Below are 144179 nucleotides of genomic sequence, written 5' to 3'. Positions count from 1 at the left end.
ACATGAATCCCAGGTCCCGGTTGAGGCCGCTCTCATGTGTGCGGAACTTGGCTATAAGCTTCTGCTCGGCGATTCTGCATTGTCGCGCGTCCTGAAGGCCTTGGAGAACGCTTACCCAGAGATCAGAGGCTGAATGCCCTTGACTGCTGAAGTATTCCCCGACTGGAAAGGAACATTCGTGCCTGGTGATTGTCGCGTGATGTCCGTTCATTCGTTGTCGCAGCGTCTGCATGGTCTCGCCAATGTACCACGCTTCGGGACATCCTTTCCTGCAGCGTATGAGGTAGACAACGTTGGCCGAGTCGCACGAGTATGTACCGCGTACCTGGTGGGTGGTGTTCTCACGTGTAATGGTGGTATCCATGTCGATGATCTGGCACATCTTTTGGAGATTGCCATGGCAGGGTTGTGTGGTGTCGTGGTCACTGTTCTGAAGGCTGAGTAGTTTGCTGCAAACAATGGTTTGTTTGAAGTTGTGCGGTTGTTTGAAGGCAAGTAGTGGGGGTGTGGGGATGACATTGGCAAGATGTTCATCTTCATCGATGACGTATTGAAGGCTGTGAAGGAGATGTCGTAGTTTCTCCGCTCCGGGAAAGTACTGGACGACGAAGGGTATTCTGTCGGTTGTGTCCCATGTTTGTCTTCTGAGGAGGTTGGTGCGGTTTTTTGCTGTGGCGCGTTGGAACTGTCGATCGATGAGTCGAGCGCCATATCCCATTCGTACGAGGGCATCTTTCAATGTCTGTAGATGTCTGTTACGCTCCTCCTCGTCTGAGCAGATCCTGTGTATACGGAGAGCTTGTCCATAGGGGATGGCTTCTTTAATGTGTTTAGGGTGGAAGCTGGAGAAGTGGAGCATCGTGAGGTTATCCGTGGGTTTGCGGTAAAGCGAAGTGCTGAGGTGACCGTCCTTGATGGAGACGAGTGTGTCCAAAAATGCAACTGATTTTGGAGAGTAGTCCATGGTGAGTCTGATGGTTGGATGGAACTTATTGATGTCATCGTGTAGTCGTTTCAGTGATTCTTCGCCGTGGGTCCAAAGGAAAAAAATGTTATCGATGTATCTGGTGTATAACGTCGGTTGAAGGTCCTGTGTGGTGAGTAGGTCTTCTTCAAAAAGTTGTTGGCGTATTGGGGTGCAAATCTGGTCCCCATGGCTGTTCCGTGCGCCTGGATGAAGAACTTGTTGTCGAAGGTGAAGACGTTGTGATCCAGAATGAAGCGGATGAGTTGCAGAATTGCGTCTGGAGATTGGCAATTGTCAGTGTTGAGTACTGAGGCTGTTGCAGCAATGCCGTCGTCATGGGGGATGCTGGTATAGAGTGCCGAGACGTCCATTGTGACGAGGAATGTTCCTAGTTCAACTGGTCCATGGGTGCTGAGTTTCTGTAGGAAGTCCGTCGTGTTGCGACAGAAGCTGGGCGTACCTTGTACGATGGGTTTCAAGATGCCCTCGATGTAGCCAGAGAGGTTCTCACACAGGGTCCCATTGCCTGAAACGATAGGACGGCCTGGTGTGTTGGCCTTGTGTATTTTCGGGAGGCAGTAGAGATCTCCAATGCGGGGAGTACGTGGGATGAGAGCACGTAGGGTGCTCTGAAGATCTGGATCCAAGGTCTTTATCAGTCTGTTAAGTTGGCGTATGTGTTCCTTGGTCGGATCTGCGGGTAACTGTCTGTAGTGTTCTTGGCTGTTCAGTTGTCGGTATACTTCTTTGCACTGATGGACACACAGTGGGACCAATCAACACACACAACACCGCAGCCAATCACCAGTTAGAGCACACACACTATAAAGACAGGGGGCATCAGAGTTCCCGCTCATTCGAGTTGCAGCTAGCTAGGAGGACAGAGCTCACAGCCTGTAACATAGACATTCACCATGTGCTGAGTGCATCGACTGGTTAGGACAAGGCAAAGGTCTTTAGTTAAAGCTAGTATCGTGTTAACCACAGTCTGAGTATGTTAAACAGTTAATGATTCAATAAAATAGTGTTGCACTATTTCAAGTGTTGGTGAACTGTATGTGTTCCACGGATCCAGAACACCCAACACATCAGTCAGGTCAGGTTTTTAGTAGTCAAGTCAGTTTGGGAGGTAGTCGGGGTCGTCTAAAGGATCAATGTGAATGATGGAGGGGGTCAATTGTTTAGTTATCCAGGAGTTAGACTTGGATTTTTTCCTCTTACATATCCTGAGTAACATATCCAGATAAGTACATCGGAACTGTCCAATGTCTCCAACTCGAAACTCCACAGGGTCCCAAAGCCTATTTTGGGTAGTACGTCCAGTCTTCGATGGTCCAGACACTGTAAGGTCTGGGCCACTGAGTGAATATTAATCTGGAAAGGTCCTTTTGTTCCCTCTTGAGACAGCGGACAGTTTCAATCCACAAGAGAAGTCAGGTGATTCTTGGGTAGCCATCTTTCTGTAGCTTATTGTGGTTTTAAAAGTGTAAAATATTGACTGAAATTTCATAATATATTGGAACTTAGTAATGCTGCTAGCCTCACGGACACACATCTCAGAGATTCCACATACTTCCAGCTATTCTTTCATGTTAGACAAATCACCTAAACAAGTTGCAACACAGCGATTGACAATCTTCCCTCTCATTTCCAGGACAATGTGGCAATATAATGGGTGGGAGCAGCAATGAACCAGTGGGAGACAGGTATGCCCACATCTCCTGCAATAGACTATGCTGCAAATTACTGAAATTCAGTAACTGAAACCATTGCAGCTGGCATGGCCGAGAATGGTCTGGATGACGTTACGTTTCTGCCTTATGAACCTTTCAAATTCCACATCACCCTCATCCTAGAATCTGACTTTTATGCTTTCAAATACCCAAAAGCTGCCCAGGAATTTAAAACAAATTATTCACTGTCTGTGAATTATGTACTCAGCCAGTTTTTCTACTCAGCTTTTACTAGGGTAATTGAAAATTCACCCCTTGCTGTATTTAAAGAAAGCCCTTCATGGTGTTCAATATTCCGAGTTGAGCAACAAGAAGCTTTTTCCTTTCATATATTCATGGTACCTAATGCCCACTGAGCTGGGACATGCGGGGAGAAAATTTAATTATAAAATAGCCACCAGTATATTTAAAATTGCAATATTAAACAATTCAGGATCTAATAAAAAGATAAGAATGTTATTATTATCCTATTTATAAGTTTATTTTTGTTTCTGGAAACAGTGACAGGCAGAAAAAATGGTGTTTCCAAAATTAACTGAACTGGGTGGACAAGTAAATCGGAGTATGACTCACTCTAACAGCTAGGTAACTTTGTTTTGTGGAGAAGTAGGGAAAATGGGAACTCCCCAGTAGTTTTTGAAAGTTTTTTCCAAATGCAAGTTCCCAACCACTCAAGTTACATAATGTGCCTCTAAAATACTGAGGTAAATTTACAGCCCCCGCACCGGCATAATAAAGTGAGTGGCCAGTCCACTGCCTTCCCACCTGAAGTGGATTTAAACTTGACCCTTTATTGGACTATTCCAGACAGGGAACACTTCCATGAAAATCACTCTCACCTGAGTTTAAAACAGTCAGCTCTCATAACCATTTGATTCGGACTGAAGAGATGACCTATTTATCCCTTAAGGCGAGCAAGATAGCAGAAAATGCCACTTTCTTCCAGATAGCGTTCTTTAATAAGCATCAGCTAGGTTATAATTACCTGGATATTATAAAGGTCTGGTGGTTTCTCTTCATTAATGTATCTCCCCATGTATAAGTATACAAAGAGAGGTTCTGTGGAGTTCTATAGAAAATACTGTGTGAGATGTTATATTATACTAACTTATTTAAACATTTGTCAAAGAATCAAACATGCAACACAATTTAAGTGGCTAAGTGGCCAGGGTGGCACAGTGGGACAGTGGTTAGTACTGCTGCTTCACAACACTAGGGACCCAGGTTCAATTCTGGCCTTGGGTGACTGTGTGGAGTTTGGCACATTCCGCGTGGGTTTCCTCTGGATGCTCCGGTTTTCTCCCACAGTCCAAAGCTGGGCAGGTTAGGTGGATTGGCCATGCTAAATTGCCCCTTAGTGTTCAGGGCTATGCAGGCTAGGTTACGGGGATAGGGCGCAGTAGACATAGGTAGGGTGCTCTTTTGGAAGCTACATACTCTATGGACTGAATGGCCTCCTTCTGAATTGTAGATTCTATGATTAAAGATTAAGGATTATAAAAAGATGGAAAATATAATCTTAGTTCTAATATAAAATCCAAAACTTAAACCTCTATAACACTAGTGTCAAAAATAACTTAGAATATCCATCAAAATCTAGAGTAAATTGTTACCTTACATTCTTCCGAGTAGCAAGAAGTCTGCTGAGAAGGATACCTCTCCACAGTTTAGACTAGAATTACCCAGACTCTCGTAAGATGCATTGATTGAGGATTTCAACACTTCTGAGTTTTCAATGGTGAGGTTCCCTATTTCTGAGGTGTTCCAAGTGTTTTGTCTTGGACTTTGACCTTATAAGATGCAGGCACCGTTTTCTTTTTTCCAAATATTTTTATTCAATTGTCAATTATAAATAGTATATTAACAAATAGACACTTAATTTATATTATATAAAAACAGAATCACGAATAAAAAAGTAATGAATACAATGGAACAAGAAACTCTGATATCTAAACTAACCTCCCCTGTAAAATTCATCCTATTGTGTTCATGGAGCTAACAGGAAGGAGATGATACTAAGGAAATATAGTCAGATCTTGTCCTCCTAATGTTGTAATTCTCCAAAGTGATTGAAATTACTTTTCTGTTTAAATCATCTTGCATATTATAATTTGCACACATCCAAACTAATAAATAGAAACAAAATAAAGTGAATGATCGAAATCGAAAATAAAAACGTAAGTGCTGGAAAAACTCAACAGGTCTAGCAGCATCGGTGGCAAGAGAAAGGAATGTTTCAGGTCAAATATGGCTCTTTGGAACTGAAGGGAGCTAGAAATGAAATAGGTTTTATATTGTGGAAAAAGGGAAAGCGGGGCTAGCATAAAAGAGAAGTTCTGTAATAGGTTAGAGGGCAGGAGAGATTAAATAACAGAACTGTTATGGACGAAAGGCAAAGGGATTGGTAATGATTCGAGTAAAGAAACAAAGCATAGGTCCATGGTCGGTGTGTATAACAGAATAATGAACAGCTCTGTCCGAAATCAAAAATAGACTGGGCCCTCAGCAAATCAAAATCTAAACGGAGGACAGAGTTCACAATCTGAATTTGTTGAACTTCTCTCTCCCTCTAAAACTGAGACATAGGGCGGGATTCTCCGCTTGCCGACGGTGAAATCGTATTCGTCGATCGGGCGGAGAATCCCTTTTGACGCCGAAATCGGGGGCGGCATCTGTTTTCGGATGCCTCTCCAAAACTGTGTCATCGGTGATTACGCCGCATTCCATTGGGACGGTCTCAGGACGCCACCTGAAGGCCCTCCACACGATGGGCCGACTTCTCGCCGGCATGGGACATGTTTTCGACAACCTCCCATGACGGCTGCAGACTGTGTCCAGCACTGCCACAATCGGGGTGGGGGGTGTGGTCATTCCGCTGGCTGGGGGACTTCAGCGGGGGCTGGGGGGCCTGGTGGGGGGTGGTCCGGGGGTGGCGAAAGGGGTTAGAGGGGGGCACTATCTGGCAGGTTGGATCTGCGCCCGGCTGACGCCATGTTGCACCGCGCGACCGCTGTAGGTCGTCGCTGTGTGCATGCGTGGTCACGGACACTTCAATTCTCTGGCCATTTCGGTTGGGAAATCAGGATTTTACATGGCATGGCTGCTAGCCTCCCACTGGGCAGAGCATCGGTGCGGGGGTGGCGTCGACTTTTTCATCATAAAACGATGTCCTCCGGACACAGTCTCAAAATCGGCGAATCGAGACCATAGTTCCCCTTGTCCTCACTGTCCACCTCACCAGCCTCCACATTCAAAGGATCATCCTTCTCCATTTCCGCTAACTCCAGCATGATGCCACTACCCAGCACATCTTTCCCTTCCCTTCCCTGTCAGCATTCAGAATGGACCATTCTGTTAATGACACCATGTTGCACCCCTCTATCATCTCGAAAACCTTGTCTCCTACTCATTGCACCTTCCCATGCAATCACAGACGGCATAACACCTACCCTTCTACCTCCTCTATCTTCACTGTTTAAGGCTCCAAATATTACTTCCAGGTGAAGCAGCAGTCTATATGTACTTCTTTCAATTGTCGTGTGAGAGTACCTTTAAGACATGGCTGTTTAAGCAATGTACCTTTAAGAAAACAGTGATGTCAGAGAGTGGGTGGAGCTGAGGTCAGGTCAGCCATTTTGCAGTTTAGTTTTGCAGGTTGAAAAAGAGCTTGGGGGTGTCTATGTTTGTAGTGAGCTGGATCTCTGCCATGAAAGACTATCTCTGGATCATTTGGGTGATGTAAACTCATAATAGTAAAGCCTTTAATCTGATGTGATTCTGTTTAAGGGTATTAAGTCTCTTGGACCTTTGAAGGAACATTTTGGGGAATGATTTACTGTTGCAATATTTTCTGAGTTATCTTTGAAGTAAGGGGTGTTAAGAGATCCAATGGGCAGTATTCTCCAACCCCCCCCGCCGGGTCGGAGAATCGGCGGGGGCTGGCGTGAATCCCGCCCCCGCCGGTTGCCGAATTCTCCGGCACCGGATATTTGGTGGGGGTGGGAATCGCGCCGCGCCGGTTGGCGGCCCCCTCCTGCGATTCTCCGGGACGCGATGGGCCGAAGTCCCGCTGCTGGAATGCCTGTCCCGCCGGCGAGAATCAAACCACCTCTCTTACCAGCGGGACAAGGTGGCGCGGGTGGGCTCCGGGGTCCTGGGGGAGGCGCGGGGCGATCTGGCCCCGGGGGGTGCCCCCACTGTGGCCTGGCCCGTGATCGGGGCCCACCGATCCGCGGGCGGGCCAATGCCGTGGGGGCACTCTTTTCCTTCCGCCTTCGCCATGGTCTCCACTATGCGCATGCGCATGGCAAAGTCATTTCCGCGCCAGCTGGCGGGGCACCAAAGGTCTTTCCCGCCAGCTGGCGGGGCGGAAATCAGTCTGGCGCGGGCCTAGCCCCTCAAGGTGAGGGCTCGGCCCCTCAAGGTGCGGAGGATTCCTCACCTTTGGGGCGGCGCGATGCCGGACTGATTCGCGCCGTTTTTGGCGCAGGTCGGCGGACATCGCGCCGATTGCGGAAAATCCCGCCCAATGTTTATTTAAGATGTTAAGTTGAGTTCATGGAATAAACATTGTTTTGTGTTTAAAAACCCACGTGTCCATAATTGTAATCCCACATCCTAGGGAACAAGCCGTGTGCTAGGAAATGCAACAAATACATTAAAGGGAGAGGTTGGTTGAACTCAATGATACATTTTGGGGTTCTGAAAATGCCTCGCCCATAACACAATATAGTATACAGTATTTGCTGCTCACAATGCAGTCTACTCTATTTTGGCGATACCAAATGCAGACTGGATGACTGCTTTGTGGAACAACTCCATTCAGACTGCAAACATGATTTTGACCTTCTGGTTGCTTGTCATTTTAATTCACCCATTTGCTCTCACACTCACATTTCTGCCCTTGGCCTGCTCTAATGTTTCAGTGAAGCTCAATGCATGCTTGATAAACATTCTTCCAATTAAAGACTTTGATAGCCTTCTGGACTCAACATTCAGTTAAATTGTTAATGGTTCTACTGTCTTTACCCCCGGCAAAGTAAATCTATTCCCTTAAAGTTATTGTTAACTTGGTACCTCAACTATCATAGATTATCATAGAATTTACAGTGCAGAAGGAGGCCACTCGGCCCATCGAGTCTGCACCGGCTCTTGGAACGAGCACCCTACCCACGGTCAACACCTCCACCCTATCCCCACCCAAAACTAAGGGCAATTTTGGACACTAAGGGCAATTTATCATGGCTAATCCACCTAACCTGCACATCTTTGGACTGTGGGAGGAAGCCGGAGCACCCGGAGGAAACCCACGCACACACGGGGAGGATGTGCAGACTCTGCACAGACAGTGACCCAAGCAGGAATCGAACCTGGGACCCTGGAGTTGTGAAGCAATTGTGCTATCCACAATGCTACCGTGCTGCCCCACGTCGAGTAGATTAGGATTATTTTCAAAGACGGAGGTTGAGGGGGTCCTCGTTGAGGTCTACAAAATCGTGAGAGGTATAGACAGGGTGGATAGCAAGAAGCTTTTTCCAAGAGTGGGGGACTCAATTACTAGGGTCACGAGTTCAAGGTGAGAGGGGAAATGTTTAAGGGAGATATGCGTGGAAAGTTCTTTATGCAGTGGGTGGTGGGTGCCTGGAACGCATTGCCGGCGGGGTGGTAGAGGCGGGTACGATAGCGTCATTTAAGATGTATCTAGATACATGAATGGGCAGGGAGCAGAGGGATACAGATCTTTAGGAAAAAAAGGCGACAGTTTTAGATAGAGGATCTGGATTGGCGCAGGCTTGGAGGGCCGAAGGGCCCGTTCCTGCGCTGTAATTTTGCTTTGTTCTTTGTTGGCCCTTATGTCTAAGATGGCTGAATATCTTATTTAGTTATGGTATACTTTCAAAACAAGTTCTAGCTGAAATCAAACAACCTTCTATTGTCTATTGCTTACTTACAAAAACAAGTAATTAATAAATCTTATCAAATTGACGAATCCTTGGGGAGCATGTTTACCATCTGAAAACACAGGTGTGTGGCTGTTTAGCTGCCTGCCAAAAGTAAAAGTGATCGAACAACTTCTTCTAATTTCCCATGCTAACTTCCGATGGTGGCATGTAGAGGGAGGTTGCACACAGGGTAGCTCCCACCAGAGTCCTAGTTTTTTGGCACTTTTCGCCCGGTTCCTGAGGGAGATTTGTGGACATGCCCAACCCATCTAATAGTTCTTTCTGAGAGGGTGTCAAAGGCCCCAAAAATGAATGTTGGAAACAAGGGTACAAGTGGTAGCCCTTCAGGAGAGACAGAGAAATTGTGAAGCCCATTTGGAGCTGATGGAGACCCTCAAGAAGTCGGTGAAAGATGCACTGGGCTTGATGAGGGTGGCATTGGGAAAGACCTCGGAGATGGTTGGAAGCATGGAGAAGTGCTGAAGGGTAGTGGGGGAGGCTTAGTTGCGACGCAGAAATCAGGTAGCCTTACTGGAAGCTGAGCTGCTAGTGGTGGAGGAAAGAAATATGGGCCAGAGGGCTAAGGTTGAGGATCTGGAGAATAGGTCGAGGAGGCAGAAACTCAGGATTACGGGGTTGCCAGTAGGGGTGGAGGGCCCGAGGCTGACCGAGTACTTTGCTGAGATGTTTGTAAAGTTGATGGGGTGGGGGGGAGAACAGATGTCTCCTCCTGAGCTGGACAGGGCCCACCAGTTGAGACCATGGGCAAATGAGTCCCCACAGGCGGTGATAGCATGCTTTCACAGCTACCAGACAAAGGGGAGGATCTTAAAATGGGTCTACGGAAATCTTGAGGTGTGGTGGGAAGCCAGCAGTATTTGGATCTACCAGGATGTCGGCGCTGTATAAGAGCGGTGTGCGTTTTGGTATGGTGTACCTGGTGAGGCTGAGGGCAATACACAACTCCAATGATCACTTTTTGAGATGGCGGAGGAAGCAAAGGCCTTCGTTAAAGCACAGGGACCTGGACAGAACTGAGCGGGTTGAAATGGAACACTTTTGGATGAAGATGGGGACATTGTAATGTTTTTGTATATATGCTTGGTTAACTGAGATTTTGATTCTTTATTGGAGGGTATATGTTGTTGGGAGTATTTTGGAGAGGGCTGAGGAAATTGGGGATAAAGATTATGACAATAATGTAGATAATGTATGGCCCTAAGTGGAGAGTAGTGAAGTTTAAAGGATTTGGTTTCGGTTATTTCTTTGCGTGGATGTTTTGGTGCTTTTCTTGTTCATTTGTTGTGCACCCTTGCCGGGAGGGCTACCTTACTAGCAGGCAGAGTTCAGTTAGTGGATGGAGGGGCCGTGGCCTGTTGGAGCTGGTCAGATAGGTTTTGATGAGTCTAGAAGGTGTGATTGTTGGGGCAAGGGGATGGTGAGGAAGGGAAGTAGCTGGAGGGGTTTTGGGATAGGGGAAGGGGGTGGAGGGTAGATTGTTGACAGTGCCCAAGGGTTTTTCTTTGTCTCATCTTGGGTGGGCCCTGGTATTAAGGATTTGGAAGATGGAGGGGCTAATTGCGAATGGTGGAAATGGCTGATCTTAGAGGGAGAAGGGGTGAGAGATCCTCGATCAGACTAGTCATGTGGAACGTTAAGGGATTGGGGGGCCCAATGAAACGAGCAAGAGTTTTCTCTCATTTGAAGAATTTAAAGGCCAATATGGTGCTTTTGCAGGAGACCCACATGCGGGTGAGGGATCGACTACACTTTGGAAGGGCTGGGTGAGCCCAGTGTTTCACTTGGGCTTTGATAGTAGTGTCCGGGGTCAGTGGCAATTTTAATTAATAAAAGGGTCTGGTTCCAGGCAGATAGGTTTGTGGCAGATCAGGGTGGTAGATTCGTAACAGGCTTTTAAAAAAAAAAAAATGATTGAAGGTTTCATATTTAACACGATTTAAACTACAACACAACTACAGAAATTGTTCAAACATGGTACAATTGTCGCATTAGCAACACTGTCAGAGATATAGAAAAATAGGCAGCAAAAGCTACAGTAACCCTCTCCCTGTAACCCCCCCCAACCCAACAATAAACCCTACCTACCCCCACCCTAGCAGCTGATGATAATTAACTCTTTAAAGTGAGAAAAAGATGGCTGCCACCTCAGGGCGAATCCCTCAACCGATCCCCCTTTTTAAAAAAATGTATTTTATTACAAACATGTACAGCGATGAGGACTGTCAGAGGATACAGCAGGATTTAGATCGTTTGGATACTTGGGCGGAGAGATGGCAGATGGAGTTTAATCCGGACAAATGTGAGGTAATGCATTTTGGAAGGTCTAATGCAGGTAGGGAATATACAGTGAATGGTGGAACCCTCAAGAGTACTGAAAGTCAGAGAGATACAGGTCCACAGGTCACTGAAAGGGGCAACACAGGTGGAGAAGGTAGTCAAGAAGGCATATGGGCATATTGCCTTCATTGGCCGGGGCATTGAGTATAAATATTGGCAAGTCATGTTGCCAAGTGTTCAATTCTGGTCACCACACTACCAGAAGGATGTGGAGGCTTTAGAGAGGGTGCAGAAGAGATTTACCAGGATGGTGCCTGGTATGGAGGGTATTAGCGATGATGAGAGGTTGAATAAATTTTGGTTTGTTCTCATTGGAACGACGGAGGTTGAGGGGCGACCAGATAGAGGTCTACATAATTATGAGGGGTATAGACAGAATGGATAGTCAGAGACTTTTCCCCAGGGTAGAAGAGTCAATTACTAGCGGGCATAGGTTTAAGGTGAGAGGCGCAAGGTTTAGAGGAGATGTACGAGGTATGTCTTTTACACAGAGGGTTGTGGGTGCCTGGAACTCGCTGCCGGAGGAGGTGCTGGACGCAGGGACGATAGTGACGTTTAAAGGGCATCTTGAGAAATACATGAATAGGATGGGAATAGAGGGTTATGGACCCCGTGATGCACTATCAATTACGACGAGACGAGAGTAGAATGTAATCGAGGCTTTATTACACAGAGATGTGTGGACTCTGACAGCAGCTTACGAAATGGCTGCTGTTCGGAGAGCACACACATTTATACTCTGCCTCCTGGGCGGAGCCAATAGGCAGGGTTCTACCCCCGCACCTGTAGTACAGGGACCTTACCGTAATATCCATATATACAATATAATACAACAGTGGTGACTACCACACCCTGGAAGTGTTGAACATTTTAGTTTAGACGGGCAGCATGGTCGGCGCAGGCTTGGAGGGCCGAAAGGCCTGTTCCTGTGCTGCACTTTTCTTTGTTCTTTGTTCTTTGCAAAACAGGTTACAGCAAGGAAACACCCCGGGAAACATACTTCCCAACAATCAACTATACAGTCTGTACAGATTTTTCCCCTTTTTCACCCCCCCCCCCCCTCCCCCACCACTACCAATCCCCTGACGGTGTAGATGATCTTTTCCAGGTGTAAAAAATCCATATGGCCACTCCACCTAAGGCACTAGGCGGAGCAGATGCCGTCCAACCCAGCAGAGCTTGCCTTCGGGCTATTAGTGAGACAAAGGCAAGAGCATCCGCCCTCATCCCGGTCCGCAGCCCTGGCGAGTCCGACACCCCGAAAATGGCCACCAATGGACAAGGCTCCAGATCAATGTGAAGAACTGCTGACATGGTGTTACAGAAAGAGACCCAAAAGCTCACCATCTTTGGTGAGATGTGTGTACACCAGAACATGTGTGTATGGCAATAGTCACCGGGGCGCTGGAAGGTAAGTCAGTGGTATTGGCGAATATGCACACTCCAAATTGGGACGATGTAGCATTTATGAAGAGGTTGTTGGTACAATACCAGATTTGGACACGCACCAGTTGATCTTGGGGTGGGGTGGGGGGGCAGGATTTGAACTATGTTGAATCCAAAATTAGATTGGTCTAAGCCAAAGTCATTGCTCCCCTTAGGTGTAGCATGCTGGCATTTATGAAGGAGATAGGAGGGGCAGATCAGTGGCGGTTTATGCATCCTGGGGGTAGGGAATTTTCATTTTTCTCCCCAGTATATGTTATATTCACGGATTTACTTTTTCATGATGAGAAGGTCTCTTTTGCCTGGCGTGAGGAAAGTGGAATCCTCCTCGGTAGTTACTTTGGACCACCCTTACTAACTTGATAGAGTTTTTCGAGGAGGTCACTAAGATGATTGATGCAGGCAGGGCAGTGGATGTTGTCTATATGGACTTCAGTAAGGCCTTTGACAAGGTCCCTCATGGTAGACTAGTACAAAAGGTGAAGTCACACGGGATCAGGGGTGAGCTGGCAAGGTGGATACAGAACTGGCTAAGCCATAGAAGGCAGAGAGTAGCAATGGAAGGATGCTTATCTCATTGGAGGGCTGTGACCAGTGGTGTTCCACAGGGATCAGTGCTGGGACCTTTGCTCTTTGTAGTATATATAAATGATTTGGAGGAAAATGTAACTGGTCTGATTAGTAAGTTTGCAGACGACACAAAGGTTGGTGGAATTGCGGATAGCGATGAGGACTGTCGGAGGATACAGCAGGATTTAGATTGTCTGGAGACTTGGGCGGAGAGATGGCAGATGGAGTTTAAACCGGACAAATGTGAGGTAATGCATTTTGGAAGGACTAATGCAGGTAGGGAATATACAGTGAATGGTAGAACCCTCAAGAGTATTGAAAGTCAAAGAGATCTAGGAGTACAGGTCCACAGGTCATTGAAAGGGGCAACACAGGTGGAGAAGGTAGTCAAGAAGGCATACGGCATGCTTGCCTTCATTGGCCGGGGCATTGAGTATAAGAATTGGCAAGTCATGTTGCAGCTGTATAGAACCTTAGTTAGGCCACACTTGGAGTATAGTGTTCAATTCTGGTCGCCACACTACCAGAAGGATGTGGAGGCTTTAGAGAGGGTGCAGAAGAGATTTACCAGAATGTTGCCTGGTATGGAGGGCATTAGCTGTGAGGAGCGGTTGAATAAACTCGGTTTGTTCTCACTGGAACGAAGGAGGTTGAGGGGAGACCTGATAGAGGTATACAAAATTATGAGGGGCATAGACAGAGTGGATAGTCAGAGGCTTTTCCCCAGGGTAGAGGGGTCAATTACTAGGGGGCATAGGTTTAAGGTGAGAGGGGCAAGGTTTAGAGTAGATGTACGAGGCAAGTTTTTTACGCAGAGGGTAGTGGGTGCCTGGAACTCGCTACCGGAGGAGGTGGTGGAAGCAGGGACGATAGTGACATTTAAGGGGCATCTTGACAAATATATGAATAGGATGGGAATAGAAGGATACGGACCCAGGAAGTGTAGAAGATTGTAGTTTAGTCGGGCAGCATGGTCGGCGCGGGCTTGGAGGGCCGAAGGGCCTGTTAATGTGCTGTACATTTCTTTGTTCTTTGTTCTTTGTTCACCCCCCGCATCTGGTAGATTTGGTATTAGAGATGAGTCTGGTTCAACATCTGGGGCGAAATTCTCCGGAAGCGGCGCGATGTCCGCCGACTGGCGCCCAAAACGGCGCAAATCAGACGGGCATCGCGCCGCCCCAAAGGTGCCGAATATCCGGTGGTGGAGACTTCGGCAACCGGCGGGGGCGGGATTCACGCCAGGCCCCGGCGATTCTCCGACCCGGCGGGGGGTCGGAGAATCTCGCCACTGGTGTGGAGGCTAGATGTGGGGTTGTTGACAGATTTGGGGTTCTATGCAAGGATATTAAGGGCGATAGATGAGTATGTGGGGTTTAATATGATTGGGGAGGTTTCACCCTCAGTTCTGTGAGAGGTCCTGGAAGCAGTGGTGAGAGGGGAGGTAATCCTGCAAAAAATACATTTAGATAGAGAGACAAGGGAGAAACCCCAAAGGTTGGTAGATGGAATCCTGGAGGTTGATAGTAGATACTCAAGCAATCCAACCCCAGAGCTCTTAGCTAGTAGGGAGAGGCTGAAGATGCAATTTGACCTATTATCCACATCTAAAACAGTGTGTCAGTTGGAACACTTGAGGGGGTTATGTACGAGTGTGAGGGGAAGGCCAGTCTTGGCTTGCCAGCTGAGGTGGCGGGTGGCATCCTGAGAGATTATTCCGGTTCGAAACTCAGGTGCCGGGCTGGTGTGCTGCCAGACCACACCAATCGGGTGTTTCAAGCGTTCTATGAGAACCTTTATAGGTCGAAGCCGCCTGGGGAGGGGTCAGATATGTTGGCGTTCCTAGAGGGCATGGAGTGTCCCAAGGTAGAGGAGGAAGAGCGGGAAGGGTTGGATGAGCCATTGGGGGCAGAGTAGGTCTTGACATCCAGGGTGAATGCAGACGGGCAAGGCCCCGGGGATGGACGGGTTCCTGGTGAAATTTTATAAGGCGTTTGCAGGACAGTTCATACCGTTATGTTCTTATGTTCTTATGTCATTAGTGGAAGTGTTTGAGGATTCGGTACAAGGGGCTCCCTACCTGAAACGCGCTGCAGGCATCCATTTCACTTCTGTTAAAGAAGGATCAGGACACGGTGGAATGGGGTTTGTTTCGCTCTATTTATTGATTGAACGTAGATACTAAGATATTGGCCAAGGGTTTGGCACTGAGGCTGGAGCAGTGTCTCCCTCAAGTTATTGGAGAGGTTCTGATGGGTTTTGTGAAAGGCTGGAAATTGCCGTCTAATGTGCGGTGGTTGTTAAATGTGGTACCATCCCCATCAGAGGGTCCAAAGCCAAAGGTAATAGTTGCATTGAATGCTGAGAAGGCCTTCGGTCGGGTGAAATGGAGGCATTTGTTTGCAGTATTGGAAACATTTGGATTAGGGTCCAAATTTGTGCCTTGGGTGCGATTGTTCTACAAAGCTCTGAAAAGCAGTGACTACACAAATGACATGAGCTTGGAGTATTTCCAATTAAACAGGGGAATGAGGCAGGGGTGCCCCATGTTCCCCCTCTTGTTTGCATTGGTGGCAGAGTGTTTGGCCATTCCTTTGAGGGTGTCAGGTAGGTGGAGGGGGAGATTGAGGGAAGAGGTGGAGCACAGGGTATCCCTGTACACCGATGATCTCTTCCTGTATGTAAAAGACCCGATTCCCACCATGGGCAACTTAATGGGGCTGCTGGATGTTTTGGTTCTTTTTCAGGGTACAGGTTAAACCTGGAAAAAAGTGAGTGCTTCCTGGTTGATCTCCTGGGGAGGGGAGTTAATCACTGCCATTCTGTTTGGCTGGTACCATATTTAGGTATCTGTAGGTTCAGGTGGCCCGGGGCAGGGCTCGGCTCCGTAGGCTGAACTCAATGAGCTTGGTGACTAGGGTCAGCACCGATTCGCAGAGGTGGAACAATCTATCCTTGGCCAGCAGGGTTCAATCAGTCAAAATGAACATTTTGATGAGTTCTGCCAGTTTTTCTTCCTAAATCCTTTCTTGAGGGAGTCAAAAAATTGATCATGTTCTTTATACGAACGGGCAGGACCATGAGGATTTGGAGGACAGTCCTTCGGAGGGACAGACTGTCAGGGGCCTTGGCGCTGCTGAGCCTGGCGTGCTATTATTGGGCGATGAACACGGAGAAGGTTTTGGGTTGGGGTAATGATGCGGGAACTATGTGGGTGCAGATAGAATTGAAGTCGGGTAGAGGGTCTGGGCTGAGGGAATTAGTGACAGTTTCCCTCCCATTCTCACCGGTGAAATATTCGGCAAATGCGATGGTTGTCTCCACATTGAAGATATGGAGACAGTTTTGGCAGCATTTTAAATTGGCGTCGGTACTGAAGTTGGCTCCGATTTGTGTGAACCATATGATTGAGCCTGCGAGGTTGGCTGCCTCATTCGGGTGGTAGGAGGGGAAGAGGTTGGAAAGAATGGAGGACCTGTTCCTGGAGGGGCAGTTTGCCAGTTTCGAGCAAATGTCGGGGAGGTTTTGCCTCTCGTGATCTGACTCGTTGAGATATTTGCAAGTTTGCAATTTTGCGGAACAAAATTCCCAATATTCCCTGCGGTGCCACCAGCCTCACTAAAGGAAAGGGTTCTCTCGCTTGCGGAGTCAGAGGAAGGGGATATTTCTGGTATCTATAGACAGATTTGTTGGAGGATTCAGTATCACTGGAGGAGGTTAGCCAGGTGGGGGGAGGAGTTGGGGCGGTGTTGGATGATGAGGTTTGGAGTGAGGCCCTGTGGAGGATGAACTCCATGTTATTGTCTGCAAAACGTGGCTTAATACAACTTAGAGTGGTGGAGAGGGCTCGTCTGACTAGGTCCAGGATGAGTCGGTTCTTTGCAGGGGTGGAGGATAAGTGCAAGCACAGTGCAGTGGGTCCGGTCAATCATGTGCACATGTTCTGGCCATGTCCCAAGTTTGTGCTTTCTGAGTCTCCTTATTACGTACCGCGTCGGCGATTCTGAAATTTGAGCTGGAGCCCTGTCCCTTAGCGGCTGGATTTGCAGAGTCAGACTTGCCGGGGCTGCAGAAGGGCCCAGAGGCTGATGTCCTGGCCTTTGCCTTGCCGATTGCCCAGAGGCGAATGCTCATGGGGTGGAGGTCAGCTTCTCCACCCTGTGCCTCAGTGTGGCTGTGGCATCTGATGGAGTTCCTGCACCTCGAGAAAGTTAAGCACACCGTGCTTAATTGAGGGGTTTTACCAATAATGGCAGCCGTTTATTTTGTATTTCAAAGAGCTGGTCACCGTCAGTTGCTGAAGGTGGGGGCGGGGTTGTTTGTGAAAGTGCGGGAGGGGTTAGATGTTTTTTGGAGGGATAGGGCTAGGGTTTGGAGTGACAGGTGTGATTGGGGAGGTGGTTATTCTGATTGGTTTTGTTGTTTTGTCTTCGCATTATGTATAATATGAAAAATGTTGAGTAAAAATGTTTTAAAAAAATAATTAATTTCCAATCTTTCTATGATGACTGATCTACTGGCAATAATTCAAATGCTGCAGCAGCTTTAAACAAAATGTTTGCTTATTAATACAATTAACACTTCAGTTATTAAATGTGTTATTTCCTCCGCACTACAATTTTAGACCATGAACTTGGTCCTCCATTTTTGATACTTTTTATTTTGCTAAGGGGAAGTCTGTAGCTCGTGTTCATGGGCGGGTTCCTACTCTGGCGTGATTCTCTGTTTTGCCGGCACCCGAGGGTTTCCCGATGGAGTGGGGCTGCCCCACACCCATTGACCGGCCGGTGTAGCGGAGAAACCCGCCGTCGGGTCGGGGCAGAAATGTGGCGCGGCGGGGTGGAGAATCCCACCCCATGTCTTTGCTTTCAGTCAATGCTGTTCATTATTATGCTATTTGCACATACTCTAGACCAATGTTTTGTTTCTTTACTGTAACCATTACCACTCCCTTTGTCTTTTATTCCAATACCATCACTGTTATTTAATTTCTCCAATTCTCTAGCCTATAAAAGACCTTGAGCGGGATTCTCCGACCCCCCCCCCTGCCGGGCCGGAGAATCGCCGGGGGGGGGCGCCGTGAATCCCGCCCCGCCGCCCCGACACCCCGACGCCGGCTGCCAGATTCTTGGCGGGGGCGGGAATCACGTTGCGCCGTTTGGGAGCCGTTGGCAGTGGCCGCCCCGGCAATTGACCACTCCGCGATGGGCCGAGTGGCCGCCCGTTTTCGTCCAGCCCCGCAGCCCCTTACGGAGCCCTCGGGGGGGCTCGGGGGGATCCAGCCCCGGGGGCGGGGGGTCATTGATCTGCAGGCGGGCCTGTGCCATGGCAGCACTCTTGCCCTCTGCGCCGGCCACTGTAATGGTCCGCCATGGCCGGCGTGGAGGAGAACCCCACTGCGCATGCGCTGGCATCATGCCAGAACACACTGGCGCTCCCGTGCATGCGGCAACTTGCGCCAGCTGGCGGAGGCCCTTCGGCACCGGTTGGCGCGGCGCTAACCCGCCGGCGCGGCCTTGCGTGGTGCCAACCCCACCTGCACCGGCCTAGCCCCTGAAGGTGCGGAGGATTCCGCACCTTCCGGGCGGCCGGACGCTGGAGTGGTTCATGTCACTCCTCGGCGCCGGTTCGGCCCGCCCCGCCGGGTAGCAGAGAATCCCGGCCCTTTGGCTTTTGTCTGACCTCACCCTCCCCACTTCCAACAGTTTATAATCTATTACATTTCCAGCTCCCTTCAGTTCTGAAGAAGTCATATTTGACCTGAAACCGTGGGCGGGATTCTCCGACCCTCCGCGCCGGTATCGCGCCCGGAGCGGGGGCAGAGAATAGCCGTTCACGCTGGACATCCGGCGCAACAGTGCCTCAGCAATTCTCCGCGGACCCGCAAGTCCTGCCTGTGCGGTTGACGCGGCGCCAGTCGGAGGCCATTGGAACAGGCCCCCGCGGCGATTCTCCGCTGCGAACACCCGCCGGCGTAGTTCACATGTGGTACCACCCGGCGGGAGCTGGGACCCACGGCCGCGGTGGTGGTCCTGTTGGGGAGGTATCTGACTCCGGGGAGAGGGCCTCAGCGGTGGCCAGATCCACGATCGGGGTCCACCCATTGGCGGGCCATCGCAATCTGGGAGGGGCCTACCTTCCTCCGCGTGGACCCGCTGTGTGGCTCCGCCATGTTGGCGGTGCCCGCGCTGAGGTGGGCCGCCACACGCATGCATGGACACATTTGAGGCCACCGTGCACATGCGCGGACCCGCTTGTGGCCGGCGTGTGCATGCGCGGCCGGGCTAGCAGGGCACCGCCGGCAGCTGGAGCTGCGGGACGCACGCTGGGCTCTGCTAGCCCTCTGGAAAACGGAGAATCACCACGGACCTTCGATGAAAAAGTCCGGAATGATTCTCGCCCGTTTTCCGGCGAGCGTGGGGACTTAGTCCCCAGAAGGGAGAATCCCGCCCATTAACTCTGTTTCTCTCTTCTCAGATGCTGCCAAACCTGTTGAGCTTTTTCAGCCTTTCTGTTTTTATTTCAAATAACGTACAACTTGGGCTGTAACAAGACAGCAAGAATAAAATGAAAGCGATACCTTGAAAATACCCTCCCATCAATATTTTCACAGTTCTTAACTTGGTTCTTAACTGTTCCTGAAAAGTCTAAACTTGTTTTTTTGTTCCGAAATCTAACTGTACTTGTTGCGTCAAATATTGTTGGCTGTTCATTATGCAGAAAAATGGCAACATTCCTAGCACATGTATAATGTTATGAAGAAAGATGTATGCCCAAGAAGACAGTTAACAGCAATGAAGGACATTCCGAGCACTCACACTGCGATGCTGATAGTCAACAAATTGGAGAGGGAGCCATGACTGTCTGCAAAATGTATCAGGATTGAAGCTGGAATAGGAAACTCATATATTTGCAATCATTAAATCACATTTGGGTAATTTTAGAATTGCACTCACCAGCCTGTACATAATATTGATATCTTCATTTCAGATTCAGCTCAGCACACATTAGAGGATGTGAATTTTAATATGACTTGGCACCAAGCTAAATAATGGATTTGATGGGTTACTTTTCAAAGCCACTATTATGTTGCATTGGATTATGTACAGAAATGTGTAATAGCACTAGATCCATCTAATCTTTTATGCAAGTCTGAAGTCCTGAAATTCCATAGGGATTTGCCCATACAACCCTGATATTCCACAGCAGTATCAGTGAGAGAAAAGGGCAGAATTTCAGGTCATAAATGGTTTGTTAATGGATTTTCATTTCTGTAAGTGGAAGTGATAAAATGTTGTCGAAAAACAAAACAAAATTGGCAACCCCATGTCCCTATTAAAAAATGATGGTAGATCAATGTATTTTCCTGTGCCAGTCACAGCTCCTTTTGAAGCATTCTCGGTGGTCTAGTAGAAAAGTACACTGTAGGTTTTGGCTTCACCACCTGGGTATTAGCTGAACAGATTTCTTGTGCGGGATTCTCCGCGAACCGGCGGGGCGGGCCACTCCGGCGCCGAGGAGTGGCGTGAACCACTCCGGTGTCGGGCCGCCCAGAAGGTGTGCAATCCTCCGCACCTTCAGGGGCTAGGCCGGCGCCGGAGGTGTTTGGCGCCACACCAGCCGGCGCGGAAGGGCTTGGCGCCACGCCAACCGGCGCCGGAGGGCCTCCGCTGGCCGGCACGAGTTGGCGCATGCGCGGGAGCGCCAGTGTGTGCTAGCGTCCCCACCGGCCATGGCGGAGGTTGACAGCGGTCGGTACGGAGGGAAAGAGTGCCCTCACAGCAAAGGCCCACCCACGGATCGATGGGACCCGATTGAGAGCCTGGCCACGGTGGGGGTTTCCCCTGGGGCCAGATCCCCCCAACCCCCCGAGGACTCTGCAGGCCGCCCGTGGAGCCAGGTCCCGCCGGTAAGGACCTGTTGTGAGTTACGCCGGCGAGACCCGCCAAAGACGGGCGGCCACTCGGCCCATCGCGGGCCGGAGAATCGCTGGGGGCTGCTGCCGCCGACCGGCGCGCCACGATTCACACCCTTGCCAAAACCCCGGCGCCGGAGAATTCGGCAGCCGGCGGGAGCGGGATTCACGCCGCCCCCCCGGTGATTCTCCAACCCAGCAGGGAGTCGGAGAATCCCGCCCCTCAGCTTTTGTCCGATTGATTTTAACCCTTGACTTACAGGGTATCTGCAAATAATGTTGGCACTTAAACTGGCAGAAAATAAATGCACCATGTTAGGAAAACAAAGGTAGTTTTAAGGAATTTATATTTATATTGGTAAACGTTATGTTGAATCCGCGGTAAGCAGAACGCATAAATGATAGTAGAAATTAATGAACAAGGTTTATTACAATACAATTCCAGAACTCTTCCACTCCTCTAAGGGTCTCCTCCCCTGACCTGCACCCAGGTTGGGCTTTTATGCAGCTGGGGCTCGCATGTCCCGCCCCCTCAAAGGGGAAGTTTATATCAGGGGAGATCATGGGAAATCGTATGGTCCTGATCCCGGGACCTCCATTGGGACTATGACACATTAGAAATAAGGTGTAGTTTTAAGTGTGTTTAATTTAATGTTTCTGTGCTTGGAAGGGTAAAGCCTATAGTTACATTCATGCTGGGCAAAGGTGTTTGTCTGTGTACGATTGATTAAACTCCAAATGTGTTGCTATTGTGCTTACAGACAGCTATGGCGTGAAGAATAAATAAACCAGCAGTCATTGTTTACAACTGAGTCCCTGTAAGAAAGAAAAGCTTTTAAGTTTTAGTTTAGCTAATTTGATTGCAGTTGGAGATAGGTAGTGAGAGAGAAGGCAGCTCTGACAGCTTTGCTACATGCAATTTGTTTTAGAAGGCGAAAGAGGGAACATCTATATCAGCCTTGCTAGAACTATGTAGTAATGTTTAAGAAAACTGATGCAGGGAATCTAAAGTACAGCTAGTTAAGCAAACTAGAGAAATTAAGAGTAGTATCCAAAAGTCTGGAGTTAACTGAACAGAGACCAAGGTATGGTGTAGAGGAATTCAAGGAAGAGTATCAAAGTGTTCTGTGTTCAAGAAAGAATTGCAGTAACCAGATTTAAAGTGGGACAGCAACCTTCAAAATATGCTATTGTAATACAGTCTGAAAATCCAGAGTTAAAGCAACATGAGTCATTTACACAGCAATCAAGACAAATAAAACCTAAAGGTGTTGGCGTAAAATATTGGACTGGATTTGCTGTCAAAAGTGGAGTGGATGCTTTGTTTAAAAGTGTCATTTTGAAAACTTGGTCTGTATTTTGGAGTGCAAACCATTAAGGGAGGGATACTTATGAAGGTTTTAAAATTTGTTTTGGGGAGTGCAGTTTGTAAAGTCTCGCATGACAATCCACTGGGGGAATTCTGAGAAGAAATGCGCAGACATTCATTTAAGATTCAGAGTGGAGAGTCTATTTGACTATGACCCTCTTCTGTGTTTAAAGGGACGCTGTGTTAATTAGACCATTGTAGTTTAAGATATACTTTGTATTCCGTGTTAATCCTAAAACTTGTTTAAACGTTTTAAGCTAAGGGTGAGTATTGTATTATAATCCATTTTTTTCATGTTTAATAAATGTCTTCTCCTGGTTGTTAAAAGTAATTAGTGGTTCTGTGACTCTGTTCCTCCACGTTGTATTAAAAAATATGTAAGGTATGGGGCGGGATTCTCCGCTTCTGAAACTAAGTGTTGACGTCAACGCAGAATCCATGGACTTCTACTGCAAAAAAACGGACGCTGCACCTGGACCAATTCCACTACCATTGAGGGGCTAGCACCGGTACCATGTGGAACACAATCAATTCCAATGAAAAACAGGGATTTGCTGGGTCCATGATTGACATTCAGGAGGCTGACAAGCTGCAGCCGCACCTACACATTATACTCACGCACACTTATCCCAGCTAAAAAGATGCACTGGTTGTACTGGAGCGCGCCCATACAGCTGTTGGGTCGCTTCTGAGACTAAGTGTTGACGCCAACGCAGAATCCATGGACTTTTAAGAATGAAAAACTGCCGCTGCACCTGGGCCAATTCTGCTACTGTTGAGGTGCTAGCGCCGGTACCACATGGAACACAAACGATTCCAATGAATTATCCCACGCACACTTATTCCAGCCAAAAAGATGGCACTAGTTGTGCTGGAGCGCGTCCATACAGCTGATGGCGACGTCGGATGGGGCCAGAGGGCACCCAGGGGGCTGTTAACGGTGTGTGCAGCTGCTTGGCTGCGTTGCAGGCTGCAGCGATGGTGCACCATGCCTATGTACCCTGACCCCACAGCCCACCTCGTGGCCACCCCCCACTACTTCACCCGGCCCTGGCAGAAGCCCCCCAGCCAGCGGCACAACTGTCAACAACTGGACACTTTCCGTACCCCCACTCTCTCTCTCAGCAGTTTCACAATTTTTGAAAGCACAAGTGAACCATGCCGCCAGGAACTCGGCCCATCGGAGGCGAAGAATCGCCGAAGCCACGGAGAATACTGGGTCGGGCCCGTTAATGATATGCAAACGGTGTCTACTGTATGTGCATTCTGGAGCGCACTGACGCCACTGGTGAGGTGCTGGAGCATTGCGATTTGGTGTAAAATCGCGCCTGCTGTGATTTCGGCATCGGAACCGATTCTCCGCCCAATTGTTTTTCTGGATTTCAGCGTCTGGTAATGGAGAATCTCGTCCATGGTCATTTGAGCCAGGGTTCCATTCTGGAATCTTCCCGGCCAGTTATAACATCAACTGGGATCATAACAACCATTACTGCTGCTCAGGAATCTGGCTTTTGCCTTCAATATCTCGGGTAGTATATCAAACACATACTGAACACTGGTGGAATAAATGCCACTGTAATTCCTGCATGGACCATTCCTCTGTCCAGAAGCATAGAGGACTATTTAGCAATCATATGGATTATAAAACAGATTGGATTTGAATTAGGTGGAAAAGGAAGGCCACAGGCTGCAAACCTTGGCGAAATGTGTATTGAAATCAGGGGCGAAATTCTCCCCCAACGGCGCGATGTCCGCCGACTGGCGCCAAAAACGGCGCCAATCAGACGGGCATCGCGCCGGCCCAAAGGTGTGGAATGCTCCGCATCTTTGGGGGCCGAGCCCCAACATTGAGGGGCTAGGCCGGCGTCGGAGGGATTTCCGCCCCGCCAGCTGGCGGAAATGGCGTTTGTTGCCCCGCCATCTGGCGCGGAAATGCGGCGCATGCGCGAAAGCGTCAGCGGCGGCCGACAGTTTCCCACGCATGCGCAGTGGGGAGAGTCTCTTCCGCCTCCGCCATGGTGGAGGCCGTGGCGGAGGCGGAAGGGAAAGAGTGCCCTCACGGCACAGGCCCACCCGCGTATCGGTGGGCCCCGATCGCGGGCCAGGCCACCGTGGGGGCACCCCCCGGGGTCAGATCGCCCCGCGCCCCCCCCAGGACCCCGGAGCCTGCCCACGCCGCCTGGTCCCGCCGGTAAATACCAGCTTTGATTTACGCCGGCGGGATAGGCAATTTCTGGGCGGGACTTCGGCCCATCCGGGCCGGAGAATTGAGCGGGGGGTCCCGCCAACCGGCGCGGCCCGATTCCCGCCCCCGCCCCCGCCCAATCTCCGGTACCGGAGACTTCGGCGGGGGCGGGATTCACGGTGGCCAACGGCCATTCTCCGACCTGGCGGGGGGTCCACCTGACTGAACGTAAAATAGCGTCAAATAATGTGTGGTATGCTTCCCGATATCATTGTGCATGACGCAGTTTTGGGTGGGTGGGTATGCGACTGAATCAGGTGTGCACCCACTGACAATTAAATGACCAATTAAGACCAGTAATAAGGCAATAGACAGTGATTTCACACGTCCCACATGATTTTCAGCTCGTCTCCCAGGCAAAGTGGATGGGTGGAAAACACGTTATTGACATTTCCGCATCCAAGGGCTGGAGAAAAGGCCCCCGGAGCACAAACATTTTCTTTGTCATTGACAGTTCATCGCTGTGTTGACTCAGAGTTTCTTTTGGTTTAGGTGGCATTTCAAGTCTGCTTTTCAGCATTCAGGACCTCAAATTACCTGGAAGGTTTCCCTAAGGTTTACGATGCAATGATCCCTTATTTACAAGGCACTGCCGTTCTGCATCTCATCTAATAGGCATAGTGTACCTAGCTGGTGGGACTTCATCTGAAGAGGAAGAAAGGGGAAGGAGGGGGAGGAGGCCAGGTGAGCAGGAAAGACCTTGGGGAGGAGGGACACAGACTTAGTTGGCGCAGGGCCAGCAGAGAGATCAAGATGATAGGATCCGCAAAAGATGCCATTATCCAGTGGCTCGATAAAAGTATACTGACAATGCTGCAACTACCTCCAAATGCCCGAGGTCCAGTGTCGCAGGAAGCTTCACCTCTTTCATAATAATAATATTTATTGTCACAAGTAGGCTTACATTAACACTGCAATGAAGTTATGGTGAAAAGCCCCTAGTTGCCACATTCTGGCTCCTGTTCAGGTACACGGAGGGAGAATTCAGAATGTTTAAATTACCTAACAGCACGTCTTTCGGGACTGGTGGGAGGAAACCAGAGCACCCGGAGGAAACCCACGCAGACACAGGGAGAACGTGCAGACCCAAGCCGGGAATCAAACCTGGGACCCTGGCGCTGTAATGCAACAGTGCTAACCACTGTGCTACTGTGCCACCAAGTAGCAGAAATATGCCACATGATTGGTTCGGAAATCATCTCCAACTGTGTTGGCAGACACCCCATGCCAGTGAATCTGAAGGTCACAGTCTTGAACTTCTACTCTAATAGTTTTTTAAGGGCTCCATTGGGGATCCTCAGATACCTCTGCACATTCATCCACGACCACACAGAAGCGGCCAGCCATGCGGCGAGAACCAGAAGCTTCACAGCAATGGCTGGGTTCTTCTTCATGTGACCATCAGGATGCCAGCAGGTCAGCTGGGAGCTTTAGTTAACCGAACAGGGTTCCACTCAACTGAATAAGCAGGTCCTCTGTGAGCACAGGATACAGATTATCCAAGTTTGTGCCCATTACCCGGGCAACTCACACGATTATTGCATCTTGCGGCACACGCAAGTACCAAGGCTGTTCATTGTTCCTACATGATTTGATGGATGGCTCCTGTGTGACAAAGGTTTTCCCTTGAAAAGGTGGCTGTTGATCCCAATCTGCCACCCAAGAACAGAGGCGGAGGAGATACCTCCACATGGGTGGTGGTGGAGACAACCATTGGGCTGCTCAAGATGCGCTTCAGATACCTGGACCGATAAGGGGGACTATTGCAGTATCCTCCACAGTGTATCTCCCTCATAGTCATGGCAAGGTGTGCACGCATAATCTGGCTCTGGCAAGTGGGGACTCAGTGGAGGCTGGGAAGGTGAGGCAGCTTCACAGGCCAGGGAGGATGACTCCAGTGATAGTTCTGTGGAAAAGACTGGGGAGGCTCAGGGTGATGATGTCGAAACAGAGGAACCTTCAAGGAGGCAGGGTCACCAAGGATATTTTGATCCTATGAACCATCAGCTAGGCATCCAAAGCATTGATGCTTCCTCATGCCAATGGTAGTGTCTCCTTTACAAACAATCGTCTTATGATAACCCAGCTCCAAACTCCAGCACCACACAATGCCATACTGTTACAAGCCTGTGCTGCATCTGGCACCTATTGCAACTGTCTAGCCAACTCAGCCAATGGAAGCAAAATAAATGTTTATGCTCCAATATAGGAACAGACAGAAAACATACATATTAGCTATCCCCAACACAAACTTCAAAATAGTGAATGCAAATAATGTCACAAACCTCTGTCGTGCTCAAGATGCCATTAGCTTATGTCTGCGGGTGCTGCATCTTGGTGCCTACTCATTGGCAGTGGCATTGGAGACACCTGCTGACATTGCTGTCCTGGTGGCCATGATGATCTTGGTGGTCATCCTCTGGCCAGCAGAGCTTGAGAAGGCTCCACATGGAAGGGTGCATCCAGCCCCATGGCTGGGCAACCTCAGTTGTTGTGGCATTATTAGTTGCAGAGGCCACTGGAAGAAGGGTGAAGGAGCTGGTGCTCTAATATAGAGTGCCCTGAGAGGAGCCCATAGAGAGCATGTAGCTCATCCACCAGCGTAAGGTACTTTTGGATTTTCCTGTTCACCACTGATAGACGGGCACTCAGCAAAGAGACAAGCTGCTTCACCCATCTCTCATCCTGGCAGCGATTTCCTGAGATCACAGCCAGTACGCTGGATTGCAGATCCAAGCATGACCCTGGAACCCCGATTCTGTTCCTGGAGATGCCTCTCCATCAGAGTCTCCAATTTCTCAATGGAGGAGGCTGTGCGCTTGGTGCTCAGGGTCGATGTGATACTCATGCTCCGCATGGACTCATCCATGTCAGAGACCATGGCACACAAACCCTCAAGGGTCTCCGCTAGATCTCCCCCATGCATCCCATTGGACATCCAGCATCTGCCGCCTAATGGAAGAGTCCAGAGCTCATCATCTGCCTCAGACTCAGCATTATCCTGATCTCCAGCAGTACTCCCACTGTCAGATCTCTCTGCCTCTGTCAGCAAATTGTGAAATGTGATGTGCCCTCACCACTGTACACTATCCGCGGAGACAATGACCTAATGTCCACCAACATGAGAGTATCTGCACTGGTGCTTGATTCTGAGAAAATGTGTGACACTGGTGTTGGTGAGATGTCTTCCTCCCAGCTCAATAAAGAATCCTAGGGGTCACTGGTGGCTCCTAGGCACATCTACAGGAGGAAGAAAAGATATCAGCAAATTCAATCATTCAATCAGTGCCAGTATGCATGCTGAACGGGCTGAAGAGACAATGAAAACCTAAAGCTTGGCACCATCTGCTTGGGGCTTCAATGAGCATTTTAGTTATGACAGTTACATTTCTGATTAGAGGACCCCCATAATGTTTCTAGTGCCTGCCGTACACAAATCTGTAAACTGCACTTTTACCTTCATCCCAGACCCCCAACTCACCATGGCCGGAAGAGCAAGCAGGCTGGTGGTACTCCAATGCATCCCTTTCATGTTTGGTAAGGACGTAGAGATTTGTAACTCCACCACCTGTCATTTGGTGCTCCGCAGCATTATGCTTTCTCTTCTTCTGACAGGGAAAAATAGAAAGCCGCATTACCTCTCTGTCTTCCTGAAGGTCCATTCCAGCTTACCCGATGGTCAGTTAGTGGGCAGTGCCACAGTGGCACACCTCACCCTGCACTCCATTGAGGTCAAACGTGCCGATACCCACTCTTGGTTTCAGTGTTAGTTGACACACAAATTCTTACACCCCTGAGCGCCCCAAGAAACAGCCACCCAACTACACTTCACACCGGTCCATTCTTTCTTTGCACTTAACCTTGCTGATTGCAGGAACGTCTGGTGGCTGCCATGGAGTGAGTGGTCACACATTTGGTGGCTCCTGCTTGAGGTGGATTTATTTGGTCCTTCCCCACCAAACTATGTGGTGTTTGAGGGCAAAAGGTGCATGAGTGCCCAGGGAATGTAATACTCCTCTGGTGGGGCTGGTGTATGGCTCATCAGATGAGGAGTGCCACGAGGAAGAGAGAGCTGTTGGAACAAGAAGATTTTCGTGGTGCTACACAGGAGAAGATGGTGTAGAGCAAGGGGGCAGCGCTGCCCTCCCAGTGATCGACGGAGCAGCTGGTGGAACGTGGAAACAGGCCCTGCGGAAGGTGAACACGTCCTCATTGGGTTAGGTGGATTGGCCATGATAAATTGCCCTTAGTGTCCAAAATTGCCCTTAGTGTTGGGTGGGGTTACTGGGTTATGGGGATAGGGTGGCGGTGTTGACCTTGGGTAGGGTGCTCTTTCCAAGAGCCGGTGCAGACTGGATGGGCCGAATGGCCTCCTTCTGCACTGTAAATTCTATGATAATCTATGAATCATGTGCGACGTTAAGCCTCATCCAGTTTAAGGTGGTGCATAGGGCCCACATGACGGTTGCAAGAATGAGTCAGTTCTTTGCGGTAGTGGAGGATAGGTGTGGGTGGTGTGCAGGGTGCTGCGCAAATTATGTCCACATGTTCTGGGCATGTCCGAGGTCGAAAGGGTTCTGTCAGAGGTTCTCGGATGTGATGTCCGAGATTCTGGGTATGGGGTGGCCCTGTGCCCGGAGGTGGCGATATTCGGTTTTTCGGAAGATCTGGGAGTCCAGATGGGGAGAGAGGCCGACATATTGGCCTTTGTCTCCCTGATAACCGAGAGATGGATCTTATTGTCTTATTGTGCTGGCGGGACTCGGAGCCGGGGCAGGGGATGTTATTGGTTAGTGAGCTGGCAGAATTCCTGTGATTGGAGGACAAGTTTGCTTTGTGGGGGTTGGAGGAGGGGTTCACCTGGAGGTGAAAACCGTTCATTGATTTCTTCAAGGTGGATTGAGGGGTCAGTGGGGTGGGAGGGGGGGGGGGGGTGGGGGGGTTGAAGGGGCTGTGGGGTGATAGGGGGGAAAATTGGGAAGGTTGAATGTGATGGGGTGTTAATATCGGCGGAGATGGGGGCTGATGGTTTCAGTTCATGTGGATGTTTGGTCTTCTGATATTTTCATGTGTTTATGTAAAATGCCTGGAATAAAAATATTTTTTTAAACCTTGCTGATTGCAGAAGAGCATTGGACATTTGTGGCACTGAAGTCTTGCGGAGTACCACGTCTTGCCCACTGACCTGGCCAGTGACCTCTGTCCGACCTTTTTGGTCAGCGACCTTCTTTGGCCATCCCTGGGCATTAGGATTTGGCACCTGGTACTGACCTCCTCAACCAGGAGTCCCAAGCACTCATCTGAGAAATGTGGGAGGAAACCGGAGCACCCGGTTTGAAAGACACTGTTGTAGGTGCCTTGGTAAGTTCCTGCAGTGCATCTTGTAGTTATACACACTGCTGCCACTGTGCGTCGGTGGTGGAGGGATTGGGTGTTTGTGGAAGGGGTACCAGCCAAGCGGGCTTGCTTTTTCCTGGATGGTGTCAAACTTCTTGAGTGTTGTTGGAGCTGCACTAATCTAGGCAAGTGGATAGTATTCAATTACATTCCTGACTTGTGCCTGGTGGACAGGCTTTGGGGAGTTAGGAGGTGAGGTACTCACTGACTTCGAAATATATTGGCGTTCCTTCACTGTGACTGTGTCAAAATCCTGGAATTTCCTCCCTAACAGCATTGTTAGCGAGGGAATTCATACATGACTGCAGCAGTTCAAGAAGGAAATTCACCATCAACTTCTAAAGGACAATTAGGAATGGACAACAAATGCTCGTCTCACTAGCGATGCCACATCCCATGATAAAAATAAATAGAAAAAAATATGCATGTCCCAATTCTCTTTTATATCAACCCATACCTGGTCAGTCAAATATATATAGTTAAGGAGACAATCTGGAATATATTGAGATCTTCCCAGATCTTGGGAGCCGCCGCTCTCAAAAGGCCACCGTTGACGAGGAGATCCAACACGAGATCATCTCAGCCTTTTACAAACTAAGGCAACGAGTGTTTGACAACAAAAGCCTCTCCAAACAATGGAAGTCCAAAAGCAGAGGGTCGGTGTCCTCACCATGTTCCTCTACTGCAATGAGACCTAGGCTGTGTGTCAGCAATACAAAATTGCGCGACTGAAATTCCACAAGCAATGCCTCTGCCACATCGTCAGGATTCAATGGGAGGAACATCAAACAAACATTAGTGTCCTTCCTGAAGCCAGCTCCACAACAATTCAGACAAAACTTTGCAAAATCAACTTTGATGGACTGGAGACTTTGTTAATGTCCCACCAGAGGCAGTGAATATCATCACTGCCCTGAAAATAGAATCCTTTCAGACACCCACATAGACTGTCACAAGATTACGGAAGAGCTCCTACTTGGAGCTCCGTGACTGCTTGGAGACAGTGGACTGGTCCATATTTAAGAACTCAGCAACCAACTTAAATGAGTATGCCACCTCCGTCACATACTTCATCAGCAAATGTGTGGACGACTGCGTGCCAAAGAAAGCTGTACGTACATTCCCCAACCGGAAACCACAGCTCAATCGTGAGATTGATCCCTACTGAAGGACAGGTCTGAGGCATTTAAGTCAGGCGACCCTGATCTATGCAAGAAATTCAGGTACGACCTCCACAAAGCCATCCGAGATGCCAAGAGAGAATATCAGACCAAGCTAGAGTCACAGACTAGCATTACAGACTCTCGGTGGTTGTGGCAAGGCCTAAACAACATAACGAGCTATAAAGCGAAGCCGAGCAGTATCTCCAGCAGCAGCGCACCCCTCCCCGATGAACTCATAGGCATTCTATGCTCGGTTTGAGCAGGAAACCAACGATCTGCTGTCGAGTGCCCCAGCGGCCCATAACACACCCATACCCACCATCACAGCTTCCAAAGTCAGATCGAACTTCCTCAAAGTGAACACTTGGAAGGCGACAGGCCCGGACGGGATCCCTGGTTGTGCACTAAGAGCCTGCGCGGGCCAGCTGGCAGATGTGTTCGCGGACATCTTTAACCTGTCCCTACTGCGCTCCGAGATCCACTCCTGCTTCGAGAAGACCACCATCATACCGGTGCCAAAGAAAAACAGGGCAACTTGCCTCAATGACTACCGTCCGGTGGCCCTGACTTCAGTCGTAATGAAGTGCTTCGAGAGGTTGGTCATGAAGCGCATCATCTTCATACTCCCAGAACACCTTGATCCACTGCAATCCACAACTGGTCCACAGCAGACGCCTTCTCGCTGGTCCTACATTCATCCCTAGAGCATCTCGACAAGAAGGACTCCTACATCAGATTCCTATTTATTGACTACAGCTCCGCCTTCAACACCATAATCCCAGCCAAGCTCATATCAAAGCTCCTCATTCTGCAACTGGATCCTCAACTTTTTAACCCACAGACCACAATCAGTAAGAATAAACAATAACACTTCCTCCACAATAGTCCTCAATACCGGGGCCCTGCAAGGCTGCATACTTAGCCCCCTACTGTACTCCCTGTACACACACGACTGCGTGGCAAAGTTTGGTTCCAGCTCCATCCACAAGTTTGCTGACGATACGACCATCGTGGGCCGGATCTCGAATAACGACGAGTCAGAATACAGGAGGGAGATTGAGAACCTAGTGAAGTGGTGCAGCAACAACAATCTATCCCTCAATTCCAGCAAAACTAAAGAGCTGGTCATTGACTTCAGAAAGCGAAGTACTGTACATGCCCTTGTCAGCATCAACGGGGCCGAGGTGGAGATGGTTAGCGGTTTCAAATTCCTAGGGGTACACAGCTCCAAAAATCTGTCCTGGTCCACCCACGTCGACGCTACCACCAAGAAAGCACAACAAAGATTTATTTAATTCAGAAAGAAAAATGCTATGGGAAGGATACACCATCCATCAATAACTAAGGGAGTTAAGGATTGAATGAAAAGTTGTACAATGTTGTAAAGATTAGTGGTACCCCAAAGGTTTGGGAATATTTTAGAAGCTAGCACAGGGTGACTCCAAACGACAAAATGAGAGAAATTAGACTATCAGAGAAAACTAGCTAGAAATACACAAACAGATGGTAAAAGTGTCTGCAAGTATATCAAAAAGGAGGGGAGTAGCTAAAGTAAACATTGGTCCCTTTGATAATGAGACTGGGGTATTAATAATGGAAACAAGGATATAGTTGAGACTTTGAGCATGTATTTTCTACTTGGACACATGGACTGGGATTTTGCATCCTCATTTACCGTGGACATAAATGACAACAGGGGCGCAAAATCTCACAAAGGGCTGAAAATTAGATTTGCGCCAGTGAGGTCTCGCAAAACAATTATCCTGCCAGGGACATAACCCCATTTAAATGCATTTAAATATTATTAGAAGCCATGCGTCCGCTATACAAACGCCTAGTTAGACTACACCTGGAGCACTGTGAGCAATTCTGGACAACACACCTGAGGAAGGATATATTGAACTTGGATGGAGTGCAACATAGGTTTATCAAAATGATTCCTGGGCTCCACTGGTTAAATTACAAGAGAGATTACACACATAGGGTGATATTCTCTGGAATTTAGAAGGTTAAGAGAGGGTTTGACTGAAGTTTTCAAGATATTGAAGGGAACAAATTGGGGTAAATAGAGAGAAAATATTATTGCTCATTGGACAGCATCGGTCTAGGGGGAATAATCCAAAAATTAGAGCCAGACTCTTCAGCAGTGAAATTAGGAAACACTTCTACACCTAAAAGTTTGAAAAGGTTTGGAACTCAGTTTCGCAAATAGCAATTGCTGCTAAGCCAATTGGTAATTCTATCTCTGAGATGTGTTATGGCACAGCAGATGGTAAATGCTACCCAAATCACAAAGGGAAACTTGGAACAAGCTGTCAGAATTTGTATATTATGAGGAGTTATAAGTCAAGATAAGTAAATCCCAAGCTGTTTGTGATAATTTTAAATATTAAGATTCTCTGGCCTCCCCGTGGCGTGTTTCAAGGTGGCAGGAGGCAGCCTGCTGTTGATCTGGTGGCAGAATGTCCTGGTCCCACGTCTGTCAATGGGATTTCCCATTGAATCCACCCGATGCTGATGGGAAATCCACGACGCGTGAACAGCCGGGAGATCTCGCCCAATGTCGAGTTCAAGGTCTCACAGCCACACACAGCAACCTTCATTCACACTTCAAATATGTTTCTTGCCTTTGATCTTCTAAGCCATTGTTTCGACAATGCTAGGAATTTCCTTTTTCCAGAATTACTTTTTTTTTCCTATGGCTGCTATATTTATAAAGTAAACTTATTATTTTGTCTCCCATATTTATGATCTCCCAATTGCATATGTTTCCTTTGAAATCCAGCAATTAATTTTAAAATCAGTTCTCTCATCTGCTGAATAAAAATTCCTGGTCAAGCTGTTTCCCTGTCCCCCTGTACATTACCATTTCAACCACTTTCCTTCACACCTCCGTTCTTGATGTTTTGCAATCTAACTGTCTCAGAGACACAAACATATTTCCCAGTCTATGACAATATTACAAAAATATTATTGTTGGAGCTGTACAGAACATTGGTGAGGTGACAGCTGGAGTACTGTGTGCAGTTCTAGTCACCTCACTATAGGAAGGAGGTGAATTCACTGGAGGGGGTTCAGTGGAGATTCACCAGGGTGTTGCCTGGGATGGAGCATCTTAGCTATAAAGAGAGACTGGATAGGCTTGGATTGTTTTCTTTAAATCATAGAAGACTGAGGGGGATATGGTCGGCAAGGTAGCACAGTGGTTAGCACTGTTGCTTCACAGCGCCAGGGACACGGATTCGATTCCCGGCTTGGGTCACTGTGCAGAATATGCACGTTCTCCTGTATCTGCGTGGATTTCCTTTGGGTGCTCTGGTTTTCTCCTACAACTCGCAAAAGACGTGCTGTTAGGTGAGTTGGACATTCTGATTTCTCCCTCAGTGTACTCAAACAGGCACAGGAGAGTCGAGATTATGGTATTTTCACAGTAACATCATTTGCAGTGTTAATGTAAGCCTACTTGTAACAATAATAAAGGTTTTTATGATTATAAGAATATGAGGGGATTGGACAGGGTAGATAGGAAGCAGCTATTCCCCTTGCTTGAGCAGTTAATCACAAGGGGGCATACTTTTAGGCTGAGGGGCAAGAGATTCCGAGGGGATTTGAGAAAAAAATATTTCACTCAGACGGTGGTGAGAATCTGGAATGCGCTACCTGGAAAGGTAGTGGAGGCTGGAAACCTCACAATCTTTAAAACGTACTTGAATGAGCACTTGAACCACCATCAGATTTAAGTGCTGTTAAATGGGATTAGTGCGAGATTAGGGGTAGTTATTGTCGGTGCAGATTCGATGGGCCATTTAACCTTTTCTGCGCTGTATGACTCAATGACTATGAGTTTAAGAACTCTCATTTTCCTCACAGATGGATAGAATTTTGTTAACGAAAGGCAGTAAATGACTTTTTGGAAGGGAGAGTTAGCTGGCAAATCAGCCATGATCTCATTGAATAGTGGTACCAGCTTGAGGGTCTAAATGGCCTTCCTCTGTTCTTCTAATTACTTTTGAAGTGCACTCACTGGTGTTTTGTAGGGAAATGTAACAGCCAATTTTTTGCACAAAGGGAAAATTACTAAACAATTTCTTTTGATTGCGTCGGTTTTCCAGGGACTCATTGGTTCCTTTACAAACAATGCCATAGAACCTTCTATATCTACCTGAAAAAATCAACAAGCCCTCAGTTCAACTTCAACATTGAAGATTCTCCGTTTCTGAGGCTAAGTACCAGCGCGAACAGAGAATCCGGGAGGTTCATGACAGAAAATCAGGGTGAACCCCTCATTGACTCCGGTACCGGTGAGAGGTGAAGTTAAAAACTCACCACTATTCTTAGAATTCCCCCAATACCAAAAAGGGTTGATATTCTAAATGGTGAACAGGGATCGTCACTCCCTTACTCCTATGCAGGCTTAGGTGGGTGCTATTCAGGTCACACTATATTTTCAAGTTATCCCCTGGTATAATCCATACCTTCACAGAGTAATTTTATCTACTTACCACTTAGTAACATTGATCCTGGGTCCCGCGGTGCTAAGTAATGAAAGTAGACTTTGTAATAACCACTGTTTCAGGTAAAAACTTTTTAGTTATTTTGGGTGGGATTCTCCGACCCCCTGCCGGGTGGGAGAATTGCCGGGGGTTGGCGTGAATCCCGCCCCTGCCATCCTCCCAATTCTCCCGGCCACCAAAAACCGGCGTGGCGTGAGTTGCGCCGCCAGCCTCGGAGAATGGCGGGGTCCGGCGCGACTCAATGGGCCCTGGGGTTGTCCGGATTCTCCGGCCTGCAATGGGCTGAAGTCCCGCCCGTTCTATGCCAGTCCGCTGGCGTAAATTGGAGTTGGTCCTGGCAGCGCGGGCGGGCTCCGGGGTTCATGGGGGGTAGCAGGGGGGATCTGGCCCCGGGAGGTGCCCCCATGGTGGCCTGGCTCGCGGTCGGGGCCCACCGATCCATGGGCGGGCCTGTGCCATGGGGGCACTCTATTCCTTCCGTACCTGAGGCCGTGGTCATCTGCCATTCCTGGTGCGGACGTGACTCCATGTGCGCATGCGCGGGGATGATGTCAGCACGCGTTGGTGCTCCCGCTCATGCGCCAACCCGCGCAGGCCGGCGGAGGCCCTTCGGTGTGGCGCCAGGCCCCAACCCCGCCGGCCGGCGGGGCGCCAACCACTCCGGGGCGGGCCTAGCCCCTGAAGATGCAGTGGATTCCGCACCTTTGGGGTGACCCGCGCCGGAGTGGTTCATGCCACTCCGTCTCGCCGGGAACCCCGCCCCGCCGGGTATGGGAGAATCCTGCCCTTTATTATTATATTTTTTCTTTTAAAAGATGCAATCACTGTCTTTACAGAAAAGTAAAAAGACCTTGCTTCTGGATTCTCCTGGTTGTTTGAAGAGATCTTCAGGTCCACCTAAAAGCAATCACTTTTCTTTAGCTTTTGGTCTTTCTCAGATGGATTCACTGTTCTGCTCAGTTGCTATGCTCTATCTGTCCCATGTACCGAGCTATGAGAGCTCACTCTTTCTCTTCTTTAGCTTTTGGTCTTTCTCAGATAGATTCACTGTTCTGTTCGGTTGCTATGCTCTATCTTTCCCATGACCGAGCTAATTCTGCTGGCTGTCCCCTTTTTTAGGGGTTATATCCCCCTTCTAGCAGTTATTAATGACATTATTGTAAAGTAACTTTTATTTCACTTGGATTATAAAAGGTACCTTTAATCTGAATTTTTCGAACACTACTAAGTATTCATTTTGAGCATGACCTCAGCTCATAGATCTGGTTACATTGTATCCTTTGTGATGTTCAAAAATGCTTTGACTTCAAAGTGGTGTGACTTTTGATTCCTGTCATTTCTATAGTTTTATTATTATCAAATTGTGTCCCCAGCTCATAATTTTGACTTTGATTTGGGTCTAATTTGTGTTCTCGTAGACAGGTTGTCTCCAGCTTTCTTTAATTTACCTAATGTCAGCAGAACTTCACACCTATACATGTGTCACCAAATTCAACTGAAAACCTCATCCATTCTTTTCCATCTGCTTACTTAGATAGCTAACTTCAATGAAGGTGTGAAATATTGCTTTTAGCTTTATACTAAAAATTCAATCAGTTGTGAGTTAAAAGACTTACCTCACATTTAAACATTTGTCACCTAATTCAACTGAAAACCTTATCCATTCTTTTCCATCTGCTTACCTAACTTCAAAAGGAGGTGCGAAACATTGCTTTGAGCTGTCTACTAAAATTCACTCGATTGTGTCTTGAAAGACCTGCTTGTTTTGTTTGCTAAGCCTGCTTGACTAAGGCTATCTGCATTTTACAATCCTCTCCTGCAGCTGCTGTTAACCCTTCGTGGGATTTTTCCCTACATTCTCTCATGCACTCTTAGATCAGGTATTGCCAGACCTCCATGTTTCAAATTACATATCTTTCCATATTTTCAATTACAGAGGCTAGTACCGGCACCGCGTGAAACTCCCACAGATCGTGCTGAAACTGGCTGGAGAATGGCTAGGTCCCGCGCCACGCATGCGGAGGACTGACGACCTGCACCGGTTCCACCGCAAAACATGTCATCAGCGGTGGTCAAACCCTAACCCGCCAACCGTGACCCCACAGCCCACCCACTGGCAACCCCACCAGTCCTCACAGCCCTAGCAGAAGCCCCCCTACCCCCCCGGCCAGGGGCACAGATCGCGGACGAGTGTGGCGGTGCTGGACATGTGGCCCACCGTCAGGAACTTGGCCCATCGGGGGCAGAGCATTGCAGGTGGGGAGGCTGATGACGCGCCAATGGCATTGAAACGGCGCGCGCCGTGTGTCACGGTGATGCCGTTTTGGAGAGGGCTGTGCTTGGTGGACCGGCGCCAGACCAGATTCCGGCGTCGGAATTCATTCTCCGCCCGATCGCCGGTCACGCACTCCCTCATTCCACAACATCTGATTCATGGTTTGCTGAATATCCTGCCCACAGAGTAGCACCTGTAAGATATAAAGCATCTGTTTCTCATGGGCAGCAAATTTAATATAGCTATAACTATTTCCACTGGAAAATAATTGTGGAGTCTGAAACAGTACCCTGTGAATGCTAAGTTTAATGGTGCACTCACCTTTCCTAATTTAGCCTCTACTGGCAGGACGTTCAGCTTTTGGAAATCAAATTACAATGGAAAAATCTTGTTTTGGCCAAACCAACTGCAGCAGATAACATTTTAATCCAATTTGAACTTTTCTTATGACCCAGTTCCAAACATATTATTTGACTTACAAGAGCTATGTTAAAACATATACACGGTAACTTATAGACAAACAGCTTTCACCCTTTGATATCTAATGTTTAAAAGTATATATTTTATGATGAGGTGCCACGTCAAGAGATCTTTACCGACATTTGTAAATGCTGAACAATATGACTAAAGAGCATTGCAACAGCAGCAAAACAAGAATTACATCCAAGAAATGAATTAGACCTCTAGAAATGGACATAACATTTGCAATGATTTGAAAAACAGACAGTGCTCTGGACTGTGTGCTAACATTTGCCAGCTGTCCAAAATCTAGAAAAATCCTCTGTGTTGTTTTTCTCGCAGTGATTAACTATCGTTGGTTAGAAGCTGCTGTCATTGTGATGAAATGAGTCTCCAAAGGGCAGTCACAACAAAACAGATGACCAGTCAACACCACAGACATCGGAGTGAAGTAAGTGGCTTTCAGTCTGTCGGGTCAAACTACATCTAATTCATTACTATTTCATGAGACATCATTGATTGAGATTTCCATTAAGAATTCTGAGGCGGTTTTGTTTGTTTATCATTTGATTCATTTCTGTCAGCTGTCAAATCTACACTCTGCCCTTCAAAGGTACAAAATCCTTAAATCGGTTTTGTTCCACTTGTTTCTCTATTTTTAAATGTAAGGCTTGTGGAAGATTTTGCTGTTGTACAAGTTGTTGCACGTAATGAAGCATGTCTACCGATCTATCACTTGTGCAGGTGCGGTAGCCGTTTAATTGTGGCCTAGATGTTTTTCTCATTCTTGTAGACACATTGAGGTAGTAGTGAGAGCCAGAGATCAAAATTAAAATGAAGAACCAAAGTTAAGGTACTCTCTTTTAAATTTGACATGAACTGAAAGGAAGTTCTGATATACAACTTAAAATTTGTTCAGCTTAATGGGCCAAATTTTGCAGTAAAATAATATTGAGGTTACCAGTTCTTTCATCATTAACATCTAAATCAGAGAGCAACATTGAGTGACCACACCTTTTCCTCCAGAACCTGTCATATAATATCTCACTGAGAGACACACTATTGAAATACATTGGGCAGAATGTTATAGCCTTGGTACAAGGGCGGAAAACACGGTAAGCTGTTCAGACATCCATCGACTTTGGCAGGACTGAAAAATCCTGTCGGTGGGAGGGATCATAAAATTCCACTATGGAATAGTATGAGGTTGCTGATGCACCCTAAGCTCAGGAAACAAAATCAGGGGTTGTCCATTCCAACAGTCAGCATGTCAACCCATAGATTTTCCCATAGACTTTCCACGGACTTTTACACTGCAGTGTGTGAAATATGGGTAGGAGTTCATTGGAGTTTTGATTATGTGAGGGAAAAGGAGCTGAAAGATTGCGTTTGATAAAGTTCCCCACGGTAGGCTACTGCAGAAAATATGGAGGCATGGGATTCAGGGTGATTTAGCAGTTTGGATCAGAAATTGGCTAGCTGGAAGAAGACAAGGGTGGTGGTTGATGGGAAATGTTCAGACTGGAGTCCAGTTACTAGTGGTGTACCACAAGGATCTGTTTTGGGGCCACTGCTGTTTGTCATTTTTATAAATGACCTGGAGGAGGGCGTAGAAGGATGGGTGAGTAAATTTGCAGATGACACTAAAGTCGGTGGAGTTATGGACAGTGCGGAAGGAAGTTATAGAGGGACATAGATAAGCTGCAGCGCTGGGCTGAGAGGTGGCAAGTGGAGTTTAATGCAGAAAAGTATGAGGTGATTCATTTTGGAAGGAATAACAGGAAGACAGAGTACTGGGCTAATGGTAAGATTCTTGGCAGTGTGGATGAGCAGAGAGATCTCGGTGTCCATGTACATAGATCCCTGAAATTTGCCACCCAGGTTGAAGGGGTTGTGTGGTAGTACCAGGTCTTGCGGTACCTGAGAGGCTGATGATCATTGGTTAGACCCAGGAGTCTACCATTGGCTGTATTACGTAGCTCCGCCCTGAAGGCGGGGTATAAGAGATGGTGCCGTCCCAGCAGCCTTCACTTTCTGTTTCGAAGCTGCTGGGGAAAAGGTTCTAGCAGATTAAAGCCTTCAGTTATGGAATCACTTCGTCTTGAGTGTAATTGATTGCGCATCAATTTAATCGAGTTGTTAAGTTCCAACTTAAGTTGGAAGGATGGATCTCCGAATCAAACCGGAGTGCCTCCTGCTCAGCCCCCACGTGGATAACTCTGTTGCTATTTTTAAACACTGGCTGGCATGCTTTAAGGGCTACCTCAACACGGCCGTAGGCACCCCCACGGAAGGACAGAAGATTAATCTCCTGCACTCCCTGGTCAGCCCTGGGATCTACCCCCTTATCGAGGAGGCAGAGAACTATGCTGCCGCTATCGAACTGCTAGAAGGACATTACATCCGCCCTGTAAACCAGGTCTACGCTCGTCACCTGCTTGCGACTAGGCGGCAAAGCCCCGAGGAAACGTTGGAAGATTTCTACCGGGCACTACTGGTGCTGGGCCGAAACTGTGGCTGCCCGCAAGTTTCGGGGAGCGAGCACACGGAACTTTTAATCAGGGTTGCCTTCGTTGCAGGTATGAGCTCCACCGATATCCGCCGAAGACTCCTAGAAAGGGACACTCTGGGACTTACAGAGGCACGGGCCCTGGCAGGGTCCATGGACGTTGCCTACAAAAACGCGCTGTCTTTTGCTCCCGATCGTGCGGCGGCCCGGGACCCGCTGTTTCTTCTGCGGGCAGGCGAATCATCCCCGGCCGCGCTGCCCGGCCCGCACCACCGCCTGCAAAGGGTGCGGCAAAAAGGGCCACTTTGTGGGGGTCTGCTAGGCCTGCACCGTGGCCACGGTCTCCCGCAACTATGGACCGCCACGGCAACCCCCCCTTCCGGCCCCGACCGGCCAGCGCTCACCGCCACCCCCCCTATCCTAGCGCCATGTGCGACCCACGGGCGTGGCCATCTTGCCCCCCGGACTCCACGCTGGATGGGTGGGCGCCGCCATTTTGTCCATCGCCGCTGCCATCTTCTTCATCCCCGGACACCATGTGCGACCCATGGGTGACGCCATCTTGGATGGGGCCCCAGGCCCCCAGCACGGCCAGCTACACGCTGCCCGACCAGAACTCGCAATTGCTTCATCTGGCCTCGGTGACACTGGACCAAAGTCGACCCCGGACACTCGCAACGGCTACAATAATGGTCCTCATCGACGGCCACGAGACGTCGTGCCTGATTGACTCTGGGAGCACGGAAAGCTTTGTTCACCCCGACACGGTAAGCTGCTGTTCACTTGTAACCCACTCTGTAAACCAAAGGATCTCCCTGGCCTCTGGGTCACACTCGGTGGAGATACAGGGGTTCTGCCTAGCAAACCTCACTGTCCAAGGCAGGAAATTCAACAATTTCCGCCTGTACGTCCTGCCGCACCTCTGCGCGGCCACCCTCCTTGGGCTGGACTTCCAATGCCATTTGCAAAGCCTGACTTTTAAATTCGGTGGCCCTATACCTCCCCTTACTGTCTGCGGCCTCGCGACCCTTAAGATCGACCCGTCTTCCCTGTTTGCGAACCTCACCCCGGATTGCAAACCCGTCGCTACCAGGAGCAGACGGCACAGTGCCCAGGACCGGACCTTTATCAGGTCAGAGGTCCAAAGGCTGCTGGGGGAGGGGGTCATTGAAGCGAGCAACAGTCCCTGGAGAGCTCAAGTAGTGGTGGTAAAGATCGGGGAGAAGCATAGGATGGTCATAGACTACAGCCAGACCATCAACAGGTTTACGCAGGTAGATGCGTACCCTCTCCCCCATATAGCTGACCTGGTAAACAGGATCGCAAAATACAAGGTCTTCTCCACGGTGGACCTCAAGTCCGCCTACCACCAGCTACCCCTCCGCACTAGTGACCGCAAGTACACTGCCTTCGAAGCAGATGGGCGGCTCTATCAATTTTTAAGAGTTCCCTTTGGTGTCACTAATGGGGTCTCGGTCTTCCATCGAGAGATGGACCGAATGGTTGACCGGTACGGCTTACGCGCAACGTTCCCATATCTGGATAACGTCACCATCTGCGGCCATGACCAGCAGGACCACGACACCAACCTCCGCAAATTCCTCCAGACTGCAAAAATCCTTAATCTGACATACAATAAGGATAAATGCGTGTTTAGCACCGACCGTGTAGCCATTCTAGGCTACGTAGTGCGAAGTGGGGTCATAGGCCCCGACCCTGAGCGCATGCGCCCCCTTATGGAGTTCCCCCTCCCTCACTGCCCCAAGGCCCTGAAGCGCTGCCTCGGGTTCTTCAGCTATTATGCACAGTGGGTCCCCAATTACGCAGACAAAGCCCGATCCCTGATCCAGTCCTCAACCTTCCCCCTGTTGACGGGGGCCCGCCAGGCCTTCAGCCGCATCAAAGCAGATATTGCAAAGGCCACGATGCGCGCCATCGATGGGTCCCTCCCCTTCCAGGTCGAGAGCGATGCGTCCGACGTAGCTCTGGCCGCCACCCTCAACCAAACGTGGCTTTCTTCTCCTGTACCCTCTATGCTTCCGAAATTCGCCACTCCTTGGTCGAAAAAGAAGCACAAGCCATAGTTGAAGCTGTGAGACATTGCAGGCATTACCTGGCCGGCAGGAGATTCACTCTCCTCACGAACCAACGGTCGGTTGCCTTCATGTTCGATAATGCACAGTGGGGCAAGATTAAAAATGACAAGATTCTGCGGTGGAGGATAGAACTCTCCACCTTCAACTACGAGATCTTGTACCATCCGGGGAAGCTGAACGAGCCTCCTGATGCCCTGTCCCGCGGCACTTGTGCCACTGCACAAGTGGACCGCCTCCGAGCCCTCCACGAGGACCTCTGCCACCCGGGGGTCACTCGTTTTTTCCATTTCGTCAAGACCTGCAACCTGCCCTACTCCATCGAGGAGGTCAGGACAGTCACCAGGGACTGCCAAATCTGCGCGGAGTGCAAACCGCACTTCTACCGGCCAGAGAGGGCGCACCTGATAAAGGCTTCCCGTCCCTTTGAACGTCTCAGCATGGACTTCAAAGGCCCCCTCCCCTCCACCGACCGCAACACGTACTTCCTGAACGTGATTGATGAGTACTCCCGGTTCCCATTCGCCAACCCCTGCCCAGACATGACCATAAGCACTGTCATCAAGGCCCTCCAGGGTATCTTTACACTGTTCGGTTTCCCCGCATACATTCACAGTGATAGGTAGTCCTCCTTTATGAGCGACGAACTGTGTCAATTCCTGCTCAGCAAGGGCATTGCCTCGAGCAGGACGACCAGTTGCAACCCCCGGGGAAACGGGCAGGTAGAGAGGAAGAATGGAACGGTCTGGAAGACCGTTCTACTGGCCCTACGGTCCAGGAATCTCCCAGTCTCCCGCTGGCAAGAGGTCCTCCCGATGGCCCTCCACGCCATCCGGTCGCTGCTCTGTACAACCACAAATCAGACGCCTCATGGACGTCTCCTTGTTTTCCCCCTAAGTCCACCTCCGGGACCTCGCTCCCAACCTGGCTAGCGACACCCGGACCCATCCTGCTTCGGAAGCACGTGAGGGCGCACAAGTCGGACCCGTTGGTCGAGAGGGTCCACCTGCTGCACGCCAACCCCCAGTACGCCTACGTGGCGTTCCCTGACGGCCGGCAAGACACAGTCTCACTTCGGGACCTGGCGCCCGCCGGAACCCCATGCGCACCCGAACCATTGCCCCCACCCCCACCTCCCCCACAGCACCTCACTGGAGGGTCAGTACTCCCGCCGCTCCTGCCTAGGCCTGACCACCCACCGACGACCCCCTCCCTGTCAATCTTTTGCCCCTACAGCGCCGCCTAGGGGTGACGAAGCTGCCAGGGAGGACGACACCACGCTCCCGGAGTCGCAACCGCCGGGACGCTCATCAGAATCACCGCCGAAGCCCACACGCTCCAGAAGGACGACCAGGCCGCACGATCGACTGATTGCTGCACTATGAACACTTTGTACATATCCTCGACATCACGGTACCTCCATACCTGGTCATACCATGCTAAAGGCGACTATTAACGCTGGCCACCAACCCCGCCGGGCTCTTTTTTAACAGGGGGTGAATGTGGTAGTACCAGGTATTGCGGTACCTGAGAGGCTGGTGACCATTGGTTAGACCCAGGAGTCTACCATTGGCTGTATTACGTAGCTCCGCCCTGAAGGTGGGGTATAAGAGATGGTGCCACCCAGCAGCCTTCACTTTCTGTATCGAAGCTGCTGGGGAAAAGGTTGTAGCATATTAAAGCCTTCAGTTATGGAATCACTTTGTCTTGAGTGTAATTGATTGCGCGTCAGGTTGTTAAGAAGGCGTATGGTGTGTTCGCTTTTATTGGTAGAGGGATTGAGTTTTGGAGCCACGAGGTCATATTGCAGCTGTACAAAACTCTGGTGCGGCCGCATTTGGAGTATTGCGTGCAATTCTGGTCGCCGCATTATAGGAAGGATGTGGAAGAATTGGAAAGGGTGAAGAGGAGATTTACCAGAATGTTGCCTGGTATGGAGGGAAGATCTTATGAGGAAAGGCTGAGGGACTTGAGGCTGTTTTCGTTAGAGAGAAGAAGGTTAAGAGGTGACTTAATTGAGGCATACAAGATGATCAGAGGATTGGATAGGGTGGACAGGGAGAGCCTATTTCCTCGGATGGTGATGTCTAGCACGAGGGGACATAGCTTTAAATTGAGGGGAGATAGATACAAGACAGATGTCAGAGGTAGGTTCTTCACTCAGAGAGTAGTAAGGGTGTGGAATGCCCTGCCTGCAACAGCAGTGGACTCGCCAACACTAAGGGCATTCAAATGGTCATTGGATAGACATATGGACGATAAGGGAATAGTGTAGATGGGCTTTAGAGTGTTTTTACAGGTCGACGCAACATCGAGGGCCGAAGGGCCTGTACTGCGCTGTAACATTCTATGTTCTATGTTCTGGGAGTCTTGTGGAAAAGAAAGCTACCAGCAGATTGGCTTGGAAGCATTGAGAAGGCAACCAGAACAAGCGACTGAGGCATCCACATTCAAGAGGTAGTAAATGAAAGTCTTACTTCTGAGAATAGCGGGAACTGAGGAGAATGAAATTGGTTTCTAGAAGCCTTATGGGCAGTCCTTACAGAAGTAAATAAGATACTGATGTGTCTTATAAAGAAAAGGTTTGGGAAAAGTAAGGCTTTAAACTGAGTGCATAATATGAATAGTTGTAACCTACATTATTGAGACTGCTTGTTTTCTTTAATTCTTTTGTATACAATAAAGTTTGTTTTCATTTCAAAATGTGAAATCTTATGGTGAAGGTGTTTGGATTTCTCTTTAAATGTTAATGGTCCCTGAGCGGGACATAAAAGGTTTATTGCTATTCATACTAGAGTTTGGTTACCTCTTTGATGTCGTGGTGCATGACAAACTAATCACTGTGTGAGATGTTGGCCGCAATTTAACCACCTCATTGCAGATTGGGGGGCACCAGGTGAAAACCTGGGCCAGGGACGTGAGGGGCTTTGCGTCTGGGAGGCCTTCAAGCCATCTTTAAATATTGTGGAGACCCATAACTGGGGCAACCACAGCTGGAGCCTGTCTGTCCTCCCAAACACTTCCAGGACAGAGCCCTGCTGTGGCTTTTATCCTGAAAGTCAGCCTTTAGCTTCACAGCTGAAGGATATGTCAAATGAGGAATTAGACTTGTTAGTTGTGAAAGCACTTCATACTCCTCAACTCTGAAGTGTCTCCTCGAGGGCAGACACGCCATGTCTCACAGGATGATTAGTGCATGCATTTCAAGCGGCATGGTAGCACAGTGGTTAGCACAGTTGCTTAACAGCGCCAGGGACCCGGTTTCGATTCCCGGCTTGGATCACTGTTTGTGGGGTGTTAGCACATTGTCCCCGTGTCTGCGTGGGTTTCCTCCGGGTGCTCCGGTTTCCTCCCACAATCCAAAGATATGCAGGTTAGATGGATTGGCCATGCTAAATTGCCCTTAGGTTAGGTGGGGTTACTCATTTACAGGGATAGGTTGAATGGGTGGGCTTGGGTGGGGCGCTCTTTCCAAGAGCCGGTGCAGACTCGATCGGCCAGTGGCAGCAGTGACACCACAGGCTGAAGATAGCATCCCATGTGCAGGGGACCACTGTATACTCTGAAGACCTGGCCGCCCATCAGGCTGTGGAGGGACCCAGAAGTGGAGGCCAGCGATGGCCCAAAGGGTACAGGTTTCATTGGCCATTCAATGAGATGACGGATCCCATGTGGCGCAGAAGACTCCATCTCAAGAGAGACAGTGCGGCACCTGGCATGTTGACCTGCAAGTACTGGGTATCAGGGAGTGCTCTACATTAATAGGAAATGGTTCCATTCCCTGAATGTTCAGATCATGTTTGACCTCCATATCATGCATGTGTGTGCCCGCTACCTCGGGAATGTGCATGGCAGCTGCACACTGGGGCACTCGGATATCCCCAGTGTCTGTGAGGATCACCCCAGGATGGCGGGTTGGCACTTGGGGGATGAGGGATACCTGCTGAGGTCATGGCTGATGATGACGGTGCAGAGGCCTGAGACCGAGGTGGGGACCTGTTAGAATGAGGCCCACTTTGCACCTGTGCTGTCATTGAGTGGTGTATTGGACGACTGAAAATGTGGTTCCGATGCCTGGACTACTCTGGTGGTGCCCTGCAGTACACCCCCCAGGGGTCTCATGCTTTGTGATGGCCTGCTGAGCTCGCCACAGCCTGGCACAGCAGCGGAGCAACATGCTGAAGAAGCAGGAGGAGAGACATTTGGCCTTGTCTGAGGAGGAGGAGGAGATGGAGCAGGAGGGGCTGGAGAATGAGTCTGAGGGGACAGACAGCGGCAAGGGTCTGACATGCCAAGAGGACTAGGGAGGCCTTCATTGTCTCCAGATTCTCATAGGGCGAGGCTGCTCTATCCCCATTTCCCCCCTCCCCCCATTTCCCTCCTTCCTCCCAATCCCCCTCCCCCAATTCCCCCCTCCCCCTGAACCCGCATTTCCCTTCTTCCCCCAATTCCCTCCTCTCCCATTTCCATCGCCCCCAATTCCCCTCCACCCAAAACCCCCACTCCGCCTCCCCCATTCCCCAAACCCCATCACACCACACCCCCACGACCAACCTGTTCCACACTCCAATGGTCTGTGTAACATCACCCCAGGGTGATGGGCCTGTGTCGGCACTGTCAGCGGGTCAATATACAGGCAGGAGAGATGATATCTTGCCGTGAGGAAACCTCCGCTGCTCATCAATTTCGGCAAAAGTCTGACTCCTGTCTTTCTGCTGACAGCACGCTCACACCCATCCTCTGAACGAGGTCTGCATCGGGGCCTTTTGATCTTGGACCACTGTACCTGGGGGTAGGAGGCGGGGGTGGGGGGTGGGGTGGAGGCGGGCAACAGGGCTGGGGGTGCAGGCAGGGCTGCTGTGAAGATTAATGTGATGGAGGCTTCACATGTATCAGGTGTTACATGTTTTTTTTCTTTTTAAAATAAATTTAGAATACCCAATTCATTTTTCCAATTAAGGGGCAATTTAGCATGGCCAATCCACCTAGCCTACACATCTTTGGGTTGTGGGGGCGAAACCCACGCAGACATGGGGAAAATGTGCAAACTCCACACGGACAGTGACCCAGGGCCGGGATTCGAACCCGGGTCCTCAGCGCCGCAGTCCCAGTGCTAACCACTGCACCGCATGGCCCCCTGGCTGTTACATGTTTTAATAGTGAACATTTACATTCCCCCTAGTTACAGTTAATGAACTCCTGAGTGCCCGCTCAGCGCTCCTCATACTTCTTGATCTTTCGTGATCCAACGCTACGTCTAGGTGTGTCACCCGATGCACATCAGAGGTCGACGCAGCCTGCTGCTTTCCGCACCCTGTGACCTTTGATGCCCTTCGTGGACATCCTCTGGAGGGCTTTGAGGTGGAGGGCCCGGCCAACTTACCACTATCAAAGGCGTCATTGTGTCAACCTGTTCTGCCCACCTCCTTTGAGGTGCACCGGTATAAGGAGGGGGGGATTTGGAAGAACTGGAGACCGCTATCGTCTCCTTGGTGGCAGGCTCTGGGTTGGCTCCAGCACTTCCTCTTCCCTGATGGTGCCCGCAGGGCCCTGGGGGACTCCATGGGATGGAGGGGCAGCTGGAAGAGCTCCAGAGACCTCTAAGTCATCTGGCACTGCCAGTCCATTATCTGCACCATGTTGTCAACGCCCACAGTGATGCTCCTCAGCGACTGAGCTATGCTTTGGAATGCCTCGGTAATGTTCATCTTCATCTCTGACATGTCCCTCATCGACTGGGACATGATGTCGAGGCTCCCAGCCATGGTCATCACAGACTCTGCCATGCCTTGGGCACCACTGCTCAAGATGTGGATGTCATGCTCCAGGTTTTCCACTGCGGTCGCCACCCTAGCAGTGCTGGCCTCGGTGCCAAGCATAGTCGGCACCATCTCTTGCGCCCAAAGCCTTTGGGACACCTCCAATCGGCTTTGCAGTTGCTGGTGAATTCCAGGAAGCTCCAGAAATCTATGCACCCACTGTTAAATTGCAAAAACCGTGTTAATATCACTGTAATTGAGCTATTAAGATATTGAAATTGACAATTTGTCCCTCCCAAGGAGGTCGCACAAAAGCGTTCAAATGAAATGTGGAAGTTGTCAAGTTGGAGCCGGCTTCCTGTCAGTTTTCCAGGTTTAAATCCCCTCTACCCACTCCCCAAACTATGCTCATTAAAATGCAGCCCAAAGACACATCCACTGTTGCATTTATCAGAATGTTGGCAACCAGTCAAACAATTCTACATGGGTGAATGTTTGCTTAACTAAACAAGACTATAATTTAAATACAAGGTCATGTACAACACTCCTACACAGTTTGAATTCTGCACCTCCAGTGCTAATGCTGTGCTGGGAATTTGATTTGCCAATTTAATGAATAAAAGTGATTTATTTAAAAAGAATGACAATTTAATTTGTGGAAAGTAGGATGTAGCTTGATGGATTCATGTCAGCCCATCAATGCAATTGTCTTCTACATTAACATTTTCTTGTTCCTCCTTCAAGCATACAAACTAACACCCGGGTTAATTTGGCACAAAAATATTTGGCTCTCACACTCTAAAGTTTTGCACTTGTCACTGCTAAAACAGAACTTTAGTGGTTACTTAAAAGAATCCAATACTGAAGAAATTTAACTCAGTCATCATCTTCACAACCATGAGTTGGAAGTGGCCTAGATGGTGCTCAAAGAATCAGTGTAACTGATGCAGTATAGATAATGAAGACCTATATTACTGACACACCAGGTGGGTGTTTTTTGGTTTCACTGCACTTGAGCCCAGCATGACACAAGCCAAATGGATCAGATTAAATTGTACCTCCCAATCTTCCTCTTCCAAAACCAGGACTGCCTTTGACATTCTCAGAAGGAATTCCCATGATGAACAGTTTCTATACAAAACCACAAAATTCTAGCGACTTAAATCTGCTCAGTTATGGGCAATAATGATAGTATCACAGTTCTTGAACGAGATGCAGTTCCTGAATTAGAATCTACATAGTTGGAGGTGAGAAGCAGGAAGGTGGCCTTGTTTGGTATTTAGTATCGACCTCCAAATAGTGGGGAGGAAGTAGAAGAGAGCATTTGTAGGCAGATTGTGGAAACCTGCAGGGTAAGTAGGGTTGTGATGGTTGGGAATTTCAATTACCCTAAGGTAGACTGGGAAATGGGTAAAGAAATGGGAAGGGCAAGTTGAATTAGTTGTTAAGAAGGCTTGTAGGATCCATGGGTTTATAAATAGAGGCACAGAGTATAAAAGCAACAAAGTGATGCTATACCTCTACAAATCATTGGTCTGAACACATTTAGAGTTTTGTGTTCAGTTCTGGGAACCTTGGGAGGGATTCTCCCAGCCCCGCGACGGGCCGGTGAATCCCCCGAACGGGCCACGCTGCTCCGACGCCGGCACGCGATTCTCCACAGTGTGGAGAATCAGCGCCATTGGCGCCGGTGTGGCTGGCGTGGTGCCGGTTGCGGGCCGCTCTAAGTGGCCGGCCCGCCGATTCGCCGGCCCAGATGGGCTGAGTTGGAAAGGAGCCGAGTCCCGCCGGCGCCATTCTAACCTGCTCTGGGCCGGCGGGACCTCGGCGTGTAAGGGTCGGGTGGTGGCCTATGGGGGGTGGAGGGCGGTCCGACCCCGGGGGGGCCTCCGATGTGGCCTGGCCCGTGATCGGGACCCACCGATTGGCGGGCCGGCCGCTGTGGCTGGGGGCCTCCTATCTTATGCACCGGCCCCTGTAGTCCTGCGCCATGTTGCATTGGGGCCGGCGCGTTGAAGGAGGCCACTGCGCATGCATACGTTGGCTCCGGCACCACTGCGCATGTCCTCGTTGGAACCGGCGCAACTGCGCATGCGCGGATCCTGCGGCACCCAGTTCACGCCGGGATCTGCAGTTGGAGCTGCGCGAACCCCTCCAGCGCCATGCTGGCCCCCTGTAGGGCCAGAATTATATGTCGGAGCGGCCCATTCACGCCATCGTAAAACACGACGGCGTTTACAACGCCATGGACACTCTGCCGTGGGATTGGACAATCCCGCCCCTCATTCAAGGAAAGATGTTAAAGCCCTGGAGAGAGTGCAGAGATTTACTAGAACGATACCAGGAATGAGGAATTTTAGATACAACGTTTGGAGAAATTGTGCTTGTTCTCCTTGGGGCAGAGAAGATTAAGAGGCAACCTTATTGAATGTTAAAATTCTGAACAATTTTGACAGGATAAAGAAGGGGATTCTATTTTCACTAGTTGGTAAATCAGTGACTAGGGGTCATCATTTCAAGATGGTCAGCAAGAGAGATCGGAGCGAGATGAGAAGAAACGTCTTTACTCAGAGAGTTGTTCAGGTTTGAAATGTGCTGCCTGGGAGAGTGGTGGAGGGGGATTCCATAGGAGGTTTCAAAAGAGAGCTGGATATACATTTGAAAGTGATAAATTTAGAGGGCTACGGAGATAGGGCTGGGGAGTGGGGCTAGCTAAGTTGCTCTTTTGAGAGTCGGTGCAGACATGATGGGCAGAATGGGCTCCTTCTGTGCTGTAAATGACAAAGAAAAAAAACAACAAAAATAACAAAATGCTTACCTAGCCAACGATGCCCAAATCAGCAATGATGTGGGGATGCTGGTGCTGGACTGGGGTGGGTGCAGTAAGAAGTCTCATAACACCAGATTAAAGTCCAACAGGTTTATTTGAAATCACAAGCTTTCGGAACACTGCTTCTTCAGTCCCGATGAGCAACCAGCAAGGTGGATAATGGGGAACCTGTGGATGTGGTATATCTAGACTTCCAGAAGGTGTTGACAAGGTGCCACATAAAAGACTGATCCAGAAGGTGAGATTGCACGGGATTGGGGGTAGAATACGAGATTAGATTGAGGATTGGCTGACTGGCAGAAAGAAGAGGGTTGGCATAAATGTGCCCTTCTCTTGCTGGTGAACTGTAACTAAGCTGGGTACCGCAGTGGTAAGTCCTTGGACCTTAACTGTTTACAATCTATATAAATGATCTGCAAGCAGGGACAGAGTGTAACATAGCAAAATTTACGGATGATTCTGAAATGGGTGGGAAAGCAGGCAGTGAAGGGGAGATAAAGATTTTACAGGCGGATATAGGTAGGCTAAGAGGTTGGGCCAAAATTTGGATGGAGTTTAATGTAGATAAGTGTGAGGTTATCCATTTTGGCCAAAAAAATAGAAAGGCAATTTATTATTTAAATGGAAAGCAGATTCAAAATGGGTCTGGGCAGAGGAATATGGGTGTCTTTGTTCATGAATCGCAGAAAGTCGACATGCAGATACAGCAAGTAATTATTAAGGCAAATGGAATGTTAGCATTTATTCCAAATGGACTATAAAAGGACAATAAAGTAGAGAGGTGTTGTTCAGTTTTGTGCGTGCTGCTGCTTTGCACACTCTCAAATCTATCACCTGACCATTTCCAGAAACATTGACCAGAGGTGGGAACATATTGAGGTTCCATTCTGACGCATCCCCCACCATTTTGCCACCACGTGGCTGGTAAATTCTATGTAAATTCAAAGTGTTATGATCTTTACGATTGACAGCTGTGGAGGTAATGTTTCTTCTCTGTTAGTCTGTTTGTCTGTAAACAATACATCTCAAAAAAACTAATGGATGGGTTTCCATGGAACTTGGTACACTTGGAAGTTATGGTCCAATAAAGAACTGATTAAAGAGCTAACATTTTGAGTCGGGAGCTTTAACAGAGTGTCATCCAGACTCGAAATGTTAGCTGCCTTTTCTCTCCACAGATGTTATCAGACCTGTTCAGATTGTCCAGTATTTGGTTTCAGATTCCAGCATCCGCAGTAATTTGCTTTTATTTTAAGAACTGACGAGTGTTTGGCAAAGATGCCGATTCTGATGCTGAAACCTTTTTAGAAAATCCTGACATTTTTTGGAAGATCCATTAATATTGGAAGATAGAGAAAATTGTCTTTTTTAATGCAATGTTCGTACTTGGTTTGTTTAGAGTGTTGTTTTAGAATGTTGTGATTTGTCTCAGTTACTGTGGAGCAATTTGTCAAAGATATAAAATATGAGCAGAGTTTTTGGAGCAGCTTGTTGTATGTGGATTGGATTGAAACCTTTTCAGTGAGATGGAAGCACTTAATAAAAATAATTAACTTTTCAGCTTTGTAGTCACACAGCAACAACCGGGCAGAGAAAAGCCTTGGGCAACATCAGCGTAATTGTAATAATGTTGAATTAACACTGCATGGAAGAGATATGTGCTTCACTGAGTGCTTTCTTCACTTGTTATTATTTTTTTTGCCAGAAAGTACAAAATTCAGGCAAGAACTTACTAACTTGGGACTGAACCTTCCGTGAGTGGCAATCATTGTCGTACTGCCATTCTGCGGCTTTTTACTTATCTTAGTCTGGAACTGACACATTTCTCACCTGGACCTCTGACCCAGGCTTGCTGTAAAATGTGCACCGTAGGTGCTCCTGGAGATTTTTGGTGCAGTGCAGGATTGTCAGGGCAAATGGTGCCGCAAAACTGTTTTACTGGACTGTCTGCTTTGTTCTGGTAAGTTTAAACATCCCACTCGCGTTGACAGGTGATGCACCATCAATTACACACGAGGCAAGTTGGAGGAAACAAAGTAATGGTTTTAATACCCTAAGATGTAGCCTGTCTGCTGCTGAACCCAGACTGGAGACAGGGCTACAGATCAGTCAACTATATACAACACCCAGTGGGGCGGAGCCATGGAAGAACAACAATATTACAGGGATTACAGGGTCAACGGCAGGGTTCTGAGGAATGTGGAGGACCAGAGAGATCTTGGGGTTCATGTCCACAGATCTCTGAAGGTTGCCACTCAAGTGGATAGAGCCGTGAAGAAGGCTTATAGTGTGTTAGCGTTTATTAACAGGGGGCTTGAGTTTAAGAGCCGCGGGGTTATGCTGCAACTATACATGAACCTGGTGAGACCACATTTGGAGTATTGTGTGCAGTTCTGGTCACCTCATTATAGGAAGTTTGTGGAAGCATTGGAAAGGGTGCAAAGGAAATTTACGAGGGTGCTGCCTGGTTTGCAGGATAGGTCTTATGAGGAAAGGTTGAGGAAGCTAGGGCTTTTCTCTTTGGAGCAGAGGAGGATGAGAGGCGACTTAATAGAGGTTTATAAGATAATGAGGGGCATAGATAGAGTGGACGTTCAGAGACTATTTCCTCGGGTGGATGTAACTGTTACAAGGGGGCATAACTGTAAGATTCAAGGTGGGAGATATAGGAGGGATGTCCGAGGTAGGTTCTTTACTCAGAGAGTGGTTAGGGTGTGGAATGGACTGGCTGCTGTGATAGTGGAGTCGGACACTTTAGGAACTTTCAAGCAGTTATTATATAGGCACATGGAGCACACCAGAATGACAGGGAGTGGGACAGCTTGATCTTGGTTTTGGACAATGCTCGGCACAACATCGAGGGCCAAAGGGCCTGTTCTGTGCTGTACTGTTCTATGTTCTATGTTATAATATATAACACAGTGAGTAACAATGGAACAAACAGTAACAGAATATATACAGCGCTGTAAGTAACAGTGGAACAACAGTGGAACTACAATAACAGTGGTTCACCACATTCACCCCCTGTTAAAAAAAAAAAGTTCAGCGGGGGTGAAGCAAACTTATAGATTAAGTCTATCAGGAGCTTTAACCGTCCGCTGTGATCTCCTCAGACCTGGCTGTGGTGTGGGCACTGGTGTCGACACCTGTGACTCCGGGAGCGTGTCGTCCTCTTCTTCTTCCGGGAGCGTCGACAGAGAGGGAGACGCTGTAGGCGTGGGGGCGATGGTAATGGAGGTAGATGGTGGAGGGTCGGGTGGGGAACCAGCGGGTGCCAGGTCCCGGAGGGAGACTGTATCCTGTCGCCCGTCCTGATGTGCCACGTAGGCATAATGTGGGTTAACCTGGAGAAGCATAACCTGCTCGGCCAGGTGATCGGTTTTGTGGTTCCTCACATGCTTCCGGAGGAGGACAGGCCCTGTGGCTGTCAGCCAGGATGGGATTGAGATCCCTGAGGTGGACTTCCTAGGAAGACAAACATATGTCCGTGAGGGGTCTCGTTGGTGGCAGTACCCAGAAGCGACCGGATGGAGTGGAGAGCATCGGGAAAGACCTCCTGCCAGCGGGAGACTGGGAGACTTCTAGACCGTAGGGCCAGGAGGACGTCCTTCCAGACCATCGTGTTCTCCCTCTCTACCTGTCCATTTCCCCGGGGGTTGTAGCAGCTTGAGGCGATGCCCTTGCTGAGCAGGAACTGACACATGAACAAGGAGCCCCGATCACTGTGGATGTAGCTGGGGAAACCGAACAAGGTGAAGAGGCTGTGAAGGGCCTTGATGACAGTGGCCGAGGTCATGTCAGGGCATGGTATGGTGAAGGGAAACCGTGAGTATTCATCAACGATGTTGAGGAAGTACACGTCACAGTCGGTGGAGGGGAGGGGCCCTTTGAAGTCGATGCTAAGGCGCTCAAAGGGGTGGGAGGCCTTCACCAGGTGCGCTCTGTCTGGCCGATAGATGTGCAGTTTGCACTCCGCGCAGACCTGGCAGTCCCTGGTCATGGTCCTGACCTCCCCAATGGAGTAAGGCAGGATGCAGGCCTTGACAAAATTAAAAAAAACTGGTGACCCCTGGGTGACAGAGGTAATTGTGGAGGTCTACTTGTGCGCTGGCACATGTACCGCGGGACAGGGCATCTGGGGGCTCTTTGAGCTTCCCAGGGCGATACAAGATGTCGTAATTGTAGGTGGAGAGTTCGATCCTCCACCTCAGAATCTTGTCGTTCTTGATCTTGCCCCGCTGTGTATTATTGAACATGAAAGTAACCGACCATTGGGCAGTGAGGAGAGTGAATCGCCTGCCAGCCAACTAATGCCTCCAATGTCGCACAGCTTCCACAATGGCTTGGGCTTCTTTCTCGACGGAGGACTGTCGAATTACGGAGCCCTGGAGGGTACGGGAGAAGAAGGCCACGGGTCTGCCTGCCTGATTGAGGGTAGAGGCCAGGGCAAAATCAGACGCATCGCTCTCCACCTGGAACGGGATGGACTCGGCCACAGCGTGCATCGTGGCCTTGGCAATGTCTGCCTTGATACGGTTGAAGGCTAGGCAGGCCTCAGCTGACACGGGAAAAAGGGTGGATTTGATGAGTGGGCGGGTCTTGTCCGCATAGTTGGGGACCCACTGGGCATAGTACGAGAAGAACCCCAGGCATCTCTTCAGGGCCTTGGGGCAGTGGGGAAGGGGAAGTTGCAGGAGGGGTCGGGCCCTTGGACTCCGTTTTCCACAACGTAGCCGAGGATGGCTAGGCGGGTCGTGTGGAAAATACACTTCTCCCTATTCTATGTAAGACTAAGGAGCTTGGCAGTGTGAAGGAAACGCTGGAAGTTAGCGTCATGGTCCTGCTGGTCATGGCCACAGATGGTGACATTATTCAGATACGGGAACGTGGCCCGCAGCCCGTACTGGTCAACCATTCGGTCCATCTCCCATTGGAAGACCGAGACGCCATTGGTGACTCCAAAGGGGACCCTGAGGAAGTGGTAGAGGCGTCCATCTGCCTCGAAGGCAGTGTATTGGCGGTCCTCCGGGCGGATAGGGAGCTGGTGGTACGCGGACTTCAAGTCTACCGTGGAGAAGACTCGGTACTGCGCAATCTGTTGACCATGCCAGATATGCAGGGAAGGGGGTATGCATCGAGCTGAGTGTACCTGTTGATTGTCTCAGTGTAGTCGACGACCATCTGGAGCTTCTCCCCAGTCTTGACGATCAGCACTTGGGCTCTCCAGGGGCTGGTACTGGCCTCTATAATCCCTTCCCGCAGGAGTCGCTGGACCTCTGACCTGATAAAGGCCTTGTCCCGAGCACTGTATTGTCTGCTCCTGGTGGCGACGGGCTTACAGTCCGGGATGAGGTTAGCGAAGAGCGGGGGTGGGGCGACCTTAAGGGTTGCGAGGCTAGAGACTGTGAGAGGAGGCAGGGGTCCACCGAATGTTAAGGTCAGGCATCGGAGATAGCATTGGAAGTCTAGGCCTAATAAATGGGGAGCGCAGAGATAGGGGAAGACATCAAGTTTAAAGTTAACGTACTCTACGTCATGTATCACAAGAGCTGCGACACAGTACCCCTGGACCTCAACAGAGTGTGATCCGGAAGCCAGGGAAATTGTCTGGGATGCAGGAAAAATTCAGAGGGAGCAGCGCCTTACTGTATCCAGATGGACGGAGCTGTCCGTGCTCCAGGAGTTGAATAAGCAGATCGTCTCGTGCCCGTTGATCCGGACGGTCATCATGGAGTTCTTGAGAGACGGGGCCGGGGCTGGTCGAGGGTGACGGAGGCGAGCTGCGGAAGATGACAGGTCTGGTTGGTGGTAGTGGGTGGCGTTGAAGATGTCGGCCAAGATGCCGGCCCCCACGAGTCGCACATGGCGGGTCACGTAGAAGATGGCGGCCAGGATGGCGGCCCCCACGAGTCGCACATGGCGGGTCGTGTCGGATATGGCGAACAAGATGGCAGACTCCACGGGTCGCACGAGTCGGATGACGCGTTAGAAGGGGGCGGTCCCGACAGGCAAGATACCACGCGGCAGGATTTGGACGTTTTAGGCTGGGCCTGGCAGACTTTAGCAAAGTGGCCCTTCTTACTGCACTCGCTGCAGGTCGCGTTCCGAGCTGGGCAGAGTTGTCTGGAGTGCTGATCCTGGCCGCAGAAGTAGCAGGACGGTCCCCCAGAGTTGACGGGCTGTCTGCTGCTGAACCCAGACTGGAGACAGGGCTACAGATCAGTCAACTACATACAACACCCAGTGGGGCGGAACCACGGAAGAACAACAATATATAACACAGTGAGTAACAATGGAACAAACAGTAACAGAGAATATATGCAGCACTGTAAGTAACAGTGGAATAACAGTGGAACTACAATAACAGTGGTTCACCACAGCAGGTTAGGAAAAAAGGTAATTGGGTGAGATGGTAGGGGTGGGTCGGATGGAGGGAGTGCCGTTGAGTGGTCAGTGGGGATTTGTTGTGGGAGAGGTCACTACCTGTGGGTGCAGTCGGGGGGGGGACAGAGGGTGGTGAGTCGTCGGGTGGGTGGGGGGAAGCTGGGGGGTAGTGAGGGAGTAGGTGGAGGGGTCAGGGGGTAGTCAGGGGTGGGTATAGGTGGTTGGGGGGGGGTCAGTGGCTAATTCTGAGAAGGGGGGGTAGTCGGTTGTCCAATGGAGTCTTGCAATTTCAATAATACAGCTACCCAATAAGTAGAACTGGTTTTAATCTTTTAAACCTTTCCTGGATAACTATTGCGCTCAATGAGTTGGAACCATTTGACATCTCCAACTTTAAATCAGGATGCCGTAGGGTTCCAGAATCAGAAGACTTGCCCAACTGAGTCAAAACTTCCTGGGCAATTCCTGTGCAGCCCTTGCATGGGGACTTCCGAGGGGTCCCCCTAGTGGATCCTCTGCGGTGCCTCCGGCATATGACCCTCCATGGAAGATCGGTTTGTTTCACAAGTGAAATCATTGATGGCTCAATTATTTAACTGCATAGATTAAGGATAGATTTTCTTTGATAGTAATGATTAAAATTAACTAATAAAATGGAACCCCAGACTTATCAATTATTCTGGAAGGATTTCCTTGCCTTACCTTTGAAATAACCACATTGGTTGGCTGCATAAATCCTCTGACATAAATATATCCATGAATATATTTTAATGTATCCTAAATAAAAACAAATAAAGGTGCAAATATTGGCTCCTGAAGCGATGCAGGTGGTCGCAGAAATAGATTAGGTAGATTAGGCAGCATGTGGAAAAAACAAAAACTTGTTAGCACTTTGCAATCTTAATGATCACTTTAGCAATTTCATACCTTAATACAACTCCCATTTTCTCTCTAGCAGCCAATATTGGGTAATGTCTGGATGTCCAGATATACCTGGGGATGGGGAGAGGCTACAGTACTTGAAGTGGTACATCCGGGGCAGAAAACTACTGATGATCTACGTCCTTGGTGTCACTCTGCTACTTCTTTTTCTTCTCTCGGACAATATGCTAAAATCAGACGGTATGCTAATCCTTCTTGCTTTCCTTTCAATGAAACCTCCTTTGGTTGTTCTTACGTGCTCTGTGTCTCATGCATGCCAATTATTTCTTTGATTTTTTTTCCTATTATGTCTCCTTTTACATCTTGCTAGTGCCAGGTATGCTGTTTGATCATTCCTCATTCGAATATTTCACATGGAATTACATAGAATTTTACAGCAAAGAATGCTTATGCTCTATGCAAACCTCCACCCCACTTTACTTCATCTCATCTTTTCAACATTCCATTGTGATTCTATTTCTATTTCTGTATGTTTACAAATTTCCTCCCTTTCGCCTTGATTCATTGGGTTTCTTTTAAAATGTTATTCACCTGGAGTATCTCGGTGGGATTTTCCGGTCGCCGACGCCGAAATCACATTTGGCGATCAGGCGGAGAATCCCCGTTCACGACCGAGTCGGGGACGGCGCCACTTTTACGATGCTCCGCCCCCTCCATAGCAGTGTACTCTCCGAGCACGCCGTGTGCCGTATCGCCCGCCTCAGGACATCGCCTGGCGTCGGTTGCATGTGGTCTCATCCGTCGGGAACCCGCGTGGCGGCTGCACACTCAGTCCAGCGCCGCCACAGTCGGGGGAGGGCCGATCTGTGGTCAGGGGGGGACTTTGCCAGGGGCTGGGGGCACTGTTGGGGGGTGGTCCAGAGCGCGCGAGACTGGCATGCGCGGCCACGGACCCGGCAATTCTCCAGGCCATATCGGCAGATAGAGCCGGGTGCTCTACGCTGCCTTGATGCTGGCCCCCAGCCAACCGGAGGATTGGTGGCCATTTTATGCCATTTGTTCTGTCGTAAAACGCCACCATTCCCACGCCGGCGTGGGGACATAGCCTCAAAATTGGAGAATCCAGCCCCCATCTCAAAGAATAGTCAAGTCTTGAAATAGCAACTGACTTCTGTTTTTGCTCAGGTCTTTCCTCACCTGGTGAGTTTTTCCAACAGCTTTCTTGTGTGTATTCAGATTTACAGCAACCATTTTATTTAGTTTTTCTTGACACACTCTTGAACACCACCATTGTGCCATGCCTGGAGAATGTGTTATGATAATGTCACTGTCACGTCCACCACTAGATGGAGCTTCATAAACTCCAAGCTTACCATGTGTTATCATCATTGTGCTCTGTCTTCCTATGCACAGTGCCATTGGTGATATGCTAATGCCCATTGTTTGCAATTACCATAAATATATTTCACAAGGATGCTCAATGCAATGATAAAAACAGTGGCAAATTAACTATAATGTGTCCTCACTGAGACTCATGAAGTGATATTTTGCTTGTAGTACTATTCAGGGTAGTTGGCAGGGTGCATGTGGCAGCCATCTGGAGCAGTTGGCAGGTAACTGGTCCATTTTGGTTCAGGGTCCTTGTTACAGCAATTTAATGGTAAGCCAGAGAGCCCATTTTCTCTGCTATTTGGGCCCAACTAGCACTCCCGCCTGAAGTGCTAAATGGCTGCCAGATGCAGGAAAATTGGCTCCAGTTTGCCATGAATACTTGTAAATTGGATAAAAGAAATTCCCCAATGTTTGTGGAGATTGGCACATCTGACTAATCGGCAATCCCAGCATTTTCCTTAGTCATTAGATGATTGAACAAACCAAGAAAGGATCCTGGAAGACATTCTGTAGGAGACTATAACAAAATGCTTGTGGTGAACAAAATTACATCAGTACATGACATATAACAGTTGACAAGTCAGATTGCTAACCGTCTTACCACCTAATACAAATGGTATGATTTGTTTCTCCAACTCTGTCTCTCTGATTCTCGATCCCCAATTTCTGTCATTCTGATCACCCTGTGATCCATGATCTATAGCTCCATAATTATGTATTTTCTGTGCTGTTCAATTTACATGCCTAATTGGTATGCAATCTTGCCTTTGAATTGTGTAAAAATTGTAATCTCGCCATTTATCCTGTTTTTTCTTGAGCAAGAAACTTTATGCTGTGATTAATGAGATTAAATGGTACTTTTATTAATTCTTCTTGCAATATGATCAAATCAGTTTCAGCTTACTGTTGGATCACAGCAAAATTACTACAATCATGTTTTATTTTATTTTATAATCTTTATTGCCCCAAGTAGGCTTACATTACACTGCAATGAAGTTACTCTGAAAAGCCCCTAGTTGCCACATTCCAGCGCCTTTTCGGGTACACAGAGGGAGAATTCAGAATGTCCAAATCACCTAACAGCAGGTCTTTTGGGAATTGTGGGAGGAAATAGGAGCACCTGTTTGGGGGGGGGATCTTATAGAAACATATAAAATTATGAAAGGAATAGATAGGATAGATGCGGACAGGTTGTTTCCACTGGCGGGTGAAAGCAGAACTAAGGGGCACAGCCTCAAAATAAGGGGAAGTAGATTTAGGATTGAGTTTAGGAGGAACTTCTTCACCCAAAGGGTTGTGAATCTATGGAATTCCTTGCCCAGTGAAGCATTAGAGGCTCCTTCATTAAATGTTTTGAAGATAAAGATAGATAGTTTTTTGAAGAATAAAGGGATTAAGGGTTATGGCGTTCGGGCCGGAAAGTGGAGCTGAGTCCACAAAAGATCAGCCATGATCTCATTGAATGGCGGAGCAGGCTCAAGGGGCCAGATGGCCTACTCCTGCTCCTAGTTCTTATGTTCTTAAGTTCACCTGGAAGATACCCATGCAGACACAGGGAGAACGTGCAGACTCCACACAGACAGTGACCCAAGCAGGGAATCAAACCTGGGATCCAGGTGCTGTGAAACCATAGTGCTGACCACTATGATGCCACCACCAAACACATCTTCCCTTCACTCCCTCTTTCAGCATTCCGCAGAGACCGTTCATCTCAGACACTTCCCTTCCCTTCCTTGATCTTTCTGTCTCCATTTCCAGCAATAGACTATCTACTAATATCCACTACAAGCCCATTGACTCCCACAGCTATCTGGACGACAGCTCTTCACACCCTACACCCTGTAAGGACTCCATCCCTTACTCTCAACTCCTTCACTTCCTTAGCATTTGTTCCGATTATGCCATTTTCCAAAATGGTGCTTCGAAAGTGTGTTCCGTCTTCCTCAACCGTGATTTCCAACCTACATTTGTTGACAGGGCCCCCAACAGTGTGCGGTCTTTCTCCCGCGCCACTACTCTCGCCCGCTCCCCTCCCTCCCAGAACAAGGATAGAGTCCGTCTCATCCTCACCTTTCATCTCATCAGCCTCCGTATGCAAAGCATAATCCTCCTCCATTTTCACCAACTTCAGCGTGATGCAACCACCAAATACATCTTCCCTTCACTCCCTCTGTCAGCATTCCACAGTGACCGTTCCCTCCAAGATAATCTAGTCCACTCCTCCACCATACCCAATACCTCTCCCATCACCCATGGCACCTTCCCATGTAATCGCAGAAGGTGTAACACCTGCCCCTTTACCTCTTCCATGCTTAACATCCCAGGCCTAAAACACTCATTCCAGGTTAAGCAGCATTTCACTTGCACCTCTTTCAATCCAGTCTATTGCATTCGCTGCTCCCAATGTGGTCTCCTCTATATCGGGGAGACCAAACGCAGACTGGGTGATCGCTTTGCTGAGCATCTTCGGCCTGTGCGTGTTCAGGACCCGAACCTTCCCGTTGCTTGCCATTTTAACAAAAGACCCTGCTCCCATGCCCACATGCCTGTCCTTGGCCTGCTGCAATGTTCCAGTGAAGCTCAAGGCAAACTGGAGGAACAACATCTCATCTTCCGGTTTGGCACACTGTGGTAAACCACTGTGTTCCTATATTAAGGGTTGTACGGTAGAACCTGCACTACAGGTTCACCTGGGCCCCTGCATGCTAGCTCCGCCCAGGAGCCGTGTTATAAATATATGTGGCCTTCAGCTCGCAGCCATTTCGTCAGCTGCTGTAGGAGGCCACACTTCAGATACTAATAAAGCCTCAGTTTGAATTCAACTTCGTCTCCAGCCAAATTGATCGTGCCTCAATTTATTAGTACCTGATTCAGAAGATGGACCTCCGGATTAAACCAGATCGACTGCAGCTGGATCCACACGCAAGCGATGCCAGAAAGGACTTTCAGCACTGGCTAGCTTGTTTTGAAGCGTATATCAACGCGGCGCCGGCCCCTGTTCCAGAGGCTCAGAAGATTCAAATCTTGTACTCCAGACTCAACTCTAAAATCTTCCCGCTGATCCAGGATGCGCCCAATTACGCTGAAGCTATGACTCGACTCAAAGGGAATTATGAGCAGAAGCCGACCACGCTCTTCGCCAGACACACGCTCGCAACGCGTACTCAACTTCCTGGTGAGTCAATCGAGGACTTCTGGAGGGCCCTGATCCCACTAGTTCGGGACTGTGACTGCCAGGATGTTACAGCTAAGGAGCGCCCAGATCTCCTTATGAAGGACGCTTTTGTAACTGGGATTGGGTCCGATGTTATCAGGCAGCGGCTCCTAGAGGTCGATCTTCCTTCCCTCTTTGCCAATCTAACTCCAGATTGTAAACCCGTCGCCACCAGGAGCAGACAGTACAGCACCCAGGATAAGGCCTTCATCAGGTCCGAGGTCCAGCGGTTGCTTCAGGAGGGAGTCACCGAGGCCAGCAACAGCCCCTGGAGAGCTCAAGTGGTAGTGGTTAAGTCTGGGGAGAAAAATTGAATGGTCGTGGACTACAGCCAGACCATCAACAGGTACACGAAGCTCGACGGGTACCACCTCCCACGCATATCTGACATGGTTAACCGGATTGCACAGTACCGGGTCTTCTCAACGGTGGACCTGAAATCCGCTTACCACCAGCTCCCCATCCGTAAATCGGACCGGCCATACACTGCCTTTGAGGCAGACGGCTGGCTATATCACTTCCTTAGGGTCCCCTTCGGCGTCACCAATGGAGTTTCGGTCTTCCAAAGGGAGATGGGCCGAATGGTCGACCGGTACGGCTTGCGGGCCACGTTTCCGTACCTAGGCAATGTGACCATCTGCGGCCATGATCAGCAGGACCACAACGCCAACCTCGCTAAATTTCTCCGCACCGCCACTCTCCTCAACCTCACGTATAACAAGGAGAAGTGTATGTTCCGTACAAACCACCTAGCCATCCTCGGCTACATGGTCCAGAACGGAATTCTGGGGCCCGATCCCGACCGCATGCGCCCCCTCATGGAGCTTCCCCTCCCCCACTGCCCCAAGGCCCTCAAACGCTGCCTGGGGTTCTTCTCGTATTACGCTCAGTGGGTCCCAAACTATGCCGACAAGGCGCGCCCACTCATACAGTCCACTCATTTCCCCCTGATGGCAGAGGCCCAACAGGCCTTCGCCCGGATCAGAGCTGATATTGCCAAAGCTGGAATGCACGCTGTAGACGAAACACTTCCTTTCCAAGTAGAAAGCGACGCATCGGACGTCGCCCTTGCCGCCACCCACAACCAGGCAGGCAGGCCCGTGGCATTCTTTTCCCGCACCCTCCATGCCTCCGAAATTCAGCACTCATCTGTCGAAAAGGAGGCCCAGGCTATCGTTGAGGCTGTGCGACATTGGAGGCATTAACTGCCGGGCAGGAAATTCACTCTCCTCACTGACCAACGGTCGGTAGCCTTCATGTTCAACAACACACAGTGGGGCAAGATCAAAAATGACAAAATCTTGCGGTGGAGAATTGAGCTCGCCACCTATAACTACAAGATTAAGTATCGCCCTGGCAAACTCAACGAGCCCCCAGACGCCTTGTCCCGAGGTACACGTGCCAGCGCACAGGTAGACTGACTGCGGACCCTGCACGGCAGCCTTTGTCACCCAGGGGTCACTCGGTTGTACCACTTCATTAAGGCACAAAATTTGCCCTACTCCGTCGAGGAAATAAGGACGATCACCAAGGACTGCCAGGTCTGTGCGGAGTGCAAACCGCACTTCTACCGGCCGGACCGCGCGCACCTGGTGAAGGCCTCCCGCCCCTTTGAACGCCTCAGCGTGGATTTCAAAGGCCCCCTCCCCTTCTCTGACCGACACACGTATTTCCTCAGTGTGATCGACGAATACTTCGCCATCGCATGCCCCGACATGACGTCTGCCACCATCATTAAAGCCCTTCCTTCTATCTTCACTCTGTTCGGCTTCCCCGCCTACATCCACAGTGACAGGGGATCCTCATTCATGAGTGATGAGCTATGCCAGTTCCTGCTCAGCAGGGGTATCATCTCCAGCAGAACGACGAGCTACAACCCCCGGGGAAACGGACAGGTAGAAAGGGAGAATTGGACGGTATGGAGGGCCGTCCAGCTGGCCCTACGGTGCAGAAATCTCCTGACCTCCCGTTGGCAAGAGGTCCTCCCTGATGCACTACATTCCATTCGCTCATTAGTTTGCACTGCTACTAACAGTACACCGCATGAACGTCTTTTTGCCTTCCCCAGGAAGTCCACATCCGGGGTATCACTCCCAACTTGGCTCACAGCTCTGGGAACCGTGCTCCTCCGTAAACATGTGTGGCTCCACAAGGTGGGTCCGTTGGTGGAAAGGGTGCACCTGCACCACGCAAACCCACAGTACGCCTACGTGGCGTTCCCCGACGGCCGCCAGGATACCGTCTCCCTCAGGGACCTGGCACCAGCAGGTTCCATCCCCACACCACCCCCGTCATCCCCGGCGCCACCCATCCCTCCCCCGTCGCTCCGATCACCACCCCCCCTACGACTGTCCGTCCTCCCCTTGCCCACTCCCATTGATGAAGAGGATTTTGGCACGCTCCCGGAGTCAACTTTGACCACGACAGCACCAACATCGCCGGCTCCACTTCGTCGATCCCAGAGGACGATCAAGGCGCCGGACCGGCGGAACCTCTGACCGGCCCACCTGATGACCAGAGACATTTTTTTTTCACTGTTCTGTAAATATTAAAGATTGCGAATTGTACATAGTTATCCACCACCCTCGCCGGACTCAATTTTATCAGGGGGTGAATGTGGTAAACCACTGTGTTCCTATATTAAGGGTTGTATGGTAGAACCTGCACTACAGGTTTACCTGGGCCCCTGCATGCTAGCTCCGCCCAGGAGCCGGGTTATAAATATGCGTGGCCTCCACCTCGCAGCCATTTCGTCAGCTGCTGCAGGAGGCCACACTTCAGATACTAATAAAGCCTTAGCTTGAATTCAACTTCGTCTCCAGCCAAATTGATCATGCCTCACACACTACAGGCTTCCGGTCTCAACATAGAATTCAAAAACTTCAGATGATTAGCTCTATCCCACCTAGGCCCATTTGTTTTTATGCCATTTAATTTCAACTGTCTCTTGCCATTTCTTTCTTTCTTGTCTTTCTTAATATATATTTAAACCCCCCTCCCAATCTTATCCAGCTTTCTTTACCCCTTCTCCCCTTTGCTTCCCTCTTCCCCTCCCCCCACATCTCCATCTGTCACAGTTTACCCTCTGATGTTAGTTTCTCTGCTGTTTGGCCTCTCACATCTTTTGTTCTCTCTGGGGACTGCCATTAACACTCTTTCCCCTTGGTTTCTGTGGCTATTAGCACCCCGTTTCCCTGGGTTTCTGTGGCTATGACTCATCTTTCATTCTCACTCCACAGTATAAATATTCCCCACGTTCTCTGACTGTTAGCTTGGACTCAAAACGTGAGCTTTTTTCTCTCCCTACAGATGCTGCCAGACCTGCTGAGATTTTGCAGCATTTTCTCTTTCGTGCTAACCACTATGCTACCGGCTGCCACTGTGCCACAATTTGGCTTGCTTTAAGGTAATATTTTAATTTTACCCATAATGTAGAATTTAATTTATAATTCTACCCTTATTCTGATTCCTTACAGATTTGATATAGTTCTGTCCAGCTTCTCAAATTGGATGGGAAGATCCCATGGCATTATTCAAAGTACGGATGGAGATTTTTCCCAGTGAACTGCTGACATTTATCTCTCCACAAACATCACCATAGCAGCGTATTTAGTTACTTATTTCATCACTGTACAGACTTCACAAGTGACTAATTGGCAGTAATTTTTAAAAAATCATTTCCGGGATGTGGGCGTCACTGGTTAGGCCAGAATTTATTGCCCATTCCTAGTTTTCCTTCAGACGTTGATAGTGAGTTGCCTTCGTGAATTGCTGCAATCCGTGAGGTGTACGAACACTCACAATGCTGTTAGAGAGGGAGGTCCAGGATTTTGACCCAGCGATAGTGAAGGGACGGTAATATATTTCCAAGTTAGGGTAGTGAGTGACTTGGAAGGGAATCTCCAGGTGGTGGGGTTCAGAGGTATCTATTGTTCTTGTCCTTCTAGATGTTAATGGTCATAGGATTGGAAGGTGCTGCCTAAGGAACCTTGGCAAGTTCCTGCAGTGCATCTTGTAGATGGTGTACATGGCTGCCACTGTTCGTCAATGGTGGAGGGATTGAATGTTTGTGGAATGGGTATCAATAAAGTAGATTACTTTGTCCTGGAAGGTGTCGAGCTTCTTGCTGTTGGAGCTGCACTCATCCAGGAAAGTGGAGAGTATTCCATTACACTCCTGACTTGTGCCTTGTAGATGGTGGACAGGCTTTGGTGAGTTACTTGCTGTAGGATTCTGACCCTTTGACCTGCTCTGGTAGCCACTGTATTAATATGGCTAGTCCAGTTCAGTTTCTGATCAATGGTAACCCCCAGAATGTTGATTGTGGGGTTTCAGCGATGGTAATGCCATTGAATGTCAGGGGTGATGGTTAGATCACCTCTTGTAGAAGATGGTCATTGCCTGGCACTTGTGTGATGCAAATGTAACTTGCCACTTGTCACCCCAGGCCTTGATAATCCAGGTCTTGCTGCACTTGGACATGGACTGCTTCATTACCTGAAGAACCACGAATGGTGCTGAACATTGTGCAATCATCTGCGTATATCCCCACTTCTGACCTTATGATGGAAGGGAGGTAATTGGTGAAGCAACTGAGGATGGTTGGACCTAGAATACTACCCTGAGAAACTCCGCAGTGATGTCCTGGAGGTGAGATGATTGGCATCCAACCAGCACAACCATCTTCCTTTAAGCCAGCTATGACTCTAACCATCGAAGAGTTTCCCTTGATTTCCATTGATTCCAGTTTAGCTAGGGCTCCTTGATGCCATATCTGGTCAAATGCTGCCTTGATATGCTTTGTGACATTCTGAGAATATGAAATACAAGTTCGTCCTTTCCATATTTAAGTTCCTCTGATATCCAAATGATTCAATTTAGTTACATTATATCTACCTCATCTTCTAAAGAATGTGAAAAAAATAAAATTGGGGCACTGTTATTCAGGTAACAAAGAAACTGGAGTTCATAACAGATGTGCTGGAACTTTTACTTTTGAGATAATGGGAAGGAGTAAAATTTCCAGGTGATTCTGCAATCAGGTTGGATGTGATTAGGAAACTTTGGATAAAGCAAGGTGAAACTCCAACTGAAATATCGTCATTTCTCAATGATTCATAGAATGCAAATTTAACAAGTCTATTCCTAATGAAAAATCTGTAGCTGTTCAGAATAACAGGGGCTAATGCATAAATCATTTTCCCTCTGGGTCTATATTTGACAAGATGCACAACAGAATGAGATGGCTTAATAAACTTTTCTATTCCACTTTTTTTACTTCTCCGTAAAACACATTAACTCAGTCATGCACTCATAAGCTCCTGAATAATGAATTTCTGTTGCATTTGGCATCAAATTAAGTTATATCCCATCTGTAATTTTAATAAATGCTATCACAATTTATATTTCAATATCCATTACCCAAAGACACTGGTAACATTTTAATTGTATGCATTTTCGTTTCTGTTCATTTCTACATTTTGCACTCATCAGGGCGAATGATATTTGAGCTGAGGAATAGAGCACATTTCATTTTGGGAACTCAGGATAGTGCCTGCAGCAAACATGAGTCAGGAAATTACACAGATAGGCAGAAGCAGAAAATGCACATTCCAGTGTAATGGTCAAACATCCCCAGATCACACGTAGACTGTAAAGGCATCTCCAATCTGCTCCATAATATGCCCCAGCTCCAACTGGCGGGAAGCATTCCTGGCTGCACCAGTCTGACATCAATGATCTTGTGGCCTCACTGCCCAAATTTTCCTATTTCATACAGGTGTGTGTTACATAGTTACATAGAACATAGAACATACAGTGCAGAAGGAGGCTATTCGGCCCATCGAGTCTGCACCGACCCACTTAAGCCCTCACTTCCACCCTATCCCCATAACCCACTAACCCCTCCGAACCTTTTTTGGACACTAAGGGCAATTTAGCATGGCCAATCCACCTAACCTGTACGTCTTTGGACTGTGGGAGGAAACCGGAGCACCCGGAGGAAACCCACGCAGACACGGGGAGAAGGTGCAGACTCCGCACAGACAGTGACCCAGCGGGAAATTGAACCTGGCGCTGTGAAGCCACCGTGCTAGCCACATGTGCTACCGTGCTGCCCACATGTGCCCACATGTTCTTGAAAGCTCAGTAAGAAGTCTTACGACACCAGGTTAAAGTACAACAGGTTTGTTTCAAATCACTAGCTTTCGGAGCACTGCTCCTTCCTCAGAGGAAGGAGCAGTGCTCCGAAAACTAGTGATTTGAAACAAACCTGTTGGACTTTAACCTGGTGTTGTAAGATTTCTTATTGTGCTCAGCCCAGTCCAATGCCAGCATCTCCACTTCTTGAAAGCTGGAACTGGACAACATTGTCTAAACTATTGTGATCCAAGGAGGCTGTGTTAGCAATTGGTGACAAAATGAGCAGCCTTGGAAAAGCTATTAGTGAAGAGATGAATGAGGCAGCAAAACAGGTAGAGAGAACTTTAATGACAGCAGACAACAAATGCATTGTTGGAATTCTTGAAGGTAATAATAAAAATTAAAACAGAGAATCCACCTGAAGGTGAAAGGAACTTATCATATCAGTCAGTTTATCCTGGTTCATGGAAAGTACATATCAAGTGGAAAATATACAAAAATAAATAAGAATAATCTTTATTAGTGTCACAAGTAGGCTTACATTAACACTGTGAAAATCCCCTAGTCACCACACTCCAGCACCTGTACGCTGAGGGAGAATTCAGAATGATCAAATCCCCTAACAGCATGTCTTCCAAGACTTCTCGGAGGAAACTGGAGCCCCCGGAGAAAACCCACGCAGGCATGGGGAGAATATGCAGACTGCACAGAGAGTGACCCAAGTGGGTGTAGTGATCTGTACATCTGCACATACACCAGGCACTACAGCACAGATGTAACAGCCACAGCATCACTAGAGGGCAGCATCAGAGACGGGTATAAAGGGTCGAGCCCAAGGGAGGATCCGTCTCTTTCAGAAGCACAAAGCTAGTGAGACAGCTCAGCATAGGCAGTTTACCTTAGCTTCACTGGCCATACCTCTTGACTGTATTATATCTAGTTAAGCTCTGGAAACAGAACAAACCCACTGAATAAAGTATTTGTGTTAACTGGAAGTCTACAATCTTTATTCAGACTTAGAGAATAACATATGGTACCAGGCGTGATTTCAGAAAGCTAGCTAGACACCAGCAAGAGAAGAAAAACTTACACCGGCTATTCGACTGTGGAAGACCTCGCAGCAAATGGATCCTCGATGACTAACTGATTCGATGGAACTTGTTGGAACTCCATGGCAGCTGGAAACAACCGGTAATTTAAGTTATAACTGGAAAATATTTGAACAGCTGTTCCAAATATTTATCACAGCTAATGATTTAAGCACTGCCTCTGATGCAATGAAAATAGCCCTACTACTCTCAACAGGAGGGCATGAGGCTAGATAAATCTATAATTGCTATAATTACTTAGAAGGTGAGGACAACACCAAAGTAGAAGTTATACACAAAAAATTTGATGAATGCTGTAACAGTCAGTCTGGTGAGATGCTGGAAAGATTTAACTCTTGTCAGAGAAACGGAGAGCCCATCTCTGATTTTATTACAAATCTCAAGTTAATACCACAAGGCTGTGATTGTGCCGATTTCAGAGATACTGTGATAATCCATCAATTAATTTCTGGACTATCTGATAAAAATTTGAGGGAAGAACTTTCACAAAATAAGTATCTAACTCTAGAGATCGCTATACAAAAATGCCTTGCTTATGAACAAAATCAATACTTTGAGTCTCTACAAACACAGAATCACCATTTAGAAAACAAAATCGGTAAAGATGGCGCGAACACTCACCACGAGGCGGAGGCAGGATTGAATTGGAGGAAGATGGAGGTTCTGAGCGGCAGCCATCTTGAGAAAGGAGCCGCACATGCTCAGTTGCGAAAAGAGCGCGCAGTACAGGAAACTCGGAGTGCGCATGGGTAATCGAGTCCTACGCATGATGTCACGAGCGTCATGACGTCAGAGGACCAGGACCAAACCCACTTAAAAGGGAAATGCACGAAAATGAACAAAAATAATTTTAAAGCTGCAAAACCCAATTTTCTTGCCTCAAAAGACAGAACAATGCCCGAACTTACACCAGCAGTTGAAAATAACTTTCACAACACCTTGGAACAAGCAGTTAGCACCGCCCTAGAAGATGGTATGGTCCTTGTAGACTATGACTCAGATGAAGATTTCATCTTGGGAGATGGCTACCCCAGTACCAAATCCGAACCGCAACTAGAGGTGTTGTACCGTGAAGTCCTCGACGATGAGTTCTTCGAATTGGGGAATCTTCAGCCCAGCATATATGACATCCCGACTCGTGAGTGCAGGATTATGCTGTGGCCTGACGCCAAGAAACAGAAAGTGGTTCACGCACCACGAAGGGTCCCAGCCTCCACACAAGAAGATGATTTGTTCATTGAACACGAAGAGAACGATCATTACTCTGAAATAAAAAGAGATCATTTGTCTATCGAACAATACACACAATACTGCTCAGATATGGCTCAGTTATTCGAAGATCACGATCACAGCATCAGCAACACGGTTGAAAAGCTCAATACGACTCTTCTCATGGTAGATGAATTCAATACCATGGTGCCATGGCAGATTGTTGATACATTGGATGACAGCAATATCAAAGACGAAGATGATGCCACACAGAGAGCACAGAACGACTCCGTTGAGAGAGCACAGATCGACTCTACAGCGAGAACACTGCACGACTCCACAAAGAGACTGATGACAGACTCCACAGAGAGAACGATGACAAACAGAATCAATACCACAAACACAGGAAAAAATTGAGGTCAGACAACGGTGCGACACAGAATCGCTTCCCGCAATCAAATGGAACAGGGGAAAAAGGTGTCCACATCGTTAAATGACTCATCTGCAAGGCAACCGAGTCACGTTCCGACATCAACCTAGCACTGTAATCGTACCAGGCAACCCCATTGAGCTCAGAACTGTTGCCAGTGCAAATGCTCTTCGGCAGAGACATCCGGACAACCCTACCATCAATGCAGTTCCGAGACCCCGGCAACGCATTGGTTCTCGACAAAATGCGGGCACTCCACTCCAAACAAAAACGATACTACGATCAACGTGCGATCTCACTCAAGCCACTGACAATAGGTGACATCGCCAGAACCAGGGACTCAGAAGGCAGATGGCCTGAGCTAGCCACGGTGATCAGGCAGGAGCCACCATGGTCATACATTATCAAATCATCAGCGGGAGTACTTTTTCACCGTAACCGGTGGGATCTGTTAGAGATTCGACCTACAACGCCAGTATTTCCCACACTGGACTTGACCGAGTCCATTTGTCCACAGGATGTTCCTCGCCACACAACGCCAGACAGTACTCTTGATGACATCAAACCATCATCCCCACCACCACCGTTAAGACGCTCCAGCAGAGGCCGTAAGGCACCCAACCGGCTAGATTTGTAATGACACTTCGACACAGGCGCAAGACGAATATGGACATTTCTCACGATGGACTCAAAACACAGTTAATTGTTTCTGTATTACTTTTATCATTTTCACAGTGTGCAGATTTGCATATTCTCACCACTTGTTATGTAGAGTTTTCTTGAGGCCAGTCTAGAAAACATGTCAAATAAAAGTGTGGAGGGGGGGGGGAACGTAGTGATCTGTACATCTGTACATACATCTGCACATACACCAGGCACTACAGCACAGATGTAACAGCCACAGCATCACTAGAGGGCAGCATCAGAGACGGGTATAATGGGTCCAGCCCAAGGGAGGATCCGCCTCTTTCAGGAGCACAAGGCTAGTGAGCAGCAGCACACAGAGACAGCTCAGTATAGGCAGTTTACCTTAGCTTCACTGGTCATACCTCTTGACTGTATTATATCTAGTTAAGCTCTGGAAACAGAACAAACCCACTGAATAAAGTATTTGTGTTAACTGGAAGTCTACAATCTTTATTCAGACTTAGAGAATAACATAGCGGGATTCAAACCCGGGACCATGGCGCTGTAAAGCAACAGTTCTAATCACTGTGCTACCATGCCACCCATTATGACAATAGTATCAAACCTAAGAACATGTTTCTTTTTGACCCACCTGGCAATTATAAGGGCATTGCTCTCAGACAATACGTTAAGTGTGGAAAATGAGCCATAATGATCAGAATAGAATTTTTTGTAGGCGGTTCCCATCTGTTTCAAGTGCCAGCTTCCTCCAAATCCTGGAGGATAGCAAATGTTGTCCCCTTGTTCAAGAAGGGGAGAAGAGACAACCACGGTAACTATAGACCAGTGAGCCTTACTTCTGTTGTGGGCAAAATCTTGGAAGGGTTTATCAGAGATAGGATGTATAATCATCTGGAAAGGAATAATTTGATTAGAGATAGTCAACACGGTTTTGTGAAGGGTAGGTCGTGCCTCACAAACCTTATTGAGTTTTTTGAGAAGGTGACCAAACAGGTGGATGAGGGTAAAGCAGTTGATGTGGTGTATATGGATTTCAGTAAAGCATTTGATAAGGTTCCCCACGGTAGGCTACTGCAGAAAATACGGAGGCATGGGATTCAGGGTGATTTAGCAGTTTGGATCAGAAATTGGCTAGCTGGAAGAAGACAAAGGGTGGTGGTTGATGGGAAATGTTCAGACTGGAGTCCATGTACTAGCGGTGTACCACAAGGATCTGTTTTGGGGCCACTGCTGTTTGTCATTTTTATAAATGACCTGGAGGAGGGCGTAGAAGGATGGGTGAGTAAATTTGCAGATGACACTAAAGTCGGTGGAGTTGTGGACAGTGCGGAAGGATGTTACAAATTAACGAGGGACATAGATAAGCTGCAGCGCTGGGCTGAGAGGTGGCAAATGGAGTTTAATGCAGAAAAGTGTGAGGTGATTCATTTTGGAAGGAATAACAGGAAGACAGAGTACTGGGCTAATGGTAAGATTCTTGGCAGTGTGGATGAGCAGAGAGATCTCGGTGTCCATGTACATAGATCCCTGAAAGTTGCCACCCAGGTTGAGAGGGTTGTTAAGAAGGCGTACGGTGTGTTAGCTTTTATTGGTAGAGGGATTGAGTTTCGGAGCCATGATGTCATGTTGCAGCTGTTCAAAACTCTGGTGCGGCCGCATTTGGAGTATTGCGTGCAATTCTGGTCGCCGAAGGGCCTGTACTGCGCTGTTAAGGTCTATGTTCTATGTTCTAATGTTCCTACCCTGCTGAAAATGTGTTGTGTGCAAATGAGACAGTACAAGTCTCTTAGACTTCATTTTGTTACTTCATAAACTAGGGCGCACAGGGCATTTAGATGAAGAAAATTGACTGCCCCACAAACCCCACCCCTGTTGCCTTGCTTTCTGAAGAAGGCAATGTATTAAAAGCTGTCATAAGGCATCCACTTCATCATGGTTATCTAGTCTAGTTGCTTTTCCTCAACTGTGACATCCATAAGCCAGCTGCATCAGGAACTATGGATCCTGGACATTTCAGTGTGGAAGCTTTGAAACTGGAAGTAAAGACAAAACTTCCTTTGAAGTAGCGTAAAGAGGATGGCAGAGAACGGATGCTCATTTTGCATCCCATGGAGAACAAAATGGACTTCCAATTCAGTAGCAACAAATTTGTGCTACCTCAGTTAAAAGTTTGCCTGCTATCAAGGGAAGAGATACTCCAGTCAGTGCAGATGTTTCCAATTGGATGTCTGCCCTCCTCTTGGTTTAAAGCCAGGTGCATTGATCTATGAACCTACCACTTGCCCTGTTTTGATCTTGGATCTCGGCTGGATGTTACCTTTTATTGGTCTCCAATCAAATGGTGGTACGCTCAGCATACCAGCAATTGATTGAGTTGTGGATGTGTAGGTCAGAACACAAAGTTACATAGTAATGAATTATTATGCAAGTAGAAATCAAAAATATTCAAACACACCTCCTAACAATAAAAGCACATTGTACGAATCTATCTCATGTCCCCTGCTGCAAACTCAGTTTTATAGGCCAAAAATGAGTCTGAATTGAGTTGGTAAAAAGAAAACTAGGTTTATTGCAAAGCAATTATACTTTCAATATACATCAGACCCCATCCGGGTCTGCTCTGTTGTTTCCATACCTGGTAGACTTTATATAGGACTCAATCATGAATGTTCTCAGGCTAGCCTCCCCCTTAGTGAGGGAGCTTGTATTCAGCGAGACTCATGGCGAGACTGATTGCTATATCCGTAGGTCTCTTGTGAGTTATAACACCCTCCTCTCCAAAGGCGGCATGGTGGCACAGAGTTTAACACAGCTGCCTTACAGCGCCGTGGACCCAGGTTCAATTCTGGCCTCGGGTCTCTATCTATGTGGAGTTTGCACTTTCTCCCTATGTCTGCGTGGGTTACCTCTGGGTGCTCCATTTTTCTCCCGAGGAATTTTTCATAAGACAGGTCTCCTGGACCTTAATATGATCAACGTGTTTTTTCATGAAAACGACCCTGTGTCTGAACTTGATAAGATACCAGTTTTGTCTGGCGGACAATTGTCCCTGAGATCCACTGGGCGCCGTCTGCAAAGCTGTGAACATAGACTGCGTTACCTGGGCGGTTTTCGTTTACCTGGGCAACATGCTTGCAGATCCTGGCTGTGGCGTACTTTCCCATCAATATCAGGGAAAGCAAGACTAAGACCAGTTTGAAGCCTCTGGCCCATTAGCTAATTAGCTGGTGCTACCCGGTTGCAGCATGCGGAGTGGTCCTAGAATCTGGCCAGTCTCGTGTCCATTAATCCTGAAGTCTACTTTTTCAGCCCTCATTTGAATGTCTGTACCACCCTTTCTGCCAGCCCATTGAAAGCCGGGTGACACAGGGCTGTACAGACGTGCCCTACCCCATTTGCCTTCATTAATCTTGTGAGTTCCTCACTGGTGAAGGGTGTTCTGTTGTCAGTAACCAACACCTCTGGGATACCATGTATACTGAAAGACACCCGCAATTTCTCAATGGTCGCATTTGAAATGGTCAATGACAATTTATGGACTTTCAACTACTTAGAGTGGGCATCTAAAATGAGTAAGAACATCGAGCCTTCAACGAGGCCTTCAAAGTCAGCATGTAACCGCACCCACAGTTGCCCCAGCCAGTCCCATGCGTGAAGGGGCGCGGCTTGCAGAAGCTTACGTTGTTCTTGACAAATGCCGCCCTGTTCTATATCTGCGTCCAGGCCCAACCACCAAACATAGCTGTGGGCGAGCATTTTCATTTTGAACACTCCCGGATTCCATTTTACAGGCCCCACAAGATCAGGTCTTGATCCTTACCCAGGACGACAACGCATATCCCCCACAAAAGGATGCCGTCTTCTACACTAAACTCGGACATTTACATCAAGAATGCCCATGCCTCATTTGGCAGTATTCTATGCTGACCCCCATATAGGATGAACTGTCAAAAGGACCAGGCCAGTTTGAGTCCACTAACGGATTTGGGATGCTGGAACAGGCAATGAGTCCACAAAATTGAGCATGGCCACTGCCTCGTCAGTCCTGGGGGGAGACGGAGGGTGCATTGGCAAAGGCAGTTGGCTTAACACATCGCTATTCGTGATCTGGATACCTGGACGGTGCTCAAATGAGTATTCATATGCATCCAGCAGGAGGGCCCAATGCTGTTTCCAGGCAGAGGCAATGGGCAAAATTGATTTGTCTTCTTTGAAAAGACCCAGCGGCGGCTTGTGATCCATGGTGATCATGAACCATCGGCGGACACATACTGATGGAATTTCTTTATGGCGAAGACAACTGGGTCAGAGTTTGCTGAATTGCCCGTAGATTCTCCAGGATTGGGTGTAACCCCTTACGATCTACTCCTTACCAGATATACTTCCTTCACATGGAATATGCGTTTTCCTTTCTGCAGGAAAATGCCCATCTCTGAGAAGCAATGGAGTACCTCATCCAAATTACTTAAATGTTCCTGTTCAGTCGCCTCTGTGACTCACACGTCGTCCAGATACACCGCCACTCATGGCAATCCTCACAGTATGTCTTCTGTTACCCTTTTGAAAATGGCACAGGCTGACGAAACTCCAAAGGGTAGTCTGGTAAATTCATATAGGCCTCTACTGGTGTTTATGGTGACATATAATAATGATCTTTGTTGTCACAGGTAGGCTTACATTAACACTGCAATAAAGTTACTGTGAAAAGCCTCTAGTTGCCACATTCCAGCACCTGTTCGGGTACACAGAGGGAGAATTCAAAATGTCCAAATTATCTAACAGTGTTATGGGCGAGGTGTTTTCAGAACCCCTAAATGTATCATGGAGTTCAACCAACCTCACCCTTTAATGTATTTGTTGCTTTTCCTAGCACACGGCTTGTTCCCTAGGTGTGACAATTACAATTATGGACACGTGGGTTTTTAATCACAAAACAATGTTTATTCCATGAACTCAACTTAACATCTCAAATAAACATTGGATCTCTTAACATCCCTTACTTCAAAAATAACTCTGAAAATATTACAACAGTAAATAATTCCTCAAAATGTTCCTTCAAACTTCCAAGAGACTTAACACCTTTAAACAGAATCACATCAGGTTAAAGGCTTTATTATTATGAGTTTAAATCACCCAAATGATCCAGAGATAGTCTTTCGTGGCAGAGATTACAGCAAATCCAGCTCACTGCAAAACACAGACACTCCCCAAGCTCTTTTCCTCCAAACTGCAGCTCTCTGGAAACACACAGACACATACAAGTTGCTTTTTCAAACTGCAGCTCTCTGGAAACACACAGACACACACAAGCTGCTTTTTCAAACTGCAGCTCTCTGGCAACACACAGGCACACACAAGCTCTTTTTCAAACTGAAACTTCAAAATGGCTGAACTGCTCAGCTCCACCCACTCTCTGACATCACTGTTTTCTTAAAGGTACATTGCTTAAACATCCATGTCTTAAAGGTACTCTCACATGACAACAGCACGTCTTTCGGGACTTGTGGGAGGAAACCGGAGCACCTGGAGGAAACCCCCACAGACACAGGGAGAACATGCAGACCCCACACAGACCCAAGCCGGAATCGAACCTGGGACCCTGGATGTGTGAAGCAATTGTGCTGTCCACAATGCTACCGTGCTGCCCTTAAGAACAAATAAATCTACACTATATCATTTTACCGTAATCCATGTACCTATCCAATAGCTGCTTGAAGGTCCCTAATGTTTCCGACTCAACTACTTCCACAGGCACTGCATTCCATGCCCCCACTACTCTCTGGGTAAAGAACCTACCTCTGACATCCCCCCCGAGATCTTCCACCATTCACCTTAAATTTATGTCCCCTTGTAATGGTTTGTTCCTCCCGGGGAAAAAGTCTCTGACTGTCTACTCTATCTATTCCCCTGATCATCTTATAAACCTCTATCAAGTCGCCCCTCATCCTTCTTCGTTCTAATGAGAAAAGGCCTAGCACCCTCAACCTTTCCTCGTAAGACCTACTCTCCATTCCAGGCAACATCCTGGTAAATCTCCTTTGCACCTTTTCCAAAGCTTCCACATCCTTCCTAAAATGAGGCGACCAGAACTGTACACAGTACTCCAAATGTGGCCTTACCAAAGTTTTGTACAGCTGCATCATCACCTCACGGCTCTTAAATTCAATCCCTCTGTTAATGAACGCTAGCACACCATAGGCCTTCTTCACAGCTCTATCCACTTGAGTGGCAACTTTCAAAGATGTATGAACATAACATAGACCCCAAGATCTCTCTGCTCCTCCACATTGCCAAGAACTCTACCGTTAACCCTGTATTCCGCATTCATATTTGTCCTTCCCAAATGGACAACCTCACACTTTTCAGGGTTAAACTCCATCTGCCACTTCTCAGCCCAGCTCTGCATCCTATCTATGTCTCTTTGCAGCCGACATCAGCCCTCCTCACTATCCACAACTCCACCAATCTTCGTATCGTCTGCAAATTTACTGACCCACCCTTCAACTCCCTCATCCAAGTCATTAATGAAAATCACAAACAGCAGAGGACCCAGAAATGATCACTGCGGTACGCCACTGGTAACTGGGATCCAGGCTGAATATTTGCCATCCACCACCACTCTCTGACTTCTATCGGTTAGCCAGTTCGTTATCCAACTGGCCAAATTTCCCACTATCCCATGCCTCCTTACTTTCTGCAGAAGCCTACCATTGGGAACCTTATCAAATGCCTTACTAAAATCCATGTACACTACATCCACTGCTTTACCTTCATCCACATGCTTGGTCACCTCCTCAAAGAATTCAATAAGACTTGTAAGGCAAGACCTACCCCTCACACATCCATGCTGACTATCCCTAATCAAGCAGTGTCTTTCCAGATGCTCAGAAATCCTATCCTTCAGTACCCTTTCCATTACTCTGCCTACCACCGAAGTAAGACTAACAGGCCTGTAATTCCCTGGGTTATCCCTGTTCCCTTTTTTGAACAGGGGCACGACATTCGCCACTCTCCAATCCCCTGGTACCACCCCTGTTGACAGTGAGGACGAAAAGATCATTGCCAACGGCTCTGCAATTTCATCTCTTGCTTCCCATAGAATCCTTGGATATATCCCGTCAGGCCCGGGGGACTTGTCTATCCTCAAGTTTTTCAAAATGCCCAACACATCTTCCTTCCAAACAAGTATTTCCTCGAGCTTACCAGTCTGTTTCACACTGTCCTCTCCAACAATATGGTCCCTCTCATTTGTAAATACAGAAGAAAAGTACTCATTCAAGACCTCTCCTATCTCTTCAGACTCAATACACAATCTCCCGCTACTGTCCTTGATCGGACCTACCCTCGCTCTAGTCTTTCTCATATTTCTCACATATGTGTAAAAGGCCTTGGGGTTTTCCTTGATCCTACCCGCCAAAGATTGTTCATGCCCTCTCTTAGCTCTCCTAATCCCTTTCAGTTCCCTCCTGGCTATCTTGTATCCTTCCAACGCCCTGTCTGAACCTTGTTTCCTCAGCCTTACATAAGTCTCCTTTTTCCTCTTAACAAGACATTCAACCTCTCTTTTCAACCATGGTTCCCTCACTCGACCATCTCTTCCCTGCCTGACAGGGACATACATATCAAGGACACGTAGTATCTGTTCCTTGAACAAGTTCCACATTTCACTTGTGTCCTTCCCTGACAGCCTATGTTCCCAACTTATGCTCTTCAATTCTTGTCTGACAACATCGTATTTACCCTTCCCCCAATTGTAAACCTTGCCCTGTTGCACGCACCTATCCCTCTCCATTACTAAAGTGAAAGTCACAGAATTGTGGCCACTATCTCCAAAATGCTCCCCCACTAACAAATCTATCACTTGCCCTGGTTCATTACCAAGTACCAAATCCAATATTGCCTCTCCTCTGGTCGGACAATCTACATACTGTGTTAGAAAAGCTTCCTGGACACACTGCACAAACACCACCCCATCCAAACTATTTGATCTAAAGAGTTTCCACTCAATGTTTGGGAAGTTAAAGTCACCCATGACTACTACCCTGTGACTTCTGCACCTTTCCAAAATCTGTTTCCCAATCTGTTCCTCCACGTCTCTGCTACTATTGGGGGGCCTATAGAAAACTCCTAACAAGGTGACTGCTCCTTTCCTATTTCTGACTTCAACCCATACTACCTCAGTAGGCAGATACTCCTCGAACTGCCTTTCTGCAGCTGTTAACAATACCCCTCCACTTCTTTTACCACCCTCCCTAATCTTATTGAAACATCTATAACCAGGGACCTCCAACAACCATTTCTGCCCCTCTTCTATCCAAGTTTCCGTGATGGCCACCACATCATAGTCCCAAGTACCGATCCATGCCTTAAGTTCACCCACCTTATTCCTGATGCATCTTGCGTTGGAGTATACACACTTCAACCCATCTCCGTGCCTGCAAGTACTCTCCTTTGTCAGTGTTCCCTTCCCCACTGCCTTACTGCACGCTTTGGCCCCCTGATTATCGGCTACCTTAGTTGATGGACTACAAATCTGGTTCCCATTCCCCTGCCAAATTAGTTTAAACCCTCCCGAAGAGTACTAGAAAACCTCCCTCCCAGGATATTGGTGCCCCTCTGGTTCAGATGCAACCCGTCCTGCTTGTACAGGTCCCACCTTCCCCAGAATGTGCTCCAATTATCCAAATACCTGAAGCCCTCCCTCCTACACCATTCCTGCAGCCACGTGCTCAGCTGCACTCTCTCCCTATTTCTAGCCTCGCTATCACGTGGCACCGGCAACAAACCAGAGATGACAAACTCTGTCTGTCCTGGCTTTTAACTTCCAGCCTAACTCCCTAAACTCATTTATTACCTCCACACCCCTTTTCCTACCTTCGTCGTTGGTACTAATGTGCACCACGACTTCTGGCTGCTCACCCTCCCCCTTAAGGATCCTGAAGACACGACCCGCGACATCCCTGGCCCTGGCACCCGGGAAGCAACATACCTTCTGGGAGTCTCGCACGCGACCACAGAATCTCCTATCTATTCCCCTAACCATTGAATCTCCTACTACTATTGCTTTTCTATTCTCCCCACTTCCCTTCTGAGCCCCAGAGCCAGACTCAGTGCCAGAGACCTGGCCACTAGGGACTTCCCCCGGTAGGTCATCCCCCCCAACAGCATCCAAAATGGTATACTTGTTTTGAAGGGGAACGGCCAAGAGGGGTCCCTGCACTGTCTGCCTGTTTGTTTTCTTTCCCCTGACTGTAACCCAGCTATTCTTGTCTTGTACCTTGAGTGTGGTTACCTCCCTGTAACTCTTCTCTATCACCCCCTCTGCCTCCCGGATGATCCAAAGTTCACCCAGCTTCAGCTCCAGTTCCCTAACACGGTCTTTGAGGAGCTGGAGTTGGGTGCACTTCCCGCAGGTATAGTCAGCGGGGAAACCGATGGTATCCCTCACCACCCACATCCTACAGGAGGAGCATGCAACTGGCCTAGCCTCCATCCCCTCTTACCTTACAGAATATAGCTGTCCTGTGGACCAACTGGATCGCCACCCTCCGACTCTGCTCCTAGTCAGCTGCACTCTCTGTTAACTCCTGGCTCTCTTCTCACTCTTTGCAGAAATGTAGGAAACAAAATGAAAGGAGCACCTTACTCCCTCCTCACCTAACTCCCTCAGTCACCAAACTCTCACTATAGCACTCAAATGCACCAAATTCAGCACTCCCTCAGTCACCGTATGTTTCTGGATCTCATCCACTCAGCCTGGAGGCCGGCCTCCCTCAGTCTCATCGCACCCTTTCCCCCACCTCATGAGCCCCACATCCAAAGGCACCCCATACCCCCATGCCACTAACAGCTGAGTAACTCAGTTCTCATTTTACTTGCCGGGCAACACAGCATGCAGACTGACACAGCGCTTTGAGAACATGTTAAATACACAGCATGCAGGATTCACCATTTGCAACCCCTGTTGTGTCAATAGGATTGATGTTAGGAAGCACGGAGGCTGACAAACTAAAGGAGCTTTATTAATGAGGTGTGTTCAGTACAGGCTGCTTCTTTACTCTGCTCAGTTACCCGCGTGAGCGATTGGTGACGTCACTTCAGGTGATGTCATGTGGTCATGCACATATCATTATACAGTGCTCAGTGCAGCTTTAATGCTGCTTCTCAGAAATCAATATAAATACGTAACATTTCCTCCCCTCTAAAGGAAATATCTCCAACAAATTTTAAAAGTGTGCCATGAACAATGATTAAACAACAATAATGGGGCTATTTGCTAGAGCGGTTGGGGAGGGTTTAAACTAAAATGCCAGGGGGATGGGAACCTACGCAAGGTGTCAGAGAAAGAGGGAGCAAGGTCAAACGCAAAAGGGAGAAAAGTGAATAAGAAATGTGATAGGCGGAGAAACCAAGGACAAAATTCAAACAGGGCAGAAGAGAAAAATATTGTGAGCAAGACAAGCATTGTGAAAAAGACAAACTTAAAGGCTCTGTGCTTTAATGCATGGAGCATCTGCAATACAGTGAATGAACTAATCGCACAGATAGATATCAATGGGTATGTTATAATTGGGATTACGGAGACGTGGCTGCAGGATGAACAGGGATGGGGACGGAATGTCCCAGGATTTTCAGTATTTAGGAAGGACAGGCATTAGACAAAAGATGGTGGCATGGCACTGCTGGTTAAAGAGGAAATTAACACAATAATGTGTAGTCTGTCTGGGTAGAGTTGAGAAATATCAAGGGGCAAAAAACATTAGTGGCTGTCATATATAGATCCCAAAACAGCAGTTGGGAATGGCATTAAACACAAAATTAAAGATGCAAGTAATAAGGGAATATCGGTGATCATGGGTGATTTTAATCTTTGCATAGATTGAACATAGATTGGGCAAATCAAATTAGCCACAATGCTATAGAGGAGGAATTCCTGGAGTGTATACGGGATGGTTTTATAGATCAAAATGTGGAGGAACCAACTCATTTTAGACTGGGTACTGTGTAATGGGAAGGGAATCATTGCCAATCTGGCTGTGCGAGACCCCTTGGGGATGAGCGACCATAACATGATAGAATTTTTATCCAAATGAAGAGTGAATTCGTTGATTCGGAGACTAGGGTACTGAATCTTAATAAAGGAAACTATGAAGATATGAGGCATGCGTTGGCCTTGATAGATTGGGGAGAGTTACTTAAAGGGATGACAGTGGATAGGCAATGGCAAACATTCAAAGATTGGATTTGTTTATTGCCATGTGTACCGAGGTACAGTGAAAAGTATTTTTCTGCGAGCAGCTCAAATAGATCATTAAGTACATGAAAATAAAATAAAATAAAAAGAAAATACATAATAGGGCAACACAAGGTACACAATGTAAATACATAGACACAGGCATTTGGTGAAGCATACAGGGGTGTAGTATTAATCAGGTCAGTCCATAAGAGGGTCGTTTAGGTGTCTTGTAACAACGGGGAAGAATCTGTTTTAGAATCTGTTCGTGCGTGTCCTCAGACTTTTGTGTCTCCTGCCTGATGGAAGAAGTTGGAAGAATGATTAATCTGGGTGGGAGGGGCCTTTGATTATGCTGCCCGCTTTCCCCAGGCAGCGGGAGGTGTAGATGGAGTCAATGGATGGGCGGCAGGTTTGTGTGATGGACTGGGCGGTGTTCACGCTTTTCTGACGTTTCTTGCGATCTTCAGCCGTGCAGTTGCCATATCAAGCTGTGATGCAGCCAGATAGGATGCTTTCTATGGTGCTTCTATGAAAGTTGGTAAGATTAATGTGGACATGTCGAATTTCCTTAGTTTCCTGAGGAAGTATAGGCGCTGTTGTGCTTTCTTGGTGGTAGCGCCGACGTGGGTGAACCAGGACTGATTTTGGTAATGTGCTCCCCTAGGAATTTGAAGCTATTAACCATCTTCACCTCACCCCTTTGATGTTGACAGGGGTGTGTACAGTACCTTGCTTCCTGAAATCAATGACCAGCTCTTTAGTTTTGCTGACACTGAGGGATAGATTGTTGTCGTTGCACCACTCCACTAGGTTCTCTATCTCCGTCCTGTGTTCTGACTCATCATCATTCGAGATCCGGCCCACTATGGTCATGTCATCAGCAAACTTGTAGATGGAGTTGGAATCAAATTTTGTCACACAGTCGTGTGTGTATACAGGAAGTACAGTAGAGGGCTAAGTACGCATCCTTGCAGGGCCCTGGTATTGAGGACTATTGTGGAGGAGATGTTGTTGTTTATTCTTACTGATTGCGGTCTGTGGGTCAGAAAGTCAAGGATCCAGTTACAGAGTGAGGAGCCAAGTCCTAGGTTTTGGAGCTTTGATATGAGTTTGGCTGGGATTGTGGTGTTGAAGGCAGAGCTGTAGTCAATAAATAAGAGTCTGATGTAGGAGTCCTTGTTGTCGAGATGCTCTAGGGATGAGTGTAGGGCCAGGGAGATAGCGTCTGCTGTGGGCCGTTTGTAGCGCTATGCGAATTGCAGTAGATCAAGGCATTCTGGGAGTGTGGAGTTGATGCACTTCACGACCAACTTCTCAAAGCACGTCATTGCGTCTGATGCCAGGGCCACTGGACTGTAGTCATTGAGGCATGCAGCAATTGTTCATTCCTGTCTGGCACAAAAGCAAAATGAGTAAGAGGGACTATCCATGGCTTACAAAGGAAATTAGAAATAGTATCCGATCCAAGGAAGAAGCATATAGATTGGCCACGAAAAATAATAGCTCTGAGGATTGGGAGCAGTTTAGAATTCAGCAAAGTAGGACCAAGGATTCCACTGATTAAGAAGTGGAAAATAGAGTATGAAAATAAGCTTGCGGGGAACATAAAGACTGACACTAAGAGTTTCTATAGATATATGAAGAGTAAGAGATTGGTAAAGACAAATGTAGGCCCCCTACAGACAGAAACAGGTGAATACATAATAAGGGACAAAGAAATGGCTGAGCAATTAAACACATACTTTGGTTCGGTCTTCACAAAAAAGGATACAAGTCAGGGGCGTCATTCTCCGACCCCCCGCCGGGTCGGAGAATGGCCGTTGGCCGCCGTGAATCCCGCCCCCGCCCCCGCCCCCGGAGATTGGGCGGGGGCGGGAATCCGGCCGCGCCGGTTGGCGGGACCCCCCGCTGGATTCTCCGGCCCGGATGGGCCGAAGTCCCGCCCAGGAATTGCCTGTCCCACCGACGTAAATCAAACCTGGTATTTACCGGAGGGACCAGGCGGCGTGGGCGGGCTCCGGGGTCCTGGGGGGGGGGGGGGGGGGGGGCGCGGGGCGATCTGACCCCGGGGGGTGCCCCCACAGTGGCCTGGCCCGCAATCGGGGCCCACCGAACCGCAGGCGGGCTTGTGCCGTGGGGGCACTCTTTCCCTTCCGCCTCCGCTACGGCCTCCACCATGGCGGAGGCGGAAGAGACTCTCCCCACTGCGCATGCGTGGGAAACTGACAGCGGCCGCTGATGCTCCTGCGCATGCGCTGGGAAACTGACAGCGGCCGCTGACGCTCCCGCGCATGCGCCGCATTTCCGCGCCAGCTGGCGGGGAAACAAACGCCATTTCCGCCAGCTGGCGGGGCGGAAATCCCTCCAGCGTCGGCCTAGCCCCTCAATGTTGGGGCTAGGCTGCCAAAGATGCGGAGCCTTCCGCACCTTTGGGCCGGCGCGATGCCCGTCTGATTGATGCCGGCTTTGGCGCCAGTCGGCGGACATCCCGCCGTTGGGGGAGAATTTCGCCCCAGATACCAGAAATGTTGGAGAATGAAAGGTTTAGTGAGAGGGAAGAAATGAGGGTGATCAATATTAGTAGAGAAATGGTGCTGGGAAAATTGATGGGATTGAAGGTGGATAAATCCCCAGGGCCTGATAATCTGCATCCCAGAGTGCTTAAGGAGATGACTCTGGAAATAGTGGATGCATTGGTGGTCATCTTCTGGGATTCTGTAGACTCTGGAACAGCCCCTGCAGATTGGAGGGCAGCTAATGTCACTCCAATATTCAAAAAGGGAGGTAGAGAGAAAGCAGGGAATTATAGACTAGTAAGCCTAACACCGGTAGTGGGAAAAATTCTTGAATCCATTATCAAGGACTTTATACAGAACATTTAGAGAGCAGTGGGAGGATCAGCCAGAGTTAGCATGGATTTATGAAGGGGAAATCATGCTTGACAAATCTGTTGGAATTCTTTGAAAATGTAACCAGTACAGTTGACACGGGGGAGCCAGTCGATGTGGTATATTTGGACTTTCAACAGGCGTTTGACAAAGTCCCGCACAAGAGATTATTGTTCAAGATTAAAGCGCATGGGATTGGGGGAAGTGTATTGAGGTGCATAGAAAACTGGTTGGCAGAGAGGCAACAAGGATTAGGAATTAATGGATCCTTTTCAAATTGGCAGGCAGTAACTAGTGGGGTGCCACAGGGATCAGTGCTGGAACTCCAGCTATTCATAATATATATTAATGATTTGGATGAGGGAACAAAATGTAACATCTCAAAGTTTGCAGATGATACCAAGTTGGGTGGGAGGGTCAACTGTGACGAGGCTGCAGAGATCCTACTGCATGATCTGGACAGGTTGGGTGAGTGGGCAAATCAATGGCAGATGCAGTATAATTTGAATGAGCGTGAGGTTATTCACTTTTGAAGCAAAAACAGGAAGGCAGATTACTACCTGAAAGGTTGTAAATTGGGAGAGGGGAGTGTGCAGCGGAACCTGGGCGTCCTTGTGTACCAGTCACTGAAGGTAAGCATGCAGATGCAGCAGGTGGTAAAGAAGGCTAATGGTATGTTGGCCTTCGTTGTGAGAGGTTTCGAATTCAGAAGCAGGGATGTGTTGCTGCAATTATACAAGGCCTTGGTGAGGCCACACCGAGAATACTGTGTGCAGTTTTGATCTTCTTTTATGAGGAAGGATATTCTTGCTCTCAAGGGAGTGAAGCGAAGGTTTACCAGACTGATTCCAGGTATAGAGGGACTGTCATATGAGGAGAGATTGACTAGGTTAGGATTGTTTTCGCTGGAGTTCAGAAGAATGAGGGGGGATCTCATAGAGATTTATAAAATTCTAACAGGACTAGGCAGGGTAGATGCAGGGAAGATGTTCCCCATATGGGTGTGTCCAGAACCAGGGGTCACAGTCTGAGGATTCAGGGTAAACCATTTCGGACAGAGATGAGGAGACATTTCTGCACCCAAATGGTTGTGAGCCTGTGGAATTCATTACCACAGGAAGTAGTTGATGATAAATCATTGAATATATTCAAGAGGTGGCTAGATATAGCACTTGGGGCGAATGGAATCAAAGGCTATAGGGAGAAAGCAGAATGAGGCTATTGAGTTGGATGATCAGCCATGATTGTGATAAATAGCGGAGCAGGCTCGAAGGGCCAAAAGACCTCCTCCTGCTCCTATCTTCTATATATCTATGTATGTATCTATGTAATCAATAAGCCACACGATTTGGGGGTAGTCATTCTCTGAATACTTGTTGGTGACCCTCAGGCGTCTGTTTCTTGGCATTAGTTGTAAACTCTGATGCTTCCGACTTTGTACAAAAGTTGTCAATGGGTGTTTTGACCGGTGTCGTTATTGTAACGAGAGATTGATTCTGTGCTGGGTCTGAAATTGAGGTGTTGTTTTCCTCAACCGGTTCTGTCAGTGTCTGGGTTTCAGAAAGGTTCAGGTTCAGTTTAAATCTTGTACAGTAGAATTCGGATTCACTGCAGGTTCTATCTCTGACAGATTGGTTCCCCCGCCAACAATTGTTCCCCATGCCGCCTCCAGATGACATCATCCCGGGTCTAGACGGTATATGAGACAGGCCTTATCTGTGCAATAATCATAGCAGGAACCCTGGGCGTCATTCTCCGACCCCCCGCCGGGTTGGAGAATTGCCCGGGGCTGCCGTGAATCCCACCCCCGCCGGTTGCCGAAGTCTCTGGCACCGGATATTCGGTGGGGGTGGGAATCGGGCCGCGCCGGTTGGCGGGCCCCCCCGCTCGATTCTCCGGCCCGGATGGGCCGAAGTCCCGCCGATAAATTGCCTGTCCCGCCGGCGTGGATTAAACCACCTTTTGAACGGCGGGACAAGGCGGCTTGGGCGGGCTCCGGGGTCCTGGGGGGGCACGGGGCGGTCTGGCCCCGGGGGGTGCCCCCACGGTGGCCTGGCCCGCGATCAGGGCCCACCGATCCGCGGGCGGGCCTGTGCCGTGGTGGCACTCTTTCCCTTCCGCCTCCGCCACGGTCTCCACCATGGCGGAGGCGGAAGAGACTCCCTCCACTGCGCATGCGTGGGAAACTGTCAGCGGCCGCTGCGCTCCCGCGCATGCGCCGCCCGGGGATGTCATTTCCGCGCCAGCTGGCGGGGCAACAAAGGCCGTTTCCACCAGCTGGCGGGGCGGAAATTCCTCCGGCGCCGGCCTAGCCCCTAAATGTTGGGGCTCGGCCCCCAAAAATGCGGAGCATTCCGCACCTTTGGGGCGGCGTGGTGCCCGTCTGATTGGCGCCGTTTTGGGTGCCAGTCGGCGGACATCGCGCCGTTTCGGGAGAATTTCACCCCCTGTTCTCTCCTGTAGAGCAGGTCGTAGCCAGAATTTCTTGTCCTTGACAGAAGACACAATATTTGCTTTGATTTTCCACTATCTAATCTGACCTTGATGTTTCTTTTAACAATATATTTTTCTTTGGAGATTTCAATAAGTCAAATGCCAAACATAATTGTTGCTGCATTATCAATATGTTGAATGACTAGTATTCCTATACATGAGTAGGAATTGATTTAGATATTGGTCAATGAACATTGTCCCCTAGTTGAACATGTGTCCTTCAAAAGGTCCTACATAGTTGATGTGTCACACATTGCCAAGTCTCTTCCAGCCATTCCCAAGGATGCAGCAGCGCTAACAGTAGCAGTTTTCGCACATTCACGCATGAAGAACATGCTCAAACTTTCACCTCTATTACCCCTCGCTATCTCTTTCATTCTCTCAATTCTACAATGGCCCTTGTGTAATTGGTCCAACACTCATCTTCTCAATCATGGCAGAATGATTACTCTGAGCCCGCAAAGAAGACAACCTGTACAGATAACTCCAGTCTTCTCATGGAGTACGGTTTCAAGTCAGCTTTCGTTTCTGAAGCCTTGCCTCTTAGCACCAACCCCATCACTTTGCAGAGTTGCAGATTACTCCCAGTATATTTCTTTACATGTCCCAATGTGACAGGTGTACTGTCCACCTGTTCAAGGTAGAAGATACTTCTGCTCAAACCTCTAACTGATTAACTATTTGGTAGTGGTAAATGCGAGAGCGTACCTGCATTACAATGAAAACTTGATTCATGATACTTGATGGAATAAGTGTGTGCAGACAAAAACAGTTCTTATCTCTGCAACCAGCTTGCTGTCAATGACGGTATTCTTGTATGTTGTCCAAAAATTGTCATTAATAGACAATGGTCCGTCAATAAAATCAACTTCCTTCCACACAAGAATTGGTTGTGTCTCTTTACCCCAAAGATAATTGCAAAGGTTCCTCTTTCGATTTGTACGTAGTTACACTTCTAGCTTTACTCAATGTTCTGCATGCAAAAGCAATGGGTCTCTCGTCACCCGTCAACACGATGTGGGATACCACCGCTTCAACACCATATGATGATGTATCACGCACTAATTATAGAGATTTGGATCGAAATGTGTCAGGACTACAGATTTGAGCAATGCCTCCTTGACTTGCTTGAACACGTTGTTGCATTGATCCGACCAATCCAATTTCACTTCTTGTTTTGGCACAACAGGTTATGCAATAATTTTTAAATGGTTGCCCAATTTGAAACAAATCTTCTGTAGTAGTTAAACAATCTTAAGAAGGATCACAACTGGTTAACATTCTGAGGTGTCGGCGCCTCTGTAATAGCCTTGACCTGCAAAGGAGATTTGTCAAGGTCAATGCTGTCTACAACATGTCCCAGATATTCGACTGAAGACTAGAAGAATTCACACTTGTCCTTACAGACTCTCAATCCGTAGTCTTCCAATCTTTGAAGAGTGGCATCCAGATTCTGAAGATGTTCTTCTTCATTTTTACCAGTAACAAGAATATCATCCAGGTAACCCTGGACTCCGCTTCGCCCATTCAGGATTTAATCCATTGCTCTTTGGAACAATGCCTGAGCTGATGTGATACCAAATAGTAGTCTTTGGTACCGAAACAAACCTTTATGTGTCACAAACGTCAGAAGTTCTTGAGACTTCTGATCTACATTCATTTGTAGGTATGCCGAGTTTAGGCCGATCTTGCTAAAATGTTGGCCCCCTGCCAATCCTGCAAACAGGACATTGATATGAGTTTGAGCACACAATACTGGATCCAGAGTCACTTTGAAGTCTCCACAAATTCGTATAATTCCATCCTTCTTAATTGCTAGTAAGATTGGTGTAGCCCATTCACTAATGTTAACAGTTCCAAGACTTTCATCTTCACCTGTCGTTCCAAGTCAACGTCTACTTTTGGCCCGATACCATTGGGTACCTTTACTATATGGAAGAACAAACCTTCCATTTGTCCATTCAGTTGTACAGCTATGTCAATGCTGCTCTTCATTTGCCCCACTTCAGCTGTGTAGGTCTTCAACATTCTTGAAGGTTTCAAAGGAATGTGTCTCCGTTTTCTCTCAATTCTCTGTCTGAAGAGTGTGATGGATGGGCTGGATTGGGTATAGAGGGTGTGCCGGCTGGAGGGTGGGGGAGGTTGGTGGTGTGGGGTGTGTATATTGGAGGACGGAATGGGGCAGGGTCTCGAGGATAATTGAATATTCCAACGGGGGTCACCCTCAGAGGCGGCAGCGAACGGGGCTAGAAGTGTGAGGCCACCTTGTAGGACAGCTAACCCAGTGATTAGGGCGACATGGTGGCACATTGGGCCGCATGGTAGCACAGTGGGAAACACTTTTGCCTCACAACGCCAGGGACCCAGGTTCAATTCTAGCTCTGGGTGACTGTCTGTGTGGAGTTTGTACGTTCTCCCCCTGTCCACGTGAGTTTCCTCTGGGTGCTCCAGTTTCTTCACACAGTCCAAAGATGTTCAGGGTAGATGAATTGGCTATGCAAAATTGCCCCTTAGTGTCCAAAAGTTTAGGTGGGGTTACTGTGTTACGGGGATAGGTTCGGGGTGTGGGCTTAGGTAGGGTGCTCTTTCAGAGTGCCGGTGCAGACTCGATGGGCCGAATAGCCTCCCTCTGCACTGAGTGGATTCTATGAGTATCACATCATTGCACACCATCTCCATAATTGTGCTCCCCTGCACAACACCCATCCCTCCCAACCACCACTACCGCCTTGAAGAGTGCAGGGAACCAATGAGTGTGCCAGAACGTATGTGTTGCGCACGCTGCCTGGATATCAGGTGCCGACATTCAGGGAGTGGAAGCTCTTCCGATTGGTGAAGGGCACTCCCTGATGAGCCGATGCTCACAGAGGGTCATGTGTTTCATCGGTCATCCCCTGGACCTGGGGCATGCCAGCAATGGTGGCAAATCCTGGTGGACTTGGTCTAGATTGAAGTTTATATAGTCTGCTACTCTGGCTCATACGTATCCATTACAGAACAGATGCACCTGTGTTCAGATGTCTGAGAGATCCCAGACAAGTCCCCACTCAGCCCCCAAAAATCCCGAGCAGGCCCTGTGCCTCCAGTCTCTGTACACCAGCAAATGGCAACTGCGGCCAGGTTGATAGCAAGAATTCCTGGCTGTGCTCTGAAATTCATTCTCTGCAGGGATGGTGGGGGAGGGGGGGGGGGGGGGAGGCGAAGACATTTCAGCAAGATGAGTGTTACCTTACCCATCCAGATCCAAAAGGCTACATGGTGACCCTAGATTGCACTTCAGCTCCACCCTCCACATGTTTCCACCCCCACCAACCCACCCCTCCAGCAGTTCCCCCTTCCACAGTGCACCCCTTGAAAGCAGTATTCTATATCCTCATCACCAGTTTCTGTGTTGTGTCCATAGGATTGATGTTAGGAGGCACAGAGGTTGACAAACTAAAGGAGTTTTATCAATGAGGTGTGTTGAGTCAGTCTGCTTCTTTGCTCTGCACAGTTACCGTGCTAGTGCTAAGTGATGCCACTTCCAGTGACACCATCTCAGACTAAAGGGATGATCCTTTAAAACAGATATGAGGAGGAATTTGTTCAGCCAGAGGGCGGTGAATCTGTGGAACTCTTTGCCGCAGAAGGCTGTGGAGGCCAATTCACTGAGTGTCTTTAAGACAGAGATAGATAGGTTCTTGATTAATAAGGGGATCAGATGTTATGGGGAGAAGGCAGGAGAATGGGGATGAGAAAATATCAGCCATGATTGAATGGCGAAGCAGACTCGATGGGACAAATGGCCTAATTCTGCTCCTATGTCTTATGGTCTTATGCATATGTCACTGTACAGTTCACAGTGCAGCTTCAGTGCTACTTCTCAGAAATCAATATAAATACAGAACAATCCCCATTCTGGATGAGGCCCCCAAGCCCCACCCCTGAACCACTCCGATCTGTCACTGGCTAGTGGTAACTGTCCCTTTGTACACCCTGGTAAAAGGTGGAGAGGGGCTCCATCTCATTCCTCTCCCTCGGGACATCATGGTGTAATTCGCTGGTGTGTTGGAAGATTCAATGAAATCTGAAGATTCCATTTTAAATTCACGAATGATATTGAAATAGATTCAAATTCATTCAAATCAGGTTCTTGTCCTAACCTAGGCATGAACTTGACCTCTTCATCAGAGATGTCCTGCGCAGATTGCTTTCCAAAATCTCGCAGGCGCAAATCCCGTTTTTGGCCAGTTACGATATTTTGCAGCCATTACGCGATTTGCACTCAAGACTAATGGGTCTGCAGAATCGTGCCCTTTACCTTTCACCCACACTGAGCTTAGTGTATCCTTTCTGAGAAGCAGCATGCTGTCCCCAGTTTTGGCTATGTTAGCGGGGAAACTTTGTGGTTTAACGGGCACTTGTCATGAATGTTAAAATAACCACTTCATTTTGATTTCCTTCACCTGCTTTCTCATGTTTATTTTGTCCTCGGTCATGTTGCAGCAATTGGCTTTCACCCTTTGACTAGGTCTCTCAAAAAGAAAATTTACTTTTCAATAATTGACCCCAATTCATAAAAATTTTAAAAATGGTGCAAATAGATTTTAATTATCTACAATTAACATGCTCACTTAGCTTTCTATGTTACTGCAAAAAAGAGAAATAATTATTGTTCTACTGTGGAGCAGATTATTGTACGAAATAATCTCAGAAGGCTCAGGTGCAGAACGTTTGTTTATTTGCCAACGCGTTGGGAGTGCACTCCCTCAGAGAATGGCTCTGAAACAGGACCCTACCCAACTGAGAAATCATCAGACATTTCTACATTGAGAAGCACGTAGGCAATACCTTGTTGAAATTCCAACAGTGCCTGTTTTAGATTTACATTAAACAATTACTTCTGTTTGCAGATTTTCATGAGGCAGGATGTCTGCTACCCCAAGCATTATGTGTGTTCCCAATCTCGCAGAGATTCCTCCTAATCCCTCCCTGGTGCTTGTTGCTACCAGGTTTGACTTTGTACTGCTAAGTCTCAAGACTTTAGAGTACATAGGTCATCAGGCATTTGATCTACTGATATGGGCCCTGAAGATGAGGTCTACTGATACTAGCTGGCTGTTGAACCAGCATCCAGGTAGCAGTGCCTGTGTGTCTTTGTCACATCAGCATGTTAGCTGGTGGTGTCTTTTACCCTGAGTGTGCAATTTTAGTAAACCTTTAGTTTATTTAGTAATAGTACAATTATCTAGTTGAAATACCCTTTAGTAAATTACATAGATTCCCCAGTCTCTTTTTGATATAATCATTTAACCCCTATAAAGATCCCTTAATAAACCATACACGTTATCTTCCTTAATAAATTGTTGCATTAAACCAAGTTCATTATTTCCCTCTTAAAGTTCCCTTCTATTTTCTTTTCAGTTTTGACAGCATAGATACCAAGCCCCATTTTCAATGCTGCTGGGAGATCTCACCTGATATCACAGGGAAAGCAGGCTACCTACTGCCAGCTGCATGCTTTTGTTCCACATCATAAAAAAATTGTTTGTTTATAGCAAAATATTAAAGCAAAACACCACTGTGTGTTTGAAGTAGAACACCTGGATCTTAATGAATTAATTAATTACAACTTTGTTATAACCTGCCTACTTACCATTGGCTGGGGACTAATGACTATCCCACAATCCTGTGGGAGTATGAGCTTCCCCAATGAGGGGGGCGGAGAAACCACTAGTTAACTCCTAGTATAAATAAGCTGGCCAGTTCAGGAACCAGGGGGGAAGGAGTATGTAGCAAGGGAAGTTATTGCTACTGTTATGTGTATATATGTTATAGTAAATAAATGTTATTACTTTGTATCCTTAAAACTCGTGCTGGATTCTTCGTGGCCCTTACAAAACTGGCAACGAAGGTTAAAGTGAATAGCCGTCTACACTGCTGAAGCCACCTCCCTGGATTTTTGTTGGATACAGGTTGGAAGTTGTTTTTTATTATACCATGCCTCTGTTTGGATGTTTGGATGTTTTTGATGCTGCGCTGGAAAGCTGGAAACAGTACACACAACGGATGCGTTACTATTTCCGGGCAAACAATATCACCAAAAGCGAGCGCCAGGTGGACATATTGCTCACTGCCTGCGGCCCGCATACGTTTGGGGTGATTAGGAGCCTTACGTACCCAGCTGCGCTGGACACCAAAACGTTTGATGAACTTGTGAATATAGTGGGGCAAAATTTTAACCCAATCCCGTCCACGATAGTCCAGCGTTACCGGTTTAGTACTGCTGAGAGGACCCCTGGAGAATCCCTTGCCGATTTTCTATCCAGGCTACGCAGGATTGTGGAATACTGTGACTATGGTGAGACCTTGTCAGAAATGTTACGTGACCGTTTGGTTTGCGGTATTAACAATGCGGCCACCCAGAGAAAGTTGTTAGCGGAGCCAACATTGACTTTTCAACAGGCCATTCAAATAGTATTGTCCTGAGAGAGCGCAGAGCGAGGAGTACAGGAACTACAGGGAATGGAAGTGCATGCCTTGGGGCGCAACCCCTTCCGTCCGAAAACGTCCCCCCGCACTCCTACGGTACCTTGGGCGAGGCAACGTCCGGACCGACGCCAGTGGCCGTCTGACATTCTTCCCCGAAGGGAGCCTTCTCCAGAGCCAATGGATGAGGAGCCATGTCCGTGTCAGACTTGTAGGCGCCGACCCCGTTGTGGACGGCTGTCCTGGGGGCGCCAGAGGCGCCGTTGTTCCGACCGAAACTGGGACCAGCCCAGGGGCCGTAACTGGGACCAGCCCAGAGGCCGTACCTTCCATGTGGATGAACCTGCGGCGACTGCCCCTGAGGACGTGGAGACAGAGGACGACTGCCTGCAGCTGCATTGTGTGGCAGCTCCCCGTGTGGCCCCCATTAAGGTGACAGTATGGGTCAATGGCCACCCGCTTGAGATGGAGTTGGATACTGGCGCAGCGGTCTCCGTGATTGCCAGAGGACATTCAACCGCATCAAGCAGGGTATACAGACCCTTACATTAACTGACTCACAGACCAGGTTGGGCACCTACACTGGGGAACCATTGGACATTGCAGGAACTACAATGACCCCTGTTGTCTATGGACGCCAGGAGGGGCGTTTCCCACTTATCGTGGTGCGCGGCCATGGGCCCAGCCTGTTGGGTCGGGACTGGTTGCGCCATTTGCGGTTGCAATGGCAGCACATCCTCCAAACAGTTTCTGAAGGGTTGACTGAGGTGTTCGGACGATACCCAGATGTATTCCAGCCTGGTTTGGGGAAAATAAAAGGGGCCGTAGCCCGTATCCAAGTTGAACCAGGAGCCACGCCGCGCTATTTCCGGGCGCGCCCAGTGCCTTACGCCTTGCTCGAAGGTAGAAGGGGAGCTCACTCATTTGGAGAGTTTGGGTATTATCAGGCCCATCTGTTTTGCTGACTGGGCAGCACCAATTGTACCTGTAATGAAGCCAGATGCCACAGTTCGCTTGTGTGGCGACTATAAACTTAGTGAATATGGTTTCCTGACTCGACCGATATCCAATGCCTCGCATAGTGGATCTCTACGCGAAACTTGCAGGTGGACTCTCGTTCACAAAATTAGATATGAGTCACGCCTACCTGCATTTGGAGCTGGACCCTGCCTCCCGACCATATGTAACGATTAATACACACCGGGGCCTGTATGAATATACATGGTTGCCCTTTGGAGTATCCTCTGCCTGCGCAATTTTTCAACGTGTTATGGAGGGCATTTTGAGAGGTTTACCACGTGTGGCTGTCTACCTAGATGACGTTTTGATTACAGGGACGTCGGAGCAGGAACATTTGGAAAATCTGGAGGCTGTCCCTAGACGCCTTTCGGAGGCTGGAGTCCGTTTACGTCGCACAAGGTGCGTATTTCAGGCAAAGGAAGTAGTCTACCTAGGTTATCAGGTGGACCGCGAAGGTTTGCACCCCGTCGCAGAGAAGGTGCGTGCAATTCAACATGCCCCCGCCCCGACTGACACTTCGCATCTTCGTTCTTTTCTAGGTCTCATAAACTATTACGGGAAGTTCCTCCCCAATCTGGCAACTACGCTGGCCCCTTTGCACCTTCTGCTAAAGAAAAATCACACCTGGGTTTGGGGTCAGCCGCAAGAAACTGCTTTCCGGCGAGTAAAGCAACAATTGTCGTCATCTGGGTTACTAACCCACTATGATCCTGGAAAGCCTTTGCTCGTCACATGTGATGCATCCCCGTATGGTATTGGGGCCGTCCTGTCCCACAAGATGGAGAACGGGGCCGAACGACCGAGAGCTTTCGCCTCCCGCACATTGACTGCAGCGGAGAAAAAGTACGCGCAGATCAAGAAGGAGGGCCTGGCAGTGGTTTTTGCGGTGAAACGCTTCCACCAGTACGTGTACGGCCGCCATTTCACTATCGTGACTGATCATAAGCCCCTGCTGGGACTTTTCGGAGAGGATAAGCCAATACCGCCCATTGCTTCTGCACGGATCCAGCGCTGGGCTTTGTTGCTTGCTGCATACGAGTATTCTCTGGAGCACAAATCAGGTACGCAGATAGCAAATGCCGACGCATTGATCCGATTTCCTTTATCGACCGGCCCCATGTCTACCCCCACGACTGGTGAGGTGGTTGCAACCCTACATTTTATGGACACATTGCCTGTCACGGCATCACAGATCCGTGAGTGGACCCAGACGGAGCCAGTCCTGTCAAAGGTTCGGCACATAGTCCTGTATGGTGGGCAGCATAGACAGCTCCCAGGCGAGTTGCGGGCATTTTCCTCCAAGCTGTCAGAATTCAGCATGGAAGACGGCATCCTCTTGTGGGGGACGCGTGTGATTGTCCCGGAAAAAGGACAGGTGCTGATACTATCAGACTTGCACAATGGGCATCCAGGCGTGACCAAAATGAAAATGTTGGCCCGGAGTTATGTCTGGTGGCCAGGCCTCGACACCGACATTGAGAAGGTGGCCCAAAACGGCTCCATTTGCCAGGAGCATCAGAAGCTTCCGCCGGCCGCGCCCCTACATCACTGGGAATGGCCAGGGCGGCCTTGGGCATGCTTGCATGCAGATTTCGCAGGCCCTTTTCAAGGATCCATGTTCCTTCTACTAATTGACGCCCAGTCCAAATGGCTAGAGGTGCATAAGATGCAGGGGACAACGTCCTGCGCAACAATTGAAAAGATGCGTTTATCGTTTAGTACGCATGGCCTCCCCGAGGTGCTGGTCACGGATAACGGCACTCCATTCACGAGTGAGGAGTTTGCTAGGTTCACAAAGATGAACGGCATCCGCCATATCCGCACTGCCCCTTACCACCCGGCTTCAAATGGGTTGGCAGAGCGCGCAGTGCAGACATTCAAAAGAGGCCTAAAGAAGCAGTCTTCTGGATCAATGGACACGAGACTGGCTCGCTTTTTGTTTACGTACAGGACCACCCCCCATGCAGTGACTGGGGTATCTCCCGCAGAACTCCTAATGGGCCGGAGACTTCGCACCCGCCTTAGTATGGTTTTCCCGGACATTGGCACAAAAGTACGCCGCACACAAGAACGGCAGGGACAGGGATTTTCTCGGCATCGTCCGATTCGGCAGTTTGCGCCCGGTGACCCAGTGTTCGTTCGGAATTTTGCTGGTGGTGCCCAATGGGTTCCTGGTGTAATCTTTTGCCAAGCGGGCCCTATATCTTACCAAGTGCAAGCCCAGGGTCGTCTCCAGCGAAAACAAACATGTAGACCACGTTCGGTCCAGAAGATCATCCCCTCAAAAGATTCCCTGCCCCCGGAGCTCATTTCTACAGCTGCAGAGACCAGAGACCAGGGAAGATAGTCCTCACAATCTTCCACTGGTGCCTCACTCGAAGCCTGCGCAGGTCGTTACAGAACCGAATGGAGATAGAGACGCTGACATGACGGAGACAGCAGACTCTGACTCCGAGATGGAGACACAGGATGCATCAGAGGGGGAATCCTCGGGTCCACGGGCCGTGGATGTACAACCGCGCCGTTCATCACGGAAGCGCCGGTCTCCGTCTCGTTACACGCCGCCTGATCCAGCGCCACGTGCAAATGGTGTCCGGCCTGCGGCCAAACGAGTCCGACTCCCTCCTTCGCCAGGGTCTTCGGTGGATTCCTTGGACTTTGGGGGGAGGGATGTTATAACCTGCCTACTTACCATTGGCCGGGGACTAATGACTATCCCACAATCCTGTGGGAGTATGAGCTTCCCCAGCCAATGGTAAGTAGGCAGGTTATAACATCCCTCCCCCCCCCCCCCCCCAAAGTCCAAGGAATCCATCGAAGACCCTGGCGAAGGAGGGCGTCGGACTCGTTTGGCCAGGGTCTTCGGTGGATTCCTTGGACTTTGGGGGGGAGGGATGTTATAACCTGCCTACTTACCATTGGCTGGGGACTAATGACTATCCCACAATCCTGTGGGAGTATGAGCTTCCCCAATGAGGGAGGCGGAGAAACCACTAGTAAACTCCTAGTATAAATAAGCTGGCCAGTTCAGGAACCAGGGGGAAGGAGTATGTAGCAAGGGAAGTTACTGCTTCTGTTATGTATATATGTTATAGTAAATAAATGTTATTACTTTGTATCCTTAAAACTCATGCTGGATTCTTCGTGGCCCTTACAAAAAACTTCATCACGAGTTTCAATTCATCTAATCTTCTCTTTTGCTCTTTCCAACCTTTGATGATGATCTGTTCTGTTAACCACAACTTTTCATGTTGGTATCTCAATGAAAAAATGAACACCAATCCATAGCCATGGTATTTTTGAGAATCACATTTGCCTACCTTGCATTCCTTGAATTTCAACTTCATTGTTTTCCCAACGAGTTGCATTAGTTTTAGTAAGAACAGTGGAATTCTGAACCTGCACACAGAAAGCATAATTGCTGGCACCCCAAGTAGTGTTTTTATTTCTGCACATCCTGTCTTATTTCCCATACACAGTTTATGCAAGCCCAACTGTTTAAACACTTGACTGCCATGTCTTTAAACAGAGGTTGACATCTTTATAAATACACTACTGAGATCTTCTGTCAGGACATCTTATACATTTTTAATGAATAATTCTTTTATTTATATATTATTCATATGGAAATAAATTGTCAGGTTATGTTCAAGCATGGGGAGCATAGAGACCTCAAACTGTCAGCAAAATCTCAATGAAGATTACACAATATAAATATGGTCCTTCTGTGGTTTGTTTTAGAAGGTATCATCAGATTTACATCCTCCTCAGTAAAATCAATACCTGCAGTGCAAAAGTGCTAAGTTTTCAAGTTGCATAAGTAACTATAATAACCACCCATAACATTTTGTGCCGACATAAGTGTATAAGACTGCCAAGAGTGAGAACAGGTTATTTGACTCATTAAGGTTGGCCATACAGAAGGGCAGCTGTCTGAAGAGATTTAGAGATTGTAATTAGAATATTTGTAAGAAAAACGGGCGGGATTTTCCAACAATGCGGCTATGTCCCCACACCCGCGAAAAACACGCGTGGATCACTCTGGACTTACCTCGTAAGTCCAGGGTAACTCTGCGATTTGCAGGGGGCTAGCAGGGCCCCGGAGTGCTCCTCGCAGCTCCGGCTGCTGATACCGGCCCTGCACTTCCGGTCGGGGGTCTGCGCATGTGCATGGCGGCGGCCTGTGTCGGCTGTCTTGCGCGACATGGCCGACCCACACCGCGGAGCGACAGCAAGAAGATAGGTCCCCCCAGATCACGCACGCCCGCGGATTGGTGGCCCATGATCAAAAGCCTGGCCGTCCTGGAGGCCCCCCCAGTGAATGATGCCCCCCACCAGGGCGGCCGCAGACTGAGTCCGCAGCCGCCACGCTGAGTGCCCGGCAGGTGGAACCTTGCGAGAACCACCCCAGCAGGAACTCGGCCAGCTGCACTGGGAGAATCGCCCCCGACCAGCGCCATGTCGAGCGCGTGCGTCCAATTGGCAGTGATTCTCTGGGGACCGGAGAATCGCGGGAGCGGCGTCAGACCCGATCGCGATTCTGACGGCCATTCTCCACCCCCGTGCCGAGCGCGATTTCGGCATGGAGGCTCGGAGAATCCCGCCCACCGTGTTTACCTATGTAACTAGAGGAAACCAATGGGGTACAGAAGAGGTAACTTCAAAGCAGAGAGAGGAAAATTGACATGTATATGTTAAAAGCCCACTCCAAAGAGTGGATAACGTCAAAGTGAAAGAACGATATATCCATAGTACAATGACTGGGGAAAGGGACACAGGCCTAGCTACCATCCACAGCCACACCCAGCCGCAGAAACAGGCTTCTGAAAAGAACTGGTAGATTTTGCCTTCGCTGAAGATGGTTTTCCCAAACTTGGCAAGTAACCTGTGTTTTGTAACCATCTGCTGGATTTCGCTCATAGAGATACAGAATATTGGATGTTGTTTGGAAATAGAGGGGCGTCCTCCGTACTGTTAATTTCAATGATTTCTTTGATCCGGGGAGTGAATTAACATGAGTGAAATATAACAAAAGCAGACAAATTTCAAGTTATGCCAATTCAAAGAAAAATCTTCGGCAATTAAAATAATTGTAACCAAGAAAACTTTGAAGAATTTTCATAACCTTCTGACAAAACCCATTGCTCTTTTCTGGGATATTCTAAATGACATAAATTAATTTCTCATATATTCTCCATTTCCTGGCCAAGTTTATTAATATTGATTCACTGACAGATTGCTTGCTTATGTTGCATAAATAGCTTTTCCAAACTCTGCGTTGGAATAAGAAATGTAATGTGTAGAGGCAGCCAGTGAAGGGCAGCGAAAGCTCTGGTAATAATATTCGGATTTGAAAGGATTCATGTTGTTTCTTTATTTTTTATAAGATTTCTCCACCATATGCTTCCAATTGTTCATCGCCCGAAGGTGTTGACTCCTTGCTGGGATTATTGAATGGAGGGCACCAGAGCCTACACATAGTTCCATCTTATATCACAGATGAACATTTCCAGTGCGAATCCCTGGGTGTTGAGTAGCTTTCCCTCCTTAACCTTGGGCTTTTGGGTTCAATCATGGGATCAGCTAATGCGGTGCATACCAGAGATTGAAAACATGGTCAATTTGCCTCATCTAATCACTGAATAAACATACTGAGAGTAAAATTGGTCAGGGACAGTCGTGCAAACATTGCTCATTGCTATCTGGGAGCACATTTTACACTTGGCCCAATTTTATTTTTAATGGAGCGCTGTGTAAAAAACATTTATGACTAATTAGCAGCCTGTCAAGTGCTATTGGCACAGACTAATTTTACCAAGACAGGTAATAATATGTAAGAAGAATTTAGATGTGCACTTGCGACTCTAAGGCATACAAGGCTATGGGCCACATGGTGGAAAATGGGATTAACATACTTAAGTGGTGCTTTTTGACTGGTGCAGACGCGATGGAGATAGGGCCTTTTCTGTGCTGTAGACCTCGATGACTCTATGACTAATATAGGGGAAGGCAGTGACAGTGTTGTCACTGGACTAGTGATCCAGAGACCCAGGGTAATGCTTTGGGGATCAGGTGATAAAATGTTAATTCAATCAGTAATACCTGAAATTAGAAGCCTAGTGATGACCATGAATGATTGTCATAAAAGCACATTGGGTTAAAAAATGTGCAACTCTTACCTGATCTGGCCTACATGTGATTCAAGATCCACAGTGATTGACTCTTAAATTTCCCGTGAAATGGCCTAGCAAGTCACTCAGTTGCTTCAAAACTCTATGAAAACCAAAATGACTAAAATCAGACAGACCAACCCACATTGACCTAGTCACCGTAAATAACAATGGCAAACTCAGCCGTATTGATCCTGCAAAGTTCTCCCTCATAACATCTGGGGGCTAGCACCAAAATTAGGAGAGCTGCCTCACAGACTAGTCAAACAACAGCCTGATATAGTTATACTCACAGAATCATACTTGACAGGTATCATCCCAGACACCACCACCTCCGTCCCTGGGTAAGTCCTTTCCCACCAACAGGACTGACCCAGCAGAGGTGGCCGCACAGTGGTGTACAGTTTGGAAGGGGTCGCACTGGGAATCCTCAACATCAACTCCAAACCCCATGAAGGCCCATGGTCAAACATGACCAAGGAAACCACCTGCTGATTATTAAGTACTATCCTCCCTCAGCTGATGAATCAGTACTCCAGTTTGATCACTACTGGGAGGAAACATTGAAGGTGGCGGGGCGCAGAATGTACTCTGGGTGGGGGACTTCAATGTTCATCGCCAAGAGAGGCCTAGTAGCACCACTACAGACCAAGCTGTTCTGGTCCTAAAGGATATAGCTGATAGACTAAGTCTGTGGCAGCTGATGAGGGAACTAACAAGAGGGAAAAAACATATTTGACCTCATCTTCACTGAGCTTCCTGCCGCAGTTGCATCTGTCCATGACAGTATTGGTAGGAGTACAATCCTTGTGCAGACAAAGTCCCATGTTCACATTGAGGGTACCTCCATCATGTTGTGTGGCGCTACCACTGTGCTAAAGGTGATACATTTAGAACAGATCGAGCAACTCAAGACTGGACCACCATGAAGTGCTGTGGGCCATCAGAAGCAACAGAATTGTACTCAGCTACAATCTGTAACTTCATGGTCCGACATATCCCCGATGCTACCATTACCACCAAGCTAGGGATCAACTCTGGTTCAATGAAAAGTGCAAAAGGCCATGCGAGGAGTAGTACCAGGAATAAAAGTGAGGTGTCAACATGGTGAAGCTACAACACAGGCCTACTTGCATGCCAAACAGCATAATTGGAAAGCGAGAGATAGAGCTAAGCGATTCCACAACCAAAGAATCAGATATCGTGTGTGATTCAAGAGCCTCACTGTGCCCGATTTGGTGACGAGACGAGGCCGATGAATCTCACAAGATTTACGACGTTCTAAATGTCTCAAGATTCAATGGAAGTGCCGACTGGATAATCCATCTCAGTCTACTCTGGAGGTGACCAGGATCACAGCTACCAGTCTTCAGCCAATTCAATTCATTCCATGTGATATCAAGAAATGGAGGAAGGTACTGGGTACTGCAAATGGCATGGGAACTTATAATATTCTGAAGACTTATCCTGCACCCTTAACCAATCCAGTCCGGACAATTATTGCCCCATCTCGATCGTCAGCAAATTGATGGAAGGTGTCATCAACAAGCTATCATGTAGCACTAGCTCAGCAATAACCTGCTCACTGAGGTTTGTTTTATTACCCTTCTGTAGTATGTTATGATATACTACTGAATGTAATATATGTTACTCAATACCTGATGAGGTTTTTTGAATCTTGATAAAAAAGACTCGAAGTCATCCAGTAGTAACAAAATATTTATTGAGTAACTAAAACAATAATTTTGTAAGTTCTTTACTTTAATATTAATACTAGCAATAAGGTTTAAAAAAAAAAAAAAAATTATTTATTGAAGTTTTTTAACACAATTTTTCACCCTTACAAACAAACCCCCCCCCCCCCCCCCCGTAACAAAATAGAAAGAAAACGCACATAGCAAGATATAAACATGGTAAAACTATATGTTACAGAGCTTTGTACACTGGATTCCTCCCGTACATGCCAGGTTTTCAGATCTTTCATGTGTTCTCTTGCTCAAATACCCCCCAGGCAGACCCCCTTCCCCCCTCCCTCCCTCCCCCCCCCTTCACAAGAACCCCCCCCCCCCCCCGGGGTTGCTGCTGCTGCTGACCAACCTTCATCTAACGCTCCGCGAGATAGTCTAGGAAGGGTTGCCACCGCCTGTAGAACCCCTGCACAGACCCTCTCAAGGCAAACTTTATCCTCTCCAGCTTAATGAACCCAGCCATGTCCTTTATCCAGGCCTCCATGCTGGGGGGCTTCGCCTCCTTCCACATTCGCAAGATCCTTCGCCGGGCTACTAGGGACGCAAAGGCCAGAATGCCGGCCTCTTTCGCCTCCTGCACTCCCGGCCCGTCCACTGCTCCAAATATTGCTAGCCCCCAGCTTGGCTTTACCCGGGCTTTCACCACCTTAGATATTGTTCCCGCCACTCCCCTCCAGAACCCCTCCAGTGCCGGGCATGAAATCTATGGATTTCAGTAAAGCGTTTGATAAGGTTCCCTTATCAAACCTAGGCTATTGCAGAAAATACGGAGGCTGGGGATTGAGGGTGATTTAGAGATGTGGATCAGAAATTGGCTAGCTGAAAGAAGACAGAGGGTGGTGGTTGATGGGAAATGTTCAGAATGGAGTTCAGTTACAAGTGGCGTACCACAAGGATCTGTTCTGGGGCCATTGCTGTTTGTCATTTTTATCAATGACCTAGAGGAAGGCGCAGAAGGGTGGGTGAGTAAATTTGCAGACGACACTAAAGTCGGTGGTGTTGTCGACAGTGTGGAAGGATGTAGCAGGTTACAGAGGGACATAGATAAGCTGCAGAGCTGGGCTGAGAGGTGGCAAATGGAGTTTAATGTAGAGAAGTGTGAGGTGATTCACTTTGGAAGGAATAGCAGGAATGCGGAATATTTGGCTAATGGTAAAGTTCTTGGAAGTGTGGATGAGCAGAGGGATCTAGGTGTTCATGTACATAGATCCCTGAAAGTTGCCACCCAGGTTGATAGGGTTGTGAAGAAGGCCTATGGAGTGTTGGCCTTTATTGGTAGAGGGATTGAGTTCCGGAGTCAGGAGGTCATGTTGCAGCTGTACAGAACTCTGGTACGGCCGCATTTGGAGTATTGCGTACAGTTCTGGTCACCGCATTATAGGAAGGACGTGGAGGCTTTGGAGCGGGTGCAGAGGAGATTTACCAGGATGTTGCCTGGTATGGAGGGAAAATCTTATGAGAAAAGGCTGATGGAATTGTGGTTGTTTTCGTTGGAGAGAAGAAGGTTAAGAGGAGACTTAATAAAGGCATACAAAATGATCAGGGGGTTAGATAGGGTGGACAGTGAGAGCCTTCTCCCGCGGATGGAAATGGCTGGCACGAGGGGACATAGCTTTAAACTGAGGGGTAATAGATATAGGACAGAGGTCAGAGGTAGGTTCTTTACGCAAAGAGTGGTGAGGCCGTGGAAAGCCCTACCTGCAACAGTAGTGAACTCGCCAACATTGAGGGCATTTAAAAGTTTATTGGATAAGCATATGGATGATAATGGCATAGTGTAGGTTAGATGGCTTTTGGTTCGGTGCAACATCGTGGGCTGAAGGGCCTGTACTGCGCTGTATCGTTCTATGTTCTAAAACATATGGACATGGTTTGCCGGACTTCCTGAGCACCTTCCACATCCGTCCTCTACCCCAAAGAACCTACTCAGCCTCGCCCCCGTCAAGTGCGCTCTGTGAACCACCTTAAATTGTATCAGGCTAAGCCTGGCACACAAGGAAGAGGAATTAACCCTACCTAGGGCATCAGCCCATAGCCCCATCTCAATCTCCTCCCCCAGCTTCTCCTCCCATTTACCCTTCAGCTCCTCTACCAACGCCTCCCCCTCTTCTTTCACCTCCTGGCATATTGCCGACAACTTGCCCTCTCCCACCCATACGCCCGAGATCACCCTGTCTTGAATTTCCTGTGCTGGGAGCAATGGGAATTCCCTCACCTGCCGCCTCACAAATGCCTTCACCTGCATGTATCTGAAAGCATTTCCCGGGGGTATCCCAAACTTCTCCTCTAGTGCCCCTAGACTCGCAAACGTCCCATCAACTAGCAATAAGGTTAACAAAATCTAATAACAGTAACTATGTTTAACTACACTAATGCTCTGAGCTAATCTATACTCCTGCTCTCTCGTCACAGTACGCCCAAAAGCAAGAGAGGAGCTGAATGAGGTTGCATTTATACCCCTGTTGGTACTGCCCTCTAGTGATCATCTGATTCTACTGATTACACATTAAGCCCTTATGTACATGCACATACAGAGATCACTACATCCCCTTTTTTTTCCTTTGTGTTACATATTTTCTGTACGTTGTAAAGAAAATTGAACAAACATAATTGAGAACAAACATAATGCAAATGCATTACATAAAATCAATGAGTTAATCAGTCCAATGCTCACAAGTTCAAACAATTGGGTTTGCGTCTTCTTCTAGTTGATCTCCTGAGTGAACATTGAGTCACTGAAGTTTTAATGCCCTTCTGTTGACTGATGGATGGTTTATAGCGTTGCCGAGTGAGTAAATCATGCAGATGCAACTCTGGAAAGTCAGGCTTAGGAAGTTGAACCTTTAGTAAGTCTCGCCGATTATGTCTAAACAGCACACCCTCATCAGACTTTACAATATAGGAGTGTGGTGCTGCTTGTTGTGTTACTTGTCTGACGTTGTCTTTTTCTTGTGCTTGTGGTATTGATTCTGTGTGTCATCAGCCTTGAAAATTGTGTTGCTTCTTTGTCTTGGAGCAAATATGAATTTGTGAAATTCGTTGGTTTGACATTTGTTTTGTGTGACCAATCTCCATGTTATGTTTTTACTCTTGCCATTGTTTTGAACTGTGCTGTTACATTGTCCTTCATGTGCAGAGTTGTACCATGTTGTACAGGTTGTTGTTTCATTGTTGTTGTTGTTTGTTGTAGTTTTCATTGTTGTTTTTGTTGTGCTCAATGACTGTTCCTGGTGGATAATTTGAGTCATTCTCAAACTTCTCGGTATCAGTGTCCTTTGTGGTGTCTGATGTCTCATTGAGCGCTTTGATTTGAGGTTTGTGTGAATGATCAGATGTTGTATTCATCTTGGTAACATCAGTCATTTCTGGTTGACTTAATTCCTCTTTGCTTGCTTGGTGCTCCTCTTCTGGAGTCATTCCACATTGATTTGAGTCATCTGTGATTTCTTGGTGCTCCTCTTCTGGAGTCAACGTCTTCAAGATTTCAGTTTCTTGTAGGTTGTCAAGAGTAGATGAGGCTTTAATTGATGCGGTCACACTGGACGCATGAATAGTTTCACTTTGATTGTTGAATGCTTCTGTATCGTCGAGCTGAGATCTGTCAGTCTCGCTGTGATCTTGCTCATCTTGTATGTTTATTGTGATCACATTGTCACTATTCTCACATACAATGGGTAGACTTTAATTGTCTTCTTGTTGTTGATTAAATGAGCTGGGTAGACTTTCATAGTCTTCTTCATGCATGGTTGTCGCTCTGGAGTCTTTATTGCTTCCATTCTGGAGTCTGTCAATGAGCTCTCTGTGGAGGCTTCTGTCGCTCTCTGTGTGGAGTCGTGCAATGTTCTGTCTGTGAAGTCGATCAGCGCTCTCTCAACGGAGTCGGTCAGTACTCTCTGTGCTGCGTCATTTTCTCCTTGGCTATTTGACAGGTTGCTGTCATTCAATGTATTAACGATCTGCCATTGCATCATGGTATTGGATTCATCAACCATGAGTAGAGCCGTATTGAGCTTTTCAACTGTGTTGCTGATGCTATGATTATCATACCCAAACAACTCAGCCATGCCTGAGTAGTATTCTTTAATAAACAAATCATCGTCTTTGGTTTCGGATTTATTATTATGCTCTTCACTTTTAATTAACAAATCATCTTCTTTAGTTTTGGATTTGTTAATGTGCTCTTCATGTTGGATGCAGCAAACTGCTTGTTCCAGGTTGCTGCAAAAGTTATTTTCAACTGCTGGTTCAGCCTTTTGAGGTGAAATATTTGTGTTTTATAGCTTTAAAACTTTTATTTTTGATTTTGGGCAGTTTCCCTTTAAGTGGCGTGGTCTGAGTATTCTGACATCATGACGCTTGTGACGTCATGCGTAATCATCGATTGTGCATGTGCAAGTCGATCTTCATCCAGAGTGCGCTCTTTTTTCAACTGCGCATGCGCGCCTTCTTGCGCATGTGCAGAATGGAATTTTGCCGGTTCGCGTCTTTCATGGATAGGTGCATGTGCGTACTGGTTTGAATGCAAGCTGCTGCCGTGAAGAAGGTGTTTAGAAGGCTGCAACACCATTTTAACTTCCTCAACCACGTGGAGGATATTTGCACCTTTCTTTCTTTGTAAAAACGCAAGGTACTGATTTTCTTTGATCTTGCGATATGCACTTTTCAATCACAATTTTTAGAGTTGGATTATATTTTTGTAAAAATTATTCCCTTAAACCTTCATCACATCATCCATCAACCAATTAATTCCTTATCATTGAATCTCTTAAAGCAGCAAAATTGCAGGCTTGTGCTAGTAACTTGAGGTCTGTAACAAAATTAGTGATTGGCTCGCTATTTCTCTGGAACCTATTACGAAAGTTAAATCTTTCCAGGATCTCATTCGACTGCATTTTACAGTGTTCTTCAAATTTTGTGATTATCACTTTAAATTTAGTTTTCTCTTCACGTTCCAAGTAATTAAAGGAGTTATAGATCTCTATTGCTTGATGCCCTGCTATTGCTAGTAGCAGTGCTAGTCTTCTTTCTTCAGAGGCTGTGTTTAAATCATTAGCTGCCATATATATTTGGAACTGCTGTTTAAACATTCTCCAGTTACTGATAGTTTTCAGCTGCCGTGGAGCTTGAACGTGGTCCATCAAATAGGTCGGTCGTCGATGATCCAAATGCTGCAAAGTCTCCCACAGTCAACCAGTCGGTACTTCATTTTCTTTCTTTTTTCTCGAACCTAATCTAACCATTACTGTTCTTTTAAAGCCAATTATCCTGGTACCATGTTTCATTACCCTTCTGTAGTATGTTATGATATACTACTGAATGTAATATATGTTACTCAATACTGTTGCTGATGAGGTTTTCTGAATCTTGATGAAAAAGACTCAAAGTCGACCAGTAGTAACAAAAGATTTATTGAGTAACTGGGCTGGTTTAGCACAGTGGGCTAAACAGCTGGCTTATAATGCAGAACAAGGCCAGCAAGTCGGTCAATTCCCGTACCGACCACCCCGAACAGGCGCTGGAATGTGGTGACTAGGGTTTTTTCACAGTAACTTCATTGAAGCCTACTTGTGATAATAAAAGATTATTATTATTATCATTTTGTGAGTTCTTTACTTTAATATTAATACTAGCAATAAGGTTAACAAGATGTAAATATAGTGACTATGTTTATCTACACTAAAACTCTGAGATAATCTATACTCCTGCTCTCTCATCACAGTACAGCCAAAAGCGAGAGAGGAGCTGAATGAGGTTGCTTTTATACCCCTGTTGGTACTGCATTCTAGTGATCATCTGATTCTACTGATTACGCATTAATCCCTTATGTACATGCACATACAGCGATCACTACAAGGTTCAGTTTGTGTTCTGCCAGGGTCACTCAGCTACTGGTCTCATTATAGCCTTGGTTGAAACATGAAATGAAATGAAAATCGCTCATTGTCACAAGGAGGCTTCAAATAAAGTTACTGTGAAAAGCCCCTAGTCGCCACATTCCAGCACCTGTTTGGGAGGGCTGGTACGGGAATTGAACCGTGCTGCTGGCCTGCCTTGGTCTGCTTTCAAAGCCAGAGATTTAGTCCTGTGCTAAACCAGCCCGGAGAGAAAAGCGGAACTCAAGTGGCAATGTGAGAGTGACTGCATTTGATATCAGATATGGTGTAAAGAGCCCTAGCAAAACTGGAATAAATGGGAATTAAGGGGAAAACTCTCCACTGATTGGAATCATACCCAGCACAAATAACGGTGGTTGTTTTTGTTGGAGGTCAATCATCTCAGCTGCAGGGTATCACTGCAAGAGTTCGTCAGGGTAGTGTCCAAGTCCCAATCACCTTCAGCTGCTTCATCAATGACCTTCCTTCCAACATAAGGTCAGAAGTGGGGATGTTTTCTGTGATTGCACAATGTTCACCATTTGCCACTCCTCTGATACTGTAGCCACCTAAAATGGCTGATTCCCGATTAATTTGGCCAAAAACCCGATGTAACGTCAGCAAAGGTGACAGAATTAGAGCTAATAAAACTAAGGCTAATAAGAGCAACATTTTGGCGACATCCTGACGGGACCTGATCTAGAAGTGGAAAACCACTCTGGGAGAACCCAAGAAATTTGAATAGAATCCAATTGGAAACAAAAAAAACAACCCACAAGTGTTCAAGCGGTTCTGATTAATAATTCACAATTCGGAAGTGTGTGTATGCATGCGAAACTAACAGGGCTATAAGGTAAAACTGATAGATTTTTGTTGCGTCAAAACTGTCGGAAGTCTGTATTTTCGGAAATTAGCGCAAGACGTACCCGCATCTACGCCCCCTGTTCCAAATTCGACCGAAGCAAGCAGATAGGAGAGATGGCCATGCAGGCAATGCAATGCCTCATGAACCCCGAGGAATTGGCAGTCGCAGCGACCAGCAGCAGTAGAGTGGGACAGTGTCCCATTTGGGAGGAGGAAATTCGGAAATATCTCAAGGGCAAAGGATGGCCCATGTGGGATGATTTCTGCAGGAATGATGACTCAGGTCCCGGAAGTATAGGGCACACTTGGTGGGAGAACATGAGTGAAATCCAGAAGAAGAGCTTAGCAAAAGTGCGCAAGCCAATGGCAATTGTGTCCTGTCTGGCACAATTGCGAGACACAGAGGAGGTTGTCAGGACGCTCCGCAAAGAAGTAGAGGGCATACATCGTATGAGTAAAGTCGATGTATGCGAGGTGGAGAAAGAGAATTTAGAGTTAAGGAGGAAATTGGCAGCAAAGGACGAAGAGGTGGCTGACGCCAAACGGGGTCACCAGTCTTGTCTGGCGCATTTAAGCAGTTTCCAAACCCAGTACGAGAAGGCTTATCAGGACACGCAGCGTGCAGTCCTGGTAAAGAAAGAGACCGAGAAGCAGGTGGCGACGCTACAGAAGCAATGTAGTGATCTCAAGGCAGCCTTGAGAGCGCTCCACACTGCAACCACAGAACAAAGGCAGAGCACCATAGACCATGCGAAGTGCCGAAAGCAAATTGCAGACCTGCAATCACTGCTTTCTGTCCAAAAGGGATTCCAAGAAAACTTTGGGGGAAGTTTAGAACAGGAAGACGGCCCTGATTGGGAAGAATTGCAGGAAACAGCATAGAGATATGTTCAGGGAACATGTGAGCAGGGAAAGCCCCAAAGGAGAAAAGCACCCCACCCCCTACACAGCAGGTAGTTCAGGCTCCGATGAACCCTGTAACAACCCACCGCACCGCCACATCAGACGAAGCGGAATTCCTATATTCCACCCCCCTCACAGTAACCCAATTACGGGACGTGTGTGCAAAAATCACACCGTTCCTCCCCGCTTCAGACCCACACCATTTCTTTGCCACCGTCAAACACCAGGCGACCATGTACGGCCTGGATGAGAGAGAGCATGTAAAGCTCATGGTTCTAGACTTAGACCCATCGGTAGCAGCAGCCCTTCCCGACCCACAGAATGTAGGAGGAGGCACCCTTGCAGAAATGCATACCGCGATCCTGGATGCGATCGGGTATAACCGGGGCGACCCCGTAGATGGCCTAAATAAGTGCAGGCAGAAGAAGTTTGAACACCCCACAGCGTTCGCAGGACGCTTGTGGATTCACTTCGAAGCCGTTTTCGGAGACGTAGACCGTGCCCAGATAATATGGCCAAATGGACCCGCACCCTTATCTCCCATGCCACAGAGGCAGGACAGAATGCCTGTAGTAATTATAATCCCTCGGAGGAGGCTCATAATGAGAAGTGGGTGGTTAAAAGATTGTCCCGCATTTGGGAACAGTCTGTTCACAATAAACCCGCCGCTAAAACCCCCGAGGAAAAGCAAGCCGCCGCAGGCAGGAAGAACCACTCCTCACATCCCCGCCTGGGTAAATGAGGGAAAGAGCAGCCCGCCAGCAAAACCGCAAGAATGTTACAACTGCGGACAGTTGGGACATTTTGATAAAGAGTGCATGCCCCTAAAAAGCCACAGAGAGCCCAACAGACAGGCACTCTCAGTAAGAAAAAGGCAGAGCCCATACATAGCGTTAGCGCACAGTCGGATCAGACAGACTTGACCGGAATGGACTGACGGTGTACAGGCTCCCCAGTTGGATCTGCGATACCCTTTGGGATAGGTCAGGGCGACCCGTAGTCGCAGCGAAAATTCGGGGACAGCCTATCGAGTTTCTTTGGGACACAGGAGGGTCCCGCACCACCTTAAATTCCTCCACCCTTGGTAAGGACATGTGGCCCACTACAGCCACTATCACCCTCAGTGGCTTGACAGGCCACTCACAGCAGGGACACATCACAGCCCTTGTACCCATTCAAATAGGAAACATTACCACAAAACACCCCGTAGTTTTAGTCGACCTGCCCCCCACAGCAGAACACATTCTGGGAATCGACTTTATGAATTCCCACCACCTATCTTTCGATCCAGTCAACCAATGTGTCTGGAAGATGGTGAAATCCGCTCAAGCCCCCGCAACGCTCACCATCGGGGACTACATGAACAAAATTAGCGCAGTTTTGGTTCAACCCCACCACACACAGCACGGACAGACAGGTTAGGGCAGTCCTGCAAAAGAACAGGGCAGCATTCGCGACCCACAAGCACGACTGTGGACGGATGACTGGCTCCGTACAAATAACAGGACCGGACCCTAGACCCCAAAAGCAGTACGGATTCCCCCTAGAAGCAGAGGGAGAAATCCTAAAGGTTATAGAGAGCTTATTAGAGCAGGGCGTACTAAGATCGGTAGCCTCTACTAATAACGCCCCGATTTGGCCAGTGAGAAAGCCCGACGAATCATGGCGCTTAACCATTGATTATCGGGAACTCAATAAAGTCACCCCCGCAGCAGCACCCACCTTAGCAACAAGTCCCGAGACCATGCTCAAACAGGGACTCCATGCCCGATATTTCACGGTTTGGGACGTCAGTAATGGATTCTGGTCCATTCTTTGGCAAAGGCGTGCCAGTATAAATTTGCCTTCACTTTCAGAGCGCAGCAGTACACGTGGACATGCCTGCCACAAGGCTTCCACAACTCCCCCTCCATTTTCCACCGACAGCTGGCAAATGGACTAGCAAAATCTTATCGCCCCGAATGTCTGGTACAGTATGTAGATCATCTACCGCTGCAGACAGACACCAAGGAAGAGCACATTGAGCTTCTGTCCGAACTCCTGGAAGTACTACATTCCATTGGATGTAAAGTCAACCCCAGAAAGGCCCAGATATTGGAAGAGAAAGTGGTATATTTGGGTACTATTATCACACACGGCAAACGCGAGATCGAGCATAAAAGAATTGACTCGATCGCTAAATTGCCCCTTCCCCAGAACGTTTCAGCCCTCCGGTCGTTTTTAGGACTGGTTGGCTATTGCCGAAACCACATTGACGGTTTCGCCAGCAAGGCAGCGCCCCTCTCAGACCTCCTAAAGAAAGGAGCCCCCTGGGAATGGCTTCCGCAGCATACGGATGCTGTGGAATCATTAAAACAGGCACTCATAGCCTCCCCCGCACTACAAGTTCCAGACCCGCTTTCCCCTTACGCAATAGAGGTAGCGACCACAGACCGCACCCTTTCAGCCGTGCTCTTACAGGAACGGCATGACCAGCTAAGACCCGTGGCTTATGCCTCCTGGATTTTAGATGCTGTGGGGCAGGGATTCTCAGCCTGTGAGAGGCACCTGCTCGCAGTTTTCTGGGCAGTCCAGTACTTTTCCTACATTACCGGACTGAACCCCATCACCATTCTGACCGAACACACCCCCACCCAAACTTTACTGGACGGACGACTTAAAGACGGTACTGTCAGCCAAATCCGCGCAGCTAGGTGGACCCTTCTCTCACAAGGACGGGACATCACAGTAAAACGGACAAAGACTCACACCTACTTAGCGGATAATTTACAGTACCCCGGAACCCCCCATGAGTGTGAAATCATCTCTCCCCACCACAACACAGGCCCCTTTATAGCTAAAACACCCCCCAGAAAATTAGCCACTCCATCTCAGAGCCCCCCTCACCCGAACACGTGTGAACCCATAAGGATCTATGTGGATGGATCTTCCACAGTCTTAGATGGGCAACGCATAACAGGTTGTGGGATTTATGTTGAAGACGCGCAGGGACGCGCCCTCGAGGCAATCGCATTAAAATTACCCGGATACTTAGGCGCGCAGGCGGAAGAGCTTGCGGCCATCGCATACATTGTAGAGCACCCAGATTCCTTCCCCAGCCCAGCAGACATATATTCAGACAGCCTATATGTCTGCAACAGCCTCACGGTATTTCTGCCCCTCTGGGAAACAAGAGGATTTGTTTCCGCGGATGGGAAACCCCTCCCCTCTGCCCCATTACTCCGCCATATTTTGCAAAAGGCCAAGGGCAGGACATTTGGCATTATAAAAGTCCGCAGCCACCATCGTTCCTCCCCCCCTGGAAATGTAAAAGCCGACGCACTGGCTAAGGCAGGATCCAGACATGGGTACTTTTGGAAGCCCCCCGAAAGCGCCCTAGTGAGTACGCCAGTGAGTGCAGTTCAGGTCACGCAGACTAGGATCGAAGATCTAGTAGAGGCCCAGAAGCAGGATAGCGCTCTCACTGAGATCGTGAAAGGGAAGTTTCCAGCCTCCTACGAGAGGTTCAGAAATACACCGACCACACATGACGGTGTGGTGTTAAAGGACACCCTTTATGTAGTTCCTGAGAAGGATAGGAACCAATTAATCTGTTTATTCCATGATGGTCATGGACACCAGGGAATCGATCCCACTACAGCGCACCTCAAACAGCTTTGTTGGTGGCCAAATCTCAAGGAAGATGTATCCCATTACATTGAGAAATGCCTCATCTGCGCACAGAACAACTCAGCCACACCTGACCCGTTAACGGCCCCTGGACTAACCTCCAGATTGATTTTATAAGTCCATTGCCCCCTTGCAGGAATGGCTATAAATATGTTCTGGTGGTCATAGACACTTTTACAAAGTGGGTGGAAGCATTTCCAGCTCGCACCAACACCGCGAAAACCACAGCCAAGATCCTAACACACCACATCTTTACAAGATGGGGACTCCCCCGCAGTATTGAATCGGCCCAAGGTTCTCACTTTACGGGACGGGTCATGCAGAATGTCCTCACGATATTTGGCATTACCCAAAAATTCCACATTGCGTACCACCCACAGTCGAGTGGTATAGTGGAGCGCATGAATCGGACCCTAAAAACCCTCAGAAAAATGGTCCAGCAGAACAACACCACTTGGGACTCAGTCCTCCCCTTTGCGCTGATATTTTTGCGTAACACTGTTTCCACCTCCACAGGTTACACCCCACACACTCTCATGACCGGATGCCCCATGAAAGGGACAGAGTACTTGTTAGATTTAGACCTGACCAGCCCTGAAGTAACGGCCCTCACCCACGAGAAAGCCGTTCAGCAATTAGTTGCGAATGTAAAAACGACTCAGTTAGCAGCCGCAGTTAAATTGGGCACCAAAAAGAAACAGAGCAAGGCCTGTTTTGATAAGGCAGTACATGCAACGGAGTATGATATAGGACAACAAGTGATGTTGTCTGTGTACAACCCCAGCACATGCCTGTCTCCGAAATACTCGGGTCTGTACTCCATTACGGATAAAGTAAGCCCATCGGTATATAAAATCAAATACCCAAATGGTAAGACTGCGTGGTTTCATATCAACCAGTTGAAGGTTTATGGAGCACAGTCAAACCACGCCCACCACGTCATGCTTGACGCAGCAGACCACCCCGCCCCCCCCCCCCCCCCCCCCCCCACAGCCACGTAACCAGACCAACCCCCACCACGTCCAGCCCAGACACGGACTCACCCTCGACTCCACTCCCAAAATCTACACTCCGCCCCGGAACACCCACAGACTGCAGCAGCAGAGACAGCGACTGTGACTCGGACGATAGCCACAGCACGCCTCCCTACTATCCCCATACAACCGGACCCACACCCAGCGACTCCGATTTCGACTCCAGTGATCCCTTCATGATCACTTTTCTAAACAAATCCCACCACCGACCACCAAACCACACGGACAACCCCGACTTTGTCCCCACACAACTCGACACAACCCATTGGTACCGCGACAACTCCTACAGACTCGTCCGCAACGACGAGAGCAACCCCAACTCACACCAAGCAGCCCTTTCAGCCTTAATTCACTCCAGACTTTGGCACCCGGGAGAAGGGGACGACCTCGAGTCGGACCCCCAAGCCGCCAACCCCTTTGCGACCCTGTTCGCAACCGAGAACTGAGGTGTCCACATGATGATTTAAAGGAGACACTTGGGAAGTGTTGTCCTTCCTGATGGAACCTGCAGGATGTTTTATGTTGTTCGTACGTTTGTTTTATGTTGTTCGTCCCACAGTAAATTTTTTTCCAGCCGCTTGTTCAGCGGTACCAACTTGTCTACAGATACCTGGTCAACAGACCAGACGCTTGTTCAGCGGAACTAGCTTTTCAGCAGATACCTGCTCACCAGATGCCCGATCGTAGCTGCTCTTGTGATTCGAGGATAGAATCACTGTAGCAACCCCACCACGATGACTCCATTTTTGCCCGTTCTTGTCGGTTGCTCAGGCAGTGGAGAAACGGCGTGAGACCCGCCCTGCCTGGGGACCCCCCCCGTTGGTCAAAAACGCTCGGGTAGGGGAAATATGGCATTGGTAGCCGTCCTACCCGGGGACTCCATCCAAATCTTACCCGTCGCGGCCCATACGCACCTCATTTGACATTTTCATTTCAAAAAGTTTTATTTTTGGGGGGCGACCTTTAGGTTGCTGCCATATGTTATTTACATCCTGGAACATTCGGATGGTAAATCAGCACTGGTCCGTCATTGGGAAGTGTGCCGTGTCCTAAAAATTGTTTTGAAAAAAAAAACGAGGGAGTCACACATAGTGACCAATTATAAGGGTATAATTGGCCCCTAAAGGACAGACACACTAACACACTGGATATTAAACCAAGGTAGTTACAGATACTATGCTTGTTTTCACAGAACTCCAGAGGCTCCAGAACCGGAGAAAACAAAAGACCATGAGAAGGAAAAGGAAAGAGGACAGCCAGGACAGCCATGAGGACCCCTTTCATCGTGCTCAACATCTTTGTGATGAACATTTGGTTGCGCGGGAACGCGGACCCCATTACTCCAAACCCCCCTGCCGTTAATGTTTCACTGCCCCGCAGTACCCAAAGCCCAGTCACCGGCGACACTGCATCTTCCTGGTGTGCCAGGTTCATAACCTGGTACTCCATGTCTTACGTGATTGAAGCACTGTTAGCGTTGCAGACTCTGCGCCTCCGCAAATGGAGAAGGAGAGCGTACCGCGCTCGAACCCCAGTATATCGGATCCGATCCCCTATATCCGGTTATGACCAGACCCCCGACACCCGCGACCTATAACACGATAATAAAGAACATGCACTTGCGTTTTTCTGTAAATGAAAGATGTACAAAACTTTCCATGAACAAAAAAATGTATGATCCTGAGCTTGACTGCCAAGCCAGGAAAGAGTATATTGAATGTTATGATTGTTGTTGTATGTTGTGGGAAGATAGGATAATGCAATGTTTAGTGAGTATAGTGTATTTAGGTAAAATTCGAGGTGCCAAGTTTTTTATTTTGTAAATGCATGCCCCTGCCTGACATAGCGCCCTTAGAATTGTTTAGGTAAAAAATTTTGTGCATAACTAGGGTCAGAGTAGTGGCCATGTAGGAGGTGTCCCCCCTGGTCAGGGAACCGAAAGGACAAAATTTATGTCATCCTTCACGCTTCGCGTTAGGATCACAAGGAGGAAATGTAGCCACCTAAAATGGCTGATTCCCGATTAATTTGGCAAAAAACCCGATGTAAAATGGCTAACCGAAAAGGCTGATGGGAAAATCAGCCAACAGGGCACAAACGGACAGCTGCAGATAGAACAGTGTATTCGGCTCTGGGGAAGTCGGCCCAGATCGATACCTGCAACCATTAGCAGCACATCAACCTAGCCATCTGCAGTTTAATCGGCTATCCCCAGGAACATTGCAATAAATTAGCAATTGAAAGCCGATCCAGACCTCTCGGCGCCAGCAGAGGCCGAGACAAAGAAAGGTGAACGACCAGCCCCCGATCAAGGAATCGCCCCATTATTGGAGCATATCGAACCCAGTGATTGGGACCCAGTCCAATCACTTGGGACCAGGGTCAAGGTCCGCCCCGAGAGGCGGGAAGCCCCTGGGAACTATAAGAGTAAGGGGCCAAGTTCAGATCGACCCTTCTCTCCCTCCTTCTCCTGCTCGCAACCTTCGCAAGAACCATCGACAAGAAACCTTAAGTTTGACTCCAGCGATCGCTACCCGATAGAGACTCCTAGCCATCGACCTGTATCAGCCTTTGAATCCCGCAGGCCAGACCCAATTCGATAAGCTATTCGTTTCCCTGACCTGGTGGGCCATTCCCAAAGTTAAGTATTGGCCTGTAGTGGTAGGTAGTAGTCTAGAAAGTAGGATTATTGTATAAGTATTGATTGCTATATATAATAAATGACCGTTGATTTTACTCTTACTAAGCGGTGTGCTGTCTTATTAATCATAACTAGAGCTTGAACCACGTGGCGGTATCAGAAAGATACCTGGCGACTCGTGAACAAAAGTGACAGAATTAGAGCTAATAAAAGTAAGGCTATTAAGAGCAACAATGCGGAAGTAGTTCATCTCCAAATGCAGCAAAACTTGACAATATCCAGGCGTGGACTGACAAGTAAAATTCACACCACACAAGTGCCAGGTAATGACGGTCTTCAGCAAGAGAGATCTAATCATCACCCCTTGACATTCAATGGCATTACCATTGCTGAATCCCTGAGTAACTCACCTCCTGACTGACCAAAACTTGTCTACAAGTCACAAGTCAGGAGCGTGATGGGATATTCTCTACTTGCCTGGATGAGTGCAGCTCCAACTACACTCAAGAAGCTTGACACCATCTGTTGTGTTATGCTGCTTCGGATAACGCAGGCTGCTACTTGATGCAGTCTTAACTAAAGGATGCTCCAGACTCTGAAATGAGTTCAACGTGTTTATTGAACTATTAACACAGTTCTCAAATGAGTTCGACTCTCTGCTAATCTAACTGTAGTAACTCAGTCTAACTGTACCAGCTTGCTCTAAGCCACGTGCTGGGATGTGAGGCTGCTGATCAACCCTGTCTAACTCTCTAGATGTCTGTCTGTGGAAAGAGGCAGGGTGTGTGTGCCTCATCCCTTTTATAGTGTTTATGTCATGCCTCCTTGTGGTGATGCCACCTCTGAGTGTCCTGACTGCCCATTGGTTGTGTCCTATTCTGAGTGTTCATTGGTTGCATGTTTGCATATCATGACACCATCCAGGCCACAACAACCTGCTTAACAGACACCCCAGCCACAAACATTCACTTTCTGTACCACTGATGCACAGTGTGTACCATGTACAAGATGCCCTGCAAGAACTTACCAAGGCCCTTTAAGGCAGTACCTTCCAAACATTTGACCGTAATCATCTAGAAGGACAATGATAGCAAATACCTGGGAACACCAGCATCTAGAAGTTACACTCCAAGCCACTCTGCATCCTGACTTGGAAATATATCGCCATTCCTTCACTGTAACTGTGTCAAAATACTGGAACTCCCCAACAGCACTGTGGGTGTACCTACACCAAATGGACTGGGATGGTTCAAGGAGGATGCTGACAATCACCTTCTCAAGTGCAATAAATACTGGCCTCGCCAACAAAGCCCACATGTCTTGAATGAAAAAGGGACTGTAAATTAAAGATGTCTAAATGTGATGTCAACTATTTAAAGCTACATATTTGCAAAGGTGCATCATATCAAAAAAGCATATCATAAAGTATTGTGGTATATTGCTTTTAATGAAGGACCTCTAAAAATAAAAATAAAAATTGCAAAAGAGAATTGTAGGTTGTCACTGGTTTATGCATTTTTACAAAAAATTTGTCAGTTCATTCCTTAAAATTTGCTTCACAGTGTTGGTATCTCAGAATGCAATTAATCAAAATCCTGGTGTTTGGTAATTTCAAAATCACTAGTTTGAATGTGATTATCATTTTATAGTTTGAATTGATGAGTGGGGTTTATTGATCACCCCGCCGTGTGTTTTTGGTGGCGGAGGCAGCTCGCCAGCGGGATCTACAAGTCCCTCCATTGTCAACGGGATTTCCCATTGTCTGCACCCCTCATCGCTGGGAAACCTGTGTGCCGGTGTGGGACTGGAATTTCCCGCCGGCATGAACAGCTCTTAATCCCGCCCAATATGCTCTTAAGCATTTTCTGCTAAAAACTAAACCAGTATTATTAGAAACCAGCTAGATTTGTTAAGCAGACAGCCTTAATTGTGAGACAATTAAATAATAAATAATTTATTTCTGTTAGAAAGGCTGGAAACGTAATTTAGAAGATAAATATATATATTTTTTCTTTTGAAACTCTTTTTATTGGCTTTTCTCATATTTATAAACATTTACTGTGTATATATATATATTACATTTTTCTTGCCCGCGCTAATTTACTTTGTTTTACAGAGGTTTGTTTTGTCCGTTATAAGGGGCTGGTTTAGCACAGGGCTAAATTTTCATTTTCACTTAACTAACTCTATGTAACTTTTGTTGCCTAGGTCATTGATTCCCCCCCCCCCTCTTCCTCAACCCCCCTTCCTTCCCTCCCTTCCTCCCCCCCCCCCCCCCCCTCCTCCATTGGCTTCAGCACCCTTCCGCTTCTCTTGTGGTTTCCCCACCTTCCTTCCGCCCCCCTCCTTCTCGGGTTGTGCAGTCCTTTGGTTCCCCATCTATGTTTTTTCCCCCCCCTTAGCTTACTCCTCGCTGCTGGCCTCGAACAGGTTTTGGAACAGGCCGACGAACTGTCCCCAAGTATCCAGGAAGCCTTCCTCTGACTCTCGGAAACTGGACTTAATCTTCTCCAGGTGGAGAAATTCCAAGAGGTCAGCGAGCCAGTCTGCAGCTGTGGGTGGTGCTGCCGATCGCCAGCCGAGCAGGATTCTCCGGCACAATTAGGCAAGCGAAAGAAAGGGCGTTGGCCCCCTTCCCCATGTATAACCCTGGCTGCTCCGATACCCTGAAGATTGCCACTATCAGGCCTGGCTTCACCCTCATCCCCACAACCTTGGACATTGTCTCGGAGAAGGCTGTCCAGAACCCAGCAAGCCTGGGGCAAGCCCAAAACATGTGGGTGTGGTTGGCCGGGCCCCTCAGGCACCGCTCACATTTGTTCTCCACCTCCGGGAAGAACCTGCTCATTCGGGTTCTGGTCAGGTGCGCTCTGTGCACCACTTTGAGCTGCATGAGGCTGAGCCTTGCGCAGGAGGAGGTGAAGTTCACCCTGCTCAGTGCTTCGCTCCAGAGTCCCCATCCTACCTCTGTCCCCAGTTCATCCTCCCATGTTTGTCTGATCTAATCCAGTGGTGTTCAGGTTCCACTTGTGGATCTGTGTCCAGTCTCTGGCTATTTGGATCCCCAGGTAACGGAACCTGTTCTGGGCCATTTTAAATGGGAGCCCCTTCAGCTCTGTCCCTCCCCCTTTTGGGTCCACTGGGAATGCCTTGCTTTTGCCCAGGCTACGTTTGTTCCAAACTCTTTCACTATTTGCAGTATTGCCTTCAGTCCCTCCTGTGGCTTTGAGACATACAGGAGCAGGTCATTTGCATCGAGTGAAACTCTGTGCTCTCTGTCTCCTCTCCCGATTCCCTTCCAGCTTTTTGCGTCCCATAGGGCTATCGACAGGGGTTCGATCGCTGGCGCGAACAAGAGTGTGGACAAGGGGCAGCCCTGTCTTGTTCCTCTCTGTAGCTGGAAGTATTCAGAGCTGATGGTGTTAGTTTGGACACTTGCTTTGGGAGCGTTGTACAGGAGCCTCACCCAGGCGGTGAACCACGCTCCTAGCCCAAACCGTTCTAGTGCGTCGAGGAGGTAGTTCCATTCGACTCTGTCGAAGGCCTTTTCTGCATCCAGGGAGATCCCTGGGGGGATCATTATCACATTCAGCAGCCGCCTGAAGTTCGCTGTGAGCTGCCTACCCTTGACAAAGCCCGTTTGGTCCTCCGCAACCACCTTTGGTACACAGCCCTCCAGCCTTTTGGCCTGGACCTTTGCAAGAATTTTTGCATCCACATTCAGCAGTGAAATGGGTCTGTATGATCCACATCCCGTAAGGTCTTTATCTTTTTTGGGTATCAATGGGATTGTGGCCTGCGCTAGCGGGGGGGGCGGGGGGTAGGGTGCCCCTGCCAGTGAGTCCGCGAACATGTCCCTTAGGTGTGGGGCTAGGACTGGTGCGAATTTTTTGTAAAGGTCCGCTGGGAACCCGTCGGGTCCCAGTGCCTGGTGCTGAAGCTCTCCATGATTTCTCCCAGGTCTATTGGTGCTTCCAGCTCCCCCTTTTGTCCTCCCCCACCACTGGTAGTTCCAGTCTGTCTAGGAACTGTTTCATTCCCGCCTCCCCGTTGGGGACTCGGAGGTGTACAGTCCCCGGTGGAAGGTTTCAAATGCCCGATTGACCTCCTTTGGCTCCGTTACCAGTCTGCCTCTGCTAGAAGGTAAATATTTAACTTTATAATTCTAAACATATTGTCAACTCTTGAATATTAATACAGACTCTTAAAGTACAGTTGGAATAAGATTATTGTGTGCTTCTCAGGCCACAGAATAAAGAGATAACTTGAATGTTAACCTTCACTCGGAGGAAGACTGAATAGACCCTTGTCTAAGGGACCTCAACTCCAAATGACAGACGGCTATATTGGCTGACACTTCAGCCTACCTCAAGATAAGCAATATCGGGCTGGATTCTCCGCACCCCGACTCCAAAATCGCATCCGGCACTGGGGCGGAGAATCCATTTCCACGCATGGAATCGGGACCGGTGGCGGTTCCTCGATTCCCCGGCACCCGAAAAGCGGCGTACCCTGGAAGTACGCCGCGTGTCCCCCATCTGCGGCCATTGCCAGAGGCCAGCCCTGCTATTCTCCGCCCACAACCAGCCGAAGTCCCAACGGCATGGATCTAATGTGGTCCCAGCCGTTCGGGAAACTCGCGAGGCGGCTGCGGATGATTGGAGGGCAAGGGGGGCCTCATACGAGACCGGGGTATTTTGGGGGGATTTTCCGGGTCACGTGCACAGCCGATTGGGGGCACTAATTCCGCAGCCCAGCTCTGCGGTCTGAGTCCGCCATGGAGCACGATGTGGCCGCTGCCATGCACATGCGCAGCCTCTGACCCGGAGGTGCAGGGGGCCGTGTCTTCAGCTGGAGCTGGGAGCTTCACGAACGCTCCCTGCTAGCCCCTGCAGGGCTGTGACTACGTGGCCTTTTTGACGCCAGTTTTTCTGGTACTCAGTAATCAATTTCAGGTTCATAACAAAGGCAGCAATAGATTCTTCTGGAGCACAAACTCTTGTGTTGAACTTGAAGCTTTGTATAAATACAGATGGTTTCCGCAAGAAATAGGACTTCACAAGCTTCATTAAATTGTTGTAGGATTTAGTACTGTGTACGTCTGATAAAGTTATACATTTTTCTTCAAACCAAACTCAGCAAGATAGATCTATGTTTACCCTCATTGGTAATTTCATTCACCATGAAATAGCCTTTCGACATACTGAGTCTATTCCTCAGAACCTGCATCATACAGATTGATCCTCCTCATCAATGGTATCATCAGGAAGTCTGCATTTTTCTATTTGCTTCTGCAAGTGTTGGCTATGTGTTTTTTTGTGTGTTTAACATTCTCAGAGCTTTCACTGCAGGTTGTGTTTCTGTGCTTCATGGGAAATCATGGGTTTTCTTTGCCAAATGTTTTGAGGTCAGAACACATTCCTTTTTATCTCTCTGCAGGTCCAGTTTATGTTGAATTCTGTCAGCTTTCTCAGTCTTTGATCCTTCTGCACTTTTGAAGTCTCAGCGGGTAGCTTTTTGGAAAGTTGCAAGTTGTCAACTCTGTAAAAATACGGTTCTTTGTTCAACTTTTAAAACTCCAATTTAAAACAAACACAGCAGTCACTTGAGGAACTTCAGGGCAATTCTTTGTTCCGATTTTGTGAAGTTACGGGTGTTTTCTCTCTTCTTTTCCCCCGAATTCCCTTCAAGCCTGCCAAACATATAAAGCTTCTCTCCTGTTTTTTTGGACTATATGCAGCTGGATTCTCCGATTTTGAGACAAAGTGCTGATGCGAGTGTGGGAACAGTGGCGTTTTACACCCGGAAAAATGGCACACAACCTCCACCAATCCTCTGTCTGGTGGGGGACTAGCAGGCATGCAGCGTCGAGCAGCCAGCTCTAGCTGTGATATGGCCGGAGAATTGCCGGGCCTGTGGCCACGCATGTGCACGGCGGCGGCCTGCAGCAGCCGCGCCATGCAACATGGTGCCGGTCACGCGTGGACCTGGCCTGCCAATTAGTGCTCCCCCTTTGGCCAACTTGCCACCCCAGGACCACCCCCCAACAGTGCCCCCATTCCCTGCCAAAGCGCCCGCTGCCCGCGGACTCAGTCCGCAGCTGCCATGCCGGGTTCCTGAAAAAAATAGCGTGAGTGACTCATACGCGGTCGGAAACTCGGCCCACGGGGTGGAGCATCTGGGAAGGGCTTTCAGGTAACGTCCTGAGGCTGTCCCAATGGCATGCTCCGTGCACCTCGATGACGTCGTTTTAGAGAGGGCGGAACATCCAAAAACAGGACCCCGGATTTACTCGTAAAGGGGGATTCTCCGCCCGATCGCCGATTAGGAAATCGGCGTGGGGGAACGGTGAATCCAGCCCATAGTATCAGGATGGGAGAATATCGCCCACAATTATTCTTTAACGTTCAACGGGCGGGATTCTCCATTTCAAAGATTAAGGGCGGGCTTCTCCGTTTGCCGACGCTGAAATCCCGAAACGCGATTGGGCGGCGAATAGCTTCCGACACCAAAATCACGGTAGCCGCTGGTTTGATGCCAAATCGGAATGCTCCGAAAATGGCGTTGCTCACCACCGCGGGGTTAAAGTACAGTAGGCATATCATTAGCGGGCCTGATACCCTGGCCTGGTTTCTCCGATTCTGAGGCTATGTCCTCATGCCGGGGAGGGAACGGTGGCGTTTTCCGACCGAAAATTCCGTGCAAAATGGCCACTGATCCTCCGTTTGGCTGGGTGTAGCATGCCAGCAGAGTAGAGCACACGCGGCTCTAGCTGTCGATACGGCCCGGAGAATTGCCGGATCCATGGCTGCGCATGCAACATGGTGTCGGCTGCGTGAGGACCCGGCCTGCAAAATAGTACCCCTTTTGGCCGGCACGCGAGCTCCTGACCACCTCCCAACAGTGCCCCCAGCCCGTGACAAAGACCACCCTGCCCGCAGATCGGCCCTCCCCCGACTGGAGTGGAGAAATGAAGTGGAGTGACTGTAGGCTGCCGGCCTGGACACCGGCTGTGCCGACTGCGGTGGGGGGCCCCCTACCACATCTGAGGAAGGGGAGGAAGGGGACAGGCCAAGCAGCTGTGGTGCACCCCCCCCCCCCCCCCCCCAGGAGCTGGAGGGCTGGTGTTCGGGCTGCTCTCTCAGTCAGTGCTCGGCTGTCGGGGCCACCGGCTCCGGCACTGGCTGGGGGGGGGGGCAGCGGGGGAGCGGGTTACAGGTGTGTGGGGGTGCGGGGTTAGTGTCAGGGGCACGGAGCAGCCGACTCATCCTGGACACCCTGAGAACGTTGTGCAGTTTCTTCGGACGACATTGCCCACGGCGCTGACCGTGCGCACAAGCACGGCGAACAGCGACGCCTGGTGGCCTTGCTCCTAGGTTTGGGTACAGGGTCACTGTTCTCTCCTCCACGGCATCCAGGAGGGTGTCCAGCTCAGCATCCCTGAACCATGGCACTGCTCTCCATCCAGCCATCTGGTTGGTGTGTGTGGCGAAGGACTATTTAAGTGTGACTGCGGCGTGTGATCCTCATGTGCGCCAATCACAGACCCGGCGAATCCAGCACCGTTTTCCAAGTAATTGTTTGTGCTCCACATGGCGATGGTGCTAGCCCATTTAAAGCTGATGAATTGGTTCAGCTGTTGCGCCGTTTTCTCTGTCATAAAATGCCAGCATCTGCATTTAGTCTCAAAATCGTAGAATCCAGCCCTAAGTGTTGACATTAGGACTGAATCGGTGGTCTTCTACAACAACAAAATAGGTGCGGTGATGTGCATCAATGTAAATGCATGTAGGCTAGCTAGACACTAGAGGGAGCACCAGAAACATCACACGCACACACACTCAACCAATAGATCAGTTAGATAGGACACGACCAATGGACATTCACGATACACAAGGAGGTGACACGACCACAGGAGGGCATTCCACCAACCCATTTATAAAGGACACCACACATATGATCTGACTCTTTCCAGTGGAGACAGTCAGTGAGTAGGACAAAGGGTTGATTCAATATTACACCCACCACGTGGATTGCAGCAACTGGTTAGTCAGTCTGGGTAGCTATAGTAGGATTAGCAGTAATAGAAGTGTAAATAGTTTAATAAACGTGTTGAAGTTATCTCCACGTCTGAACCTTCCTTTGTCAAGTGCACCACAAGGAAGCCGCTTATGTTACACCTAGAACATAACAAATCATGGTACCAGGACTGAACTGTTTCAATCCATATTGCCATACCTCAATGTACAGTGACAACCAGCAATGATACCCAGGCAAGATTTTCGAGATCTGGGTTCCGCAGCAGCTCCAGTGCCACGCCGATTTCCGCGAAAACTGGCGGGTATTCCGGCAAATGTTTGAAATCTTCATGGTAGCAGCCGAACTAGAAGACCTGGCCGATGCTGAAAGGACAGAGCTTCTGCTCCCCATCGCTGGTGCCAGAGCAGAAGAAATCTTTTAAAATTTCAAGTTCTCCAAGGGGCAAAACAGGAGCGACTTCCAGGCAGTCCTGGACAAATTCGGCATATACTGTGAGGAAAACACACTCCAACCAGCAAGAAAAGGTAAGAGAAGCGCCAGTACTCACCACGAGGCCGAGATCCCGGAGCAGAGAACAATTTTGATCGGCGGCCATCTTTCTAAAGGGACTGCACTTGTGCAGTTGCGCGAGAAGCGCACAGAACGGGAAGGTCCGTTTGCACATGCGCGAGACGCCGCGCATGCGCAATCACGAAAACGGCCATCGATTTGCGCATGCGCAAACGCTTCCTCCGTATGATGTTACATGCGTCATGACGTCAGAGACCCGGACCACACCCATTTAAAGTGGAAACATCCCAAATCAAAGAAAACATCTTTTAAAGCTGTAAAACAACCTTCTTTCACTTGGAATGACAGCACAATGCCTCAAATTGAACCAGGAAATGAAATTAACCTCCAAAGAACCCTGCAACAAGCAGTTACCTACCCCCAAACCGATGATTCCGACCTTGACTACTTCAAAACCGACCTTTACCTTTTCTCTGGACCTCGCGAGCCCAATGCCAGCTCCGACGCAAACAGTGATGATATGATCCTAGAAGACAACGACTCAGACGAACCTTTCACCTTGGGAGGCTACCCCAGTACCAAATCCGAACCGCTACTAGACGTGATGCACATTGACGACCCCGATGACGAATTCTTCGGATTTGAGGATCTTCAGCCCAGCAGATATGACATCCCAACTCGTGAGTGCAGGATGATGCTGCAGCCTGAAACCAAGAGACAGAGAGAGGTACACGCCCCCAGAGAGCGGCCTGCTGCCACTCAGAGCGTGGTCCACGCACTGCTCAGGGTTCCCGATTCTACGAAAGAAGACACGCAAGACTCCACACTGCAGTCCTTGCATGAACAAGAAGTGACTCCAGTGTCACAAGCCTCCACAGCGAGCTCGTGGACAGACTCCACAATTGCAAAAACGCAAGATTCCGGAGCGCAGTCCTTACACGAACAAGAAGTGACTCCAGTGGCACAAGCCTCCACAGAGAGCTCTTGGACAGACTCCACGATAGAAGAAACGCAAGACTCCAGAGTGCAGTCCTTGCACACACAAGACGTGACTCCAGTGTCACAAGCCTCCGCAGCGAGCTCATGGACAGCCTCCACGATAGAAGCAACGCAAGTCTCTGACGTGCAATCCTTGCAGGAACAAGACCATGAGGGTCTAGCAACCTCCTCTGACCAACTAGCGGCAGATGATGCAAGTCTGCCATGCTCAAGTAAACAGCAAGAAGACTACAACAGTCTACCACGCTCCAGTGCATAGCAGAACGACCATGACGGTCTATCATGCTACAGTGAAGAACAAAGCGACGATGACAGTCCAAGCCCAAATGAAGGACAACAGCAAGACAATGACAGTCCACCCACATTGTTTGCACCACCAGATGAAGACTCTGACAATTTACCCAACCCAAGTGAACAACAAGCAGCTACTGAGGATCTACCCACGGTATGTGTGACGAATGACGACAGCATCCCACTTCCTATGCAAGATGTGCAAAGTGACAGACCTCAGCCAATGTGTACAAAGGCACTCGACGATCATTGTGAGACCACTGCTGACTCCGGTGACACCATGATACTTCCACCCTCATTCGCTCGAACCTCTCCACAAGTCAATGCATTCCTGCAGGTTCCGACTGCAGACGTGCAGCTTCAAGAAATCTCAGCTGACTCCAGTGACTCCGGATGGGGAGCATCAACAAACCAACACTGACTCAGTTAAAATAGACCAGACTCCAGATGGGGAGCAACCAAACGCCGACTCTGATTTACGTAAGCTGGACTTTACTCCAGACAGGGAGTGCTGCAACCTCAGTGATGGCACGCTCAGGGTGACAGCAGATGCCACAATGACAGGAGATGGAGCAATCACATCTCACTGGGTCACACTGGGTCAGTAATAACAAGCAGCGGCTACAGTCCAAGAGGAATACACCAATATTCACCACAGCTATATTCACACATTTTTTCCACACCAGCAGTGCAGCCAATGACAGCTCATCATGGACAAACCCAGTATTCAGGCATGCAGCAGCCAGCAGTCTATGCAGCATATTCTCAAACAGGCCAGCACTACGGATTGCCCACTAATGGAATCAAGACCGAAGGAGGACTACCCCAAGCGCAATCTGCACTACAGACTGGATGCCTTAGTTACAGCCCAGGATTTGCTGCACCCCAGCCTGGCCAGACGGCATATTCCTATCAGATGCAAGGTTCTAGTTTCACACCATCACCAAGTATTTATGCGAGCAGCAATTCTGTTTCCAATTCGACAAGCTTCAACGGTTCTCAGCAGGATCACCCTTCAAGCACAGCATGTGGCCAGAACCAGTATGTACAGTCTTATCCAACTTCATCATAGGGCACATCCATGACCTTGAATGATACTGTTGATGGTACCTCTTCAACGTCAACGACTTATCAGCTGCAAGCTGCCATCCGACAGCACCATCACAAACATCGAAAAAAAAAAGACTCCAAATCAGACAGCGAAGTGATTTGACCACTTCTTGGTTCCTGTGGCACAGGGACGTTGATGGCGTTCATAACCAAGAGAGACATTTGACCATGATGATTGATGGTTTTTGGACTCACACGAATGATTTGGACTTATTGTTTAATCACTGTTCCCATGACTTGTATATACATTAACGTATCTACCTGTTTTTTGTTCAATTTTCTGAAAGTGTACAGAAAATATGTAACATATAAAAAAGGGAGGATGTGGTGATGTGCATCAATGTAAATGCATGAATGCTAGCTAGACACTAGAGGGAGCACCAGAAACATCACACACACACACTCAACCAATAGATCAGTTAGATAGGACACGACCAATGGACATTCACGATACACACAGAGGTGACACGACCACAAGAGGGCATTACACCAACCCATATATAAAGGACACCACACACATGATCTGCCTCTTTCCAGTGGAGACAGTCAGTGAGTAGAGACACAGGGTTGGTTCAATATTACACCCACCACGTGGATTGCAGCAACTGGTTAGTCAGTCTGGGTAGCTATAGTAGGATTAGCAGTAGTGTCGAACCCGAGTAATAGAAGTGTAAATAGTTTAATAAACGTGTTGAAGTTATCTCCACGTCTGAACCTTCCTTTGTCAAGTGCACCACAAGGAAGCCGCTTATGTTACACCTAGAACATAACAAATCAATAGGCACTGGTCTCGGACCGTTAGTAGGCTAACACTAGCGCCACGTGGAACAAGGGAGATTCCAATGAAAAACAGGATCAGATTTGCTGGGGACGGGATTGCCATTCGAGAAGCTGACAGGTTGCAGTCGCATATCAGCTCTCCAGACCCCACACACACTCATCCCAGTCAACAAGAGGGCAGCGCAGAGAGCAGCACCCCGGTTCGTGGATGCGGAGCTCGAAGCCTTACTGGACGCCGTAGAGAGGCGGGCCACCCTGTTCCCTGGGGTGGGAAGGAGGCTGCCACCCGCTGCCCTACACCGGGGCTGGGTGCAGGTGGCAGAGGCCATGAACACAATGGCCTCACCGTCAGGACCGGACAGCAGTGCAAAAAGAAGCTGCACAACCTCCTCAGGGCAGCTAGGGTAAGTCAGTAGCATTGAGCTGCGGCACCAACCCCCATCCCAAACGCACAGAACCCACTCTATTCCCCAACAGGAGAGCAACCGAACCCCACATGCCGGTAGTGCGCACGTACCCCACCCTGTACCATATGCCAGCACTCATACCAGCTGCCATGACCGGGTGCCCTGGCCACAAAGGCCACCAGCTGCCCACCCCCTGTGCTGCCCGGCATGTCTGACTGTCTAACACTGTGCGCTTTCTGTCACCCCACCACCCCACCTGCCCCACTAGAAGAAGTCAGCGCTTAATCGCAGAGGGAAGACTGGGGAGGGACCGCGAGACATACGGCCTCTCACCGCAGTGGAGCGGTGGGCACTGGACCTGGTCGGGGGGCCTGAAGAGAGGGTAGTCACCAGGGCGGAGGTCGGCAACGGGCACCCAAGTGCGACCCTGCAGCGGTGTGGTTTCCCATGGAATGTGTGGCATGACCCACATCCCACACCCCCCTATCGTGTATCTTGCAAGATCAAATGGTGATGAGGCGGGGCCCTTCTGGTGTCCCCGACCCCAACCCCAATCAAATGCCAGCAACGAGGAGGCAATGGACAGTGATGCGAGTGCCCGGACACCAGCCCGCGACATCCCTGATCACCAGTCCGGTGATGACACCTATTTCCTGTCACAGCTGTCTCCAATACCCTCCACCATTACAGAGACACTGACCTCGGTTGGGCACTTTAGTGAAGTGGCTCCTGGGACATTATCTGATGCGCACCACTCTCACGCAGTGATACGTCAGGTGGAGGTAGGAATCCCCGAGGAGGCGGATGGTCAGAGGGTGGCCCAACCCCAGGGGGTAGCTGCTGTCCAGGCGGGTCTCAGACCTATGGCAAAGGGAGTTCCCATTGATAATGGAGATACAGAGACAGAGCCGGGGCGACAGGGGTAGTTGTTAGCAACCATCCAATGCCTGCAGGTACATCCAACCGCATGCAGGGGCACGTGGTGGTAGCAACAATGCGTGCTGCCCAGGCCAACATCATACAGGTGGCATTCACAATGGAGGCTATGGGGGCAAAGGTATTGCCATGGGCCTGGGTGTACAAAGCAGGGTGCACTCTGTGCGGGCGGTGGCCGAGGCACAGCACAGGGCTGTCGTGTCACAGGCATCTATGTACCAGGATCACCTGGACATTATAGCGGCGCCCAGTCACAATGGTTATGGCTGAGGGCGTTGTTGGCCTTGCTCGGGCGCTGGCTTACCTGCACCAGTCCTGGAGGGAGGTGGCACAGTCCCTGTGCTCCATGGACGTGAACAAGGAGACCCTGGTCAAGATGAGAACAGACCTCCAGGGGTGGTGGCGCCAGGTGGCGGGGGAGTCAACAGAGTTCATTCAGGTCACCCCCCATCTCATTGAGTAGCCTGGGGGCCATTGGGAATCGTGAGAGAGGAGGAGGTGATGGGGCCTGTGCTGCTGACTCCCGCAGAGCTTCCAGAACACCACAATGCTTCAGAATCCCCCACCCCCACCCTGTAGGTGAAAATATTCACAAATAGACCTTTGAGTGAGTAAAGTAGCAATTTATTAATTTTCAGAGCTCTGGGAGAAAAGGCTTTTGACCCCCAAGGTCTATGCAGCACCTTCTCGCCTGAGCTGAGGTTGCACTGGGTTAATATACAGAAGGAAAGCGGAATTATTTTGCATTCGCATTTACATATACCCAATCAATTCTGTTCGCGTCACAATTCATATCATGCATCTTCAATGACATAAATGGCTACAAGTTAGCTCCTATAGCCTCTAATTGGCAGTTTGCCTGACCCGATCAATTCATTACATTGATAACGGTTACATAAAGTCATGCGGTCAATAGTCCAGCCACGTATACATGTCCTTCCTCATTCCTTGCTAGTTCCTTAATTTGGGGCCCCTTTGTCGGTTACAAGTAGCTAAGAATACAGACATTGGGCAAAGGTTGCCAACGGCTCATTGTCTCTCCGGATGCAGCTGGTTGTGGATCACTTGTTGATGCACGATCAATTGCACAGAGATTTACTCTAAGATGTGTGGCCTCCTACAGCAGCTGGCGAAATGGCTGCTGTATAGGGAGCACACATATTTATACTCCACCTACTGGGCGGAGCCAGCAGGCAGGGACCACCCCATACCTGTAGTACAGGGCCTTACCACACATCCCATAATATATACAACAGTGGTGATTACCACACTTGTTTTGCACAAAGCTTTACTAATTCAGCAGCAGACACTGATAGTAACATAGGGTCAAGAACATTGACAGAGTCCATTTTATATCAGGTGGCATCCATTTTGTATCTTCTGTAGTCCGTTCGGAATTCTACCTCTTCAACCCCATCCACCTCCTGTCCCTGGCGCATCCGATGAGCAGCGTGCAGAACAGGGTAGCACCACGCCACGTGGGATACCCGAACAACTGGAGGGCCTATCAAGGCCTGGTCATTCCAGAGGATGGCCGCCGAAGGGGAGGGGTGGTCAGCCAGAGGGTGGGGGGGGGGGGGTGGATTGTGGGGGAGGGATGGAATATTCGTGCTATCAGATAGGCCCCCGAATCAGTGAACCTGGAGACAATTAGAATGTCCCTTGCACGGAGGCCCTGGCGCACACATCGTGCAACATCCTGTGCCACCTCCTGTGCCTGCCTGGGCCCCCAGCCCTGCCCAACCTGGTCATCCTCCTCGTTGACGAGGCCTAGCATTCATCCTCCTCTTACAGCACGTCGCCCCTCTCGCTGTGCGATGTTGTGGTACAGTAGGCCACCACGATGTGGGAGACTCTCCGAGCACTCTATTGGAGGGCCTCTCCAGGCACCTGAACCGCATCTTCAGGGCGCCGATGCACTGATCGATACTGCCCTGGGTCGCTACATGGGCGTCATTGTAGTAGCTCTCCTTTCGGTCTGTGGCCTCCGGATAGGTGTCATCAGCCAGTGTGTTTTCTCCTTACCAAGCAGGTTGGTGCTGCTTTGCTGTGAAATTTTCCTTTGTCTTACTGTTTTTCCTGCCAAGAATTATATATCATATCGTGGCTCAGACGCGTGCCTAACAGCCTGATCTATGACCTAACTCAAAACAATAGTCCATCAATGGAACTTGGCAATTATCAGAATAGAGTCGTTTAGAATTTGAGAATGACCAATTTCACATCCAATTCAAAACATGATATTGGCCTAATCTTAAATCAGCCTGCCTTGCGGGTTAAAAATTGTATAAAATTCTAAGCATGTAGTGATAATTATTTCTTTACTGCTGCCAAGTGTTATCACCTCAATTAAAATTAAATGTGGTTCATATTTCAAATAAAGATCACGGTTGAAGGTGCAGTCAAAGAACAGGATTGTTACAGTGTGATAATAAAACTTACAAGTAATAAAGCACTTCAAGGTACACTGGCATAGGTTCTGTTACAGTGAGAGATTATTGGCTATTTGACTTAGCAGGCAGTTTTGGTTTAAATTAATATGTTTCTGATGTGAAGTCTGGTTCAGAATTGTTAATGATTAAACAATTAATGATCGAGCATTCTATCGGTCACTTTGACAGAGGGCTGTAATCAAGTCAAAGAAATGATTGGTGAGATCATGGTCTCACCTGAGAGTTAATTGGCCCTATGTTAATTCTTGCCCAGGTCAAGGGAACAACACTTGATAGGGGAAATTAAAAAAAAAATCAGTTGAGCAATTCCTGGTGCATTCTGTTCATGCTCGCCATCATTTTAAAAATACTGACATTTGTTATTTTGGATAGACACCAGCCACAATTAGGCAGAGGCTCGTTATATCACATCGACCCTCACACAATACTGCAGAAGTATTGAAACTAGATGGACTTCAGCGCTTCAGGTAGGCAGCTGACTACCACCTTCTCAAGCGCAATTAGGGATGGACAATAAAGGCTGACATTTCCAGTGCTGTGACCATTGACCATTTGACAAAAAGTGTTTTTTTTCAATAATTTAATTTTTTTTTATAGTATTCAATTTTTTTTTGCCCAATTAAGGGACAATTTTGCGTGGTCAATCCACCTACCCTGCACATTTTTGGGTTGTGGGAGAAAGACCCATGCAGACACGGGAGAGTGTGTAAACTCCATACAGGCAGTGACCTGGGCTGGGATTTCATAGAATTTACAGTGCAGAAGGAGGCCATTCGACCCATCGAGCCTGCACTGGCTCTTGGAAAGAGCACCCTACCCAAGCCCACACCTCCAGCCTATCCCCATAACCCAGTAACCCCACCCAACACTAAGGGCAATTTTGGACACTAAGGGCAATTTAGCATGGCCAATCCACCTAACCTGCACATCTTTGGACTGTGGGAGGAAACCGGAGCACCCGGAGGAAACCCACGCACACACGTGGAGAACGTGCAGACTCCGCACAGACAGTGACCCAAGCCGGAATCGAACCTGGGACCCTGGAGCTGTGAAGCGATTGTGCTAACCACCATGCTACCGATTGAACCTGGGTCCTCAGTGCAGTAGGCAGCAGTGCTAACCACTGCGCCACCGTGCCGCACAGTTTGACCAACAATTGAACAAAAACCCATCAAACTATTCTGCGTCCACTTTCCACTTCATCCTGCAGATACAGTATTCCACTGGAAAAAATAAATTACTGCGGATGCTGGAATCTGAAACGAAAGAGAAAATGCTGGAAAATCTCAGCAAGTCTGGCAGCATCTGTAGGGAGAGAAAAGAGCTAACGTTTCAAGTCCGATGACACTTTGTCAAAGCTAACAGACAGAGAAAGTAGGAAATATTTATACTGTGGAGTGAGAATGAAAGATGAGTCAAAAGCCACAGGACCCCAGGCAATTTCATTTCATCCTTCGCATCATTCGACGCCTTAACAAGAAACATCTAGTGTAATAAAGCCTCCAATTGTCTCCAATCTCGCTTCTGAAGTTATTGATCGAGCATCAATTTATTACACTAGATTTTAAAGAATGGAGCTCCGCATCAAGCCGGAGTGTCTGCAATTCAGCCCTGACGTGGCAAACTCAGCGGCAACCTTCAAGCACTGGCTGGCGTGTTTCAACGGATATCTCAGGGCGGCCACAATTACAACCACGGAGGACCAGAAAATGCAAGTTCTGCACTCGAGGGTGAGCCCAGAGATCGACAATCATCGAAGATGCGGACAATTTCGAGGCAGCAATGATTCTGCTGAAAGGACATCATATTCGCCCTGTAAACCAGGTCTACGCCCGACTTCTACTAGCAACGAGGCGACAAATCCCTGGGGAATCATTGGAAGAGTTCTACCGTGCGCTCCTGGTGTTGGGGAGGAACTGTAACTGCCCGCAAGTTTCAGCCAGCGACCACATAGAACTTTTTATCCGGGACGCATTTGTTGCAGGTATGCTGTCCTCCCAAATCCGCCAGCGATTTCTGGAGAAAGAGTCACTAGGCCTCAAGGAGGCACGGGCCCTTGCTAGCTACCTGGATGTGGCCTCCCGAAACGCCCGCGCTTAGGTCCCCGACCGCGCGGCAACCCCTTGGGCAGTGTGGAACACCCTCATCGACCGACTCCGATGCATCCCCCATCCCCCCAAAAGCTTGTGCTGCGAGACTGCCAGGCAACTCCAGGGGGTCCCGCTGCTATTTTTGTGGCAAGGCAAGCACCTCTGACAGCGCTGTCCGGCCCGCTCATCCCTCTGCAAAGGATGCGGCAAAAAGGGCCACTTCGTGGCGGTATGCCAGGCCCGGGCGGTCGCTGCAGTCTCTGGAGGCGAATCGGGACCGCCACCACATCCCTCTCCATCAGCCACGCGCAGCCAGCGGGCGCCGCCATCTTCCTCCTTCAGGGCCACGGGTGGCCTCCGGGCGCTGCCACCTTGTCTCTCGGACACCACGTGTGATGGATGGGCGCTGCCATCTTGTGCACCCCCAGCCATGTGCAACCAGTGGGCGCCACCATCTTAGCTGGACTCTCAGGACCCCGACTCGGATGACCACACACCACCCGAGGAGAACATCCAACTCCTGCCACGACTAGCCTCGGTGACCCTGGACCAGTCTCGGCCCCGAACACTCTCCACTGCAACGATGACCATGCTCATCAATGGGCATGAAACATCCTGTTTGATCGACTCTGGGAGCACGGAGAGCTTCATACACCCCAACACCCAGTTAACCAAAAAATCTCCCTGGCCTCCAGGTCTCATTCAGTGGAGATCAAGGGGTTCTGCATAGCGAACCTCACGGTCCAGGAGAGGGAGTTTAAAAATTACCCGCTCTACGTCCTTCCGCACCTCTGCGCTGCCACACTTCTAGGGTTAGATTTTCAATGCAACCCCCAAAGCTTAACCTTTAAATTCGGCAGCCCTATACCCCACCCCTCACTGTCTGCAGCCTTGTGACCCTCAAGTTCAATCCGCCTTCCCTGTTTGCGAACCTCACCCCGGATTGCAAACCCGTCGCCACCAGGAGCAGACGGTACAGTGCCCAGGACCAGATCTTTATTAGGTCGGAGGTCCAGCGATTACTGAGAGAAGGTGTAATTGAGGCCAGCAACAGTCCCTGGAGAGCTCAAGTAGTGGTTGTAAAGACCGGGGAGAAGCATAAGATGGTCATCGATTATAGCCAGACCATCAACAGGTATACACAGCTTGACACGTCCCCTCTCCCCCGCATATCCGATCTGGTCAACAGGATCGCACAATACAAGGTCTTTTCCACGGTGGATCTAAAGTCCGCCTACCATCAGCTTCCCATCCGCCCTAGCGACCGCAAATACACTGCTTTCAAAGCAGATGGGCGGCTCTACCACTTCCTAAGGGTTCCCTTCGGTGTCACTAATGGAGTCTCGGTCTTCCAACGAGAGATGGACAGAATGGTTGACCGGTACAGTTTGCGGGCCACGTTTCCGTACCTCGATAACGCCACCATCTGCGGCCACGACCAGCAGGACCATGACACCAACCTCCGAAACTTCCTCCATACCGCAAAAATCCTTAATCTCACATATAACAAGGATAAATGCGTGTTCAGCACTGACCGTCTAGCCATCCTCGGCTACGTAGTGCATGATGGAGTTATAGGCCCAGACCCTGAACGCATGCGTCTCCTCATGGAATTCCCCCTCCCTTACTGCTTCAAGGCCCTGAAACGCTGCCTGGGAGTTTTCTCTTATTATGCCCAGTGGGTCCCCAACTATGCGGACAAGGCCCCCCCGCTAATCCAATCCACGGTTTCCCCCTGTCGACAGAGGCCCGCCAGGCCTTCAGCCGCATCAAAGCGGACATCGCAAAGGCCACGATGCACGTCATCGACGAGTCCCTCCCCTTCCAAGACGAGAGTGATGCGTCCGACGTAGCTCTGGCGGCCACCCTCAACCAAGCGGGCAGACCCGTGGCCTTCTTCTCACGCACCCTCCACGCTTGAAAAGAAGACCCAGGCCATAGTAGACGCTGTGCGGCATTGGAGGCATGACCTGGCCGGCAGGAGGTTCTCTCTCCTCACTGACCAACGGTCGGTGGCCTTCATGTTCGAAAATGCACAGCGGGGCAAGATAAAGAATGACAAGATCTTACGGTGGAGGATCGAACTCTCCACCTACAACTATGAGTCCTTGTATCATCCCGGGAAGCTAAACGAGCCTCCTGATGCCCTATCCCGCGGCACATGTGCCAAGGCACAAGTGGACCACCTCCGAGCCCTCCACGAGGATCTCTGCCACCCGGGGATCACTCGATTCTTCCATTTCATTAAAACACGCAACTTGCCCTACTCCATCGAGGAGGTCAGGACAGCCACCAGGAATTGCCAAATCAGCGTGGAGTGCAAGCCGCACGTCTACAGGCCAGAGAGAGCGCACCTGATAAAGGCTTCCCGTCCCTTTGAACGCCTCAGTATGGACTTCAAAGGGCCCCTCCCCTCCACCGACCGCAACACGTACTTCCTGAACGTGATTGACGAGTACTCCGGGTTCCCATTCGCCATTCCTGCCCCGACATGACCGCAGCCACCGTCATAAAAGCCCTCCACAGTATCTTTACGCTGTTCGGTTTCCCCGCCTACATACACAGCAATAGGGGGTCCTCCTTTATGAGCGACGAACTGCGTCAATTCCTGCTCAGCAAGGGCATTGCCTCGCACAGGATGACCAGTTACAGTCCCTGGGGAAATGGACAGGTAGAGAGGGAGAACAGAACGGTCTAGAAGACCGTCCTACTGGCCCTACGGTCCAGGAATCTCCCAGTCTCCCGCTGGGAAGAGGTCCTCCCGGATGCCCTCCACTCCATTTGGTCACTACTGTGTACCACGACCAACCAAACATCTCACGAACGTCCCCTTGTCTTCCCGAGGAAGTCTTCCTCCAGGACCTCGCTCCCAACCTGGCTGGCAGCTCCTGCACCCATCCTGCTCCTTAAACAAGTGCGGGTGCACAAGTCGGACCCATTTGCCGAGAGGGTCCATCTCCTCCACGCTAACCCTCAGTACGCCTACGTGGCGTACCCCGATGGCCGACAGGATATGGTCTCCCTACGGGACCTGGCGCCCGCTGGATCCCCACACACCCCCCCACCACCAATCCCACCCTCCCTCCCACCGGCGCACCCCACAGCCGCCCCTTCCCAGGTGGATCGGTCCTCCCACCGGTCCCGTTGAGGGGTGATGAAACTGCCGAAGAAGCCGAAGCCACGCTCCCGGAGCCACAGATGCCCGAGCCGGCGCCTGCATCACCACCGAAGCTACGACGATCGCAGAGGACGACCTGGGCCCCCGATCGACTAATTGCTTCATTCTGAACTGTAAATAAATTTTGTAAATAGTAGCGATGCAACGAGACAAAACCACTGTTCTGATGTATACCGGGTACCTCCATAACCTTAACCTCTACACTGTGTAATGCGAGGCCACCACCCCCGCCGGACTGTTTTTTTTAACAGGGGGTGAATGTGGTAGTCGGTATTAGAGGTATTACGGTACCCTGTAATGCTGTAAGACCATTGGTGTAGAGGTACTGTTTTCATTAGTTAAGCCTGCCTGTTGGTTCCGCCCAGTAAGGCGGAGTATTAGAGCCCGTGTCTCCCCAGCAGCTGCCTTCTGTACCTGCGCTGCTGGGGGAAACATCTAGTGTAATAAAGCCTTCAATTGTCTCCAATCTCGCTTCTGGAGTTATTGATCGAGCATCAATCACCACTGCCATCCCAGGACCTCCAGCAGTCCCAATCCCTCATACACCATTTCTCCCAATATCAACACCACTGCTCATCCCATGCCCTCCACCAGTCCCAATCCCTCGTACCGCATTTCTCCCAGCCCCAGCTCTTGCGGCGTGTCCACCCTACCCTCCGACCTTCCCCTCTCTGAGGCAGAGCATGCTGCTCTCAGCAAAGGACTCAGCTTTGTACCCTTACGTCTCCACCTCAATGAATTCCGGGCTTGACATGATGTTGAACTCTTCTTTCGTCGCCTTCATCTCCGTGCCCACTTCTTTGGGCAAGAATCCTCCCCCCTGTTTCACTGATCCTTTCATGTGCCTCCAACATTCTTCCTCCAAGTGGACCCCCCACCGCCGAGACAATGACCTGCCCTTGATCTTTTCATTGAGAACTGTCAATGGGACATTGGCCGTCTTAATTTTTCTGCCACCCTCACCCACTCCAACCTCTCTCCTTACGAACATTGTGCTCTTCACTCCGTCAGGTCTAACCCTGACTTTCTCATCAAACCTGCCGACAAAGGGGTGCTGTTGTCCTCTGGCACACTGACCTCTACCTCGCAGAGGCTGAGGGCCAACTCTCAGATACTTCCTCTTACCTCCCCCTGGACCATGACCAGACCACTGGACATCAAGCCATCATCACCAACACCGTTAGCGACCTCATTTCCTCCGGATGCCTTCCCCCTATGGCTTCCAACCTCATAGTCTCCCAACCCCGGACAGCCCGCCTTTACCTGCTTCCCAAAATCCACAAAAAGGACTGTCCCGGCAAGTTCATTGTGTCAGCATGTTCCTGCCCCACCAAACTTATTTCCTCTTATCTTGATTCCACCCTCACTCCTTTGGTCCATTCCCTCCCCACCTACATCCGGGATTCCTCTGATGCCCTGCGTCATATTTACAGCTTCCAGTTCACGGGCCCTAACCGCATTCTATTCACCATGGATGTGCAATCTCTTTACACCTCTATCCCACACCAGGATGGCCTGAGAGCTCTTAGCTTCTTTATTGAAAAGAGGCCCGGACAATTCATATCCACCACCACTCTCCTCCGCCTGGCTGAACCCGTTCTATCTCTCAACAACTTCTCCTTTAACTCACCTCACTTTCTCCAAATCAAAGGTGTAGCAATGGCTACCCGCATGGGCCCTAGCTATGCTTGCCTTTTTATGGGGTATGTGGAACATTCCTTGTTCCAGGCCTATCCGGGCTCCCTCCCACAACTCCTTTACCAGTACATTGATGACTATTTTGGTGCCATGTCATGCCCTCGTCCTGACCTGGAAAAATTAATCAACTTCGCTTCCAGTTTCCACCCCTCCATCACTTTCACCTGGTCCATCCCAGACACTCCCCTTCCCTGCCTTGATCTTTCTGTCTCCATTTCCGGCAATAGACTATCCACTAATATCCACTACAAGCCCACTGACTCCCACAGCGATCTGGACTTCAGCTCTTCGCACCCTACACCCTGTAAGGACTCCATCCCTTTCTCTCAACTCCGTCGCCGCTGTCACATTTGTTCCGATGATGCCACTTTCCAAAATGGTGCTTCGAAAATGTGTTCCTTCTTCCTCAACCGTGATTTCCCACCTACAATTGTTGACAGGGCCCTCAACAGTGTGCGATCCATCTCTCGCGCCACTACCCTCGACCCTCCACTCCCTCTCTGAACAAGGATAGAGTCCATCTCGTTCTCACATTTCAACCCACCAGCCTCCGTATGCAAAGCATAATCCTCCACCATTTTCGCCAAATCCAGCGCGATGCCACCATCAAACACTTCTTCCCTTCACTCCCTCTGTCAGAAATTCCACAGAGACCGTTCCCTCCGAGATAATCTAGTCCACTCTTCCACCATACCCAGTACCTCTTCCATCACCCATAGCACCTTCCCATGCAATCACAGAAGGTGTAACACCTGCCCCCTTTACCTCTTCCATGCTTACCATCCCAGGCCCAAATCACTTTTTCCAGGTTGAGCAGCGATTCACTTGCATCTCTTCCAATTTGGTGTACTACATTTGCTGCTCCCAATATGGCCTCCTCTATATTGGAGAGACCAAATGCAGACTGGGTGATCGCTTTGCTGAGCATCTTCGATCTGTGTGCATTCAGGACCCTGACCTTCCCGTTGCTTGCCATTTTAACAAAAGACCCTGCTCCCATGCCCACATGTCTGTTCTTGGCCTGCTGCAATGTTCCAGTGAAGCTCAATGCAAACTGGAGGAACAACATCTCATCTTTCGGTTAGGCACGCTACAGCCTTCCGGTCTCAACATCGAATTCAACAACTTCAGATGATTAGCTCTACCCCACCTCGACCCATTTGTTTTCATCCCATTTCATTTCAACTGTCTTTTACCATTTCTTTCTTTCTTAATATTTATTTAATCCACCCCCCAATCTTATCCACCTTTCATTCACCTTTCTCCTCTTTGCTTCCCCCTTCCCCTCCCCCCACATCTACAGTTCACCCTCAGATGTTATTTCTCTGCTGTTTGACCTTTCACACCTTTTGTTCTCTCTGGGGACTGCCATTAGCACTCTTTCCCCTTGGTTTCTGTGGCCATTAGCATCCGGTTTCCCCGGGTTTCTGTGGCTATGACTCATCTTTCATTCTCACTCCACAGTATATATATTTCCCACTTTCTCTGTCTGTTAGCTTTGACAAAGAGTCATCGGACTCGAAACGTTAGCTCTTTTCTCTCCCCACAGATGCTGCCAGACCTGCTGAGATTTTCCAGCATTTTCTCTTTTGTTACAGTATTCCACTGCATTTGGAAAGGAACAGATTATTTGTTAATTGGATTAAATTCAGGTATCAGTCAAGTTGGGCGGGATTCTCCATGAATCGGCGTGATGGCCGAACCCAGCGCCAAAAACGGCGCGAATCACT

At 48.7% G+C, this 144179-nt stretch overlaps 1 long non-coding RNA gene across 1 annotated transcript; it reads left to right on the top strand.

Moving 5' to 3' along the window:
- The first annotated feature begins 38761 nt into the window (after window positions 1-38761).
- Window positions 38762-120093, top strand: LOC140430023 (uncharacterized). Its single transcript, XR_011949281.1, has 3 exons — window positions 38762-38801; window positions 66723-66819; window positions 118509-120093. It is a non-coding gene; the product is annotated as an uncharacterized lncRNA (long non-coding RNA).
- Window positions 120094-144179: the final 24086 nt, after the last annotated feature.

This window comes from Scyliorhinus torazame, chromosome 9 (assembly GCF_047496885.1).
Source record: "Scyliorhinus torazame isolate Kashiwa2021f chromosome 9, sScyTor2.1, whole genome shotgun sequence".
Classification (NCBI taxonomy): domain Eukaryota; kingdom Metazoa; phylum Chordata; class Chondrichthyes; order Carcharhiniformes; family Scyliorhinidae; genus Scyliorhinus; species Scyliorhinus torazame.
Note: the sequence above shows the minus strand (reverse complement) of the source record. Positions and strands in the feature narration are given on the sequence as shown.